We start from the raw sequence: 116402 nt of genomic DNA, 5'->3' as shown, positions 1-116402 counted from the left end.
TAACAACAAGCACTAAATGTGATAGCTATGATGGGTGCGTGGTTGGCATTGGTGGCCCGCTCCAGCTTACCCATACCGCACGAGTTTCGGGACCAAGATCCTTGTCTCCGGCCGAGCATGGCCCAGCTATTGTGTTAGTGATGGCCCTAGTGTCCATGACGTTCATCTGTTTCTGGGTAGTCTTCAGCCATTACCGGAATTTCTATTTCTTGCCTGCGTGATGCGTCTGGGCGTTGCTGGGCATATGAGGCCTGAATTGTAATCTCGGAGGTCTGTGGATCCGAGTTTTGCTAGGCCGCGAGGATAGTGTGGCGGTGGTACAGCACTTTTGTGCGCGTCCTCATGGACCGTGGTATCGGTTGTCTTGGGTGCAGAATTTCAGAAGGGCGGTCAGAGAGTATGTCCAGACAAGCCGCGTTGTGTTTTCCCATGGCCCTGGTAGACCCTGTTGGGCTCTCTTCAGCCAGTGGCTGCATCCTTGCCCAGTCCTCTTGGTAGTTGGATGTCCCGCTGTGTCTTGCAGACTCCAAGCAGTGCCCTCTGAGTAGATCAGATTCCCCTCGTCGGGCTACATGCTAATCGTTGGGTTCCGGCTGAACGACATTGAGTTGCGCTTGTGTGCCTGAGGGCAGAATTGGGATTTTGCGGAGCGAGCTCGGTGCCTGTCAGGCTGGTTTAATTTCCCTCCAGGTGCCCCCTGCTAGGCTGCTTCCACGTGGGGGTTGGCTGGGGCAGGGATTGAGGGTCGGCAGCAAGGGTGTGCTCGGGCCATATCGGGCATGCCGTCTTCTGGCGATGGTGACGCGAAGGGCTTCAGCTCATGCATGAGGTACTTATGAGTTGCGCCCTGCTACAAATGTTAGTAGGGTACACGCAACAAAGGTCCTTTAAAGGCACAGCTACAAAAATGGAGCATGCGAAGTAGTCCTTAAGGCCCACCCCTCGCAAGGAGGGCAAGCAGGGGTCACGCAGGGTAACAAGCTATTAGCTGCCAGTGTTTTGAGCAAATGGCCAGCAGGAAAAGTTTGAGTGACGCTGCTGAGTTGCCTGGGATTGTTTGCTCGTTCCGGGGCTAGTGATGGTTACTTTTCAGGGTAAGGTTTGAATTCTTAGTTGTGTATGGATACTTTGACAGGTTGCCCTTACTCATGCAACACAGCGATAAAGTTATAATTTTGTGGAGTGTTGAACTAGGTTGGACTTGGAGCAGTAGGACTGTGGCCTGATTGACCTAGTGAATTATGTAATCCAGGGATATTGAAATACCCTGGTAAGGAGTCCCTCTAGTGTGCCACGGTGGGAGCGCAGTTGGCACTTTGCAGTTACACTGCCCCTGGACTAAGTCAAAATCTATTCCTAGCCACCTAGGGGGTGGCTGGGTTCAGCTTAAGTGTGTACTCCCTTCTTCTCCTGACTAGAGAGGTGGGGTCAGCCATGCTCAGGCACTTTTCCTAGCCTACCAAAAACTCCATTTACAACATTGGTAGAGAATGCCTAGGATTTGTTTGCAGTCCATTTGCAACCACCCCATAGGGCGAATGTTTTAAGGCCACTAGGTTTGTGCAGGGCCCTTGTGTGGGAGTCGGTTGAAGAGCTAAGGTCATGCTAGGATGTCTCGCGCTCTCGCCGCACAGTTGAGTCCCAGCCACGAGCGGATTGTATTAGGGTGAGCGGGCTGTGGATCAGGAAGAGCCCAGGCATCAGTAGCATTGAGCAGCTTACAGCCAGATGTAGTATCCGTTGTAAGTGGCATCTGTTAGAATAGAGCCCTATTCTGGGGTACCGCCTTAAGTGCTTGGAGGTCTGTTGGCGCCATCTTTCAATGGGGGCCATTGTCTAGTGGGCTGCTCCGAGCAGATCATTTGCAGGCATCTTTCAATAATTTACTAAGATAACTGGGACAGAAATTATAGGCAGGCTAAATTACTTTCTTTTACCTGCATTGGCAAATCTGGTCAGGAGTGATAGTCAAAAGGGATTTCACTTCAGCCAGGTAATGTTAGCATCCATCCACACCAAGTCGATTGTTTAAGGTCACCCTGGGCCGCATTTACACAGCCCAGTATTAGGCCGTTGTGTTTTTCAGCTGCTGTGGTGCTTCTTGTGAATTGTGAATATTAAATACAGACCTCAACATAAGAAGATCTGATTGGACTATTTGATTTTTCCCTTTTTAGGTCTCGCGACCTATCGATGCGCGCAAGCGCATCGAGCGGACCGAGAATTCATGAAGGTAAAACACAAGTCAAACCAAGGGCTTTCAGCCCCGCGGTTTTCTTGCAGTTCGCGTGTATCACGTGAGCAAACATGCACGCGCATCAGACCCATTTGCTTCCCAATCTCCTCCCACGGCCGTCCTTTCTGCCCGCCAGCACTTCAGTTCCGTCCCTCCTCACAAGGCAGACCAGCTTAATTACATCAGACCCTTTGCTCCTCAATCTCCTCCCACCTCCCACGGCCGTCCTTTCTGCCCGCCAGCACTTCAGTTCCGTCCCTCCTCTCCCCTAATTACATCACTGTTCACGGCCCTCGTCTTTGCCTCCACATCATCCTTTCTGCCCGCCAGCACTTCAGTTCCGTCCCTCCTCCCCCCTAATTACATCACTGTTCACGGCCCCGGCTAGCCCTGGCTCTCTACTTCCCTGGCTCTGCCTTTTCCCACTGTGTTTGAAGACGGTGACAGCATACAACAATTTCATTAAGCTAGGACATGCCCGTCAAAATGTGTCTAAACCATGCCTCCTTTCTCGTCGTTGCCTCCGCATCAGTCAATCAGATGCTCGTTCTTGGTAAAGCCAAGATTTTCTCAGAGTTCTGCTCTTAATAACAACTGGAGACACTCAGAACTGTGCTAGAAGGTGTACACTGCTGCCCCCTTTAGGCAGCAATCAAAAGTGCTGTTTCGCGCTCCCTAATATTACCACACGGGGAGACATCTTTCTTCGCTCAGTCAAGGGCCCTTAAAGACAAAACAAAAGCCTTTGCCTGCGGATGCCAAAGTCTGCTCATAGACCAATATAATGCCACCTACTCTGTGACAAAACACTTAACCCAGCCTGCCACTTACTAGTGTCCTCTTCCGCCATTCTCCTGATCAAACTTACATCTAAATACATGTGATTTAAAGCTAACTCGTTTTTCAATTATTGTTCGATGCAAACCGTCTTATTAGCTAATCAGATATATATTGTTTATTTATGAGATTGCATCAGACCCATTTGCTCCCCAATCTCCTCCCACCTCCCACGGCCGTCCTTTCTGCCCGCCAGCACTCCAGTTCCGTCCCTCCTCCCCCCTAATTACATCACTGTTCACGGCCCCGGCTCGCTCTGGCTCTCTACTTCCCTGGCTCTGCCTTGTTAGAATATTCCACAGCATCGCATATTTTCAAAAAAGCGCTATGCTTAAATTATGTCTAAAAACACATTTGCAAATAATTGGAATTTGTATTGCAGGGTGCTGTTTCTTGTTTTTATTGTCGTTTTGTACCATCCAAAGTTTGGGTGTCAAAAGACAACTGCTCGAGACCACAGCCATCTAGTGCAACTGGAGGAATAAAACCAACACATTAACACATTAAATCCTGAAAAGTGATGCAGGACATCAAACATGCCTGGTAAAGCCTCAGTAAATATTTGATAAGTTCAAGTTTTAGTTTTGTGGTGATGACAAAGGGTCAGTTTTCCCACTGTGTTTGAGGACGGTGACAGCATACAACAATTTCATTAAGCTATGACATGCCCGTCAAAATGTGTCTAAACCCTGCCTCCTTTCTCGCCGTTGTCTCCGCATCAGTCAATCAGATGCTCATTCTTGGTAAAGCCAAGATTTTCTCAGAGTTCTGCTCTTAATAACAACTGGATACACTCATAACTGTGCTAGAAGGTGTACACTACTGCCCCCTTTAGGCAGCAATCAAAAATGCTGTTTCGCGCTCCCTAATATTACCACACGGGGAGACATCTTTCTTCGCTCAGTCAAATGCCCTTAAAGACAAAACAAAAGCCTTTGCCTGCGGATGCCAAAGTCTGATCATAGACCAATATAATGCCACCTACTCTGTGACAAAACACTTAACCCAGCCTGCCACTTACTAGTGTCCTCTTCCGCCATTCTCCTTATCAAAATTACATCTAAATACATGTGATTTAAAGCTAACTCGTTTTTCAATTATTGTTCGATGCAAACCGTCTTATTAGCTAATCGGATATATATTGTTTATTTATGAGATAAGTGTCTTCTTTCCTTACACTAATGCCCAGATTCACAAAGTGTAACAGGACCATACAAATTGCATTAAAGCACTATACAAATGCAGCTACCATGACATATTATTGGATCAGGATGAGGAAGACTTTTTTGTTGTTGCCACAGTGTGCCTGAGACTGAGACACAGTAGCTGGGCACAGCGGGAAACAACCTTTACAACGCATCATTTACAACGCATGTGTTTACAACGCAAATTGATACAACGATGCGTTGTTACATCGCAAGCCATTACAACGCAAGTCGTTACAACGACTTGCGGAAGGTGTTGGACTTTCAATCCAACACCTCCCCTACTGTTGCACACACTAGAGTTGGAACAGTAAATTATACTATTCCAAACTCAAGCGCCCCACACCGCAAGTCACTGTAACAACTTGTTTTGTAATACCATGCGATGTAACAACGCATCGTTATAAAGATTTGCGCTGTAAACGCATGCATTGAAAAGAGTGCTATTCACCCAATGTTTGAGGTTGTGTGAAGTCAGAACATCAGCTGGTTTTGAACAGGAGAGCCGTCCCATGGCTTTTACAGGCGAAGCAAGAATGGACCCCAGTTGGTGCAAACGTTGTCCAAATTTGGATACTACAAAATAACCTACATCAGAGCACCAAATGACCTATCCAGTTGTTCCAAAAGGGTCCAGCTTCAATCAACTGATTAATAGCAGAACTTTGGCTGGTCAGGTCATATTCTCTAGAAAATCACACAGATCACACAGCCGCACCTACACTCACACTCACACACACCCTCACACACCCTCAGCCTCATAACACCTCACACACACACACCGTCACCATAACACCCTCTACATCATACAAAGGCACACACCTTCATCCTCACAACACCACACACCATCGGAATACACACACCCTCCCCCTCACACCACCTCACACACACTCACCCTCACACACAATTACACTCAAAGACCCTTACACACCCTCAATAACAGTCTCAAAAATCACACACACTAACACACTCACACACCCTATCAGCATCACACATCATATCACAATCAATCACCCTTTTCAAAGTCACTCACACTCACACTCTCTCACATTACACAAATGTCACAATATTTCTTTTATTTTCCTCACAATAAAATACACTGAACATAATCTTCACAAAAGGTATTTACTAACCCTGGGCGGAGTTGGCGGAGTGGGGCTTCGCGGAGCTACGCGAAGTGGGCGAGAAACTACGCCCACCTCCGCACTCCGCGTAGCCCCACTCCGCAAACACCACTGGCCGCCAGCCCCGCCACCCGCCTCCCTCCCGCTCTCCCTAAATACTTTAAATTAAAGGAGTCAAATAATTTAAAACGCACTTACCTTGCCCGCCGCGTCCCCGGGGCTCGCTATCTTCTGTCTACCGTCTTCTTTACTAATGCGCATGCGCGGGCGGCTGCGCATGCGCATTTCTCACGAGAAAATGCTCATGCGCGGCCGCCCGCGCATGCGCATTAGTAAAGAAGACGGAAGACGGAAGATAGCGAGCCCCGGGGACGCGGCGGGCAGCGGCGGGCAAGGTAAGTGCGTTTTAAATTATTTGATTCCTTTAATTTAAAGTATTTAGGGAGGGCGGGAGGGAGGCGGGTGGCGGCCAGCTACGCTCCGTCTGCGGAGCGTGCGTAGTGCCGCCTGGCTCCGCCCGCTCCGCAAAATGCGGAGTAGGCGGCACTACGCACACTCCGTGCACGGAGCGTAGCTGGCCGCCCACCCTTAGTATTTACAACAGTTTAAGCTATTGCCATTATAAATTACAATAACTTTTATTTAAGTATTAATTATTTAAAACATTTCATAACCATTGTTATTTGTAATATCAATACATCTAAGTCACGTAAATACAAAACATTTGCATTAGAAATACTATGAGTGTCACATTTGCAAAAGTTAAAAGTATTGGCATTGTAAATAACAAAACTATTAATTTTTGTTTTTCCTTCCTTCTCTATGACATTGTGGATTTACAATACATAGGACGTGGTATTACTACTGGATTGTTTGAATAAATATTTACACATTTGTCCTTTTGGAAATAATGATTTTGGTGTGCTCAGGTGTTCTGAGTTTACAGCCCAGTATTAATCCGTTGTGTTTTTCAGTGCCATATATTACTACATTGAACTGAACAGGAGGCGTGACCGTCGGTTACAACAGCAGAAGTTTTGGCAGAGCAAGCATCAACACGTGGTCATGGTATAGGTTTAATTCATTGGAGTTGGCACTCTTAATTGACCAGGGGTTTGATGCTCCATGAGGGCATTGCCGCGCTTCAGCAGGAGCACAGGCATTGGGTTTACAAAGGGGCAGCAAGTGAAGGCAAGGCTCTTTCCAAATCTGGTACCAGAACACAAACATAGTCAGGGCCAACTTGTCTGTTGGGTGACAGGTGTAGGCACCTGGGTTGCTGTCGCTCCACGTAGGGGTGAGTTGGCTCCAATAGAGGGCCTATGCATATATTGTTTCAAACCAGATTTGACACCAGTAAGATGTTCACCAGGGTCTAGCAATCACAGAGGCCTGTGAAATTGTCTGCTCAATGGGGCAGATTACGTGCACTCTAGAACCAAGGTTAGGTGACACAGGAGGGTGATTCAAGATACACAGGTGGTGTGACGGCAACGCAAGACTGTCAGCTTATCCTGGGTAAGAGGTTCCGTATCACCAACCTGAAGAGTGCCATGTGGCAAAACCAGTAAATATGTTTAAGAATGACATAGATGCCAGTCAGGAGAGGTTTATCAAAGGTATAGCACTCATTGCCAGGCATTGTTAACATCTTTTCCACACCAAGCCTATAGCTTAGGTTCCTGGGCCGCATACACACAGCCGGTATTTGGCACCGGCAGTTCAGCGTCACAAGTTACTAAAATTACAACTGTACAGTGGGCGTACTTGCTGAGCGGGCAGCATTGCTACGGCCTCCAAGGGCCGATTCGTCAGACACCATCAACTGTGAGGGGGGTTTGCCCTCAGTGCAGTTGTTAGGGGAATTAAAATTCCATGTACAGGTACAGTCGCCTGTGCATAGTTCTTGCAGATACGGTATCATATTAGTTTTAATAATCGCTTTAGTTGCTAGCGTAAAGCGTGAGATTCCCTCAATTTCAGCTTGTGAACTGCTTAAGGTTCTAATGAACAGTGCGGTTTGTGGTATCTGTTCGAGGGGAAGAGATATGTTAGGGACTTAATGCGTACATCGTAGCACATCAAGCAGGTGTTGTTTTGTGGCAAGCTGCGACAGGAGTTTCCCTTATTACGCCAGCAGCTGCGCACGTGGCCAGCAGTACGCAGCTCGGAAAGTCCAGGGGCGAATACCTTAGATTAAACTATGAAGGCAAAATTACCGTACAACAGGAGGGGTAATGGCAAGTACACGTAGACCCCCTTGCTTAAGTCCCATATTACATGGCGGGATAGTCACCAATTGGCACTGGGAACCTTAGCTTCTAATAGTATCATTGGTAATATACACACAACTCTTGTTTCTCGTGGGGTATGGAGTCCCACTCGGAAGTGTAGAATGCAAAAGAACTGCACATTGCACTATTTTTGAGTGTGACGAGGACAACAATGTGATCCCTGCCTAAGCAAACAAAAAATTCTTAGGGTCAGATGCACAACATACAAACGTTTCACTCCAGCCTCACGGAAGGAAGTCTGCTAGCAGAGGTGTAGAACGGGACGTCTTGCGCCAGGGTGCGGTCATTGCATGGGCGACACAGCAGATAGTCTGCTGTCAGACGAGGGTGCTTGCAGGGCTAGGTTGCCAGGCAATGTAGAAGAAACAATGCTAAGGACTCCCCCCCCCACTAGACTGCCTGAGACTGCCTGAGAATGCGAGTGCAGTGGATTTTGCAATGTTGCAGGTTTTTTCCCCACCCATACAGGGGCAGAAGGGTACATTGCAGTAATCTGTATAGAGTGGGGGGCAAGACCTATAGAGCATCAAGGGTCACGGCTGGTTAGCAGGTATGTGGGTTTCTGTGATCGAGCTTTAGTTAAGCAAGCCTGGTAGGTGGCTTAAGCTGTCACCCTATATGGTTGTGGTGACCGCGGTAGCGTTCGCTAGGCGGACAGCTTGTTCGCCATGGTATTAACCACAAAGGTTTGTGCACATGTCTGGTCAACCCCAGCAAAGTAGGGGCACTCTGCTCCCAGGTCAGGTTGCGGGCTGCTGCAGTGATGCATGACATGCATCGTCCGCATAGCCAGAGTATTTAGGCTGGTTGTGGAAGCGGTCTTCTTAGCAAGTGGCTGTTGTTCCATTATTGGAGAAACAAGTGTTAGGGAGCTAAAAAATGCTAGAAGGGCGGCAACTACAGGTTGCAGGAGGTGGGAGCAACATCAGCTTGCAGGGTGACATAGCGATGTTTAAGAGAGCTCCCTCCTGGGAAGCCATCACAGTCTTGCAAGGCAAGTGAGGCACTGGTACATTCCCAGAGAAGGATAACCCGCTCCAAGAGCAAGTTCGCGGAGCAAGGGGCTGTGGCTTCGGGGGGCATGGGCTACGCCTTTCTTGGCACGGGGCCAAGTCTAACGAAGCAGTGGAGCATTCCCGCAAAGGGTGAATAGTGCTATGCGCAAGTGCAGACCAAGAGGTTTTGGGTTTATCAGACATGAGCTGATACAAATGAAGGTGAGGCTATTTTTATGCTAATGAGGTTCACTTGTCACAGGTTGTAAGGGACCTGATCCTCTTGGACATGCAAGAGACACTGGAATGAGCCGGTTGCAAGTGAAGGAAGTACTGTTTGGTTGGTGGGGGCTCAGTAGGCGACGGTGGCCGCCTCCAGAGCTGTGGCGGAGTTACAGGGCAATCTGGAAGCAGTCTGGATACAGAAGGATACCTCTGCAAGAGCACAATAAGGGTGCCAGAGACAAATCCCAGGAGCCTCAGGGGAGGGTCCTTGAACAATGACGTTGGCGCCCCGTTAGTCCTTCGGGCGGTTGTGGGCCTGAACAACCGGGGGCTTGCCTTGCTACGCTCCGCCTTGAAAGGGGCGCGAGTAATAAAGGACCAATGTGTCACGTGATCCAGTAAGGGGATCACCCCTATAAGGGAAGCGCTGATTGGGTTTCCACAGTGCTTGGCTCATCAGGCGGGCAGGGTAGCATAGTTTAGTGCAGCTACCTGCCCTTGGATCGCCCGTACGATAACCCACCATTATTTGAATACTGTTGTATGTAATAAACCTGCAGCCATATTTTCTCCAAACAAAAAAGTTGTGTTGTGTATTTATTTATGCATGCCTTTTCTACTTTGGTGCGGGGTGGGGATCATCCTGCGCCGATAATAGAACTATGCGACTGCCCCCGGCCCCCGCAGGGGGCCACCTCGGAGGGCGGCTATTCTTAGTGCAATTTAGGCGCCTCCCCATTCGCTTCTCTGGACTCAAGGAGGAGTCCCCTTACAGGGCGCGCTGGACACGTCATGTCCAGCAGCGCCGGGGGTTGGGGAGGGGTATTTAGGCCTCCCCCGCCATTGTTGGGCCTCTTTATGCCCGACACACCGTCTAAGGGGTCGTTCCGTCAATGGTGCATGCGTGATCTTTGCTGCCCAGCACACCGTCTCCCACCCTACCGCGTATCCGGCTTGGGGCAGGCAAGGGGGGTTTGAGGATGTTGTAATGTTTTCTTTGTTGTTGCAGGCGGAGTTACAGGGCGATCTGGAAGCAGTCTGAGTACAGAAGGATACCTCTGCAAGAGCACAATAAGGGTGCCACAGCCAAATCCCAGGAGCCTCAGGGGAGGGTCCTGGAACAATGACGTTGGCGCCCCGTTAGTCCTTCGGGCGGTTGTGGGCCTGAACAACCGGGGGCTTGCCTTGCTACGCTCCACCCTGAAAGGAGCGCAAGTAATAAGGGACCAATGTGTCACGTGATCCAGTAAGGGGATCACCCCTATAAGGGTAGCGCTGATTGGGCTTCCACAGTGCTTGGCTCATCAGGCGGGCAGGGTAGCATAGGTTAGTACGGCTACCAGCCCTTGGATCGCCCGTAAGATAACCCACCATAATTTGCATACTGTTGTATGTAATAAACCTGCAGCCATATTTCTCCAAACAAAAAAGTTGTGTTGTGTATTTATTTATGCATGCCTTTTCTACTTTGGTACGGGTGGGGATCATCCTGTGCCGATAATGGAACTAAAAGATCCAAAGTCCCAGGTGAGTGACCTTTCATCAAAGTACTCTCAAGTCACAGACGCCGGGTGTCGGGTCACATTTGTTTTCCCGCATAAAGTGTATCATCCAGAAAATTGATTGCAATTCTTGCTCAGCACAAACTAAATGTAAAGAAAATCAAGATCTTAAAAACGTACTTTCTTACAGTGAGACCACTTGCTGAGATGACATATTACTCACCACTTAAACAGAACTCATTAGCAAGGTGCTGTATTACTAGAATATTTCTGAAAAGTCTTTTTGAAGCAGTTCCTATTGGAGCAATCTCACGTCCCACAACGGGGCTCCAAAATCCCATAAACCACAGCTCTAATGCCTAAATTTTACAGCGCAACTCACATTTTAGCGTCATTACCCAAGCACCATAACTGCTTACTGGAGCTACTGACAGAATTCCTGTGTTACCACCGGCCACCACATAAACGAAACAGAGAGTGTTGCAATCATGCAGCCGTGACGACAACAAGGACTGCTGCTCGTGCGTAACGTACACGTGCCTGGAATCCCAAGAAAGAAGTGCATGCTCCACGCCGACACGCCAGGAATGATGAACAAAGATCGCCTCGCGGTTGCATTTGTTGTGCTGGGGGAAACGTAGGGGGTCGCGGGGCAAAACCCTGGGTGTGCGGTTGGGGCTACAACTGTCTGCTAGGGACAGGGGCAGTGGGAGGCCTAACTTTGCGGCGGAGCACAAATAAGGAGAGGTCTGCAAGGATACTCAGTTCACCCCGTCAGCCACGTGCGCTGACATCATCCTTTATTATATACCCCCTGGCCCGAGCCCGGCCCAGGGAGTTGCATGTGCAACATTGTTGTGCAGTGGCCGAGTGGCTTACTACATCCCATCTAACCCACGGAACTTGTGCAGATGCCAACCAATCAAACTGTAACATAACATATTAGAACATTATTGTTTCAGACATTGTCCGTCGAGGAGCCATAGCTCTTCCGGGCTTCTTAGCACATGAAGTCTCGGAGCCTCGAACTGGGTTCCGGATTACTTCTCAGTCTGCAATGCTGGCTTCCCCGGGAACTCCCGGATGCTTCCTCTCGAGGCATTGCGGGGTTCGTGTCACCCGCCACTTGTTCCCCTGAATTCTCTTTTTGCTCTTCCACCCCCGTGTCTTCGACTCTGTGGTGCTCTTCCAATGGTGCCTCTTCACCTTCACTCCACCCTGCGGGCTCTGATTCCTTCACACCCTCTTCAGGATTCTGGGCCTTTCTTGAACCACAACACGTTACAGTCTATCTGCTGGCTGCCACTTCTCACCGTGACCATGGTTCCTTTTATTTGCACCACCTTCCACAGTTCTCGTTCGAAGGGGGTACAAAACTTGGACCCGGGATGACAGTCCTTCCCTACAACGTAGTCTCCCTCTTTGATGGCTGATGGGTGGGGCCCCCTTTTTCGACTGGCCAGATCGTTGTTGTGTTGGCGTCGTGTCTGGAACTGTCCGGTGTCCAGGACTGCCGGAGCCCACTGGTCGCTGGTGGGGATGCCGTCCTGCACGCCCGCTTCATGAGCAGATAACTAGGTGCACACCGGGTGGTGCAGTGTGGGGTGTGTCTGTAAACTCGGAGGAACTGATGCAGGCAATTCTCCAGGTTGCCCCCTTGGTCCACCCCAATTCTCAGTGCCTTGTTCAGGGTCCTCATAAATCTTTCCACATCCCCATTGGCTTGTGGCCACTAAGGAGATACTCAGCGGTGCTTGATGAAATGCTGGCTCAGATATTCTTTAAAGTCCTGGCCCTGAAATGGCGGACCATTGTCTGTTTGTATTTCTTCCGGCATTCCCAGAAGTGCAAACACCTTCTCCAGCACTGGTCGGAAGCAGTCAAACACTGTTGATGTTACCACCTCCACCACTGGAAACTTGGAGTGACTATCAACTAGCACTACTGTGTGTCTTTCATCAGGAAAACTGCTGAAATCCAAACTCACTTGAGCCCACGGTGTCTGGCTAGGTCCTTCTGTGATGACGGGCGCCACAGGCGAGTCGGCTCCTGTTATCAAACAGGCATGGCATCCTCGCACTTTGTCCTCTACTCGGCAATCCAATCCAGGAAACCACACTTTGGATCATAGTCAGGCTTTGTTTATTTCGACCCTAATGGGCCAGGTCCATGGTTGTTCTCCGAAGGGCGGTCCATATCACCAGCCGAGTGCCTCTGAGAATTATGCCATTTCCTGCCTCACTTAGTTCCTCGCGTCACCTCCACAGACTCTCCCAATATTCTTCCTCCTCTTCCATCCGTTGGTCCTTCCCTTGCAGGAACCACTTCCACTGATTGTCACGGAGTGTTCGCTTCATGGCCTGTAGGCACTCATCCTGTCTGGTGGCCTCTTGGATTTCTTTCAATGACAATGCCTGGGGGCATGCTTCCTCCAAGACCTACTGCACAAATAACTCAGTTCCTTCGTCCACATCGTCCTTATTCCCGGTGTGCAGCGTGATGGGGTGCCTTGACAGGTAGTCTGCCGGATTAGTGGCCCCCGGGCGACACACCACTTCAAACTTGTAATGTTGTATTTGGACTGTCCAGCATTAAATCCCATGAGGACCATTCTGAGACGTGCCAGTGAATAGCAGTACCAGAGGCTTGTGATCTGTGACCACTTTGAACTCATGCCAAAACAAATAGATGTCAAAGTGCTGGCACGCCTAGCGAATGGCCAGCGCCTCCCGCTTGATCTGAGCGTACCTTGTCTCCACCGCCATGAGCGCCCTGCTGGCATAGGCGATCGGCACCCACTCATCCTGCGTGGTCCTTTGGAGTAGCACTGCTTCCAGTCCCATGGGACTGGCATCCACAATGAGCTCTGTGGCTGTCCCTGGTTGAAAGTACGCCACTGTGGCGCCTTTCAATAACGCACTCTTGATGTTGTTGAAAGCTTGTGCTTCTCGTCAGTCCACTGCCAGGGCATGTCCTTCTTTGTTAGTCACCTGAGAAATTCGGACAGCTTTGCCAGATGTGGAATGAAACTGCAGCAGTAGTTGGCCATGCCTAAAAAGTTCTGGACTTTTGACTGTGTTTGAAGGATGGCTGCTGCTCTGATGGCTTCCACCTTTGCAGGATCGACCTGCAGGCCCTTTGCGGAGAAACGATAGCCAAAGAATTCAACCTCATTCATGTAAAAATCACACTTGATTCGGTGTAGTGTCAGTCCCTGTTCAACCAACCTTCGTAGGGTTGGTCGTAGCCGTACGTGATGCTCCTCTACTTTGACTTTGAAAAGATGAGGATGTTGTCACTGACATTGATCATGCCCACGAGTCCTGACAGCGCTTCTCTCACTGCCTCCTGGAATACTTCTGCTGCTGTTTGGGTTTTGGCGCAATTACCAGTGGTGACACCCACGGTGTCGATCCCAACACTTTCTCAATCACTCCCTCTTTCTCGAGTCGCTCCACCTTGGCTTCCACCAGCAGCCGGAGATGGAATGGTACCGTACGATGTTGGAGGGCAATCAGCTTGATAGCTTTGTCAATGTGGAGTTGGACTTCCACACCCTTTAGGCATTGTAACCCTCAAAACAGTTCAGGAAATTCTGCCAGCACCTTGTCTGCTTGCGACTGGTGTATGTGCCTTGCGAACATTACCAGCCCCATATCCTCCACGGTGTGGCAACTTATAGCGACCCTGCTCGGTCACAAGTGACGTAGAATCTCGTGGTTGTAGGTCTGTCTCTTTGCTTGACCTCCACATCAATCACTCCTTGAAGAGGGATTGGCGTGGGACCTCCATAGGTGAGTATCTTCGCTGCTGTGGGCATTAACTGCGGTTTTGGTCGTAGCTCGCTGTACTGTGCCACGTCCAGTATGTTCACTGATGCCCCTGTGTCGATGAGCATTTGGATGCAGTTGTCTCCGATTCATATTTGGCATAGTGAAGGTGGTCTCCTGGTGGTGTTGACCCCTCGAATGTTAGACACCACAAAGACATTGTCATCGTCATCGGCTACTGTTAGTTTCTGGCACCCGCTATCCAGCTCTTCCAGCTCCTCGACCGCCTTGGCATTTCTCTGGAACCTGGGTCCTTTGGGTCTGCTTGTGCTGGATCTTGCCGTGCTCTGGCACATTTTTGCGAAATGCCCATATTTGTTACACTTGAGGCACTGTCTTCCTTGTGCCGGGCAGACTCTCTGGGAATGCGTTGTCAATCCGCAATTCCGGCACCCTTGCTTTGTTTGTCGCTCTTCGGAGTTAGCACTGGGGTTTGCTCCTCTGCTGTACGTCTTCAAAATGACATCCACCCTCTCCCCCTTGATGGGTGTTGGATACAATGGTTGCGTGTTTGCGGATTTCTTGGCCAACGCCACCTCCATTTCACCAGCCCTGACGTCTGCCAGCTCGTGCAATCTCCCCTGGACTAGTATGTCGTCTAACAATATCCCGATCTGCCGTAGGATTCGCTTGCGCAGTTCTAGAGATTTGCATCCCACGATGAGCTGCACCCTCGTCTCGAACTGCTGATCCACCCCAATACACGTGCTTGCTAGCTTTCGCATTTACAAAAGGGGGTGGTGATGAACAGAGTGTCTGAATTGAGCAGACCACTCTTACCCAGTCCAAAGATCAGGGCTTGATCCATCACCGTTATTTATCTCACTGCCCCATCCCAGCTCAGAACCTGGCTATATGCAAATCAGTCTGTCCCTGGCCCAGTGCATCATGGGAACAGGGCAGACTAAACTACCAAGCCAATTCTTTACCAGAAAGGAGACAAGCTACCGGGGACCGGTTTCTGGCATTTCAGCCGTCTTCGGCCCGGCTTGCTTGAATCCTGATGGAGCAGTGAGAAAGGGACTCATGTCTGAGTATACCCTGCCACACCTATAGTGGCCAAAATCGATTTACAAAAGGGGGTGGTGATGAACAGAGTGTCTGAATTGAGCAGACCACTCTTACCCAGTCCAAAGATCAGGGCTTGATCCATCACCGTTATTTATCTCACTGCCCCATCCCAGCTCAGAACCTGGCTATATGCAAATCAGTCTGTCCCTGGCCCAGTGCATCATGGGAACAGGGCAGACTAAACTACCAAGCCAATTCTTTACCAGAAAGGAGACAAGCTACCGGGGACCGGTTTCTGGCATTTCAGCCGTCTTCGGCCCGGCTTGCTTGAATCCTGATGGAGCAGTGAGAAAGGGACTCATGTCTGAGTATACCCTGCCACACCTATAGTGGCCAAAAACGATTCAGAAAAGGGGGTGGTGATGAACAGAGTGTCTGAATTAAGCAGACCACTCTTACCCAGTCCAAAGATCAGGATATTCTCAGATGTGAGACCCTTGCTCATTGCACCATCAGGATTCAAGCAAACCGGGCCGAAGACGGCTGTAATGCCAGAAACCGGTCCCCGGGAGCTTGTTTCCTTCCCAGTGTAAGAATTGGCTTTTGTAGTTTGGTTTGCCCTGTTCCCATCATGCACTGGGACAGGAACAGACTAATTTGCATACAGCCGGGTTCTGAAACTGGGATGGTGCAGTGAGCTAAAAAACGGTGTTGGATCTAGCCCTGATCTCTTGACTGGGTGAGAGCTTTCTGCTTAATTCAGAGACTCTGTCCCTCACCACCCCTTGTTGTAAATATTTTTGTCCACCCTAAGCGTGGAAGGGTATTCTCAGATGTGAGACCCTTGCTCATTGCACCATCAGGATTCAAGCAAACCGGGCCGAAGGCGGCTGTAATGCCAGAAACCGGTCCCCGGGAGCTTGTTTCCTTCCCAGTGTAAGAATTGGCTTTTGTAGTTTGGTTTGCCCTGTTCCCATCATGCACTGGGACAGGAACAGACTAATTTGCATACAGCCGGGTTCTGAAACTGGGATGGTACAGTGAGCTAAAAAACGGTGTTGGATCTAGCCCTGATCTCTTGACTGGGTGAGAGCTTTCTGCTTAATTCAGAGACTCTGTCCCTCACCACCCCTTGTTGTAAATATTTTTGTCCACCCTAAGCGTGGAAGGGTATTCTCAGATGTGAGACCCTTGCTCATTGCACCATCAGGATTCAAGCAAACCGGGCCGAAGATGGCTGTAATGCCAGAAACCGGTCCCCGGGAGCTTGTTTCCTTCCCAGTGTAAGAATTGGCTTTTATAGTTTGGTTTGCCCTGTTCCCATCATGCACTGGGACAGGAACAGACTAATTTGCATACAGCCAGGTTCTGAAACTGGGATGGTGCAGTGAGCTAAAAAACTGTGTTGGATCTAGCCCTGATCTCTTGACTGGGTGAGAGCTTTCTGCTTAATTCAGAGACTCTGTCCCTCACCACCCCTTGTTGTAAATATTTTGGTCCACCCTAAGCGTGGAAGGGTATTCTCAGATGTGAGACCCTTGCTCATTGCACCATCAGGATTCAAGCAAACCGGGCCGAAGACGGCTGTAATGCCAGAAACCGGTCCCCGGGAGCTTGTTTCCTTCCCAGTGTAAGAATTGGCTTTTGTAGTTTGGTTTGCCCTGTTCCCATCATGCACTGGGACAGGAACAGACTAATTTGCATACAGCCGGGTTCTGAAACTGGGATGGTGCAGTGAGCTAAAAATCGGTGTTGGATCTAGCCCTGATCTCTTGACTGGGTGAGAGCTTTCTGCTTAATTCAGAGACTCTGTCCCTCACCACCCCTTGTTGTAAATATGCTAGCTTTCGCAGACGTGCGAAGTACATGTCAATCGATTTGCCCTCCTTCTGCTTGGCCTGTCGCAGTTTGAAGGGTTCGAAGTCTGGATTGACCTGCGGGTCAAAGTGGCGGTTCAGGGCCCTGATCGCCTTTTCATAGTCGTTGCCATCTCCCGTGCCCGGTAGGTCTTGGAAAAGGTCGTAGAGCTCGTCACCCCCCATCAGGAGCATGGTGGATCATTTCACTGCATTATCCGTCTCCCTGGTGGCCACAAAGTAGTTCTCCAACTGGCCTAACCATTTCCACCAACACGGCGCTGCTGTCTCCGGGTCTGCCAGCTGGATAAATTCTGGGAGGGCTTTCACTGCCATGCTCCCAGTTCTTACCCCTGCTGCTCCCGCATCTGGAGGCGTCGCCACCTATGGGGTAGAGATGGTGGATCTGCCTCACACTAGCGTAGGGCGCCTGGTCCGCCTGAATGCCAGCGCTTGCTAATTGCGCACTGTGATGCAGGCCAGTCTTGCTGCCATATGCTCTTGCCGGTGACAATAATATGGGCCCAGCGCTCTGCCAGCGCTTGTGTACTGTTCACTGTGGTGCAGGCCAGTCTCCTCCTTCTCTAATCAGGGCCATTTGCATGCCCCAGGCCCCTTGCACTCTCGCTGGGTCCGCCACGCACTCCCAGAGCGATCCGGTGCAGTCTTCAGTCAGCCGCACCAGCGTGCTGACGCTCAGGCTGCCTCCACGCCCCTCGCAGACCGCACCAACCCTTGTTAGCACACGCGGTCCCAGACACCTTCGCCGCCCGCAATGCCCACACGCGGTCACCTTACCACGTACTTCAGACTCCTGCAGGCACTGGGGGTTTCTCACGACTCCAAGACGGCAGCGGCAGCCGCCACACACAGCCGCGTTCCTCAGCGGCCGCCACCAGTGCTGCCGCTCGTCTCTCTTGGTCGGCATGTGAGCTCGCGTGGACTCCTCCACTCCCTCGTCACCAGTGTTGTGCTGGGGGAAACATAGGGGGTCGTGGGTCAAAACCCTGGGTATGCGTTTGGGGGTTACAACCGTCTGCTAGGGACATGGGCCGTTGGAGGCCTAACTTTGTGGCAGCGCACAAATAAGGAGAGGTCTGCAAGGATACTTGGTTCACGCCGTCAGCCACGTGCGCTGACGATGTCCTTTATTATATACCCCCTGGCCTGAACCCCGGCCCAGGGAGTTGCATGTGCAACATTGTTGTGCAGTGGCAGGGTGGCTCACTACAGAATTCTCACCTGGGATCCTTAAAAACAATACAAGACTTCCTTGCGGGCCTTTTAAATGGCACATAGGATAAACACTCTGTAACGGTAAGGAGAGACATGCAAAACATCGCACGGGCCCCATTGAAACAGAAAATACTGTAGCTAACCAGTCAAATGCACCACAATTACCACAGGTAAAATCCAGGTGACTTAAGCCAACAATGCACCAAATCACCACTCTTTGGGAAGAGGAATACATTTGCATAAGTGTCAATTTTATTGACGCTGCTGGTTCCTTTCATATGAACGCTGGTTTACCCTTCCAAATAAATGCTGCCAGCTGATATCACTAAATGCTGAAGACCCACTTCAAAATCAATGTCATCAGTTCACATAACTTCAAAGCTGTCAGTATCCTTACGGCAAAATAGAACAGCATTTTCAAGGCAAAATGTGAGCTGTCCATCCGCTGCATTGCTTATCAGTAAGTGCCATCTGGCTGGTGCTGGATAAAGCAGTATGAGGCACCATCAATCTTGTTGGCATCAGCTCATGAAGCAGCGTAAATTGATGTAAAGAAGGTCAAATGCCCCAGACTGCAGGCTGTCAGATGATAAGAGACACTGGTGGGGCTTCCAGGGCATTTCAATTCCTTAGGAATTAAATTTCTTTAACTAAGTTCTATCAGCAGAATAAGATTCATTTAAATTTCCTTTTAAACATAGGTTCATTCTCCAAATTGTTGCCAGTGTAATAATTGAAGAAATACACTCGTAGGCAGTAAGTCACATAGCCGGTAATGTAGAAAATATTAGGAAGATTTATTGCAAGGGAAAAGTCTTGGTTACAGGTAGATAAGATGGTCAATGTATAGGCCCACTAGGAGCCGTGTCCTGCTGCTCAGCCCACTCTATCAAAGCATACGTAAACATTCTATGACATCACACTCTGAGCAGCAGGGAACTGGTTACCAAAGACAGGATGCATGACAAGTCAAGATACCACAGGGGGCTAAGGAGCTCTTTGTTTGGAGACAGGCAGAGCTGAATTCAGGTGCAAATGTCAACTCCTACTATCACTCTAGCTGAGGAAGACTCATCAGCCTACCTGCCGATGAGACGTCAAGATATGGAGGGCACATCTCAACTCCCTTTGTGTGTGACAGTCTAGAGTGAATTCACAAAGCCCAACTGTCTTCTAACCCAGATGTGTATTCTTGGGACAAGCAGAGGCACAGAATTGTTAAAGTATGAAAATGCCACTTTCTAAAAATGCCATTTTCAGTTGTGCAATTTAAAAATCAACTTCACTAAAAGATGTGTTTTAAGATTGTGAGTTCAGAGACACCAAACTCCAATTTTCTATTGGCCCCCACTTGGAATATATACTTGTAAAGTGTTACATTGCAGCTCCAAAGCTAACCTATGGGAGAGAAAGGCCTTGCTGTAGTAAGCAAGAAGTTTATTCATTTTGTACTACCAGGATATGTAAAACACGAACATACATGTTCTATCTTTTAAATACACTGCACCCTGACCATGGGGCTACCTAGGGCCTACCTTAGGGGTGCCTTACATGTAGTAAAAGGGAAATCTTGGGCCTGGTAAGTAGTAACTTGCTAGGTTGACATGGCAGTTTAAAATTGCCCACACAGGCCCTGCAGTGGAAGGCCTGAGACAGATTTGAAGGGCTACTCATTTAGTAGCGTTTAATTTGCATGCACTGGGCACATGTAGTCCACTGTACAATGGACTTATTAGTAAATCAAATATGCCAATCATGGAGAAACCAAATTACATTACAATTTATTCACAGAGCATGATCACTTTAGCTCTGATCAGCAGTGATAAAGTGCCCGGAGTCCTAAAATCAGCAAAAACTAAGGCAAAAACAGAGGAGGAAAAAGGCAAAAAGTCTGGGGCTAACCCTACAAAAAGGGCCATTTCCAACACAACCCCTTCCAGCCTAAGGCCAGGGAATACTAATCAATACCTGGATGGGCTTTCCTGTCAAAGGTGATAGAATCTGGAACATGGCCCACTACTGCAGGGGCTCTTGCCAGTTCTACGCTTCTCTGAACTCAGGGGGATCCCTCTGTTTATACTCTCAGAACCCACCGAACTAACCCTTATCCTCATCTGCGGACTCCATCTTTGCTGCACCTAACCTTACGTTGCTCACAGATGCATTCCAGTAGTCAGACAAGACCACCATGGCCAACAGTGTGATGTGTCCCATTCCACCCCTTAGGTCTGACTTCTGTCCCCAACACAGGGAAAACTCTGACCACCAGGACAATACTGAGACCACTGACAGCTGTCAGTGTCAAGAGCCAGGACTCAGGCCATCCAGGTTTCTCTAACCTCTGTGGTTTCTCAGAGTGCAGGGCAGGAGCCCCAGGTTACTGGCACCCTTTGTCCACTCTCCCTTCCACCATTTTAGGGGTGGTATCCTGAGACTGGTCCTTCAACCTAGGGTCTGCACCCTTTGGCTGAACATGAGGCTGGCAAGCCAGTACTTCCGGGGGAGCACACCTACTTCCCCATGTGAAACACTTAATGTAGGTGTTGTGCAAGAGTATGCTTGGCAATGATCTCCCGACCCATGTCCATCTGACAGAGCATGGATACCTTCCAGGCCAGAAGCGGTTACAAAGGTCAGTCCTGGGGTGCTCTGACTTCAGAGCTGGCAACCCCTAACACACTGGTCTTCCCACTAGGGACTGTCTCCCCCTTCCCCCTCCATCTGGACTTCTGCACCCTCCTCTGCGGAGTCGTACTGCCAGACACTAGAACTGGTGGAGTGCTTGTGGTAGCCACCCTCAAGTTCTCCTGACACTATGGGATGGTTTCCTGGTACAGACCAGGCTCCCTCCCTGATGTTCCCTCTGGGAACCATCCAGGCTCTGGGACTGGGTATGGGGCACCTTGGGCCTCTGCCCACCACCACCTCTCCTCCTACTCTTATAAGGGACATGAGACCCTCAACCCATCCCATTTCACTGGGACATGTCTGAGCTACTTTGAACCTCCCCCACCCTCAGAGGGGGGAACCTGAGCCACTCCCTTTTGGATGGCTCCCAAATGCCTTTCCCGACCCTCTGGCACTTACCCAGAAGTCTGCCTCCGGTGCAAGTTCCCTGGGTCAGAGAACTTACTATCCACCTGGTATTGGCGAAGCTCTGGAAAACAGTGACTGAACATAGGCTCTCTAGCAATCAAATTGACTAGCCCCTCAAATGTGTTAAACATACTACCCGTTACCTGATCATCCAGTACCTTGAAAAAGTACCCCACAACATTCCCCCAAGACTGTTGAGACAGAATCTGACTGCCCCTGAAACTCAACCGACACTCTTCTGGGGTGACCCAATACTTTCTTACTAGGGCTTCCTTCATAGAGGTACACCTCTCCCTGTCACTCCCTTCTAGGGCCTGTAGAGTATCCCTCCCACAAACAGAAATATGTCTCGGTTGCCAGTTCCCCAATCCTCCTCCGGGATCCTGCTCATCTCTGGAGCTACCTAATATGCCCGGAACCACTGGTGTATGTCTTCCACCTCCTAGAAGTTAGGCAACAAATCTCAGGGTATGTGGACTTTTCCTTCAGCACTGGATATGGTACTTTCACTGCCACCATCTGTGCTAGACTCAGCCCTCCTGGCTTTCAAATCCGGCTCTCTCAACTTCAGCTCATGACTTATGAGCTAAAATAATTTCCTTCTCCTCCATATTTAACTTCTTTTCCTCCATCTCCCATTTGAGTTTTGCCAGCCACAACCTGAGCTTCCTGGCTTCCCGGCTGTCATCCAGCGCCACTTGGGACAGGCCTACAGAGGAAACACTGCTGTCAGCTATGGAGGGAGCTCTTCAACAATTCAGGCAGGCCCCCACCACACAGGCAATGCTGGATCCTCCAGCCATTCCAGATGCAAGCTTAGTTACTCCTCCTCCACAACAGCATTCTCATCCTCTGGGTGCAAGGCTGCATTCCTGACTGCTAACTAGTTTCTCAGCGCCTTTTGCAGCTCCTCCTTTTTAGTGAGGCCTTTAAAAGAACACTTTAAATCTCTGCTGAACTTTTTGAGCTGAGTCACCGTACAGGTTTCCCACCTCTCCTGGTCAAACTCCAAATCTGCAAGTACAGCTGCTGGCTTTCCAGACTGAGACATGATTGCAAAAACTCAAAAGGTTGCCAAGAGAGGAAAAAGAAAAAACAGTATGGTGGTATGTAATGGTCTGAGATATGGGAGAAGTGTACACCAATGTAATGCACACCTATGTAATGCACATATACAAGTCATATCCTCACTGCTAATCACCAATGTTAGAAATAGGGTCTCTAGTTGGCAGTGGTTTGCACCCTGTCCAAGTAGGGATCCACACTCCAGTCAGGGTACGTGTGGTACAAACTACGTTTACCTGTGCTCACCCTCTGGCAACTTGGCTCAGAGCAGTCAGGCTAAACTAAAGCGGCAATACATAGAGTATTTGTGCACACACCTACAGTAACAACGTGAAAACACCACAAAAGTACTTCAAACCAGTTTAGAAAAATAACCAATATTTATCTGATTAAAACAAGACCAAAACAGCAAAATTCCAACATACACAAGTCAAGATATGAATTTCCAAAGATTGAATCAAAATGCAGTGCTTAGAAGTATGTAGCTCCAACTGGGGCTATCTGGTTGTGCTTGACAAGGACAAATCCAAAAGTTTAGTCCGACTGCGATATAGCAGAGGCCGGATACAGGAATCATGCAGACCCCTTACAGTTCCTTTGATGCGTCGGAAACCAAAGACAATGTGTCATGCCAAGGTGGTGAGACGATGCCGATGCAGGTTAAGTATGGCTTCCTTAAGGCTGTGTGTAGGGTCATTGAAGCTTTCAATGCTCTGGGATGATGCGTTGCGCAGAGGAGGTGATGCATTGGTTGAAGGTAAGAGACATCAGTTGTGGAAGGTGATGCAGTGTCGATGATGTGTCAATTGTGAGAACGCGGAGCGTTAATTCCACAACGTCAAGTTCAACCAATGGAGCAAAGGTGATGCGCTGATCGATAGTCATGCAGGGCCAGGGATGCTTCGGAGTTAAGACAGTGCACCACAGACATCAGTGGTGCATTGTGAAGACTAAGGCAACTGCGGTTTTTCGGAGGAGCTGCAGCCAAATAAGGGCTACATTGAAGTCGAGGTCATTGCATCACGCACTCAGCAAGCAGTGTCCACGGCTTTGTTGAAGCCAGTGGCGATACAGTGGTTTTGCAGGGTTTTGTCGGTTCTGTACTGATGCTTTGGAGTCAATACCTGTTTCTTGGTTTCAGCACCAACTGCACCTCTAAGGGCCCAGCACTGGGTTTGGCACCATTTGGCAGGTCAGGACTCACAGAAAAGGGGCCTAGGTGCTGGTATCAAGATGCTGGTGAAGTAGTTGATGTCCCTGAGGTATCAGCAATAGGAGGCAATTTCAGTCAAGCCCTTGGGGAACCTTAGAAAGCAGGATGCAGAGAGAAAAGTCCAGTCCTCTCACTCCCCGGCAAGAAGCATCAGGCCAACGCAGCAAAGCAAGTAGCAAAGTGGCAGTGCCTCCTGGAAGTACAACAGCACTTCTTTCTGGCAGAACGTCCTCAGTCCAGAAGTGTTCCGAGTATATGGTGTCAGAGGTCTAGTACTTATACACATTTTAGCCTTTGAAGTAGAAAGATTTCAAATAAAGGTCTTTGCAGTGCACAAGACCCAAACTGCAGGGGGGGGGGGGGTAGGTAGCTCTCTCTTTGTATGGAGACAGGCAGAGCTCTATTCAAGTGCAACTGTCAACTCATCCCACCACTCTAGGAGGACCCATCAGCCTGGTGATGGGCAATCAGAATAAGGAGGGTACACCTCAGCTCCCTTTGTGTGTAACGTTCTAGAGTGAATTCATAAAGCTCAACTGTCATCCAACCCAGACTTGTATTCTAGGGACAGACAGAGGCACAGAATGGTTACAGTAAGAAAATACCCTCTTTCTAAAAGTGGCACAAAACACCAATTTTTTTACCTGCTCCCAATTGGAAGATACACTTGTAAATTGTTATTAGGCAGCTCCAATGTTTACCTATGGGAGCGATAGGCCTTTCTGTCGTGAAAAACAAATTTAGTAGATTTTCATTACCAGGACACGTACATTTCAAAGGTACATGCTCTAACTTTTAAATACACTGCACACTGCCTATGGGGCTACCTAGGGCCTACCTTAGGGGTGCCTTACATGTAGTAAAATAGCTGGATTGGGCCTGGCAAGTACGTGAACTTGCCAGGTCAACTTGACAGTTTAAAATTGCCCACATAGACTCTGCAGTAGCAGGCCTGAGACAGGTTTGAAAGGCTACTCATGTGGGTGGCCCAATCAGTACTGCAGGCCCACTAGTAGCCTTTGATTTACAGGCCCTGAGCAAATGTAGTGCACTGCACTAGGGACTTGGGGCTAGATGTAGGGAACATTGAAATACTGATTCCTAAATTCCGAATTATAACGATTCGGTATTTAGGAATCGGTATTTCAGATGTAGGTAAGAATTCGGTAAAAAATACTGAATTCTTAATATTTGTTATTACCGAATCGGTAATTGAGATTCAGTAATAACGAATACCTACCCATTCATTCCTATGGGCTTGGAGGCCCATAGGAATGAATGTGAAGACATTCTGTATTACCGATTCGTAATACCGGGAGTTATTTCAAGGGTGCCAGGGTGTCCAAAGGGCACCCTGTTGCACCCCTGAAATGTGCATGTGTGCACATGTGGCACACATGCATGCCCTAAGGGCATGCATGTGTGCCACATGGCACATAAAAAAAACAAGAAAGTGCTTTTTTTAAGGAATTCGATAATTACCACCAACTTGAAGTTGGTGGTAATTACCGATTCCTAAAGGCACAAAAGCACTCTTTTAAGTGCTACATACATTGCATTTAAGGAATCGGTATTACCGATTCCTTAAATGCAAGGCCATAAGGAATCGGTATTTAGCGATTCCTTAATACCGATCCTCCCTACATCTCAAATGCCTAAATACCGGACGGTAACGGTGAAATTTAACAAATTTCATTGTTACCGACCGGTATTGGGCCACCTACATATGGCCCTTAGTAGTATATCAAATATGCCAATCACAGAGAAACCATATGCCATTATATTTCAGAAACAGAGCATATGCACTTTAGCACTTGTCATTAGTAGTAAAGTGTCCAGTGTCCTAAAACACGCAAAAATAAAGTCAAAAACATAGGAGGAGGAAGGCGAAAAAGTCTGGGGATAACCCTGAAAAAATGGCCATTTGCAACAGTTACTAAAGTATGAACAACCTGGGTTTGTTAAAGAATGAATGTCTTCTGATGATGTTAGAGTTATTTTATATATTGGTAATGACTCTATATCTTATTCTCCCTTTGCCGCTATTACTTTAGATGCTAAGAATGCATTTGATTGGTCAGGTTGGCATTTATTTATTTTCTTTCCCTTATACTATGGATCGTATTAAACCAAACAATACATTAGAGGCGTCTCCATTTAGGACACATGGATTAAATATAATGTTTATGCAAATGATAATATTGCATGGGCCTATTAAAAAAAACAAATACTTGGTTTATGGTATGCGAGTAAAATGAAAGATACAGTTAAATTACATTTGGATTCTTTCCGGAAAAAAGGATCACTGTAGCTCAAACATGTTCGGTCTTGATGGGAAAGATCGGATAGGATTTAATTGGTTTGTTTTCAGTACCTTATCTATGTTTCCTGATACATACCAAGTCACATTTTTTTTTTAAACTGATAGATTTTATCTTGACAAAATAGAAACTGTCCTAAAAAACTGTATGGGGTGTTTTTTACATCTTTTATCAGTCGCAGCTCCTCGAGTGAGTGCTATGGGGCGGTGGGGCGGGGCGGGGCGGGGGAGGGGCAATGTGGGGGTATTAACCTCCGGCATACGGCTGAACCGGGCTAAGTACATAAATAAATAAATAATAAATAAAACAAATTACATTGCGCGTGCTGCACCGCCGATTGTGTTGCAGCGCTCCCAAGGTAATTAGTTTTAATTATTTATTTATGTACTTAGGGGGTCATTAGGATCGCGGACGGATTTGAGTCCGTCCGCGACCCCAGAGTAGGAGGGAACGTCCGCATGGGCTGCGGCGTTCCCTCTGTGCAGATTCGGATGTGACCGCCAGGGTGGCGGTCACATCCTCTATCTTTAACATTGCGGCGGGTGCAGCTTCAAGCTAAAAATGCATGCACGGCATTTGCGTGCACAAAGCGGCAGGCACCGCGCGGTGCCTGCTGCTTTGTGCACGCAAATGCAGGGGGGTACTGTTGGACCGGGCCTCGTGGCGTGGTCCTCGCTGATCACCGCCGCCCCAGAACTACGGGTGGAACTGATTCCCGTCCCCCCAAAACTGTACAGGACACTCTTACTTCGGACCTGAGACGATCCCCAGACCGCGTGCCTGCACCCGTGCACGTGACCATCAGACTCCATGTTTGGCCACCCCGGCCGGCCGACCGCCTTCTTTCCTTTCGGCAGCCCCTGGCCTCTCCTGGCTACAGCGAAGCCTGCTCGTCCGGCGCGCCCTTATCCGCCCGGGGGGTGAACGACTCACCAAGTACCCGAAACCAAGACTTCCGTCACACCTCCGGCCCCCTTCCGAGGAACTGGTTGCCCTCGCACCTCTGAACTATCCCTGGGGGCTGGTTTCGATTGCACCTTGGGCCTCCTAGTGAGATGGCTCCAGGCCCTGATGGGCGTCTGGGATTCCCTGGGCGCATGGTCCAAAGCATCAAAGAACCAACCGCCCAGACGATCAGGCGCCTGGCCCTCGGACCTCCGGCCTCCTGCCTATGAGGGTCCGGACATCAAAGAGCTCGACGACTATAAGACAGCCTGCCTTCCATCTAGTCGGCAGTTGTATCTTGGACAAGAAATCCCTGCTGATCTGATCGCGGCTGACCTTGAGGAGAACAGACTCTGACCCACTGAGCCCTGCTGACGTCGTCGCGGCTCATTCTCGAATCTACAGAACGGAACCATCTGAGCCTTGCTGACGCTGTCGCGGCTCCCTCTCGAAGCGCAAGAACTGAACCTTCGGAGCCCTGCTGACGCTGTCGCGGCTCCCTCTTGAAGCACAAGACCTGAACATCGGAGCCCTGCTGACGCTGTCGCGGCTCCACCTGCTTACGAGTACGACGGAGTACTCCTGACCAAGCCCTGCTGACCTCGTCGCGCCTTGACGAACTCTCTGGTCCGGCGGGACCATCTACGCTACCCTCACGATCATCTTGAACCAGAAGTGAGTAGGACAGCAAGTCCCATCGCCAGCCCCCGTACCCCCCAGTTCGAGGATTGAGAACTGTGCGCTGGGTGCGTGGGGTACCAGCTGGCCTCCTAAGACTGTCCCGCTTCCCCGATCCCTCGTTACGAGACTTTCGCGATCCCTCGATCGCGGTGTATTGCTCCCTACTATTTATCTTGATAAAGTCTTTTCTGAGAAAGAATCACGGTGTGGTGTCCGTTCATAAGTGTGGTGTGCCGACAGTGTGTACGATCAGTCCTCCCCGGCGGGGACTCCCCCTCGATAAGACTCGGCAGTAGTTGTGGGAGAGGAGGTTCCAGGCGGTTAGGAGAGTCCTCTCGACCCCTGGGGTCACCGCCTTCCAACATTGGTGGCAGCGACGCGATACGAACCTACGTCTAAAAGATCGTACCACTGACACACTACCTGAACCCACACGCAGCAAACGCACAAGAAAAGAAGAGCAACAATGACGACTACAGAATCTGGTGTAAAGACAACCTTCGACAAGGACCTCCTGGAAGACTACACCCATAGAGAGCTGAAACAGTTCTGCAAAGAACTGAGTACCGGACTAAGCACCAAGGATGATTTCCAGAAAGCGCTAACCGCTTGGGTAGAGTCCGGAGCACCTCTTCCCCCGATCGAAGATGAGGGAGGAAGACCACAGACCGAACCCGGTACACCGACCGGTGAGAGAGTCCAGCAACCGTCCCGGAGCCCGGCAACCGGGAGAGAGCGGTCATCGGAGGAGATGGCTGATCGAGAACGTGACCGAAGCCATGAGCTCGAACTGGCGCGCCTCAAATTGGAGGGCGAACTCAAACTCGCAGAAAAGAAGTTGGCGGTGGAGCAGTTGCGGCTCCAAGGAGAACTAGAGGAGAAGAAGCTCCAGAGGGAGCATGAAGGACGGAAACTTCAGCTCGAGCACGAGCGCAGCCTCAAAGAGCTCGAATTTGAGGCCTGAAAAGACGCAACCGGATCACCGGGCCTTGGGGAGCAGGTGGTCCCCAAAGAAACGAAGGTGCATATCCCCAAGGACGTTGTAAAGGAATTTTACAAAGGGGACGACATCCAGCAGTGGTTCAAAGCCTACGAGGTGGCCATGTCAGCTCACCGGGTCCCCGAGAAGGACTGGGGGGCCGGCCTGTGGAGCCGCTTCCTCAGCGAGGGGAGAGACACCCTGCTGGACCTACCGACGGCACACATGAACGCCTACCCCCACATGAAAGACGCCCTCCTATTCCGCTACGGCCTCACGCCGGAAATGTACCGCCAGCGGTTTAGGGAGTGCAAAAAGATTCCTGGCACCACCTGGGTAGAATATGTGAACTACTACACCCGGGCCCTAGACGGGTGGATCAAGGGCAGCAATGTGACCACCTTCGAAGGCCTAGTCGAGTTAGTGGCTTACGAGCACCTGTCCGCCAATTGCTTTGTGGAACTACGACAGCATCTCCTAGACAGCAAGCTCGCCAACCCACGGAAACTGGCTGTGGAAGCCGATCGATGGGTGGCCACCAGAGTCCAGAAGGGGCCCGGGGAGACCCTCAGCGGAACGACCAAGGATCTTCCCGCCAGCGGGGTGGGGGAGGTCGGGGAAAGCAACAAGGTTCCCAGTCAGGGCTCCAGCGCAGTCCTCCCAGAAACCAGACCCCACGCTCTCCTCCCGCGACGAGAGCCGCCCTGAGTGCAGGACCCCCGGGGCTCCGCCCCAACTCCACGTGCTTCAAGTGTCAGCAACCCGGGCATTATGCCGGTGACCCCCGATGTCCCCTGACCCCGAAATCCACTCCCACTGGGGCCTCCACTAGACAGATATCCTCAGTAGCCTTAGAAGAGGAAGAAATAGAAGAACAGGGGGAGTGGGAACCCACAGCCATGGTCCTAGCCTCCCTGGGGAATAGTGAGATGATCCCCGGAGATTATCTGCCCGACAACACCGAAAAGTACCGCCAAACAGTGAAGGTTAACGGGCGCAGCATAGGAGCCCTTCGGGACACAGGAGCCAGCATCACGTCTGTTAGGTACACGCTAGTTCCTGAGTCCATGATCATCCCCCACACCTCCTGTCAGGTGATAGCAGCCGATAATTCTGTCCACACCTGCAGGATAGCCCAGGTCTCGTTTGAGTGGGAGGGGGTCTCGGGCAATCTGCGGGTCGCAGTCCGCACGGACATGCCTGTAGACTGCCTCCTGGGGAATGACTTAGAGAGTTCCCAGTGGAAAGAGGTAGAGAGAAGGACCCATTTAGCAATGTTAGGACTGCCCCAATGGGCCTGTGTGAGCACCCGGGCCATGACCGCCAGAATGGCCAACCCCGGGAACGAAGAGCCCGAGTTCCCCTGTTCAGCCCCTGATGTCCCCGAGGGCGGCGAGCACCCCACGGTCCTCGACCAGCCCTCCCTCGAAGGGAACGCATCCGACGAAGGTCCCCTCGGACCCGCTGTCGAACCAGTCCCGACCCTAGCAGATCTCCCCGAGTTGGCCCAGTGGCGCCAAGAGGGAGGACCGTCCCGAGAGGAGTTCTGCCAAGAGCAGACCTCCTGCCCTGCCCTAGAGGGGCTCCGCCGACAGGCCGCAGCCCAGGCCGCTGGAGGCCAGTCCAGCTCCCATTACCTTTACTGGGAAAACGGGCTACTGTACAGTGAACAGAAGACCGCGGAACTAGGATCAGCCCGTGTGCTGGTGGTACCCCTAAGTTTCCGCGGACTCCTCCTCAACCTGGCCCACGATGTGCCCCTGTCAGGACATCTGGGCCAAGATAAGACCTTCCAACGACTAGTGACCCATTTCTACTGGCCCCACATGCGGGCTGATGTGGAACACCACTGCAAGTCCTGCCCCACGTGTCAGGCTAGCGGCAAAAGCGGAGGCAAGCGCAAGGCTCCCCTCCAGCCCTTTCCAGTTGTCAGTACCCCCTTTGAGAGGGTGGGGATCGACCTCTGGTCCCCCGGACCTCCTTAGGCCACCGGTTCATTCTGGTTCTGGTCGATCACGCCACCCGATACCCCGAAGCCAACCCCCTCCGTGACGGCCCTGGTCGTGGGCCGGGCCCTCATGGGGATCTTCTCCCGGGTGGGATTCCCCGAGAAGTGGTAAGCGACCGAGGCACGAACTTTATATCCCGGTACATGAAGTCCCTCTGGCAACAGTGTGGGGTGTCATACCGGTTCACCACCCCCTACCATCCCCAGGGCAACGGCCTGGTTGAGCGGTTCAACCGCACCCTGAAAGGGATGATCATGGGTCTCGAGGAGCCCTTGCGACGCAAGTGGGACGTCCTCCTACCCTGCCTCCTGTTCGCCTACCGAGAGGTACCCCAGAAATCCTTGGGGTTTAGCCCTTTCGAGCTGCTCTATGGGCACCCCGTCCGGGGTCCCCTCAGCCTGGTCAAGGAAGGCTGGGAGGCAGCCCCCCCGAGCACACACCCCGACGTATTCTCCTACGTGCTGGCCCTCCGGAACCAGACGCGGAAGTTTCGCGAACTGGCCGAGGCCAACCTGGAAGCCAGCCAAGAGGAGATGAAACGCTGGTACGACCAGAATGCCACTCTGGTCGAGTTTCAACCAGGCCAACAGGTTTGGGTCATGTCCCCAGTGGAACCTTGTGCCTTGCAGGACAAGTGGACTGGACCCTTTAAGGTGATAGAGCGCAAGAGCCAGGTCACCTACCTCGTTGATACGAAATCAGCCAGGAACGCCCTGAAAGTGTTACACGTAAACCGGCTCAAACCCCATTTTGTGCGGTCTGAGATGGGATTACTCCTTGCCACCGACGACGGAGAGGAAGAGGAGACGGACCCTCTACCCGATATCCTGTGTGCAAAGGATCAAGATGGCTCCGTAGAGGGAGTTAGTCTCTCCTCCTCCCTCACCCCCTTGCAGCGTGAAGAATGTCGCCACTTGCTGGGACAATTCTCAGACCTCTTCTCCCTCACTCCCGGCGTCACCAGCTGGTGCGTCCACAACGTGGACAGCCCTCCAGTACGGCACCGAGCCTACAGAGTCCCGGACCGAGTCCGAGCGTGCATCAAGGCTGAGGTCGACAAAATGTTGGACCTAGGAGTGGTGGAAGCCTCCGACAGCCCATGGGGTCCTGGTTCCGAAGGCAGCCGTCCCCGGCACCGTTCCTGAGCTGAGGTTCTGCGTAGACTACCGCGGACTCAACGCAGTCACCCGAACCGATGCACACCCCATCCCCCGAGCCGACGAACTGATTGACCGCCTAGGGTCGGCTCAGTACCTTAGTACCTTCGATCTCACCAGTGGCTACTGGCAGATCGGCCTCACGTAGAGGGCCCAAGAAAGGTCTGCTTTCTCCACTCCGGATGGCTATTTCCAATTCCGAGTCATGCCCTTCGGCATGAAAAACGCCCCGCCACCTTCCAGCGACTGGTCAATCAGGTCCTGGCCGGGTTGGAAAGTTTCAGTGCAGCCTACCTAGACGACATTGCGGTGTTCAGTGCTCACTGGCCCGAGCACCTGCACCACCTCTGGGAGGTGTTGGACGCCCTGCGTCGAGCCGGGCTCACCATTAAAGCTAGTAAATGCCAAATCGGACAAAGTTCAGTGGTATACCTAGGGCACCAGGTCGGCAGCGGCCTCGTGGCCCCCCTCCAACCCAAGATAGACGCGATCAATGCCTGGGAGACCCCCAAGACCCAGACCGAGGTGCGGGCTTTCCTAGGGCTCACAGGGTACTACCGTAGATTCATCAAGGGGTACAGGAGTATTGTAGGCCCCCTCACCGAGTTGACAGCCAAGGCCAACCCCAAGAAGGTTATCTGGACCACCGCATGTCAGAAGGCCTTCGAAGAATTGAAACAGGCCATGTGCACCGCTCCAGTCCTACAGGCCCCTGACTACTCCCGAGAGTTCGTGGTCCAGACCGACGCCTCCGAGCATGGCATCGGAGCCGTGCTCTCCCAAGTGGACGACAAGAGGATTGATCATCCGGTAGCCTTTATCAGCCGGAGGCTACTACCCCGGGAGCAGAGATGGAGCACCATCGAGCGAGAGGCCTTCGCAGTAGTCTAGGCCTTGAAGAAACTGAGGCCCTACCTGTTCGGGACCCACTTCCGGGTCCAGACCGACCACCGTCCTCTCCGGTGGCTCATGCAAATGAGAGGAGAGAACCCTAAACTGCTACGCTGGTCCATCTCCCTCCTAGGGATGGATTTTACTGTGGAACACAGGCCTGGTGCCGACCACGCCAACGCTGACGGCCTGTCCCGCTTCTTCCGCCTCAGCGAAGAGAACCCCCAAGAGGATGGGTAGTTCTCCTCGTCCTTCAGCTGGAGGGGACGCATGTTGGACCGGGCCTCGTGGCGTGGTCGTCGCTGATCTCCGCCGCCCCAGAACTACGGGTGGAACTGATTCCCGTCCCCCCAAAACTGTACAGGACACTCTTACTTCGGACCTGAGACGATCCCCAGACCGCGTGCCTGCACCCGTGCACGTGACCATCAGACTCCATGTTTGGCCACCCCGGCCGGCCGACCGCCTTCTTTCCTTTCGGCAGCCCCTGGCCTCTCCTGGCTACAGCTAAGCCTGCCCGTCCGGCGTGCCCAGATCCGCCCGGGGGGGTGAACGACTCACCAAGTACCCGAAACCAAGACTTCCATCACACCTCTGGCCCCCTTCCGAGGAACTGGTTGCCCTCGCACATCTGAACTATCCCTGGGGGCTGGTTTCGATTGCACCTTGGGCCTCCTAGTGAGCTGGCTCCAGGCCCTGATGGGCGTTTGGGATTCCCTGGGCGCATGGTCCAAAGCATCAAAGAACCAACCGCCCAGACGATCAGGCGCCTGGCCCTCGGACCTCCGGCCTCCTGCCTATGAGGGTCCGGACATCAAAGAGCTCGACGACTATAAGACAGCCTGCCTTCCATTTAGTCGGCAGTTGTATCTTGGACAAGAAAGCCCTGCTGATCTGATCGCGGCTGACCTTGAGGAGAACAGACTCTGACCCACTGAGCCCTGCTGACGTCGTCGCGGCTCATTCTCGAATCTACAGAACGGAACCATCGGAGCCCTGCTGACGCTGTCGCGGCTCCCTCTCGAAGCGCAAGAACTGAACCATCGGAGCCCTGCTGACGCTGTCGCGGCTCCCTCTTGAAGCACAAGACCTGAACATCGGAGCCCTGCTGACGCTGTCGCGGCTCCACCTGCTTACGAGTACGACGGAGTACTCCTGACCAAGCCCTGCTGACCTCGTCGCGGCTTGACGACTCTCTGGTCCGGCGGGACGCTACCCTCACGATCATCTTGAACCAGAAGTGAGTAGGACAGCAAGTCCCATCGCCAGCCCCCGTACCCCCCAGTTCGAGGATTTAGAACTGTGCGCTGGGTGCGTGGGGTGCCAGCTGGCCTCCTAAGACTGTCCCGCTTCCCCGATCCCTCGTTACGAGACTTTCGCGATCCCTCGATCGCAGTGTATTGCTCCCTACTTTTTATCTTGATAAAGTCTTTTCTGAGAAAGAATCACGGTGTGGTGTCCGTTCATAAGTGTGGTGTGCCAACAGTGTGTACGATCAGTCCTCCCCGGCGGGGACTCCCCCTCGATAAGACTCGGCAGTAGTTGTGGGAGAGGAGGTTCCAGGCGGTTAGGAGAGTCCTCTCGACCCCTGGGGTCACCGCCTTCCAACAAGTACCATAGGTACCCCCCATGTGCACCCCCCACCACCCCTTCACCCAGGGGCCCGTAACGGGCCCCCGAAGTGTAGGTCCGTATGCTTTTCCACGGCGGGAAACCCGCCGTGGAAAGGCATAGAAGTGCAGACATCCTAATATGCCTGGCGGTGTCTGATAGACACCGCCAGACATGTTAGTGCTTTTCCGCTGCGGTCGGAAGGCGACTGCGGCGGAAAAGCTGCGGATGGAATACCAGACCCACCAGCCATCCTAATTTGGCGGTGGGTCTGTGGAGGCTCCGCAGCGGTTTTCCCGCATCCTCCGGGCCCGCAGTGGCTTCCGCCGGCCCGGAGGATGCGGGAAAACCGCAATGATAATAAGCCCCTTAATTTGGTTTGGCCGTATGCCGTAGTTTACTACCCCCCACCCTGCCCCTCCCCTGCCCGCAGCACTCCCTCGAGGAACCACAACTGTCTTTTATCATACCTCTTTTTGTTAAAAGCAGGATCGGTTTTGGATGAAATATTTGGAGGATGAAGACAGATCTTTATGGCTTTACCTGGAAAAAGTCTTGTTACCACCTTTCTCCTTCGAAGAGATTTTATTAACCCGTACTGTGCTCGCGTCGGCCTTCCGGGTGCTGTGCACGACCGTTGGCCGATGCAGCCCTGCCCACCCTTTAGAATGCCTGCACCGCAGCGGAATATCCGCCGTGGTGAACGGGTTAATGACAAAAAGTCACCTGTTTCTTTCTCATACAATTACAAGTGTCAATCCTATGTTGATAAAATTAAATAAGACAATACATTTTCTTTGCTTGACTATAGGGTTTAGTGATACTAAAAAAAGTAATAGAAAAATAATTTAAAGGAGTACTTGGAAGGATAAAGAAATATAGTGGATACACCAGTTGTTTGAGGGCGGTACTATTATTCATTTTAAGAGACTGCAAGAGCAGTGTTGTCTTCCTACTACTGTTTCCTCATCAGAATATTAAATTGACATTTACTGGCAAGATTTAAAACTGATTTTTTGAATTCTAATATTTATAATACTTATTCTATTCCCAGCACACTCCTTAATGTTCTGACATGTGGAGCGGAATTGTGGTGCACTGAGTTCTGTGGAGCGGTGAACAGAGCGCGATGCTGCTGTTTCTTTCTCCCTGTTTTTTTCTTCAGCTCTCCCCCGTTCCTTTAGCAGGCGGGGGGGGGGGGGTTGCGCACGAGCATACTAGCAAGAGCAGTGCAAGTGGGATCACTGTGGTGACCGCAAGCAGTAGTTTCAGCGGACGGTGTCTGACCCAGTTGTGCCCAGTGCCAACCGAACTCTGCGTTACCTTTGCTCTTGCATGCCACTTGGCCCACTGCACAAGCGGGAATGGTGGCCATGAAAGAATCTGCTGCCAGAATTTGTGGCCAGCTTGTGGGCTCTTTTCATTCTTTTCAAGCTCCCCAAAAACGGCGCTTTAACAGCCTTAAATGCTGCAGCCACAACTGTGACAGCGCCTGTCCTTCTTACTTGTGTCGACACTGTAGACAGTAAGAAGCAAGGAGTGATGGGGCTGAGGCTGGTGTGAGCTATGGGGGTCTAAGATCTAAACAAACTTTTCAAGTTAGTCCTAAGGATAAGTCCCAAAAGAACTTTGTACAGTCTCCATCCAGTCTGTCAATGAGGGGCAGTTGGGTTGGATCCCTGCTGCCTCTGGCAGTGTTCCAGGGGTTGCGGAAATGGTCCTGCTAGGTCTGGGTGTGGTTTGCAGCCTAGGGGAATTACCCTTCTGTTCTTTTGGTCAACCTGCCATCAAACTGGCCTTTTGCTTCTGTACTACACCTCAATATTTGAAAGGCCACAGTTGGAGGGCTGGGGAGAGATTTTCTCCTTAGTTAATGGGCGGTCCCCGGTGCCGGAGAATTGAAGGTACCAGCTGTTCCAACAGTCTGCTAAACTTGCTCTGTAAAGCTGGAGCGTGCTTGTGACCCTTCCCCGTAGAGTCATCATGGAACCAGCATCTGGGGAAGGCAAGGCGGCACTGACCGTGGTACCCAGAGCAAGGGGTAAGCCAATGACTCTAGCAACAAATTTGAGCCTATCTCTGCGAAAGTGGCCTGGTTCGAATTGGGTGCAGATTGCAGATCCAGAACCCCTTCTTTCTCTACAACGACCCTGTTAGGCATCACATATTTTTCTTATACTTTTCCCAGTCCTAAGTGCTTCGCTGATTTAATCATCCTCTAACAGCTTTGGTTCGCACTATAATGGTAAAAATACTCAGATCTGTTTGAATTCTCTCTTCCAGACTATGCCAAAAAAAAAAAACTCAACCCATTAAGAAACAGAGCGCAGCACTTGGGAGCTTTAAAGGGGAGTAGAATAATATCAGCCTACTCTCACAAATTAGCCGAAAAAAGTTCTACCTCCAGTATAGTGTTGGTGCATTTAAGGATAAATGTTACGATGCAAGCAGATGAAGATCGGTCGATTGCACTAAATGTGGCTGTCTGTGTGCTGCAGAACTCGACTCACCCAGTTCAAGAGGCCCACTGTAGGGGAGAAAATTCATCCTTGAGCGAACCTTCTTCAGAGAGTACCATTATAACAGCACCACAGACTTTACAGTTCTCTATTGTATTGGACTATACTTTGCTGGACATTTCACCTTTCAAATCAAATAAAGAGCTAGTAAACACAGGAGTGGAACCATTGTTTGATACACCCAAGTGGCCGATAAAATCTTTAAACAATGAGAGGGGTGGGATGCACGCCTAACTTTGTGATATTAATATAATCCTCAGTTCATCTTTTATTATTCAAAGTTAGTCTTTTGATGCGTGCGTCCTGGCTGTATGCCTACCCCGGTGGCACCTTTGTATCAGCAAGGAAGGGTGGGGCAACACATGTCACCCGAAAACCAGTCGCACAGAAATATATAACCATTCATAGTCTACATTAAGTCGATACTCTGTTAATCCATTTTTTTCGCTTTTTATCCATATTTACTATCCTTTTAGTTTCTGTCTTTCTATATGATTCCAATTGTAATCCACATGAGAGGTATATTCTGTCATTTTCCAAATTTCTGTTGTTCGAGCCGTGCCCTCCGGACCTCAAGTTCAAACAAGATCAACGCAGAAGTTCGTCCAAAGCAATGTTTATTTAAGAAAAATCCAATGCATTTCGGGCACCTCACTGCCCTTCGTCAGGGAACACTATAAATGACAATAAAAACGAATGATCAACATCATATGTACACTAACATCAAAATCTTCTTATTAATCTAACGTGTTACCAAGTTTTCCATAATGTTTAAACGCTTTCTCCTGACACCATTCATGTAAAGCCACCTTCGTGCGCAAAGTAATCAATAACCTATTGCGTTGAAAAAAACAATCAATGCCTATTGAACAACGTTTCAACTCTCGTATCCCACACTTCTCTCTACAGAGAATGTTAACTCGTGTTATCATCAAAATGTATTCAGCGTTTTCATACATATCTTGTTCAGCGTCTTCATGCCTATCTGCGATCTTATATACTCATACCTTTTTTCACCTACTTAGCCTCCCCAATTTATCTAGTACTAGCACCCCGTCCCGACCTTGTCTGGGAGCAACAAGCTTCCCCGCCCCCCGCCCGCCCCGACATTGTCCAGCAGCCCGGGCCCCCGCCCGGCCTGTCCCCCGCCTGCCCCGACCCCCGCCTGCCCCGTCATTGGTCCCCTTACCTCAGCCGCCGCTCCTCCCGCCTGTCCGCTGCTGATATACTGCTTTAAATATGTCTGTTCTTCTTTGCAGAGGTGTACAGCTGACCAATCCGTTCTACAGAGTGTACATTGGCTGGGAAAGCTTACATCATAGCTAATCTTTTTGGCCTAGAGGTGTGTTAATGATTGCTGTTTCACCATAAAAACACGGGATCATTCTCTTCTCTCCTGCAGCCCGGGCCCCCGCCCAGCCCGTCCCCTGCCCAGCCCGTCCCCCGCCTGCCCCGACATGGGTCCCCTTCTCTCAGCCGCCACTCCTCCCGCCTGTCCGCTGCTCGCACCGCCGCTGGCCTGTCCGCTCCTCCTCATGTCAACGTTCCTCCCCCACGACATGTCCGCCGCTCCCTTACCTCAGCCGCCGCTCCTCCAGCCTGTCTGCTGCTCGCACCGCCGCTCCTCCAGCCTGTCTGCTGCTCGCACCGCCGCTGGCCTGTCCGCTGCTCCTCACGTCACCGCACCTCCCCTGCACCATGTCCGCCGCTCCTCGTCGCGCTCCTGGGCGCCGCTCATCGCCGCGCTCCTGACGTGAGCACGCACGTCGCGGCCGGCGCTACTTCGGAGGGACTACTTTTTTTTTTACTGTAAATTTTTTAAATAACTTTGTTTTGAAAATGGTTATAGCCTATAACCATCTACACACCCTGACGATTCCAACGGTGTATCGAGTGTGTGGATTGGCACTGTGGTTCCCGAGTTTACCCACCTCAAAGGCTGAAAGTTCTTCCTTTATTATAGTAGTATAGATTTAACTAGAGTGTTCGTATTCTAATACACCCAACTTCTTTCCCGTTATTTATCAATCTTCCTCCCTGCTACGTTATCACATCCCGCATACGCTAAAATCACTCCAGTCTTGTTTCCGTTCCAAATGAAGAAATGATATCCTATTAAATCCTCTTCATTTAAATCACACCCTCTTAGGTTACCTTCCACCTGATAGGCCCGTCCCTCCCACGTGTTTCGCGCTTTCATGTTCACATTTGAACTCACAACGTTTGTTCCTCAGACTACATTGCCCACAATCCTGTGCTCACATAAAAACAATACAACACATTATGAAATCTTTTGAATCTTTGACACTGTAATTCTTATCCAAATCATGTCATGGTCAAAAATAATATGCACAGCTTGTTATGTCATTAAGCTCATCCTGCTAAAACATTGCTAATGACCGAACGACTTCTTCCTCCGTCAATGTCGATTCCCGTTATGAAAAAACTCGTTTGTTTGTATGAATCCTTCTTCCTCAAGGGTGCTATCTCAACATGATGGGGTAATTTTTAAACAATGAGAGGGGTAGGATACACACCTAAATTTGTGATATTAATATAATCCTCAGTTCATCTTTTATTATTCAAAGTTAGTCACGAAGGTGGCTTTACATAATTGGTGTCAGGAGAAAGCGTTCAAACATTATGGAAAACTTGGTAACACGTTAGATTAATAAGAAGATTTTGATGTTAGTGTACATATGATGTTGATCATTCGTTTTTATTGTCATTTATAGTGTTCCCTGACGAAGGGCAGTGAGGTGCCCGAAATGCATTGGATTTTTTAAAAATAAACATTGCTTTGGACAAACTTCTGCTCTGCGTTGATCTTGTTTGAACTTGAGGTCCGGAAGGCACGGCTCGAACAACAGAAATTTGGAAAATGGCAGAATATACCCTGCATGTGAATTACAATTGGAATCATATAGAAACACATAAAATAAAGGATAGTAAATATGGATAAAACGCGAAAAAAATGGATTAACAGAGTATCGACTTAATGTAGACTATGAATGGTTATATGTTGCTGTGCGACTGGTTTTGGGGTGATATGTGCTGCCCCACCCTTCCTTGCTGATACAAAGATGCCACCGGGGTAGGCATACAGCCAGGACGCATGCATCAAAAGACTAACTTTGAATAATAAAAGATGAACTGAGGATTATATTAATATCACAAATTTAGGTGTGCATCCCACCCCTCTCATTGTTTAAAAATTACCCCATCATGTTGAGATAGCACCCTTGAGGAAGAAGGATTCATACAAACAAACGAGCTTTTTCATAACGGGAATCTACATTGACGGAGGAAGAAGTGGTTAGGGTCATTAGCGATGTTTTAGCAGGATGAGCTTAATGACATAGCAAGCTGTGAATGTTATTTTTGACCATGACAGGATTTGGATAAGAATTACAGTGTCAAAGATTCAAAAGATTTCATAATGTGTTGTATTGTTTTTATGTGAGCACAGGATTGTGGGCAATGTAGTCTGGGGAACAAACGTTGTGAGTTCAAATGTGAACATGAAAGCGCGAAACACGTGGGAGGGAGGGGCCTATCAGGTGGAAGGTAACAAAGAGGGTGTGATTTAAATGAAGGGGATTTAATAGGATATCATTTCTTCATTTGGAACGGAAACAAGACTGGAGTGATTTTAGCGTCCAGGGCAGGTATGCGGGATGTGATAACGTAGCAGGGAGGAAGATTGATAAATAACGGGAAAGAAGTTGGGTGTATTAGAATACGAACACTCTAGTTAAATACAAGATAAATTGGGGAGGCTACGTAGGTGAAAATGGGTATGAGTATTGATTATATTTGAGATATTCTGACAGTGATACATAAAGAATTATCCTTAAAAACCAGTAGGTGATAGCAGTTGATGATCGCTAAAAGTCCTGTCCCAAGTTGTACGGAGTTGGTTGTCTAAGTAGGCTGTTCCAAGTATGAAATTGAAAAAAAGGTTAACACCTGTGAAATGTCGGTTGACTTATCCCAGCTGGAATCCCTTTTTAAAGAATAAGATCGTTCTGGACAAGTCATCCCTGGTAAGGGGGAAGAATTGCCGGGTCCAGGGAGGGATTCTGAAAAATGTAATTACATTTTTCCAATTTTTTAAAAAGCTAAAAAAATCAATTAACATAGAAGAGCTTGTCATTAAGTCAAGTATTAGAAAGAGAAAAAGAAAAATGTGAAGGTTAGGAAAGAACAAAAAGGCTTACGTTTCCTATGATGGTTTCGCAAGGAGAGGCCCTACTAGCAGTAGAGGGGCAGCCCATCCATCATTGTTCCCTATTTCTCATGAGGGGCGGGGCGTCTGATGGCCCAAGATATGAATCTGAGCAGTTGGGCCAGGAGGACAGATTTGTGCCTGTCAATGGCAAGGTCAGACTCCCCCTAAATGTAGGAGCTGAGCCTTTTAGATCTAAGGCTGAACAAAGGGGCAAGGGATCTGTAGGTAGCCCCTACGAGGAAGCAGAGTGGGTTCTGCAATTGGTGGATATATTTGCAGATATAGAATGTGTTCTTAAGAAATTCATGTATTTTATCTCTTTTTGAGACAATGCCAAGGTTGTCAAAAATGTCTTCGAAAGACATTTCTTTGGTTGTTCTTACCAAGGCCTGAGAAGTGTCTACATCATGACCAGTTGCCTGTTTCCATTTTTGTTCCAGGATGGTGGCGAATGAAGTAATGAAATCATTAGATGAGCTTCGAAGGTCAGGTTTTGACATCTATGACTCATTCATCCATAGACCCGTCTCCTCCGAGGTGACCTCAACTCAGGTCAATTCACAGGGGGAGAGTGCGGGGCCTCAATTAATCAGTCTAATCATGTTCCCTTGTCAGGGGCCATGAGTTTGTTGGATTTGAGAACATCCTTATTGTGAAATCTGAAAAAGAAAGCAGATATTTTCTAATTGTGAAAAATCATCAAACCAGTATGACAACTCATGCGAATGGATTGCGGGGACAGTAAATGCTAAAAAGGTGCTTTCTAGACCCCTATTTTCTAGATCCTGATGATATTGGGATTAACATGTTTTCTAGGAACCTTGTGCTTCTGAAAAGGAATTCAGACTGTGCTGGCTGTTATTGAGGAGAGAAATGCTACGATTGCATTGCGAGAGACCTGGAAAGTGAATGATGTGCTGATGAGCGATTACAGGGTATTTATCATTAGAGCAATTAAGGGGAAGTTCAGCCAGCCTGCGGGAGGCCTAGCCGTAATGCTATGTGTAAAATGTTAAATTAAGGGACGCATCTTAATTCAGAAATTTACAAATTTCTTGACAATTTATTTTTTGGCTTGTCATCAGAAAAGCAGGGTGAAATGGGGACAAAAGGCTGCCCAGGTTTAATATTAGTCAACTATTTTCCATCGAGTAAAAGGTTGTATAGTCAGTTACACTAGCTGGCAGTTGTGATGGCTAAGGTGAACTCAAGTTCCCCAAAGATTTCAATTCTGTTGACTGATGATTTTAATGCTAAGATTCCCGTAAAACCCAGTGAAGGATGAGTTCAAATAGTAGAAAAAATTTTTTGGGGTATCCCATGTCAACTTCTTGAGCATCATTGGGGAGTTGTGAAAATGAAACTGGGTTGGTTTCTTGATAGCTTGCACCGGACTATTGTTAACGGTAGGTGTGTAGGGGCTCAGCCTGCTGTACATATCTTTGATAATGGAAGCATGCCTTCATTGATAGATTATGTAATGATCTCCATATGGTATATTTATGGACCTAGTAGTAAGCGATTTGTTAGGAAGTGATCACAAGCCCCGAATTCTTACCGTGCATACGGAGGCACATCTAAGAGATTTTTGGCAAAATAGTGCACCAATTCACTGACTAAATGAGCGTAGACTGGTATATTAAAAACTCAAAAGAGAATGACGGAATTACTGAAAGATCAGTCTACTTTGCCACGTGAGCACAATGTGCTGGAGTATGAGAATCTAATTGCCTCCATATGTAATATGGCATCAACAGTTAAAGTGTGGTAGGGCAGGAAGGTGTCTTCTGGTTTTGCTAAAAAACAGGCCAAGACAGCACTAAACAAGAGCATAAGGGAGTTTTATAAATGTCACAGGAAAAGTTATAGGAAAGAGCATAGAAGAATAGTTTGGGAAGACTGGGAGAGCATATGGACGATAACAATTGCCCCCCTGAGATAGTGGAATATAGTGAATCGAGTGCTGGGGGTGGCCAAAATTACTGTAGCAGTGCCGGTTCTGGAGGAAACATAGGTGAGCTGTATACCGGAGCTGTAGAAACTTAAAGAGGTAAATGTTATAGGATTGAGGAGAACACAGGTTGGAGCCTCAGACACCGGGGCGGTGGAGAGCAATCTGGCTTCATCAGTAGGGAATATCAAAACCATCATAAAAGGTCCAAAAAATTGAAAGGGCCTAGGACCCTGACTGCTTTCCTGTGACATAATTAAACTCAACCCAAGTTTTTTGGCTCAAGCCCTGGCCTTGGCATTTGAAGCAATAATCAGCAGCCAGTAGATATTGGGAACCTGGAAAGGTAGTATTAGGGTTCCGCTGTATAAAAAGGGGGAGCAGGACCTCCAGTCAAGTTACCGTATGATTATGCTGCTGAATATCCCCAGAAATGTATACGTGAAACATCTCCTGGGGTTGTTAGAAGATGGGGTAAGGAATGCTAATACCCTACCTAAGGTTCGAATGGTTTTTCGTAAAGGCTATTCAAAAACAAATTTTTTTAATATTAAACTTTTTGACTGGCAAATATGCCTTTAAAAAGAAACAACCTCTGTATGAGTCATACATTGATTTGTCAACAACATTTGCCATTTCAGTAATGTTTTCCACCGATGATACGGTTTTGTTGGATCTTACAACATTTGGCCATCAGAGGCAATTAGATATTTTTGCTGAATATTGTAAGGCCAACAACCTGAAAATAAATACAGCTCAAATTAAAGTAATGGTCTTTTCTACAGATGGGACCAGAATAAAAGGTTTAAGTGGTGATTTAGTGGTGTCTCAGTAGAGGTGGTAAAGGAATATCATCATCTTGGTCTTCTTTTTAGATATAACCTCAACTTTACGCCTCATATTAACCTCTAGGAGGTGCGTGCTAAGGCTACTGCTGGTGCTTTATACAAGCAGGATTTTGCTATGGGCCCCACGTCCATTAAAGTTCTCAGAGAGAGACTTATAATGCCAAAAAATGTAATCTGATACTGTACGGCTGTGAGGTTTTTCCTGTAAAATACTTGAGGGGTGTGCAGACCATCGAAATTAATATCTGGAAAAAATGGCTTGGCCTGCTCAGAGGAGCAGTAAAAAGTGCCCTGAGGTTAGAACTGGGTCTTACTAGCGTACTATTTAAATACGAACAGTGGCTCATGAATTATTGGTCTAGTCTCCTTGAAGCTGAAGAGGGTTCCTTAAGGCAAATAATAAAATCCTTCCTTCAGGAGAAGCAGGCTGAGCAATGGGCTGCTAATCTCCTTGATATTAAGGTCTCCCTGGATGCTCCAGTGTGGTTAGAACTTGAAACAATGTTTGGTATGGACCTTTTTGTCTGTTGTTGAGGAACGGTCAACAGAGTGGAGTGGCCCATTGTATTAGAGGTATATAAAGGGAACATTGTAGCCTTTTTACAGACTAATATTTTGCCTATGCTGTAATGTGCTTTGGTTCCCCAGCTATAAATGCATTTTTTGCACAAATATAATTGTATATTGTACTGCCACAGTTTCATCCTGTACAAAAGGAATGGTATTTTGCACAATGTTAACGCCTACCTTGTCTAATTACATTCTGCAAACATATAATTGTATTTTGCACTACTGTGTCTCTATTTTCACAAAAGGAACTTCATTTTTGCACACTGATAAATGTTATCTTGTTTAAATATATGATCAATTACATATCTTTGTAAAACTGGTTTTACAGATGAGTTTTGAAGCCTAAATTGGGAGCTGGATAGATCATAAGTTTCTCATTTTATTGGCTCTGCGTTGTGACTTGCTTTGGTTTGAAAGGAATTGTACTTTGTGTGATGAAAACTGAAGTCTGTTGAAATATGTGATTCATCACACTTTAAAAAAAACATAGGTTATGCATTAGGTAAAACCTCGTTTTTTTCGATCTCAGAATATCATTTTATGAGGAGTGGGTGGTGCTTGGATGGAATAATTTTTTTGTGTGTAAAAATGTATATGTTTTTAGGATGACTGGAGTTCTCTTTTATGTAGTATGTAGTATTTCGAATGGTATGATCTGTTAGTATATATAATGTTTGCATTGCCTTCTTGGCATGACATCAAACGGTTAAGAAAATCAATCAAATTCCTTAATGCATAAAAGGTATACAATTCTATGATTTTATCTTACAATGATTTCACAAAATCTAAGATTAAAGTTGAATCATTTATGTATCCCATGATTACGGGAACTGGTACTAAACTGTGGACAAAGTATTTGAGTACTTCAAGATCAGTTAACGTAACTAAAACCCTCATGGCAAAAAGAACCTTTATTACTTATTTTTTTCTGTAACTATGATAATTCAAAATCTTTGCTGGTCTTGTCAACAGATGTAGAGTCCTTTTTCCATTTATAGTTTGAATGTAATGACGTTCCAAACGTCTTTCTTTTTTAAAAAAAACCTCCTTATTAAGTTTACCGTTGGGTAACAACAACAGTCAAGACAAAAACGAAGTACGACATAATTTGTGAAGATGGTACCGTTTAAACATAGCCCTTTCTGTTTCTCGTATCCCATGCCTTGCACCCACCTCTTATAAGTATGCTGCAAAAAGGCTTGTCCTAACCCATAACCCCTTAAAGATCTAAGATAAATGTTTCCCACACTGCGTCATCATATGGGAAATATGTAACAGGTCTGAATTTGCAAATTGGGACCCATATTTCACCACAGCCTTTCTATCCGAGATGCCTCCGCACTGCCCTCCAGTATATGTTACAAATTTCAGTTCAATCTTAAATGTACATTGTATTCAAATGCTTCCTTACAGTATTTCAGTATCATTTTCGGCAGCTTGGTTAAGGATTCAATCACTTTTCCAGTCAGGGGAAAAGGGCTAGATATTCTAATAGCTGAGGCAATTCATCAGCTAGCTTCTAGTCGTTTAAATCTAAATTATCCTTTTTTAACTTTTGGAAATCTGCTTGCTTTACATATAAATGATACCCTATTACAACTGAAGGTTGAGTTGTTGTGGTCTTGCTTTTTGTAAAGGGAAGTCCAGTTGCCTAATGCATCCACTCGTGTACTGAAGCCTCTTAAAATAAGAATATTGGTTTCACATACTTCTACAATGCTTGTTAATCCTAGACATTTTTAAATTACTATACAGCACATTTTGAGATTATATTGACACCCTGCTTTCTTTTTATTCACTCTTTACTGTCTTCCTTTGATTTCACTCTTTTCTTTCATTAAAAGTAAACATTGTATAATATTTTGCTACTTCTGACTAGAAAATCTTGTTATAGCTTTTACATTTTCATTACACTATTAATCTATTTTATGGTTTTGTTATTTTATGGTAAAATATGAATCTATGAATACCTTATTTCCCAGAAATGTGTGTGAGAAGCCGTAATAAGTCAATGCAAAGAAATACGAGGGACATATATGTTTTTCCATTTTATTAAACAATTGTGTATGTCTTGCTCTTTCACTCATAAGACAAAAACATACATTAAGAAACACCACCAACACATACAAAGGGAAAACAAGGTACATACTGCAAACATTTTGAGTAAAGACATTCCCGTAAAGTCCAGACCTTACAGAAACTGTGCACACACTTGTGTGCTCAAAAGTACCACTAAAGAATAAACAGCTCAAATTAACATAAGGAAAAGATGACTCAAACAGTAGTCAAGGCACACATTGGTGTAAAATGTATACAATTAAATCAATGAGGTAACGTTATTAGGCGATTAAACTTAAATTGCTCTAACTACAAATTAACTAGATCCCAAATACAAGACTTTCCTTGTTTAGGACGTAAAGAGAGTAGGTTTTCTGGAATGGTAGGGTATAATTGTATCAAAAGAGTCTGCAGTATTATTCCTCTGGCATTGTTTGGGAACACTTTTGAATCTCACCTCAATATTGCCAGCTTATTTACCTGCTTCAGCCTAGTGTAAAACTAGCAGTTGTGATTATAAGGAGTGCAGTTGACCCTGGCATTAAGAAGAGTCATCTTAAAACAGAGGTTACAGCGTGATGGGTAATGCCTTCAGGCACTATTGCGCTTATTGTGTAGTCCTTCGTGCACATGTAAGAAAGAGGCAAATAGCTGAGGACTGGTAAACTGCAAACCTCACAGCAACTAGTGTAATTTTATTTTTAAAAATTGCATGCCAGAAACTTCCATTAGATTTATTTGTTACACACAGGTGAAACAATGTCTTCACCAGAGCATAGCTCATTAAAAACAGCAGTTTGATATACAGTGTATCGTGTTCATTTCAATGTTTTGCGTGCACGTTTGGTGTAGACTCAACGTTGACTGTTCCTTTCAGGGTACCTGAGTTCCATTTTAGAAGGGCAGTGCCTGGTGCTTACATTGTGAATTTCCGAAGTGTGTGCTACTTAAGCATTTCGCTCAATGACTTGGTGATTGCAACAGTGCTGAGTACCGATGCCTATATTAAGCATTGGGTTGCAGGAGGTGGTGTTACACCGCCTGGAAATCAACATGAACCTGTAAGTTATACTGGGTAGGTATTTGGCAGGAAGGTAAAACTTATATGGCAAGTAATGTGTGTGTGTGTAATGAGCGTGCCACATTTTAAGTGGATTGACCTTTTCCACTTTGATACATTTCCAGTGGGTTGTCCTTTGACACAGTGACATCATTTCAGTGGGTTGTCTAGGCACTGTGACAAACTTTCATTGGGTTAACATTTGGTGTGCATCACACTTCAGGAGTTTGACCTTTGGTGCATGACACATTTCTAGTATGTGTCCTTTGGCATTGTGATACTTTTCAGGGCATTGTCACTGACACTTTTCCAGAGGTTGTCTTTCCATGCTGTGATGGTTGGGGTTCATGGAGGTGGGGCTTATGGGGATAATGGGAAATGTGCTGTGGATCTGCATACGTTTATCTCTACCCCAATCCGGATTTAGACCAGAATTCCTTATTTTACAGAGCTGAATCCCTTTGCCCGTATGTCAGATCTTTTGTCTGTATTTCAGTTTGCTCCTGGGGATTTTGAAAAGGATTTTCATTGCAAAACTTCAGAGATTAGTGAAAGATAGGGATGCAGTGTCTGCAGCCCACTCTTTAACCTCATCAGTTGAAAGGCAGTTAGAAATACCTTTAGTCAAGAGGTGTATACAGCTATTCACTCCACTGTGCCTCTAAACTCATGAGGCCTTGGGACACCGCCCACAAGTTTTCAAGAGATACAGCATTATGAATGTTTTATGCCTCTCTAAAAATGCAAAGGTTTGTAAAGAAAATGTATGATGATACCATAAATACAGGAAAGACAAAAGCAATTGAGTTGTGTAAGATATGAGGCAATCTTCCTACATACGAAAAATGATGTGCTTGTTCCACGCATTGTGTAATGTGGCATCTGCGTGCAGTACACAATATTGCCAGCAGAAAAGCTCTGCTAGTTGTGTTATTAAGCAGGTCAGATGTTTTAGTCTCGGCAAGGCCAACTTAGCCTTTGATCTTGTCTAAATTATGTACCTTTGATTTGGATAATAGTATTTCTGGATATTTACAGCACTTGGAAAAGGCAGTAGTGCAGTATGAAGTGCAATAGGTATTATTAAATTAGAATTTCATTACTTTGATATATGTATAATATTAGATGTGAATTGCTACGCTACCCATTGGTACCTATTTATTGATCCCAGAACAATGAAACTTTGAGTCAGCTCTGTAATTACTCAATAGTATGCCTCGCTGGTTGTAGTAGGCAGGCACATAGGGCCATATATATGTATTGTTTTGTGATTGCAATATTTTAATTGCGATTTTTTGCAAATTGCAATTAGGAAATTGCAATTGCTAATGTATGAAACCCTTTGGCTTTTATTTAGCGATTCCTGATGAGATCGCAATCAACCTACCTCATAAATATTAATGAGGTAGGTTGCAATTTGCGATCCATTAGAAGTGGCTGCCCTCACAGGGATGGTAGCCTGCTGGGATCAGCAGACAACCATGTCTGTCATTGCTTTTAAATAAAGCAATCTTTTTTTTAAAAATGTAGCCCGGTTTTCTTAAAGGAAAACGGTATGCGTTTAAAAACAAACAAAAAAACGTTTACGTTTCATTTTTTATGAGTAGACAGTTGTCAGTGGGACCACTGCCTGCTCTTAAAAAAAAATATTTTTTAACACTCTCAAAGAGAAAGGGGTCCCAAAGGCACCCCATCCCATTTGCGATTGGGTTACCAGAACTTTTTAAATGGTGGTAAAGTATTACTGTTTTGCAACCGAAATTTGGTCGCAACACACTAACACATACCATACCGATTCAGTATTTTGAAGGGACACCCAAAACACGCCCCTTCCAAATAGCGAATTTCAGAAAAGGTATTTGTCCAGTCGCAAATCGTGCTGTTTATAGCCTGAAAAAAAGCTTTGTACATCTGTCCCCAAATCCCCTTAAGGAAGTTTTGATCTGCAGACTGCGCTAGGATGATTTAAAATGCAGAAACCCACTGTGGTACATTATGAGCATGTAATCTAATATTACACAAATTACATTGTCAAAGGCCCATAACGCTCTAAAATATTCTATAGCTACTTAAATGTGTAACCAGTAGGTTACAAACAGATCTCTCACTAGTGCTTCACAAATATAATTTTTCTTGCCAATGGAGGAGCACAATTTAGACTCCATCCCTTACACGTTATAATTGACATTTTGCATTTATATTTTTACACTATATTTACTATGTGACATAACTTTATTAAGATGTGTGACAACTGAAACGCACTAATGAAATGTAATTATGTAGAAACTAGAGTGTTATAAACACGTGCGCTAATAATCAGTTTACCATGAGGACATATATTCTGTATTCACGTTTGCATTGATACTTTAAGTCATATTTGTATATATTCTTAAAGTCATGCTTTAAGCATACTTTAATCATGTATGCTTTTATGTTTGCATTTGTTCTTGAGTTACCTGTTCACATGTATAATCATGCATTTGAAGTCCATATTAAATGTTTAAATAAAGTTATCCTGACTAAAGGCCTTGATTTTCAAATGTGCTTTGCTTGGTCAGTGTGTTCTTTCCTTTGCAGATGCGTTCTCAAGGTTTCATTAGCTAGAGAAAGGAGTATGGTTGCCTGTGCTAGTTTCCTGATAGTATGCCTGAGAAGAGAAATCTTGGCAAGAAATGAAGACCTAGTGAGCAGATGAAGCCTCTTATTCATCATGTATCAGGAACAGAGGGATGTTCAAGGTTGCAGTAACTGTCCAAGTTCTGTGAGATGGGAAAGTCTGACAATGTTGAAAATGCACAACACGAGTTTTGAAACAATCAGTTCCTGGTGAGGTGGGAAGAGATACGATTATTGCTGAAGTTTCTGTTTGATTGTTTTAATTAATGTTCACACTTTTAGGAGTTAGAGCAGATTCCCCTAAACTTTGAGGGATCCAGACCTCTCTGCTTCTCTAATCTTGCAATTGCGAAGCTTCATGCCTAACATATTCCAATTCTGAAAGACCTCCGATTTCCTTTGAGACCTCACTCTATAGGCCAGACGTATTCTAAATTTAGAACCTGATTAAGATGATTTTAGTAGTTATTCCTGTTTTGAGGAGAAAATGTGAGTTTTTTATGGAACTCCTATTTCTAATACTCAGTTTCTGTATTGCTGTGGCTGTAATTGATTTGTATCTTTTTAATATTCTCCCGACATGCATATATATATAGGATTCACTATTAATTGAAAAAAAACTACTTCACTTCAATTACCGATTCATGGTCCTTATTGTGTGGCCAAATGAGCTTCATGAAGATTGAATTGTTTTATTATTGCAAACTCTCTTTGTGTCTCAGTCAACTTAAAAAGATCCATCAGATGAGAAATTGTAAATCACTCACTTGCGCGCTCTCACCAGTATTATACCAAACATTTCTGGATACACACAGATCTCTGCAACATGTGCCTTAATCCACTAAATTATATTATCTGTAGTCAATGTTCCTACTTTGGTAAACTGAAGGTCTCGTGCTCCAATGTGTCTCCCTTTAATTTTTCTCCGGTGAAGGAAAACACCACTCATCTGGGTAATGAGAACTCCTGTTAACGTTGCTACTGAATTGCATGACTATAGTAACGGGTGGCATGTAAAAAAACGAACGTGTATATATATCTATACTACTATTATAAAGCAAGAACTTTGAACATTTGAGGCGGGTAAACTCGGGAACCACAGCGCCAATCCACACACCCGATACATCATTGCAATCGTCAGGGTGTGCAGATGGACATAGGCTATATAAACTATACAAATGTGTTATTTAAAAAATGTACCTTAAAAAAAAGTAGTCCCTTCAAAATAGAGCCGGCCGCGACCTGCGTGCTGACGTTAGGAGCGCGGGGAGGAGCGGCGTCCAGGAGTGTGAGGAGGAGCGGCGGACATGGCATGGGGGATGAGCGGTGACCAGTGGCGGACAGGCGGTGAGGACCGGCGGACAGGCAGGAGGAGCGGTGACGAGCGGCAAGGTCACTTTCATGTTCAGAGCTTCAATTCTGGATTTTGTTTGAAGCAAGTGTTGCATAGGTAGCATAGTATATATACAGGATATGGTGCCATGTGGGGTGGGTATAACCATGGGGGTTTAGTGGTGAAGGTGGTGGACTGTTGGTAGGGTGATCCCTGGTGGATGTACTGAAACGGGACTGTGACATCCAGGAAGGCTGGGTGCATGGGTTGGGTTGCTTTACTCTTTAGAGTATACTACCAATGTTCGGGTTAAAGTTCTGTCCCAGGGTGCTCATTTTGATTTTATTTCATCTTAACAGGTTTTCACTGGAAAGCAACCAAATGTGAGTTCAGGTCATAGAATTGCACAGACAGTATATTTTAATTGTGTCATTTACGCAGCACACATGCTGCCACCTAGCCCCCAGGCCAGGAGAGGGAGAGAAGCAAGGGAGAGAATGATAGAATTTACAGAAAGATCACGAGTTCACAAGACTTTAGCCATGTGAAGAACAGAATCTTCAACACTGTTCTGAAATTGATACCATCAGGTTTTGGCAGAGGTGTATTGATGACGACAACATGCTACTAAATGGAATGGAGATTTTGAGCATCAGAAGTTCAAGACAGTCATTATTATCCAAACCCTCCTCTCAATGTGGTCGCATTTTGAGCCTGCATTAGATATGACAATCATAGTTTGTAGATTCAGCTCTTGATAATGGATTTCTGTGAAATGACAACTCAAAGGAGAAATATTAATGTGACCTGTATGCTTAATACTGAAACGCAGTCCATCTATCTGCTTACACAGCTGGAGGCGCATTCTGAAGACGTATTGTTGTACGTGCAGCTCTCCTGACTGTCTACCCCTGCATTCAAGTCCTAACCCATCTGCTATGTGTATACATTCCAGGCGAGTATTACCATGCCAGAAAGCCTCAGGCATACATCCGAAATAAGGGCAGTGGACATATGGAAAAGGTTGTAAATGTCCATCACAGCTGATTGCAATCAAAGCAATACATTTTTATTTGTATTACATATTGCGTTTAGAATCTGTTTGGCCGGTCTCAGTCCTTTTTGGTCTCATATATTGTGCCTTTTGCCTTCGACATTCCCCAGTGACAAGAAAGACGTCTAAATGCATGCTATAGTTCATCAGAATGTTTGTATGTATATCGTATCAAGGATATGGGCTTTTTAAAGAAAGAAAACTGACATTGAAACATTTTAATAAATGTTACAACACCCACAAGCACCAGTCTGTCCACCCCACCCAGTAGAGCAAAGAAAAACTAGAGCTATGTCTGTTTTGCCAAGACTGCAGAATGTTCAACGAGCCATCACAACACTGTTGCAGCCGTTCAACAAATATGGGGACTCCACCGCTCTGCAACATATGTATGTGTTTCACTCAGTCAACCTAGATCACTTCGCTCCATGCATTCAAACCTGTGAAAACCCTTTGGGCTTTTAGATTGAATCAAACATCTCTTTTAAGGATTATGGGACGAAAAAAGCTCCCAAAGCTTCGGTCCAAATCAGACACACCACTGCTGTGTGATTTTCAGGATGGTACAATCAAACTTGAATAGCAAATAAGCTCACATTTCAGGAAGTAAGAGTGTAACCTGTTCCTTCACAAAGGCCAGACTTGAGTCCAGAAATCTCAAAAGATTTACTTATAGCCTTCCTATGATCCAAGGAGTAACCTTCATCTGCACCTGTTACCGCCTTACCATGCTTCAAAAAGGATCACCAGGATCGCCATCTTCCTTTCACCTATGTACTAACTTCCCTTTTTCCTCCACACCTCTGGCAACCGGTTTCCTCACCTTCAATGTAATATACAATCCTGCTTTATAGAATATGCTCTGTAACATTATGGGCCAGATGTATCAAAGGGTTTTACCCATTCTGTGTCTATGGGAAAATGTGTTCATACATATGGCCCTAAATGTGGAGCATTTTTTCCTATTGCCGTGTATAGACTCTGCCACCCATGCAGGCTTAATCGAAGCAGTAATAGTACCAGAATGATTAAGTGGGCTTGAAAAGTGATCTAAGGAAAGTCTTGCTCTGAGCTACTGGTTAGTGTTTTCAGATGTCGGTATCAATATTGCCCCCATGAGGAGCAGGGTCAGAAGTGGCATAAGGCGGACCTTTGTCTAGAGTGGGACAGTGGACAAAAATTGATGGGTTGGAATGCTGCCCTGAGCGTCTGTGTTTAGACTATCTGTAAGCATTCCTCCTATCACCTTTTGTGTGAGAGATGTAACTGCATGCAAGGCACCATCTTTTATCTAGACCTCCAATCGAGGATTGATTTGTGCTAAAAAGAGAGAAGGAAAAAGGTGACACCAATTCCACCTTTCTCGTCTTCTCTATATTGGTACCACAGCCACATTTCAGCATTCAGTTGAGGGCAGGTTAGCTGTGGGAGTTGCAGTACTCACATTAATTAAGAGTAGGTCAGAGGTATAGATGAATCACAAAAAACTTATTTGCCCCGTCCCCTTTCCCAGGCAATTCTGTTTATTTATTTTAAGGCGCACCAAGAATATTCCAAAGGCTTTAAACAAGTGGTTACACTTGAATCATATAATAAGCAAACTGTATGCATGTCCATTTGTTTAAACTAAAATATACCTTTGATGATCAAGAAAGATCCCGCCTAATTTAGGCAATTCTCTCAAAAAGGCAGCTGCAGATCGCGCTACATTTCTACACTTTGTCAGGTCTGTCTTTGGTACACCTTGAAACCTTTCCTTGCAACATCAGTGCATAATAACGTTTTAAATTTAAGGCACACTGTAAAAGGAAGTCCAAAAACCTCACTTTAAGGAGTTCAATGGTTACTGTAGAGGTGCTTTACCTACAAACATAAGCAAGTCTTGTAGTAAGCACCATGAAAGCAGCAGCAAGACAAGGAAATGTTCTGAAGTGTGATTGTTCTCCAGTGCAGTGTAATTGGCCAGCGGTCACTTGCCAGGTGCATAGAGTTGAACATCCCTGAGGCTGAGAAAGCTGCCATGGAGCTCATTCCTTCTCCTCAGGGTGTAGTTGGCAGCAGTCTGGCTGTGGCCCAAGTAAGTATCAGCCATGCGATTCCGCTTCGAGAGTATAGAAACCATGTGGTCCAGTTTGGAGCGGATGGTGGAGTAGTGATACTGCCTTTCTTTGGCTAGTTTCTTAAAACAGTCTCGTAAAGTGTAATCTGATTGATGGACTCCAGCATATTTACCAAATCCTAGGTAGTCTGTTGACTGTAGGGAGGAATGTGAACTGGTTGAGCTGGTTGACCCTACTGTAGACGTTGATGAAGACGAGGAGGAGGAGGCTGTTGATGACCTCCCATACGTCCGAGGCTGCTCCATATTTCGGTTCCTCTGCTCCAAGGAATATTTCAAGCCCTCATCCATCTCTGTCTGGGTTGTGATTGTTTTGGCCTGCACCAACGTTTGTGTGCTAGCCACTTTGGCTGCAACTTGGGTCTGTGTAGCTGTTGCCATTGTAGCCACCATAGTTTGTGTTCCAGCATTCGAAACCTCCACACGGGTCCCTTCTTCCCATGGCTCGGTTTGTGTAGACATGGTGGCGGTCTCCCTGATGTCTAAGACAAGATCACGGTCACGGAGCCATTCTTCTTCTCCAGCAACAGATGTGATGGATGTGTCAGACACGCAAGATGGTTTTGCCCCATTTTTTGCAAGCTGCTCCTCAGTTTTTTTGGGGGTGCTCGATAACTTGGCCATTTCCAATTTGAGGAAATTACTCATGACAAATGGCCTAGGTGGGAGCTTCCTGCCGACCAAGTGTTCAAAGGTCCCAAGGCTTTTGGAGCTCACAATAAGTTTTGGGTTGATGGCCTTTGACTGAGCATACAAGATCCGAAACTGTAGATCAAAGTGCTCCACCACTTGGCCTGACAACACCAACACGTTGCTGCTGTTTAATTTGCCATCAGTCCAGGTGAAACTGCAAACAAACAAAAAATATGACTTTATAATGGATTTAAGATACATTACATTAACAAACTACCCAAATATGCCCTTAAAATATAAACAAGATGTACCCAATGTTAATAAATTAGTTCCTTAGCTTGAGCATGCTATTGGTTTTATTGTATCAGTTGATCTAACTGAAGCACAACAATCATAAGATGATATGCAGTACCACATGGGAACTGCAATTTGGCACAACCAGGGCACCAAATGTGGAACTAAAACGTCAGGGGTGGTATCATAATGGGCTATTTTTGTAGCAGTGCCTGTTGTATGTGCCTGCAGTGCATAACGTGTATTCCTTTAGATAATATTTAGTACTTTATTTTCAGACAGCACAGCTCATAAACCGAAAGAGGCAAACTTTGCTCACTACTTCCAAGCTGTACTAAACGAAAATAAAGCACTATGGGCCAAATGTACAAAAATGAGGAATGCAGATTTTCTAATTTCATAATTTCGAATTCTCTCCGAATCACAATTAGGAAATCGGCATTCCTTATGTATGAAACTCACGGAGCTTCATTTAGGGATTCCATGTGGGTCACAAATTGACCTACCTCATGAATATTAATAAGGTAGGTTGCAGTTTGCAACCCATTAGGAATCACAGGGATGGTGGTCTGCTGAGGTCAGAAGACCACCATGTCTGATTGCTTTTTAATAAAGCATTTTTTTTAATGCAGATGCGTTTAACAGAAAAAATATGAAACCTTTAAGTTTCATTTTTAAAGAGTAGGCCCTGGACCACTGCCTGCTCTTAAAAACTTAATTGTATTAACATTCTCAAAAGGGAAGGGAATGGTACTGCTTTGTGCCCGGTATTCGGTCACAAAACAGTAATACATATCATACTGATTGTGTATTTGGAAGGGACGCTCTAAACACACCCCTTCCAAATATGGAATTGCAAATGGGATTCATTATGAAGTTACCAAATCGCATTTTGTACATTTGAAAATGCATATTTCGGGTCGTAAGCACCCCGATTCTGCAAATCGAGCCATTTGCGACCGGAAAAATGCTTTGTACATCTGGCCTTAAGAGTTAAATTAATTGGTTTTCAGCCACATAAAACAGGTGCTCGGCTCTGTCAAGAAAACCTGTCATGATATGGCTCCAGACCTGTTTCCACTGGGCGCTCAATGGCTGTCCCTTTTTAAAACTCACTTTGTAAGAAAAACACATTCCAGCTCACTCTGGAGTTCGTGCGATTGATCTGTGAAAATACCTGGAAATAGAAGGTGCTGGCCACGCATGTGCCAAGAGGCACTGAGCATCTCTGCCTGAAGGTAAGATGAAGAAGTAAACAAATTGTCACTAGACTAGATCATCAAGGTCAAGTAACTTTAAATAGTTACTACCCTCAAAAGGTTTCCATTCGACCATGTTTTCTTAAACTAGGAGCCAAATATATATTTTATGTGTAGATTTTTAAACTGTGAAAATTGATGCATTGAGCCATTAAGGTGGTTCACTGGAGTAATTCAACCACTGCCGATATCAGGGTTGGAGCTCGTGATCACAGGTTAATATGCTGACAGGTCCAATCTGCCTTTCATTCTTCCAAGGTTGATCAAATGAGTACAAATGAGTTGAGCAATAGTAAACATCCATGGTCAGTCAGTAGAGCCAAGAGACCGGTCGATGTGAAATGTGTGCTCTACAGACACCCCGTACCTTTTTGTGTTTACTTAATGTTAGTCAGATGTATGTGGGTGCCTCTTTAGAACTCTCTTCTACAGGTGATCTTTGACTTAGACCGACTATTGCTCAAGCCTGCCAGTATAGACCATCACTAACAGTTGTTTCCTGCAGGCGGTTATGGGATCACTCGTAAGCTGCTGTAAAAGGGATAGGATGAGAAAGGGTTTGAAATACAGCCAGACTACTGTAGGGTGCTCGCCTCCTCCCATTTACTCAAAAAGCTGTTCCATCCATCAGCTTGGTTGAGCGGTGCAGTGAGTTGTTCATATATGTTGTTTTAAAATACATTAAAGGCTTGTAAGCATTCACTCTAGTTTTTGTGAAGTCTTTGAGGGAGGCAGAGGGCAACATTATGAAAACAGATAGGATTTCATTCTGGCACATTAGATGGGCTAAAGCAGAAGTTAGGCTAGGTTTGTGCATTTCTGGTCTGCCAAAGATCTGGGCTGGTAGGCATACCAGAAGGGCATGGTTGGCAGAGTGGATTGGCAGAGGCTGGTGACCAACAGTGAGCACAGGTAAGACTTGAAACACAAGAAAAACAGGAGTATTTGTTTATAAGGCGGGAGTGAATAAAAAGGTTTATAGACACTGTTGTGGTTTGCTTTAAAAACAGGATGTCTCAGTGTTGTTCCAGGATGGAGGGAGCAAACACTGTGGTTTCTAGCTCAGGGGAGAGAGAATATCAAAACTGGGTGGGTCTAACTGGAACGTGGAGAAGTGTGGCTCAATGGTTAGAGCAGGCAGACTTCGATGCAGAGCTCTGGCCAGGGACCAGGGTTCGATTCCTGCCTCGGCGGGTCTCAGGCTCATTAATTCCCCTGACTGGATATTCGCGCCTCAGGCTCAATAATTCCCCTGACTGGATATTCTTGCCTCAGTGCCTATTCTGATCATGGGTCCCAGTTGCAACTCTGGGCAATAGCTTGCTTAGTCTTGACAACGGCCCCCACAACGCGAGGGATGCCTGGTCTGCACCATGGCAGTGCCCAGGAGTGGACACTTCACAGGGAAAGCCAGGAAGGGTTCCCTTGCAGTATTCGTACAAGCGCCGGGGAACCCACTGCGGGTAGCTGTGCGCTATACAAGTACAAAAACATTTAAATTTACTATATTCTGCGGCACTGCATGCCTCTACAAGAGCAAGGCATAAGAATATTTAAAGCAATGGACAAAAGCTTGCAGAGTTGAGGAAACTACCACTTTCTCCTCCCTTCGCTTTTCCTGCTGGTGGGGGCACAACACAAGCAGATGTTTCAGTCTGGTGCTTTTACTTGCCTGTAATTCCCTGTGGCTGCTTTCATCCCATCAACCAGGAGAAACTTTTCATGGACTTTACCAATGATCTTTGCTCCTGACCTGGTGTAGTATGTGTTTCCAGTTATGGTTCGAATTTTCAAAAGCTGTTAAAAGCAAAGAAATTGGAAAGATCAGCCTATCTTCCTTACAAAACATGAAATACAATGTTTAGTTCTTATTTAATAAGATCACATATGCCAAGCATGCGTTAACTTTTTTATTTAGATATTTTTGTGAGCAATAATTACAGAGACTTATGTGAGTACAACAAGAAGGCAGTATAAAAGCATACAGTAACATAAGCAACACCTTTACTTTGCAGTAGAATAAATTAAATCTCTGCAAATAAAAGTGAACCCAATCTTGCTCCTTATTCATGTGTTTTATTGAATAAACATGCATATGTTAGCATGTTTGGTAATACAGAGAATGGTGATTGTGCTGTCGCAAGAAACGATAAGCAAGTCTCCTGCGATATTATTGTTTTTTTGGGCTTATCAAAGTGAACAGAGGCAAGGAAGAAACCGAGCCACTCTCTGAACCCCGCCATTCTCTCTTATTTCTGTCCCCTTAAGGTACGTCTGAAATGGAGTAGAAATTGCTTCTAAAAATTGCACCTCTTCCGAGAAATAAGTGCAGGAGATTACAGAAAGGTGCAAGATACCACATACAGTTAAACACCAGATTTACAATCCTTTTATATTCCCACTGTCAGAGAAACCAGTAGAGTGGTGTGGCTCACTGGTTAGAGACGGCAGACCCGTAAGCAGAGAACGGCCCGGGACCAGGGTTCAATCCCGACGCGGCAGGGTCATGGACCAGGGTCAAACGGACTCGATAATTCTCGCTTCGGGCCTACTCTAACCAGGGAACACACTTGGCAACTCTGGGCATTAAGCTTGCCTCATCTCTACAACGGCCCCCCACAGACGCTGGGGATGCCTGGTTTCACCTTGGAAATACCCAGAAAGGGACCATCTCACAGGGAAAACCAGGACGGGTTCCCCAGCGGTCTTCAGCGCCAGGATACTCCTTGGAGTCACAGTGCGCTTTAAAAGTACACCCACATTTACATTTACAAAACATGCTTCGAAGTAAATTCTCGGGTTTAGGATTATTCAGTAGATGTTATGTTAAGTTAAAATCATCTGTAGAGCGCACTTAACCAAGCGGTTTCATGGCGCTATAGATTTCCTGTACAGTTTTAGGATCAGGAAACCAGGCCACATCTTTCCCCAAAAATGCATCTCACCTGTTGCCACTGAAAAATGATCTTTAAAACACAAGAACTTTCGAGATTTGACACTAACACACCTACAGTCTTTGTGGCCTTTCATCTGGTGTCATGGGGTGGCACTATTAGCGTGACCACCAAGCAGTAGCATCTCTTGAATGATTGTGTGAGGCCACCACTGGAGGTGCTACTAAATTCGGACACTGAAGGTTAGTACTTTAGCATATCCTTTAGCGATAGTGGCCTTGGTAGTTGCACAATAAAAGCTGTGTTGTTTATTCGAAATCTCAATGAAAAAGTGTATTTTCATGAAGTACCACTCGTCTGGCATTGGTAGTCTCACACATGGCAGTGCAGTCATGTGCACTTTACCGTTTAGGAAGTACTACTACTCTGTCGGTGCAGATGGTATTCTCAAGATAGTAATACCATTCATGGTGTGTCAGCATTGGGAAGGAGGTATCTTTGAATCAGTGAAAAAACACAAGTCTATGGGTGATATGGTGGAATGAGCAAATGTATCAAATAACGCCACTACCGTGAAGATTTTTGTTATAAAAGATTTGTTACAACATGGCATCTTTACAGCCATAAGAAAGGCAAAACGTCTGTTCTGTCAGCATACATTCTCAAACATACATATAGGGGCTTCTGTGTCCAATTTTGACACTGAAAAGAAACAGCAATTGCACACACTCATCGTCATTGAAGCTCATGAAATCTAATTTCTTATGCACCTGAATATTAATGAAAACGTTACCTACAAACTACTACCTACAAACTACTCTGGCCTGTTGGCACAAAATACAGAAGTGTTTATTGCAATCTGAATAGCAAGAGGAAGGCTATAACGATTTGAAGTCCCATCGCATTGGAAGTGACATTTCTTAGGAATATAAATCTGAAAGAGAGAGACTGGAAAGAAAATGTATCCCCCCCCCCATATATTGGCTGATGTTGTTAGAACTCGAACTTAATAAATATTGGAGAGATTCCCTCAAGACCTATATACTTTTAATTACCAACATGATTTGCTTATTTCATTTTATTCACATATAACAAGAATCTCAAAACTAAAAATGTCATTATTCTTTGTTTATCATTTTCATCTCTTATGAATTTAATCATTTTTTGTTTAGCATTTTCATTTCTTATAACATCTTTTTGTGTATACTTTTATGCAAAATACATGTTTTAACAAATACAACAACAGTTTTATAATAAATAGCCCCTTGATTATAAAACCACAGCAATAATAATACAGTTACACTCATACACTATCATTCATTCTAACTTACTACCATCCACACATACCATACAAATGCAGTATCTAAATAAATCTTGATATCATATGGCAAAAAAGATTTTTTTTTGCCTAATTATAAACCACCAGCTGTTAAAGATAGTTTCCACACAAGGTCTCGGACTTAAAGCAGAAGAAAATCCTCATACATTTATTAAACCCTACCTTTGGGATTTCGGCCAAACTGATCACCAGCCTTCCAACCTCAACAAGCCAAACTGACATAGGAGAAAAGGTAAAAGGAGATTTGCCTGGTATCAGAGTCTAGGTCTGAGATATCACCAAGAGTCCAATTAAACTAGTAAGATTGCACATAGTATTCAGAATTTAATTTAGGAAATGTGCCTAGGATTCATGCATCTATATTCTCTATCCAGAAGGATGAGTCTGGGTCAGTAAATAGTTGAAAATCAGTAGCACAATGATTCTTTTTGATAATTGTTTTCACCCCAAAGGCTTGTAAACTACCTAGACTCGTATGTGTTTAAGGGATTATTAAAATATTACAGATACATATACTAGGACCACAAGAAGATTGTAATTTCTGTATAAAAATATCACTAAATGTATTGTGAATCAAGAGGGACTACAAACAAGTCTTGGCAGCAGTGTTCATAGCAGTCACTAGACACACCCAACAGTGATTTGGACAAAACAGTGTGCAACAGTGAAAATGCCAATGTGTTTGGATGTTATTAAGTGGCGCCTTCAATATTGTGGTCTTGTTATATGAACAACATATCTGTTTGTTGCAAATATTATTTTTAGTAAGACTTTAAATTAACCAGTGTGTGGCATTTTGAGACAAAGCACTCCAGTTAGCAGCTATCTAGCAATATTATACACTAGAGCAGGGATTCTCTAAGTACCTCCCGTAGGTCACATGCGGCACTCCTGGCCTTCAATTACGTCTCCCTGATGAAAAGCAGCACCGGGCTGTTTTTCACTTGATAGCGCAGGAACATTCAGAAAACTTTGAAACAGGCATACTTTATTTGCAAGTTTACTAAACTAGAAAGGTAGAGAAGCAAAGAATGTTTCCTAGACAACTTATCTTTAGCATGCATCTGCTTTGCAACCATCTACGCCCACCTTTCAACACCATGACCCTCTCCCTGCTGGCATCGGTTCTGCCCTCGAGAAGCCACAGACAGTACTTTGTGACCCTCCAGAGAAATGTTAGCGAGTACCGATACACTAGAGAGAAAGCAACACTCACTTGCAGACTTCCTAGACTATGAAAACATTTCAGAAGGTAAGTCATTTTATCTGCTTCTCCTTTCACTGTCAGGACCGCTCAAAGAGAATGGTTTTATTAATCGAACAGAAGGAAATGTATGGCATTGCGAGGTGATGAGCTACTTTTTAGGCCTTACCCTCTCTTCCTCGGGAGAGACACCCAGGTGCTCACACATCTTTAGGAATTGGGGAAGGGCAGAGTGGTCCAATAGGATGTACGCAGGAACCCTCCGTTTCTTGCAGGCGTCCTGGATGTCTCTGAAGATGTCAATGTCCGTGAAAGAATCCATAACCACTGCAATAACCTAGAGCAAGGGAGAAGAAACATCATGTTACACCAAGCAGGCATTCTTCCAAGCAAATTTTAGCTATTGCTTCCCAATATATTTCATCCACATTGGATTATAAAGTGCAACACCACACTGAGCAATCCTCTTGTCAACTGGATTGGAAAACACAAAGTTCTGTGAATAAAGTGCTTAGCTACCACTAAAACTTCTTCAATGCAATGAAAACAGAAGTAAAAAATTAATCTATACGAGATGAAGGGAGAGAAGTAAAATCAAACTTTCCATTGATTTTGGGAAGAGTGGCTTTATTTATTTATTACATTTATATGACCCAACAGATACCCTGAGGGTTTCCCGGCGCCTTGGATCTGTTTAACTGAACAAAGAGTGCTGTGGACGCTACTGATTAAAAAGCCAGGCTTTGACTCCCCTCCGGTATTGGAGGTAACTAGGTTCCAGACGTAGTTTGAGTGGAAGAGAATTCCACAGAACTGGGGTCAAATAAGTGAATGAGTGTCCGCCCAAGCGTGCTCGTTTGAACCTGGGGACAACAAATTTGGCTTGAGACATAGACCGAAATAAATAGGTAGGTGCTTCCCTCACATTGATCCGAAACATATAGCAGAGTGCTTTAAATTTCACTCTATTGGCCATCTTCAGCCAATGCAATTTCTTCAAATGTTCTGACATGCTTGTACGCTCTGGGAGATGAAGGAGCAGCCTAGCTGCGGCATTTTGAATAACCTGAAGACGCTTTATAGGGAGAAGTAATTCACAGTTCTTGATTTGCTGAAGTGAGGGGTAACTATTATCATTGTGTTCGAAAGAGATTAAATTCTTGGAGCCCGATTCACAGAATGAACTTAAGACTCAATCCTAAACTTACTACTGTTTTGGTATTCACAGATTGCACTTACTACTTTTGGTATTCACAGAATGAACTTACTACTTTTGGCATTCACAGAATGCACTTACTACTTTTGGTATTCACAGAATGAATTTACTCAATTCGGTATTCACAGAAGTTAGGACTCCTAACTTTAGGACTCCTAAATGCCTTCTGTGAATACAAAAAGTCCTAAAATTACGATTTGTCTCAATTTAGTAGTAGTAAAGTTAGGACTACTAACTTTAGGACTCCTAAATGCCTTCTGTGAATTCCGAAAGTCTTAAAATTAGGATTTTTCTCAATTTAGTAGTAGCAAAGTTAGGACTCCTAAAGGCCTTCTGTGAATACCGAAAGGCCTAAAATTATGATTTTTCTCAATTTAGTTGTAGTAAAGTTAGGACTACTAACTTTAGAACTCCTAACTTTACTACTACTAAATTGAGAAAAATCCTAATTTTAAGACTTTCGGTATTCACAGAAGGCATTTAGGCGTCCTAAAGTTAGTTGTCCTAACTTTACTACTACTAAATATTGAAAAAACGTAATTTTAGGACTTTCGGTATTCACAGAAGGCATTTAGTAGTCCTAAAGTTAGGAGTCCTAACTTCTGTGAATACCGAAATGAGTAAGTTAATTCTGTGAATGCCAAAAGTAGTAAATTCATTCTATGAATACCAAAAGTAGTAAGTGCAATCTGTGAATACCAAAACATTAGTAAGTTTAGGATTGAGTCTTAAGTTCATTCTGTGATTCGGGCCCCTGGTGAGGAACTTAGGGCCTGATTGCGATCTTGGTGGATGGGATACTCTGTCACAAACGTGACGGATATCCTGCCCGCCATATCACAAGTTCCATAGGATGTAATGGCACTTGTAATACGGTGGACGGGATATCCGTTATGTTTGTCACGGACTATCCCATCTGCCAAGATCATAATCAGGCCCTTAGATTGTAATAATTCTATTCTTCATTGCATCTCTTTTGGCACATATTTGTCTTGACACAGAAGCGCTTTTCATGATCTTACAGTAGACTTATCAAGACAACAGATTCTCATTGATTAGGAGATATTCCAATATAACATTACAATAGTCTTTTTGTATCAATTCAACACAGGCTTTCATCATATAGTACATACATATTTCATCATTTGTATCTGTATAATTTGCATCTGCTTCTCTTTGTCATCGCTAACATCACCGTCCTTTTTCATGGAGAAATGTTTTTCTCCTTCATCATGTAGAATGTCATTGAAAAACACTAGTTACTTTTCGGGATAAATATGAGTTAAAACGTACACAAATGCATTTTCTCCATACAAGTAAATTTTGTATTTTCATCATCAATTTAATAAGTGCCAAGGTGAAAAAAAGGGTTTAGGATGGATAAGGAAACCCAATCTCGGGTCTAATAGTGACTTTTTGTAAGAGAACATGGAACATTATTTGAGATCTCCAAAAAATACCCTTGGCAGGTTTGATTAGACTGTGCTATATGTGCATAACATCAAGTTTATTAAATTTTTGTGGCTCAGCTCCAAGTATGAGTAGTGTCGTTTGTGATCTATTATGGGTTTCCACTAAGGCGCAGGTTTAAGGCTTGTGGATCAGAGAGCCTCCTCTTTCGAAATCACTGTTCTGCACAGGAGATCGAAAGTGTTGATATAACACAGTGGATATTGTTTCTCAATTTTAGTAATGTGCAGATAAATCTCATATAATAACATTGTAATATCTCCTCACTATACATTGTGGAGATGTAATTGTTTTTTGTACCGTAAAGTTTTGGGATTTTTTTCACGTTCCATGAAGCACAAAAAAGCTGGACATGAAAACATGATACTAAAAAGGGAAATTAATATATATTGGGCACCGGGTTTTATGGTATATATTTCTTTAAAATTCTGTCTGTATTTATCCATATTTATTTTTGGACCATCTTATTGGTATTTAGCCATACTTATTTTGTGTTTTAAGAACAAATGGAGTTGTAAAATGGTATATATCCACATTTATTTAACTCTTAGGGGCCGATTATGATCTTGTCTGAAAGCATTCCTATCGAATTGGTCCCAAAATTCTTTCCCAACGATTCGGATTGGGTGAGTCCAAACAAGCGATTTGGATGTATACGGATGCTTCTGGATACGATTTGGTTGTACTCCCATTGACTTCAATGGGAGCCTGTGTTCCGAAGGAGAACATAGGCTCCCATTGAAGTAAGGGGTGGCAGGAGAACACCTTTCACCCATAGCATGATTAGAAAGAGGGGTCCCTTGGGTAACCCCACTAGCCAGATTCGGAAGGTCCTGGGTGAAGGGGGGCCTGCTACGGGCCCCAAAGACAGATTCCGGTAGCCGATTCAGTCTGGAGAAACAGATTCGGAACACTTGTTCCAAATTGGTCATCATAATCGCCCGCTCGGAAAACAAGTCCATAGAGCTGTATGATTCGACTCCGAAATAATCGACCTATCCGAGTGCCTTTCAGAACCAAATTGGACAGATCTACTGGTTTACGGTTGTAGTTCCGTAGTTTGAGGGTCTGTGGTTCGTAGATTCTGAACCCGTGCAATAAAGGTCGTCGGATATAGACGATTTTGGTATCAGCGGACCGCAAATCACGAGTGCGGTGTGTACGAGTGTTTTCGTAACAATCGATCAATGAGAACACTACGTATTCAGGGATTTCGTTTGAACCCTTGGGTTCCATTTTGTGTGGTTGCCCTCACATAGGCCGATGACTATGGCCGAACGAGTGCTTGGGACACGTACACCTTAGCTGACTCGTGTGACCTGGCCGAACTGACTCCCTTGCCCGAGGCTGACCTCGCTGAGCCAGTTCCTTGTTAAACAGCTGGTCAGATAAAGATCAAAGAGCAGGACATTGCTGGGTTTACGGTACATGCACCCACCCTTCTATCTTGCTTCTCATCTGTTTCTGTTCCTTCCTTTATGGCCTAATCACTGATTTGGGTTGAGGTCTTTATGATGGGTTTGTCCGGCCTGATCAAACAGGATATTGGAATGTGCTTGGTCATTTCTGGTGGGCTGGACAACGGAAAATGGGATTGTCGTCATGCGCTACTTTTGAAATGTCACATTCTTATTGGTCACTTTTTATGTAATGGATACTAGCCTGGAATGTGATTTTTGGCATAAAAGACCATGCTCCGCTCATTGAATTTGTGCAGTCTCTAGCGAACCACCCGTGTATTGCTTCGTAGACCTCTGTTCCTAGTTGCAGCCAATAAACTTTAGGCTTTGACGTCATCAAGAAGTGTCCTGTGTCTCTGTTTGCCGAGGCAGGGGAACCCGAAGACATCGAGCGTTATCCCTGGCGCTGCTGGGTTCTAAAACCCGGTTCTTCACGAGCATCGTAATTGGTCGTTGGGAACTGTGTACGATTCGGTCCACACCAAGGGTCCTGAATCGCATTTGGCAAACCTGAATTCAGATCCCTTTTGAACAGGATAATAATTGGCCCCTTAAATGTGCAGTCATACGTGAATGCCTTTCCTGATTTAGCAAATTAAGCTGCCACACATAACACACAAGTACAGGTGCATATTAGTGTTATACTAGAAATATATGTTAACATATGCCTGTATTTAAGGAAATCTGATCCTGTTTAGTAACTCCCCATTCTGTCTATCTGCTCAGCTTTTACCTGGAATTATTTTAAGACAGTGTGGAGAGACTTTCTTAAGAAGCACAATTTTTAGTATGTATCTGTTTAAAAAAATAGATGCAGACAGGAAAAACACATTGTTTTCTGTCTGTATCTATCTATAAAATTCAGGAAAAAAAGAAAACTGTGAACCTTAATTATATAAGAGGCTAGTGCCCTCCCACGTAAACGCGAAGGTTCCCCATACTGCACATTATTTCTCCGGTTCCCCCTCTTCCCATCACCCCCATGCAACTCTGCATATGAAATCACGGGTAAAGATGGTGTATAAAGAATTTTTTTTAAAATGTGTGTATGTATATATATATACATATATATATATATATATATATATATATATATATATTTTACAAACGCAACCTCGACAATCAATCTGTAGAGGAGACGACAGCACCGTGGTGGAAAACTTCTTTTTATTTCAGTCCTTGTCGCTTATCAACGCGTTTCGCCTGACCCAGCAGGCTTGGTCACGATTAAAGTTTACAAAAAACATACAAACATTTAAAGTGCATAGATGTCACGTGATACATCACGTGACATGAAAAAGAGTAGAATTGAAAAACAGATTAGCACGGGCTTCTGTGGTGCACATTTCCGTCAGAAAAAATACATTCATTACGGGGTAAATTTCCAAACACAAATACATAATCATATTTACATAAACCCTAAAACAGTTAACATTTTTAAATGCATATTAAAGCCAGAAAACGCAAAATACTCGCGCCCATCCATATGGCCAAATATTTTAAATAAATGAAGTAATGCCACAATTTAGATGCAAGATTCAGCCCAAGTGGGCAATTAAACTTCATCAAATTTACCAGTTAACTAATGGTTTATGATCAATGACTAACACTTGTTAGAAAACATCAAATTTCATGGCGGATTGACCTCAACCACCAGAAAGCAATAAATTTGTAAATATATATTTGTCCGCAGCTATCCTTCTCAGTTGAAAAAGATGAGGGGACACGGCAGGGCTTCCAGGGAATCTTAAATAATTATTGGCATGACGCGTTTCGGCGGTAGCCTCATCAGATGCCTCCGTTGTTGCAGTCTCACAGTGTCCTTATATTCGTTATGCCCCTCCCTCTGAAGTAGTGCGGGGCTCACCTGCACCACCTCTCGTTACGGAGCACTCGGCCAGTTCATGGTAAGGACTGCAGATCCCATCATGCAGTTTGTTCTCGGCATGGACGAATGCTCCCACACAGCTGGGTTTTGTCTTTCTCAAAGTGAGTGTCTGTGTATGGAGAGTGGTCAGCTTGAGTCTGTAACGCTGTGTCCGGTGATTCCTGGGCCCTGCACTTCCAACCTCGCAGGCCCTCTGTTGGTAAGGCTTGGAGACGCCGTAAAAGTAACTTCGTCTCTCCGTGTGTGTCACGGACTGTCAGCTGGCAGCAAACCATCTGCCTCCATCGGGTTGCGGGGTGGTCCGGGTTAAGCCACTGAACCCTAAACACTCCTGAAGAACACTTCTGGAAGGGCCCCCTCTGCGTGTCACTGGCTACACGCTAACATGTCCGCAGCTATCCTTTTCAGTTGAAAAAGATGAGGGGACACAACAGGGCTTCCAGGGAATCTCAAATAATTATTGGCATGACGCGTTTCGGCGGTAGCCTCATCAGATGCCTCCGTTGTTGCAGTCTCACAGTGTCCTTATATTCGTTATGCCCCTCCCTCTGAAGTAGCGCGGGGCTCACCTGCACCACATCTCATTACGGAGCACTCGGCCAGTTCATGGTAAGGACTGCAGATCCAATCATGCAGTTTGTTCTCGGCATGGACGAATGCTCCCACACAGCTGGGTTTTGTCTTTCTCAAAGTGAGTGTCTGTGTATGGAGAGTGGTCAGCTTGAGTCTGTAACGCTGTGTCCGGTGATTCCTGGGCCCTGCACTTCCAACCTCGCAGTCCCTCTGTTGGTAAGGCTTGGAGACGCCATTAAAGTAACTTTGTCTCTCCATGTGTGTCACGGACTGTCAGCTGGCAGCAAACCATCTGCCTCCATCGGGTTGCGGGTGGTCTGGGTTAAGCCACTGAACCCTAAACACTCCTGGAAGAACACTTCTGGAAGGGCCCCCTCTGCGTGTCACTGGGTACACGCTAACATGTCCGCAGCTATCCTTCTCAGTTGAAAAAGATGAGGGGACACGGCAGGGCTTCCAGGGAATCTTAAATAATTATTGGCATGACGCGTTTCGGCGGTAGCCTCATCAGATGCCTCCGTTGTTGCAGTCTCACAGTGTCCTTATATTCGATATGCCCCTTCCTCTCAAGTAGCGCGGGGCTCACCTGCACCACATCTCGTTACGGAGCATTCGGCCAGTTCAATTGGATAAATGTCCGTAGAGTCTCGCCCGAGGGTGCTTTGGACTGGTTTGAATTAATGCTGTGTTTGAAATCTGTCGGTCGGGAACCTAAAAGTCTGACTAGCTTCGTGTATCTTATGATGATGAGAGAGCGCAAACTGACCAAAATGTAGAAATGCATCACACTTACACGTAGTAAGCACAAATCATGAAGAGAAATGCCATGAGTGCTGATAGTAGCCACAGTTATATTCTGATGTGTAGTTAATATAGAAGTTTAAATAGAAGTGGAACTAATACAGAAATGTGTGTAGTAATAAGGTTTATTAAACGTGATTATTTCTGAATCCATGTTGTGTAGCTGCTAAAATGTAAAATGGCATACGGAAACGTTGAACGTGGTAGGCCTCAGGGCCAGAGCTAAGAGGGAGGGGAAAGGAGAGTAAATTGCACAATGTGGATTGCACTAATGTTTAGTAATAATGAGTAGGTTTGATTTATAGATGTGTTTACTTAATCAGTAGAATAAGAGTATTAACATGCTAACAATTAAAGAAGAAGTTGAATATTATAAAACTGTTGTAGAGCTGGAAAGCCTTAAACGTTGATTTACACATATTAGTCTGGGCCGGGGAATGTTGCAACGCGGTTGGAAAACCATGAGAATTGGGATTTGGCTCCAAATGTCTGTCTGGAAGAGAAAAGGGGGTATTCAATTATTAATAATGAATAGAAGCCTGTTCTTGAAATGGACCAGACATGGAGGAGGGTTCCGGAATGTTTAAGGGGTATCAGCGGGCCGGAGAAGCGTCTGAGAAACAAGGTCGACTCTAACCACAAGGCCTCATCATGGAAAAAGCCAGAAGCTACACCACGTGAGGGGCGTCTCGCGAGGGGCGTCCTAAAGGTTGTTGTGTTTTTGTATTAGGGACAGCACCCCTGGGTGGAGTTAGAGCAGAAGCCTGAGGACCCTTTAGAGAGCGGATGGGTAGGCAGAGAGGGGCCATGATTGGAGGACTTTAGGTTTTCACCAAGAGACTGAGAGTGGGTGACTTCCTTTGGGGGTCATTCACTGCTGACACCTTTTGATAGGTTGGGACCTGGTTAAGTAGGGATACCATCTAGAGCAGGGTAGGGACAGCCTAACCTGTATTTTCCCTCCGCCTGTAATGACCGACAGATTTCAATATGTGTCTATGCTAATAGCACTATTGTTTTTAGAATTGGTATTGGTAATTTCCGTTGTTCGTCTGAGGGCTTTCAGAGAACACATGTACGTAGTTGGGCCTGTGTATCTGGTTAATCTCATTTTGAGATGCTTGTATCTGCAACTTATCTTGACTTTATAATAAACCTTTGAAAGCTAGAAGTTGTTTGTGATCCTTTGAGCAGAGTCCTTTATTGGGAGAACTAACTTGGTAAGAGATGCACTTTCTTTCCTCAAAGACAGGCAATAAAGGTTCAGTCGACCAGACCGGGGTTTTAGATCGATAGTGATAAGGTATTGATCAAAATCTCACCCTTCCAGTTGGTAGCTATAGAGGATGGTTGCCTTCTTGAGGAAGGTGATCTAGGCCAGGTTAGATTACCCCCAGGCCCCTAGAGATCGATGATCGGAAGAACCGCCCGCGGAAGAAGGACCGGATGACGTGAGACAGAAAAGCAGCAGTATCGGTCGAGAGTGAGTATACAAGGTCATGCGTGTTAAGATTGCGGTGTTTTGTATTGTATCTATGTTGTAATGTCTGGCGGAGTTGAATGACTGTAGAGAGACTGTGGAACAGGTTGTGAGCGCGCGCAACCGGTGGAAATCTTAAGCTCAAGGAGAGCTCAAGTGGTTCGGGTGTATCGGACACTCAGAGTAATTGTTAACTAGTGTGAAGGGGGTCATGAGGTACCAATGATCACCCGAAGGACCAGATAGGGGGAACGTAAGAGTGAGTGCGTGAGTAACGGACGCTGGTCGGAAGTTACTGAGTGTGAAAAGAACCTATCAGAGAGACGATAGACATCTCGTCAGTTGAGTTGACAATTACAGATAGACTGTGGACGTACAGTCGAGGGAAGTGACCGCTTGGTCGGAAGTAGTCATTTTTGGAGTATGAATGGGACGCATGCATGACCGCGAGGAGAGCTGAGAAAGGAGGGGTGCTGCTGCGAAGCGGAGACTAGTGACGTCAGGAAGCGCCGCGCTGGGATTGGCCGGCCGGTGAAAGACCGCACTGCGATAGGCTAGCTAGCAAAGCCGCGCTAGGATTGGTGGATTGTCATCAGGAAGTAAACAAAGTATTCAAGCTGGAAATTTTGCGCGTAATTATGAAGTGTTTTAAGTGGTTAAGAGCGCTGTTTAAAAGAGAGCGCAGGGGTTCGTATGAAGGGGAAGAAGCCCCGCCGGAGGGTACGCCAGCGCGTTTCATGGGGACAAATGTTGGGCTGCACACGATTCTGTGGATCTCAGAGTGGAGCAGGATGACAGATGGAAATGAGGAACTTACGTTCCCGAAGTACGGGACGTTCAGATTAGAGGTGTTGCACAGATTAAAAGCAATTATGACCGCAACTAGACCCTTGCCTAGACCGACTCAGTTTGAAGCCCTTAATGCATGGATTAGGGCAGCGCATGAAAAGAACATGAACAGACGGCAAGAAAGAGTGAAACGTTCGGTAAGGGCACTACAGGATGCCAAGTGGGATGAGGATGCTAAAAGATGGAGGGTGCATAACATGGAAGTTAATAAATTATATCCAGTGTTAGAGATGCCCGGGAACAAAAGCCCCCTAGAAGAGGATGACGAGAGCGAGACAGAGGACAGCCTGATAAACAGATTATTGACAGACAGGCCACCTCCGTATAACAGAGTAGGGGGAGATGCCGAGAACGGCGAGAAAGGGGGGGGCAATGCAGGAGAGCATGGGCCGCTTCCCAGTTCCGATTGGAGTCCCGCTGCAAAGAAAGAACTGTCCCAGCCTAGCCAAGTGCAACAGGTGGTCGGGAGGTTTGTGGTGCAAAGAGCGCCAGAAACGGCGTGTGCCACATCCTACGCATTACCTGATGCACTACAGGTACCTGTTACCATAGGTCCTATAGTGTCGGTATATGACCCAGATAGGGCTAGAGGGGAAGAACGGGTAAGAAGGGACAGAGAAAGAGCAGAGATGGTAAGAAGGAAAGATACGATCAACTCCCCAAGTCAGTTGCCGATGCCAAGAGATTGGAGCACCCCAGTACATACAACAGGAGAGCTGGGGGATATTAGATGGCCAGAGGATATGAGGGGACCAGGACGGAAATCTTTTCAAGAGTTCAACGAGTACATGAAGAAATGGGATGAGGCAGTCGAGGCTCAAAAGAACATCATAGCGGCAGAAGCTGAAAGGGAAAGTCAGGACAGCAGGGCCCGGACTCACTGCGGGGCTGAAGAGAGCAGTCCGGAGTGGGACGGGAGGGAGAAGGACAGTAGGAGATTCACCCATTGGGCCCGGAGTGAAGATAGATCCGACCTGGAAAATGGGGGCCCAGAGAACGGGGGGGTGTCTCGCCCGATACATAATGAAGAAGACAGGAGGGCTCGGGAGTACAGGGACAGCTTTAAGTGTATCCACTGCGTGCCCGGCAGGAGAGAACAGAGCGGGGGTTGCGTGGGACCACACCATAGTCCTTGTGAAGACGGACATGAGCGCAGCCCAGGGAATACGGGAAACCAAGAAGGATCGTATCAGATACTGAGTGATACGAGGCCGAGGGAGAATGGGGACCGAAGGGAGAGAAGCAGAGAGACTTACTGTGAGAAGAGAGGAGAGAATGGGCAAGGTGAGAAGGGGGGTAACAGGCCCGTGTTCCATCACCTTCCAAGATCGGATGGCCGAGCATGGGATCTGGAGAGATGGGAACAAGAGAGAGCACTCCCCAACTCTCCAGAACCCAAACGTAGGGCCCGGAGTTGGGATGGGAGAGACACCTGTCAACCTCCCTCGAAGGAATTATTGCGAGCAGAAATAAAAGCCAAAAGACTCGATGTCTCCAGCTTAAAGTCAGATCTGGATGACATGGTAGACGGTATCCTGCCCTTAGAAAGAATGGACATGTATGAGCAGGATGAAATTCTGTTCATGGCAAAGGACGTAACCCGAAAGGCGAGGGCAACCCATGAGAAATTAGTCGAACTAGCAGGCAAATATATGGTAGACTTGTCAAGAACCAAAGCGTTACAGGGCAACCACAGGCTACATTACACAGACCGAGATCTAGATGAGAGGAGGACCATTGGATTGAAAACACACATAAGGGAACTGATCACTGGAATAAGGACATGGAGGGCCCTAGATAAGTGGGAAGAGAGGTGGTCCAAGAGGGGGACCGTTAGGAGAAGTACACTTGGGATGACACCAGGAGGACAGCAGGGAGTAGAAACGTACCCTTTGAGGGAAGTAGCCAATGGGACCTATGTCCACGTCCCTTGGAGTAGGGGGGATTTAGCTGCTTTTACCACCTCATTCCCCAAACTGCGGGAAAACCCTGTGGAGTGGTATAAGCAAGTTGAGAGATTCGTAAAAATCTCAAAGGTCCTATGGATAGATTTGAACACGCTGTTTGACATAGTAGTGCCAGGAGATTTGTGGACCGCATGCAAGGTTAGCGCTGAGTGGCCCATCATAGAGCCAGACAGAGATGCTAGGACTAATGGGCCGTCCGAAAGTGTGATGGCAAAATTCGAAAGAGTAATGACGTGGCTGAAAGAGAAAGTGCCAATGCAAGACATAGATTGGGTAAAAATTGACCGAACAAGACAGGAACCCAAAGAGACAGTACACGAATACTATGAGAGATTGCTGAAGGCGTTTAAACAGTATAGCGGTCTGTATGTAATGGATCCGAGGGACATAGGGCAGTTTGTGTCCAAATTTGTCCTAGGCCTGAGACCAGATATCAGTTTAATGATCCAGCAACACCTGATTTGTTGGCAAAATAAACCCCTAGACGAAATACTGAGGTATGCCAGGTACTGCTGTGATGAGATAGACTCCAAGGCTAAGAAACTAAAGGAGAAACTGATGGTGGTACAGATGCAGGCAGCAGGGAAGGGGGGACAACAGCAACAACAACAAGGAACAGGTACTGGAGGAAAGAAACAGTACAGCCAGAACAAGGCCAATGAGGAGAACTCCACCTTTAGACCCAGGATAGATATAGCTGCCTTAAAGAAAACGACTAGGTGCCACCAATGTAACGAGGTGGGGCATTGGAAACGCGAGTGTCCCTATAATGTTGAGATCGGAGACCAAGAGGTAGAAGAGGAAGAGACCCAGAGCGCGCCTACAAGAGGGATAACGCAATACCAGGGAAAGGTGCTCAGAGGGGGGCCTCCTCCCCGAGCCCAGTTCCCGCAAGCACCCAGAGTAGGGACTATGGGTAAGACATATAGACAGATGCCCCTGTTTGTAGGAGGAGAGGAATGCTATTATGTGGACCCACTAACTGGACAGAAAGTGGAAAGAGATGACTGCATCCTCGGGGCAGCTCTGGAGGTAGATCAGAGGGGACCCTATGTTGAGGCCGAAGTGGCAGGGTTCCCCACGACATTTCTAGTGGACACCGGAGCCACTCGATCCACGATCAGATCAGCCGCAGTTCCAGGCCTGCCCATGTCTGGGGAGACCATACAAGTGGTGGGGGTCGCTAATAAGAGAATGATCAGTCCTTTGACTGAGCCCGTGCAGGTGAAAATAGGGAGGTACAGTGAGGAGCACCAGTTTGTGGTTTGCGATTCTAGTCCTGTATGTCTGCTAGGAAGAGACCTTTTGTGCAAATTGAACTGCACTATATACTGTACCCCGCAAGGAGTGGAGGTACTGACAAATGATGATGATGCAGACTTTAAAGTCGCCAATTCCAGAATATGTGTGGAGTTGTATCCCACTCTGACAGTAGACGAGCTCCCCTGGGACTTGAGAGAGACAGTTGCTCCAGAAGTGTGGGATTTCACTGGGGAAGAGATTGGGTTGGTGAAAGGAGTGGACCCAGTGAAAATTGTAGTGAAACCACATGCTGAGTTCCCAAGAACCCCTCAGTATAAATTGACTCCAGAAACGATTGCAGGCATAAAACCCGTGATTGAGTCCATGATTAAGCAGGGAATACTGAAGGAAATCGTGGGTAGTCCATGCAACTCCCCGATTATGGGTTTGCAGAAACCAAATGGGAAATTCCGGATAGTGCAGGACCTCAGAAAGATTAATAACATAGTCGTTTCGTGTTGTCCAGTGGTACCGAATCCATCAGTGATATTGTTTCAGATACCGTTCCAAGCAGAATGGTTCACTGTGATTGATCTTTGCCAGGCTTTCTTTTCGATCCCTTTGGACGAAGAAAGCCATTTTCTTTTCGCATTTAAGCTGGAAGGTCGCGTCCTAACATGGTGTCGTATTCCTCAGGGGTATACAGAAAGCCCATCGATCTTCAACCAGCTCTTAAAGAAAAATCTTGAAAGTCTAGTGCTGCCCCAGAGGTCAGTTCTGGTCCAGTACATAGACGACCTCCTTGTGGCGTCAGAAACAGAAGAAGCTTGCAGACAGGACTCTATTGCTTTGTTAAATCACCTAGCTGAAAATGGGCATAAGGTGTCCCCGGGGAAATTGCAGTACTGCCTGACAGAGGTACAGTACTTGGGACACAGAATTGAGAAAGGTAAGAGAAAGGTGTCACCAGACAGGATAGAGGCCATCATGAAAATGAATGCGCCTAAAACTCAGAGAGAAGTCAGAATGTTCCTAGGAATGGTGGGATATTGCCGACAGTGGATTGCAAACTTTTCACTGAAAGCAAAGCCCTTGCAAAAACTGACGCACAAGGAAGTGAGTGATCCGGTACCATGGGACAAGGACTGTTTGATGGCGTTCCTGCAGCTGAGAGAGGACTTGTGTCGTGCTCCAGCTCTGGGAATGCCGGATTACGATAAACCATTCTTGCTCTACTGCTGTGAGAGAGAGGGATGCGCGCTGTCTGTGTTAGTCCAAATCCATGGGAATGCCCGTAGACCAGTCGCTTATTTCTCGGCTACTTTAGACCCAGTAGCCGCAGCGTTGCCCGGATGTCTCAAATCCGTTGCCGCAACAGGTGTCAGCATTGAGAGATGTGAAAATATTGTAATGGGGCACCCGTTAGAGGTGCATGTGCCCCACTCTGTTGAACTGTTGATGACCAGGACCAAAACACAGCATCTGACAAACAGCAGGCTCACGCGCTATGAGCAAGTCATTCTTGCTGCAGAGAACGTGACCCTCAGGAGATGCTCTGTTTTAAATCCTGCTACCTTGATGCCACTTCCAAACGATATTGAAGATGATGATGAATGTACAGACCATGACTGCCTCGATGTGACTGAACTATGCACCAAACCAAGACCCGACATCGTAGATGAGCCACTGACCGACCCAGATGAAATTTTCTTTGTCGATGGCTCATGTGTAAGAGACGAAGTTGGGCAGTTGAGAGCAGCTTACGCTGTTTGCACAATTACTGGAGTAGTGGAAGCTGGATGCCTGGAAGGAGTACACTCCGCTCAGGTAGCCGAGATTATTGCCCTGACACGTGCCTGCCTGGCAAGCAATCAAATTCGAGTCACCATATACACTGATAGTCAATATGGTTACGGGGTAGTTCATGATTACGGGCAGTTATGGTCTCAAAGAGGGTTCATGACCTCTTCAGGCTCTCCCATTCGCAATGGAGAGTTTGTGCGCCTGCTGTTAGAGGCATTGCAATGTCCAGCAGGTATTGCAGTTGTGAAGTGTACCGCGCATACCAGAAATATGGACTTCGTGTCACAAGGCAATAGATATGCCGACGAAGTCGCACGGTATTGCGCGGAGACAGGATACTCTTTCACAGAGGTGGAAGTGGGTGGAATAAATGTAAGGACTGAATTAGCTATGATATTGGAAACTGTTGATACTTGGGACGAACTGAAGGAGATGCAAGAGAATGCTCCTGACTGTGAAAAAGAAACATGGCAAAAGGCAGGATGTGTGGTGGGTGAGGCCCATTTCTGGGTCTCAGCAGATGGCAGAGCAGTGTTGCCCAATGAGATGGTGAGCCCAATGGCCCGACACATACATGGTCCTGTCCACTTAGGAAGAGATGCTATGCTGAGAGTGTTTAGACAGACCTGGTACAACCCCAAGTTCAGAGTAGCAGCCGAAGCAGTGTGCCAGCGTTGTGTGACGTGCCAGCAGTTGAATGTAGGGAAAAAGACACCAGTTGCACTGAGCCACATAGGGAGGTCAGGAGGTCCATTCAATAGAATGCAGATAGATTTTATCGAAATGCCAAGGTGCAGCCGCCTCCGTTATATCCTGGTGGTTGTCTGCGTTTTCTCCAGATGGGTTGAGGCATATCCTACACGCAGGTGCGACACCCTCACAGTGGCTAAGTTACTGCTTAGGGAGCTTATACCGCGCTTCGGGGTGCCGGCCTCTTTGGAATCAGATAGGGGAACGCATTTCAACAGCTCGCTTGTGAAAATGATTTGTGCCGCTTTAAATATAGACCAAAAACTACATTGCAGTTATCGACCAGAAGCTTCAGGAATTGTGGAGCAAATAAATGGCACCATCAAGGCCAGAATTGCAAAGGTGTGTTCATCAACATCCTTGAGTTGGCCTGATGCGTTGCCATTGGTTCTTATGAGCCTCCGCAGTACCCCAGACAGAAGAACGGGGCTGTCACCACATGAGGTGTTAATGGGAAGAGCAATGAGGTTACCATCTGTTCCAACTGCTGCACTGATTAGCATCACAGATGATATGATCCTGGACTATTGTAAGGGGCTGTCTGACGCCATTCATTCTGTGTCCCTTCAGGTGCAGGCTGCCGAGGTACCATCGTGCCAGGACCCTTGTCACGACTTGCTTCCTGGGGATTGGGTCCTGGTGAAAAAGCACGTGAGAAACAGCTGCCTGGATGTTCGTTGGCGTGGGCCTTTCCAGATCATCCTGACCACAAATACGGCAGTGAAGGTGGGAAGCCTGCCCAACTGGATCCACGCGTCGCACACGCGGAGAGTTCCAGCACCTCTGGAAGAAACAGCTCCTCTCTCGGATAGACGTCCAGCTGAGGACCGAGAAGCCACAGAGGGGGCTAGCCAAGCTGTAGAGGTGCCAGCGGAAGCAGGGAACGAATCTGACCAAGCTGAGGACGGTCAGTACAACAGCGAGACAGACGACGCTACGGAAGGTGAAAGTAGCTGGGAGTACGAGTCAGACGCTGACAGGTCTGACAGAGAGCGTGAAAGAACAAGAAGAAAACGGAGTAGAAGGGTACGTGGAGAAGCTGATTGGCCGCAAAGAGGGAGCTCTAGCCTAAGGTCAACTCCGGAGAGAACCCTTCCTCCGATATCAGAAGACTCAGACCCCGAAGAAGGTGCTCAGGGCGCTGAAGCACCGGAGTTGAGGAGGTCAAGAAGAGTGCGTGTGCCTAACAGAAGATACTCCACCCCTGAGTGGACATACCTGGCGACAGATGGCTTCGAAGCCAGTGACAGGGAGGATCCGAGCGGTGGTGGTGTCCAGTTCTGAGCCCATCGTAACAGTGGAGATACGACTGTTAGTACCCGGAGTTGAACAAGAAGGGTCACTGACATTTATGCTTCCCCGACCTCCCCGCCTCAGCAAGATAAAGGACATGTTTCTCACAGAATTGCAATTCCCCGATTTTGGTACAAAGATATCAGCCGCAGAAGAGCACAATCTTCGTCTGGAAATATTGAATTTTGCTGTTGAAGCTGCAGGCGAGCGCCTGATAGTGGATGCTTAAAAGACTTTGTAAATAAGCGTGAAGAAAAGAAGATTACCTAGCGCCTAGGAAGCAGAGATTCTTAGGGACACTCCCTGAGATGATGGAGAAGGGCTAGGGTTGTCTGTATTTGAACTAAAAAGAACTTTGGCGGAAAGGGTTGTCAGCTTCCAGTTGCGTGGTTCTCAGGACAAAAGGAGAAAAAAAGAGACAGTAAAGGAGCGAAAAGGAAAGGAACTTTGTGCTGAGTTGAGAGAGAACCACACTATCTGACGAAATGGAGGCCGGTACCCAGAACCGCAGAGCGAAATGTATAATAGGTACACTAATAGTAGGAGTGATAATACTAATAGCTTTAGTGGTAACAGTCTCTTATGTAAAGGGACGTGAGGAAGAGGCAAAGGTAACTGATGTGGCATCTGCAGAAGCGCTTACACCTACCATTGCTGGTGAGAAAGGGGAAAACACACACGAGAAAGCGTTATTGGCTGCAGAAGCCCGCAGGTTACACGTGGATGAGTCCCAAGGTGACTTTAGGTCAAATGCTTATGCTAAATTATTGTATGAATACGTGGATGCCATGGAGGTTAAGGACTGTTACGTCTGCATGCAGTTGCCGGCGTCTGTAGATGAAGGCATTCGATATCATCACCTCCCGCTGACATATGGCATTACATGTAGCTTGTTGCTTAGTATATTTTATGGGAGAGATAGTTTTGACTATTATTTCTCCAATTATGATGCAGTGTTACCAGAAGTCCCAAATTATAAACAAATGAATAAGTGGGACTACTGGAAGAGTGAAGAAAGGTTGGCAAAGTTTTTCATTCCTTGGATTACTTTAGATACTTCACATGCCCGCAGAAATAACCTGACATGTAAGGTGTCAGAAGTCGAGAAAAAGTTCATAGGGCAGGTGGATGATCGGAATAGGAGACAAAAGATTTTGAAAAAATCAGGACAATGGAAAACAGATTGGACCGAAGAAGAAAAGGCACACAAGAGAAAGGGTAGTAGTGGTCCAATAGCTTTAGATAGAACGCAGAGAGGAAAGTTATGTCTTCATAGAGCCAAAACGTATTATGAAAATGTATACGTGGGAGAGGTTAGCTGTGAACATGCTTTCAATTTGGAGTACTACACCAAAGACTTCCTGAAGGGAATGCAAGTGATTCCTAACGTATATTTTGTATGTGGGAGAAATGCCTACGTGAGGCTACCCGATAATTGGTATGGCTCATGTTACTTGGCAATTATCTTCCCTAAAATATATCATGCCCAAGACTTAGAGATCATTGAGGGCAAAACATCATCGAGAGGAAGGAGAGATGTGAGTGCAGAAATGGTTGGAGATGTCTTTGGAGCTGTGTTCCCACTTCTGGGATTAGCTCTTAATGATGTTAAAATTAGACGGCTAGCAACAGTCGTAGACAGGTTGTCTGCCAGCACTGCTCAGTCCTTAATGCTAGTAGAAGGAGAGATGCAATCGATAAGGGCTATGGTTCTTCAAAACCGCCTTGCGTTGGATGTCCTATTAGCAAAAGAGGGCGGAGTCTGTAAGGCTTTGAAGGTCCAAGAATGTTGTACTTACATTCCAGACAATTCAAAGCCCCTTGAGAAAGTTATTAGAAATATAACTGATATTCACAAGGAGATTGAAGACCTGAGCAGAGAAAATGTCTGGGAAAAGGTGGGCCAAGGAATGAGTGAAGCTGGAAGCTGGCTCACCGCCTTAGGCAAAAGCTTTGTGTGGAAAATACTAAAACCTATCATCATAATATTGATCTGTGGAATCGTGTTATGGGGTTTGGTGAGGGTATTTAAATGGAACAAAGCCAGAAGGTCAGCGAGGGCTCAGAGAAAACAGCTGCAGAGATTGGCTGCCATACAAGATAGTCAGTACCGGAGTCTGAGGGCTCTGGAAACTCAGAAGCGAGTTATGCTAGCAATCACCGCAGTTTAAATATTTAGTGATGACCCCGAGAGGTCATCAAAGGGGGGAACTGAGAGAGCGCAAACTGACCAAAATGTAGAAATGCATCACACTTACACGTAGTAAGCACAAATCATGAAGAGAAATGCCATGAGTGCTGATAGTAGCCACAGTTATATTCTGATGTGTAGTTAATATAGAAGTTTAAATAGAAGTGGAACTAATACAGAAATGTGTGTAGTAATAAGGTTTATTAAACGTGATTATTTCTGAATCCATGTTGTGTAGCTGCTAAAATGTAAAATGGCATACGGAAACGTTGAACGTGGTAGGCCTCAGGGCCAGAGCTAAGAGGGAGGGGAAAGGAGAGTAAATTGCACAATGTGGATTGCACTAATGTTTAGTAATAATGAGTAGGTTTGATTTATAGATGTGTTTACTTAATCAGTAGAATAAGAGTATTAACATGCTAACAATTAAAGAAGAAGTTGAATATTATAAAACTGTTGTAGAGCTGGAAAGCCTTAAACGTTGATTTACACATATTAGTCTGGGCCGGGGAATGTTGCAACGCGGTTGGAAAACCATGAGAATTGGGATTTGGCTCCAAATGTCTGTCTGGAAGAGAAAAGGGGGTATTCAATTATTAATAATGAATAGAAGCCTGTTCTTGAAATGGACCAGACATGGAGGAGGGTTCCGGAATGTTTAAGGGGTATCAGCGGGCCGGAGAAGCGTCTGAGAAACAAGGTCGACTCTAACCACAAGGCCTCATCATGGAAAAAGCCAGAAGCTACACCACGTGAGGGGCGTCTCGCGAGGGGCGTCCTAAAGGTTGTTGTGTTTTTGTATTAGGGACAGCACCCCTGGGTGGAGTTAGAGCAGAAGCCTGAGGACCCTTTAGAGAGCGGATGGGTAGGCAGAGAGGGGCCATGATTGGAGGACTTTAGGTTTTCACCAAGAGACTGAGAGTGGGTGACTTCCTTTGGGGGTCATTCACTGCTGACACCTTTTGATAGGTTGGGACCTGGTTAAGTAGGGATACCATCTAGAGCAGGGTAGGGACAGCCTAACCTGTATTTTCCCTCCGCCTGTAATGACCGACAGATTTCAATATGTGTCTATGCTAATAGCACTATTGTTTTTAGAATTGGTATTGGTAATTTCCGTTGTTCGTCTGAGGGCTTTCAGAGAACACATGTACGTAGTTGGGCCTGTGTATCTGGTTAATCTCATTTTGAGATGCTTGTATCTGCAACTTATCTTGACTTTATAATAAACCTTTGAAAGCTAGAAGTTGTTTGTGATCCTTTGAGCAGAGTCCTTTATTGGGAGAACTAACTTGGTAAGAGATGCACTTTCTTTCCTCAAAGACAGGCAATAAAGGTTCAGTCGACCAGACCGGGGTTTTAGATCGATAGTGATAAGGTATTGATCAAAATCTCGCCCCTTCCAATGATATTATCCAAACTTGGTCAGAGACGCCAAGTTTTCCGTCAATTGAGAGTTGCCCCTGAGGAAGGTACCGTTGTGGTACCGAAATGCATTGGGCATGTCAAATGTTAATGCTGATTGAAATATAACATGATATGAGAAAATCATTATAAATGTACAAATGTATATACGATTTCTAATTTCAAAGTGATTGTGATGAATTTATGTTTTGTGCTACATAATATGAATTTTGTTGAAATCAAGGAAAATTAAAAAGCATGAATAATGATAGTATTATGAATTAATTCAAAGTCATAAGCAGAATAGGTGTGGGAATACACCGAGTGAACAGTGCATGATTGGACTAACCGTTTGGCTAGTCTTACCCATTGTTGAACCTAGGAGTGACAACCCTCTACAATCATTGCACCATTTACAAGGAGTTCCAAAAACTTAACTTCCAAGACATTTAGAGAAGAATTTATAATAAAGTGCCCCCCCCCCCGTCCCCCCTGGGTTTATCATTTTTAATGCTTGTAGAACATTTCAAAGCTAATTTGATGCCAATGGATTATATGCCTGCCCAATGAAAGGAGGAACACTTTCTTCTCTGTCCTTGCTCCTGTACGTGATGTTTTCACAAAAAAGCGGTCAGGTCCAATTTTCTAATTATTCAGTTTTTCCGCATTATCGAAAACCATTGCCCACTCTCTTCAAACCCTTATGCTATCAGAGGAATTTGTCTTTTATAAAAATGGATTTGTGCATAGGAGTGGAGAGTGTTCTATTTTTTTATTTATGGCATCTTCGGGGGATGTGGAGGAAAACAGCATGAGAAGTCAAGGGGAGTACTAGGACAAAATGTATATATATATATATATATATATATATATATATATATATATATATATATATCTGCAAAACAACTCCTATTCACAAGAAAAGAAGTACGCCCCACCAGACTTCAGGGATTTACTGGCACTCTTTATTCAGCACATCAACAGCCTTGTTCAAAGTCCTGAGACAGTGTTTTGCTCTAATTAGAGCTCTTCAGAGAGTTATAGCTTTGTGGGGAAATTCTCAGAATACAATGAAAAGAATTAGGAGAAAAGCATAACAGAAGTTGTCTAAATCCATTGGTTAGCAAAAGAGGCCTTCAGTTTTCCAGTGTGCAAAGTGATTGGTTTGACTTTTGCCAGCACCCAGGAGCCCGCGGTAAACACTGGACTTGGCTCAGTGCTTTGTGGTGTTCGCCCTTAGGGTTGGGTGTCCACGGGTATGATCTTAGGTGTTTAGGCTCTGACTCATCACTTAGCAATATCCGGTCCCCATTGTTTTCTAAATGCAGAATATCCCTGTACCCCATCATAACTTGTAGTTGTGGCTACGAGGCACTCGGCGTTAAGTGCCCCAAGCAAACAGCCGCCGCACTGTGAAGGTCAGGGCCCATGCTTATACGCTCAGCTGCATATGAAACACATTGTATAGATTCTGTGAAGAACACTAAAAACCATTGGAAGCAAAGAGTGGGGACAGAGGGGCTGTTAGGAAGGCACGAAGATCACTCCACTGACTCGAGGAGGATGAGGGGAGCAAATCAAAGCCCTGTATGGTGAGGTCAGAGTGGATGATCTGAGGGAAGCATAAAGCGCATCCCCAGCAGATAGAGAATCTGAGGCAAACACTCATCTAGGTGCACCAAGTAAAATGAGAGGCGTGAAAGGACACCTCCAAAGTTGGTCCAAGTGAGTCAATTCCGTGCCAAACAGCGTTTACACTGTTTTTATATTCCAGATTGCGCGGAGATTTCACAAAGACCAGCAGCTTTTCCTGCACGGATTTCTCCATGCTTAACCTGAGGAATTATTTCGAGGGGAAAAAGGCAATTTTGTAGCTCTGGGTAAGAGAAATAATTTTGTTCTAGTAAGTAGTGGTATCAAAATCGCATATCCGGTCTCACTCCAACCTGTGGATCTCGGAATGGGATGAAAGTGTATCCCTGGGGAAAAACGCAAGATGCAGTAATGGTTCAACCCACCTGTGTACCTTCGGGTGTCCCTGAAATCCTCAGACTGAGGCACCAGGAGCGACGCAGGTGGGGACAGAATAGTGTCTAGATGTATGAAATATGGGAAGAGCAGATGTGCCAGAAGACAATGCATGGATAAAGATAAGGGCTAGATGAATGTATGACGTTACAACGCATACATTTACAACGCATGCCTTTACAATGCAGTTTTTACACCGTAAAATCCCTTGCAACGCATACATTTACATCACGTGCCATTACAACACATTTTTAAAAACTACATTTACAACGCATTACATTACATCGCATTATACCTTTACAACGCAAACCAACACATTTCATTTAACCCGTTAACCGCGGCGGGTGCGGGCGTTTCCGTGCGCGGGTGGGGCCGCGTCGGCTGTTGGACGTGCGCAGCACTACGAAGGTAGTGCTCGCGACAGCCGACGGCAGCATGCTACGGGTTAAGGTAAGTGTAGGGGTAAAAATTACTATTCTAACTCCAGGGGGTGCAACAGTAGGGTAAGTGTTGTATAGTGTAGGGGTAAATATTACTATTCTAACTCCAGGGGGTGCAACCGTAGGGTAAGTGTTGGATAGTGCAGGGGTACTATGAGTTGTAATGGTATGCGTTTTAGTGACATACAATGTAATGCCTGTGTTAGTAACATCCAATGTAATGGCTGCGTTGTAGTGACATGCGTTGTAAAGGATGTTGCGATGTAATGACTGCGTTGTAAATATAGTGCAATGTGATGACTGCGTTTTAAAGGTTGTTTCCCTGGCTAGACATATGGATGTGGAACGGGCATAGAGAATGGCAGAGAAGAAAGGAGGGGTGCAGTCCAGGTGCTGACATAAAAGATATAACTATGGAGGAAAACGGACCGAAAAATAGGCTGAGAGGCAATAAAGAACAAGCATTTGCAATGCAATAGGTCTCGCATCAGGAAAGTTTGAGCTATTGGTATTGTAAATGACTAATATTTTATTTATGTGTTGGTTTTGAAAATAGCGAAATTAATAGCTTTGTCATTCACAATGCCAATAGTTTTAACTTTCGCAAATGTGACACCTATAGCATTTGTAATGCAATATTTGTTGTATTTACGTGACTTAAATGTATTGAGACTACAAATAACAATGTCTTCATTTTTTTAATAATACTTAAATAAAAGTTATTATGATTTATAATGGCAATAGGTTAAACTTTTGTAAATAACTTTTGTGAAGATTATGTTCAGTGTATTTTATTGTGATGAAAATCCAAGAACAGAAGTGAAATATTAACATCTTTTTGTGACATTTGTAATAAAGCTTGAAACATTGAGAGAACATATTTGAACTAGTTGTTGTTGAATGGGTGCACAGATTGATGTTGTGGTGACGACGAGTGATGCTGTGGCATTCAGTGATGCTGTGGTAGCGCATAGTGATGTTGTGGTGCCCTGGAGTGATTCTGTGGTGGTGCTGAGTGATTCTGTGGTGGTGCTGAGTGATTCTGTGGTGGTGCTGAGTGATTCTGTGGTGGTGCTGAGTGATTCTGTGGTGGTGCTGAGTGGTTCTGTGGTGGTGCTGAGTGGTTCTGTGGTGGTGCTGAGTGGTTCTGTGGTGGTGCTGAGTGGTTCTGTGGTTGTGCTGAGTGGTTCTGTGGTGGTGCTGAGTGATTCTGTGGTGGTGCTGAGTGATTCTGTGGTGGTGCTGAGTGATTCTGTGGTGGTGCTGAGTGATTCTGTGGTGGTGCTGAGTGATTCTGTGGTGGTGCTGAGTGGTTCTGTGGTGGTGCTGAGTGGTTCTGTGGTGGTGCTGAGTGGTTCTGTGGTGGTGCTGAGTGATGCTGTGGTGATGTGATAGATAGAGCGAGGGCGATAGATAGAGGGAGGGCGATGGATAGATAGAAGGAGGGCGATGGATAGATAGAAGGAGGGCGATGGATAGATATAGGGAGGGCGATGGATAGATAGAGGGAGGGCGATGGATAGATAGAGGGAGGGCGATGGATAGATAGAGGGCGGGCGATGGATAGAGGGCGTAGGGTACTGCCCTTAGAGTACCTTATTCGTGCTACAAGCAGCACACAGCATTGATGACACATGAGCTGTCCTGCAAAAAGTGTACATTTGTGGTCCCTGAGGATCAGTTTTTGCCCCTTTGCTCTAAGACAGCAAAAGTGAGAAAGAATGAGAAATAAATAGAGATAGAGAATGTGAGAGAAAAATTAGAAGAGGAGAGAAAGAGACAGAGAGGGAAGGATGACAGAGTGCAGAAAAACATGTAAGAGAGAAAGAAAGAAAAATAAGGCAGAGAAAGATAGGATATGAAAATAGAAGAAATAAATGAGGATAAATAGATATAGAAAGGATCAAAAGAAAGGCGGTGAAGGAAAAAGATACATTAGAAGAAAATTAAAGGAATAAAAAACGAAACAGTGAAATGAATGAATGAAAGGAGAAGAAAAAAGAATGACAGAGAACGGCATAAAGAGACAAATCAGGAAATCAGAATTGAGAGAGGAAAGAAGGCAAGAGAAAAAAGACAACAGTAAGTGAAAATGCACCTGCACTTTGGGAACAACATGTGATATCCTTCATGTACTGCTGGATTGTCAGAAGGTCCTAGAGATACAAATAGAGTTTTTATGTCCAATTTTTAAAAAGCACGATATCAAAAACAGGGCTCAAGCAGTAAACCTTCTAACAGAAATGAATAACTTAGACATAGTTTGTGCCATGGGGAAGTTTATTCAAAAAGTCAAAGAATTTCTGAAATGCAATTAGAACTGATTTGCCAATTCTATAGTTCTATGTGGCCTATGTGACATGAAATGTCGAAGGGAATGCTGAGTGTATTATATGAAGTTTCAGGGGTCTTCAACCTCTACTGCAATAAGAGCTACTTATGCTCAATAAAAGTCGCCCGAGCTAATAACAAATATTGTTGTTGAATTAATAACCACATAAGACAAGAAAACCTTAGTGGGCACCTTTTGCAAGATTACCAGTAGCAAGGACCTTAGTGCATCAGACATATTTTCAAAAAAATACCTCATCATGGGTAACAGTCGTAGCTGCAATGCCAAAATTATGAATATAATCGTTTTAGCAATATTTCTTCCCAATGAAACATATTCTATCCTTGAAATTTCAGCACTGAATATTTTTAGGAAGTTCAAGAATTTTCTACGAATATCAGAGTAGGAATTCTGAAATCGCACACATTTTCAAAGGGTGCACACATATTAGTTAAGCCAAGCAACAGCTTCTCATTTAATAGGCTGGGCTGCACGAACAGGAACTACTTACTGGTAGCGGGAGAGCTCACAAGCTACTGGTTGGAGAAGGCTGGTCTACACTAAAGTAACAAAGTAAAGGAGGCATCACAAGGGTAACTTCTCTATTCATAAACCCTGGCTCATTCCTGTTCCTAGACTCTGGGTGGATTCTGCGACGGTTCTAGGTATTGCGCCAGAGTCCTGCCTATCAAGGCACAGGATACTGCATTGCAAAATATAGCACTGTGTTACAGCACCGTGCACTGTATTGTAGTGTCGTTAGTTCACTGGAGGATAGTCCTGCCTATTACAGGGCAAAGCAGTACACTGCAGCAAATTACTACTGACTGCAGCACAATATGTTCCAGAGCTGCCTATGTAGTGCTTCTCAATATAAAGCAGAGTAATTCAGTATAATGGGGCACTGTTGTACATAAGGCAGCACAGTGTACTGTTTTACAATACGGTCCTCTATATTGTAGACGATTCTCCATTCCACTGCCGTCCTGAGTACTGAAACACAGCAGAACACAGAACCGGTTTGTCGCAGCTCAATACTAGATACGGCACATTGCAGTGCAGCAGCGCATTTTAGTCCTACGTACTGCAGAGCTGCATAATGTACTGAAGCACAGTATCATACAAAAAAGCAGCATATTCATGTGTTATACTGTACTGCAGAGCTGTATGATGTTTTGCAGCAACTGCATCGCAGCATATGGATGCTTGCATGCTATGAGTGCAGTCCTGCACACTGCACAACAGCATAGCGTATTGCATCAAAACAAGTGGCAATTAATACTATACACACACTCCAGCATAGTACGGTTTGGCAATACAGCAGATTGTACTGCAAGACCGTCTTATGCACTGTGGTGCGGTGTGCAGCAGTACAACCCTGCGTCTCATAGCACAGTGCAGTGTATTGTATTGTATTGCGTTGAGATTCTGCATAGTACAGTGCATTAGGTTACGGTGCAGTCTCCCTTGCTGCTGCAGTCTAGCGCATTTAAGCATTGGGCCCTACAACAGTTTATATGTATTGCATACCTTTCTATGTACAAACACTGTATTGAATTACAACATACTGGACTGTAACATAGCATATTGTGACGCATCATTTTAAATTGTGGTAAACTTTATTGCAACACAGTGTGATGTACTGTAGCACAAGCCTAGAAACTACACACAGCACAGCTATTTCTTGTGGAACACAATACAGTACCACAGTCCAGTGTGGCAGGGTACCTACCGTATGGCAGTGAAGCACACCGTATTGCAGTCCAGTGCTACTTCCGGTCACACTGCCTTGTTGTGCTGTATTCCCTTTTGCAGGCCTCCATACCTCTGGCGAGGCCGCAGCGGTGGTATGCAACTCCACAGGAATGCCTTGGATGGGAATTTTTTCTGCAAATACCGTCGGTGTGGGCGACGAGAAGGGTCTAAAGATAGCTTATTATTACTGTGTTATTCTGAGCAAGGGGAGCATTTGGTTCCAGAACACGAGGCCGGCATTTTCCTCACTGAGGGATGCAACAGGGCAGGGGTTTTGGCCCTAGGCACAAGTCTCCTCACCCTTGGCCTTTCTGTCCGGTCTGGACACCCTGCGTATGGGGGGTGAATGGGCTACGCTACGGCATGGTGGTGGTGGGGAGGGGAAGGGTATTCCCAGTGCAGTTTTCTTTTAATCAAGCAATAAGGCCAGTTTACAGCCCGCAGAGCCCGGTCACCTGTGCCACGGTGGAGTGTGACCAGGCGGGAGAACGCTGGAAATGGGATTTCTGAAGTCAAGCTTCTTGTGGCGCAGTTAAAAAGACAACAATTTACGCCTAGAACTGGGAAATGGGCGGACGGGGAATTCCAGGGCCCTTCTCTCTTGCAACAGTCCTAAAATAAATGCTCGTAAGAACAGAGGCGGGGCATGGCGGACTCCTGGGCATTTCAGCTGAGTGTCATACCGATCAGGGCACAAGTTCTAAAACAAGTGGTGCCTGTAAATACTTAGACTCATCATTATAACGTGCTTGAGCCCATTTGCCCATTATTTGTTAAACATACCTCTTCTGTCGTGTGAATATTAACTTGCCGATGTAACCGCCGACTCAAAAGAACTGACGTGCCGTATTGAGTAAGCGCGGAAGGATACCATACTAAAATTTAAAGAGTTTGCGAACGCTGCTAATGTGCTCCTGATTGAAGGCTTGTGGGTAATGTAGTGTATGTGCCGCCAATGAGAGCAAAAGGATTTACAAGAACCCAATGTGTCCTTCACTGAAACACTGTGTTTTACCCATACTATATGTTCTAGGATCATGCAAGCAGATGTACATATGTACTAACACGAGTGGACAAGAAGAAAAAGTTCTGTGCGCCATGATTAAGCACAGGCTCGGCACCACGCTCCAGGCCGGACCTCCCGCGAGCCCAGCTCAGTGCCAGGAAATTAAACCACACATACGTCCCTCGAAATGTTCCATAACCTGGTTCTTTATCAAAAGCGGGAACATGCACCGGCTTCCTGTAAGAACAAGGTTTACAATCCCGGGCGGAAGTCAGGCAGGCCGGGGGCGGGACGTGAAGACGCACCGGAAGCCCGGGCGGGCTCCCGCGAGGTGAGAGCCTCGCACGCACAGAAGGATGACACCGCCGCCGCCTGCAAGGAGCCCTCGCCTGGAGACGAGTACCGGTGAGTGGGGGCCTTTGCTGAGCTGCGAGGGCGGGAGGCATGTGTGTGTGCGTGGGGCGGCGGGGGGCTCTGTATGTGTGTGAGCGTGCGTGCGTGTGTGTATGTGTCTTGGAGTCTGTGTGTATGCGTGCGTGTGTGTATGTATGCATGTGTGATGACTGCGGGGGGAGGGAGAGAGTGTGTGCGAGCGAGTGTCTGTGTGTGTGTATGCGCATGCATGTGTGTATGTGTGGGGATGTGCACGGCGCGGGAATTCTTGTGAATGTGGACGGAGCCGACGTGCGCGTGCACGAGGTCAAATCCACAAGTTAAAGCGCGTGGCACCCTCTTGTCCTCCTAATCCCCCCGAAGTCAATCACTATAGTTGTCGAGCTGGACTGGAGCATCCTACGGATGCTTACTCCAGCTCGACCTAAAAAGGTGAGGCAGAGGCTAAGGGAAGATCAGAAGAAACATGGATTAGAGAGCTAAACAGTGAAAAGCGGCATGGCAGGATGACTGTCAATCATGCCAACATTCCTACAATACTAGGCTTCAACACCTCCGCACAACCTCACACGTTCTAAGCGAGGCTTATGACACATTAATGGAGTTTAGGGATATTATATAATATTAAAAACAAGGTTTAGTGTAGATCTAGATTGTTTGCCAGCATGTTATGGCTGCAAGGCATTACTACCCTCAACCCACCTTTTTTAAATCCTCCCACATATGACTCTAAGGCCGCTCATAAACTAACTGCAAGTTTGTAGTTCCCGATTACTCCGAAATCGCAAAGTTGTAGTTACTGATGACTTCACAAAGCGCTAGTCATCCTAATTATAGCTCCAGCTAGCACGTCTTTTTGTTTGTCTTGCAATGCACAATGGCCTCATTTGGATCCACCCGGATGTTCGGCATTGTTTAAGGAATTGAATGAATAATTGATTCAGTTCTTGAATTGTTCCAATTGTTATAAGGAATGTCCTCATTCATCATCTTCCTCAAACTATATGGCATTTCTGATGAAGAACCCCTAATGACCTCGATGTGGACTGCCAATCAAATCTAAACCCTATGACCTCTGCACAAAACTCCCACACCCAAACATGCTGGCCATGGAACAGGCTTATTTTCTCTGAACCAGAACTCACACCGTGTGTCCAAATTTCTGAAGATGAATTGAAAACATCTACTACAAGAGTCCTTAAATATGGCTACTCTATTGGTCTTTTAGGTGGTGGTGATCTCAGTGGTATGTGGGACAGGATCAAAGGGGCAGCATGAACTCAGAGAACAACTACAAAAGCATTTTGATGTACACTTCCAGAATTAAAATCCCTATTTTGCCTGAGCATCATCAACGGAAGCAGTGGAAGAATGCAAATCATCTAATGCAAAGAATGGTACAGAAGCTGCGCTCTAGTGGGGGGACACACACTACAGTAGGAACGAAAGGCATCAAATAAGAAGCAAGCAAACGACAGTGACAGGAAAGCCAACCAGTGGTACGCAATGAGCTGACCCAAAGCCCACTGTAAGCATTGGTATTGGACACCTTAAGTCTCCACAACAGACAACTAAAAGCTACCTGAAAGGTGAGACCTAAAAAGGTGGCCTCACTGTGAAATTCTTTGAAGAGGTAAAAACTCATCAGATCTGAGGGCGAGCATGAGCAGTTAGGAAAGGAGAGCTGGAAACATATTTCGCAAGGCAGTAAAGAGTATTATTCTATAGATAATGTGCTCTATTTCCTCATTGACCTTTTTGAAATGACTATCCACGGATGCAGGAGTTTCATGCTGGTAATGAGAGACGGAAAAAAGGGGAATTTAAATGAAAAAATACAGGGTGGAAAGAGAAGATCTCAATATATATACATAAAAATATAGAGAATGTGTAGTCATAGAATAATTCCCCCAGAGTGCAGCAGCCCTAATTCTTTACGCGCAGAGAATACATGATGCACAACAAAAATAGCAGGGTGCTGCTTGGTTAAAATATGACGAGGGCTTCAGGGAGAAGGTGCAAACATGGCCAGTGATTGAATGGGATTGCCAAGAAATGGAAGGGTTCACAACTCACATGGTAGCGGCTAGAGAGTGGGTGAGCTCCCTATGGGACAAAAGAGAAATACGAAGGGAGATGCGAAGGGCAGCGGCCAGGCAAGAAGTCGGAGGAATATGGCTGCGGGACACAGAAGTAATCTGGCTGGGGCGACCAGAAATGAAATGGGACCAACTGCTCACCACAGTGCGGGAAGTAGTGGGGCAGGGTGGCAAACTGGATGCGGTAGTGATCCACCTGGGAGGAACTGACTTGGCAGCAATAGGGAGGAGGGGCCTCCTGGAAAAAATGCAGGCGGGCCTCACAGCCATAGCAAGACTAATCCTCCCGGCCAAGGTTATCTTTCCAGAGATAATAGTGCGCTAAGCATGGAGAGGGGCCGTGGACCTGGACCTGGGGGCAGTAGAGAAATCAAGACGTAAACTGAATATCACTGTGTCAAAATTATGCAGGGCCAACGGCTGGGGTTTTGTGAGACACGGTTTCATAAACCTGAGATCCCCGGGTTATCATTTGAACAATGGGGTACACCTGAAGGGGGTGGGGACGGACAACTTCCTGCTAAACATTGTACGGTCTTAGAGCAGATGGGTTTCTGGTAAGGAAAAGGGTAGATAGAGAGGGAGAGCTCCCTCCGATCGTAAATCGTAGGTAGAGTGGCGGAAGAAACCCAAGAAATATAGCAACAGAGAAAAAATGACTAGAGATAGATTTAAAGCTCACACAGTGTCCTTGGGATGCTTCACAACAGGGGCACTGAGGGAGCGAATGATGGCACACAGCCACAGACAGAGAAGATGGGATGCTCCCAAGGGGCCCTTGGGATGCTTCACGGTAGGGTACTGAGGAAGCGAAATAACAAGGACACAGCCACAGGAAGAGTAGAGGAAGGGCCCGCACAGAGTCCTTGGGATGTCACACAGCAGGGGCCCTAAGGAGTAAGCGAGGGGCCAGCAAAGGGTCCAGGGCAAGCGGAACAGCACTTGCAGCCCGGGCAGGTCCTGAGGAACACCCACTAAACTCTGTAGCAAGTTGAAGCCTAGAACCTCCGACAAAAAGGCCCGACCAAAAGGGGTCCTCGCAGAACTGTACTGTCTAAGGGCACATAACAACAATAAATGTACAAAGACAATGAACGTAAACAATAACATGGATGTGTTGAATGACCAATAAAATGCAAATGTCCAACCATATTATGTTAAATAACCTGCGACCTTTTAAGGCACCAAATCACGTTGTCACTGGTGTATTTCAAAAGGTAAAAGGGGCGCAGTCAGTTGGGCAGGAAGGAAAGGGAGGACTCGCCCATGGAAGGGGTTTAGATAACACTGATGAAGGAAATCCAGAGATGTGTCCAATTCTGAAGGCCCCATTTCTTGGACTTACAAATACAGATGGTGTGTTGTTTGACCAAATGGAGGATGACTGAAGCCACAAGTCCTGTCAGCAGATACTCTGTGTTGTATCAGTGCTTAATTGGTTCTAAAAAATTACGGGGCATATTATCAAGACTCGGCGACAAAATTATCGCTGCTTTATCGGCAGGAAACTGCCGATAAAGAGGCGATAATGGGCTTGATAATATGCTCTATGGAATTCCAATCGAAGCTCATGTTAAATGTCCTTCACATCGGGGGGGCGTGGCCAACTGCCGAGCATGGCGGCAGCTTGAAGCGGGAGCTCCGTCAGGCAAACCGGCCCGCACTAACTATCCGCACTTCCATCCGCCTCATCACCCGCCCGAAGGGGCTACATCGGCTCAAGAACCCGAGCGGCGTTGATTACTTCAACCCCGGTGAACATCGGACGCCGGGAACGGCTCCTGTCAGAAACAGAGAAACGGGGCCTGCGCCGGCCTGCCAGCACCGACCTCAGGTAGACAGCGGACCCGGGCGGAAGTTCACCCTCCCCGGCCTGGGCGCCCTGACACCAGCCGGCAGCTGCTCCGCTTTACCACTGAGGCCACACAATCGCACTGTCCTTCCAGCGCCCGCCCCTGAGTGTACGGAGGGGTCCAGGGGAGCCGGAGCTAGCGGCGAGCGCCGCAAGGTAAAGAAGCAAAACACAGCGGAAGCCTCCCTGCGCCAAGGACTGCGCCATACTTTGGGGATCCGAGTGCCAGTGACGCCGATTGCGCACCAAGGTGAGGGGGACTGCACCGAGACCCGGCCGCCTCCCTGCGCTACCGCCGGTCTGGGACTCACCCCGGCTTCGCGGACAGGCGCGTGGGGGCACCGACATCCTGACACAGAGGCGGCGTGGAGTGGGGCTATCCGCAGTGCAACCAGCCTGGAGTAGGCGCCTTCTAGGTGCGGACGGTCCCGCACGATAGCCACTGCAGGGGTGCACGAAGGGGTTTGGAGGCACTACAAAGGGGGGGACCCCCCCCCTCGGGAACATACCCATCGTCGCACTTGGTGGCGCCACACTGCACGGACCCTTCCTACACAGCCACGCTGTAGGCCTAACGAGCACCTTCCAAAGAGCGGCGGACTGACTATCTCGAGGGCCGGCTGCGGCACCTCTGGCCCTAGGTGGACCATAAGAACCCCTTGAACTCAGTGGGACACGAATTTATCAGCCGGACACCCGCAGGCCTTGCGTGGCCCAAAAGACGACAGTGTGTACCCAGACGCGGAGCACGCATACCTCCGACAGCAACGCGACATCATGGCCGGAAAGGGTACACGGAGCACGACGACACAGGCGAAGCTCGACAAATTCGCATACGGCCAAAATGGACATTCCCAGAGTGGCGGCCGCCACTCTACTGGTACTCCTCCAGAAACAGGTGGCACTCCGAAAGTAACCCTTGAAGACGTAATGAAGACCCTCAACGAAGTCCGGACGACGGTGGGTTCCATCTCCTCCGAGGTCACGCTGCTTCGAGCTGACTTTCACAAAATGGCGGAAAGGGTCTCGCAAGTGGAAGTAGTCACGAAATCTCTTGTTGAGGACACCTCGGACCTGCAGGTGGCCATGGAGCGCATGGAAAGAGTCACTAAACAGCTGCGGGAAAAGCTTGACGATCAGGAAGGGCGCTCCAGAAGGAACAACGTCCGCATCCTAGGCCTGCCGGAATCGGAGGGCAAAGCTGCGATGGACTTATACGTTGAGGATCTGATCAAAACCCAGCTGAAACCTAAAGGCCTGTCTCACTTCTTTTCTGTTGAAAGGGCGCACCGAGTCCCTGGTGGGGCAGCCAAACCGGGCGCCACCCCGCGACCGGTGCTGGCCAGGCTCTTCAATTTTAGGGACAGAGACGCGATCCTACAAGCGGCACGGAACTCCCCGCCAGTAAAAATTCAAAACTCAACGCTGGCCTTCTTTCCAGACTACACGGCGGAGGTAGCCAGGCGCAGAAAATCTTTTATAGGCGTAAAAAAAGCACTTCGGGACAGAGGCCTGCCATACTCCATGCTTTTCCCCGCCAAATTACGCATAGTAGCCGAAGGAAAGACGTGGTTCTTTGATACGCCGGAGGTGGTTCGAGAATGGCTTGATGGATGGAGACAGGTGGGGCAGCCACAGCGCCAGCACAGAGACCGACAGCACCATCGCAACGGGGGGCAGACGGCACACCCGTCAGGTACTCCCCCGAACGAAGAGAGTGCGACGGCATTGGATTCGGACCTTGAAAGAGACCCACTTGACTCTGGACAACCAGTTAGGGGCTAATCAGAGTTATCTGCATAGGGAACAACATGTTTATGAACACTTGGGACCTTGACGCTGATGGAGCTGAGTAGGGCGGGCATCGGCCGGTGCCTGTAGGGGTATCACCAACCCCACGAGCAAGTAAGATGGACGGGGACGGGATTAAGCACTCTGCCAAGTTGGGGATGCGGGCGGGTTTTCGTCCGTGGTGCAGGGGAGCAGCGAGGGGGCGGGGGGGGGGGGGGGGGAAGTTGTATTGTTATGGTTGATATTGTTCTCAGTCATCACCGCTTCGGCATGGATCATGGTCCCACTGCAAGCCGTACACTCCTGGTTTTCTATCACAGGTCTTTACACATGCGCTATGCTCCACCTTCACGCTTCAGACACACTAGTCTTACCTCCACATGGCCCAACGACATAGAATCACACCCGCTGAAGGCGACTCGCGACTAACAGCGGTATCCCCTTTAAAATTGCTCACATGGAATGTTAGGGGTCTGGGGGACAAAATTAAAAGGGGGTTGGTTCTCCAAACCATTAAACGTCACGGGCCAGACTTGGTGATGTTGCAAGAGACACACCTGGCCGGGTCCACCTGCAAAGCACTTGACAGGCGCGGATATACCATGGCGACGCATGCAGAGTTCACCACGGGATCCAGGGGCACTGGGATACTCCTCAAGAAAAACTCCTCTTTTATGATTGACAGCCGCAAAACGGACGACCAGGGTCGATTTGCGGCGATACACGGCCAATGGGAAGGGAAGCCCCTCAACGTGGTGTCAGTATACATTCCCCCGGCGCTACACTCCACAGCGCTGCCAGCGCTGGGTCAGTTTCTCATTGACCTCCCAGAGGGTGACATGATCATTGGCGGGGACTTTAACGCCATAACAGACCCGCTATTAGACACCTTTCCCATACGGGACCGGCAACGAGGAGCCGCCACACTTCCTGGTTTCCTGTCCGCATTGGGCCTCACGGATGTTTGGCGTCACTTGAACCCAACGGCAAAACAGTACACGCACTACTCATCTACACATAACAGTCTCTCACGCATTGACTACCTTTTCTTTTTGGGGGTGGGGCTGGGTTCAGTGGACAAACTTGAGATCCTGCCTAGGGGTATATCTGACCACTCCCCAGTGTCCCTCCACATCACATCCAAGGAGCAGAAACGTGCCAGGCTCTACCCAATATACCCCAACTATTTGCAGATCCCAGGTGTCAGAAAGAAGCTTAAACTGGCTTCATCGCACTACTTCACAGAAAACGCAGGGACGGTCTCCTCACCCTCAACACTTTGGGAGGCGTACAAAACAGTCCTGCGCGGCAATAGCGACTATCACGGGGCACAAGCGAGACTCCAGAAATGAACTCGCTCAATTAGAATTGGCTCTCCACACCGCGAATGTCGCCCACATGTCCGATCCCACCCCTGACACCGCGCATGCGCTACATCTCAAACAACAACAACACTTGGCCCACCTCACGACGGTGACCAAGGGACACTTGGCGAGCACTGCCAGCAGGATATATGATGTGGGGGACAAAGCCGGAAAAATGCTAGCATGGTTGGACAGAAGGGGTGGTTGCAACAGAGGCATACAGAGGCTATACAATCAGGAGGGCCAGCTGCTGACACACCCTGAACAAATCGTACACACTTTAGCGCGCCACTATCAGGAAATCTACACACCGATTAGGGCTGTCACAGAGCAGGAAGAGTTAGCATCACTCGACCAAATCACTGTCCCCGCACTTTCCCAAGAAGCGCAACAGGAACTGGACACTGACTTAACCGAAACTGAAATCCAATTGGCAATACAGTCTTTGCAATCTGGCAAGGCACTTGGTCCTAATGGGATACCCGTAGAATGGTACAAAGCATCAGCCCCCCTGTTGAGCAAACCCTTGCTGGATATGTATGAAGAGAGTCTTGTTAAGGCTGCACTCCCTCTGGATCAGCGCACGGCCACCATAGTGGCCATCCCCAAACCTGACAAGCCACAGACACTATGCCCCTCGTACCGACCCATCTCCCTGCTCAACGTGGAGGCAAAGATACTTGCGAAACTCCTGGCTAGCCGCCTGACGGCACACTTGCACACCCTGATACACCCAGACCAATCAGGCTTCATGCCACATAGGAGCACAGCGATGAATCTGCGGAGGGTACATGGGGTCCTGGCGAGAGCACATCTCCTTTCCAAACAGGCAGTCATCCTATCCCTGGACGCCAAAATGGCGTTTGATCTTGTGGAGTGGGAGTACTTATTTGCAGTCCTGGCCCGCATGGGCTTCGGCCCGAAATACATAGCATGGGTACGGCTACTGTACAAGTCGCCAATGGCACAGGTGGTCGCGAATGGTCACATCTCGAAGCCCTTCCCGTTAGGACGCGGAACGAGACAAGGGTGCCCGCTATCGCCCCTACTATTTGTGCTGGTGCTTGAACCGCTGGCCATCCTGCTTAGGGCAACGCCACTGTTTCGGGGACTCACTTGGGAGGACGGGTGGGAAGACAAAGTGTCACTGTATGCAGATGACATGCTGATCTATATGACCGATCCCAACGAAGGTATCCCTGCCCTGTTGACCCTGTGCGACGAGCATGGGAAGGCGTCTGTCTACACCCTAAACTGGTCCAAATCTATAATCTTCGTACTCAGGGGCCCAGAACCGACACTGCGAGATGACTGCCCCCTACAATTGGCGTCCGGCTCATTTAAATACCTGGGCATTGTTATCACCACTAATGCGACAGACTTTTATAACGCAAACCTGGTGCCACCTTTGGCACGTCTCCGTGCAGACGTTAAATACTGGGCCACCCTGCCATTAACCCTCCTTGGACGAGCAGCATTATACAAAATGATGGCTCTCCCTAGATTTCTTTATGTGTTGGAGAATACTCCTCATGTGGTGGCCCCACGCTACTTCCAACAAGTCGCTGCACTTGTGTCTGCTCTACTGTGGAACAATGGCCCAGCTCGTATAGCTCACGATAAATTAGTTAAAAGCTGGTACGAAGGAGGGATTGCACTACCCAACCTTCAATTGTATTATTGGGCCTCCCAGCTTAAGATAATAAATCAATGGATCCACGTCCCGCGGGGGGACCCCGCATACCAAGCAGACTGGTCACAGTTAGGGACGGACGGCATGCTCGCGGTGCTATACAATCGCACACGGGCCCGGAAACTGATAGGTCCGACGTTGCACACGGTATCCCTATGGCATGCAGCACAGTCACGACTCGGTGGCAGGGGAAAATTACAAACATGACGCCATTGTGGGACACGAAATCGCTAGGAAACTTAAGAGCCAGTAAGGGTTTCGCACAATGGGAACAAATAGGAATTTCGGTTGTAGAAGACCTTTGGGATAAGGGCTCGGTGGTCGCATTCTCACAATTGCGGCAACAGTATGGTATGGGACCCAATGAAACATACAGGTATGTGCAAATCCGGCACGCCCTACTGCACGCAATCCCTCCTGACACAACACTCCCGGAATCCTCTCCACTGGAGGACAGGTTGCTAACTGACTTTATGGAACAGAAGGCAACCTCCCTTACATACAAAAAACTAGTTAATAACCTGCCGGACCCCACACAGAAACTCCGAGAGAGATGGGCGGGGGAACTAGGGGATATGGACGACACGGAATGGAATGAGGCGTTGGCCTCACCAAGGGAGGTGGGCATCTCAGCTAGGTTTAGGCTGGTTCAGCTCAAGATCCTACACCGCACCTATTATACCAGAACACTTTTGCACAGGATACAGAGGACACCACACCCCTTCTGTCTCAGGGGCTGCGGGGAGGAGGGGACCCTGCTTCACACACTATGGGACTGCCCATTACTCCAAGAGGTATGGAAACAGATTATGCGAAGAGTCTCCCAGGCCCTTGAGATATCGCTCCTGCCTGAGCCCCGCAAATGTCTGTTAAACATTTGGGATCCTACTGACCTGAACAAATATGAACAGTTGTGGGCCACGTTAGCTATGACAGTGGCAAAAAGAGACATAGCGCAAAAATGGGGTGCTCCGGACTTGCCGACAGTGTCGGGCTGGGTTAGAAATATGGACCTCCTCATGGTGAGGGAAAGGGCAGTGTATGTGTTGCGGGCCTGTCCGCGTAAATGGAATAAAGTATGGACACCATGGAATAAATATAGGGGAGAACCATGTGACCCGTTGCCGGAGGATGAAGATCTGGAATCAGAGGAGGAAGACGATTAAGGGGGACGGACTGATATGAGACACTTTGATTTGTGTGGGGGTGGAGGGAGCGGCAACTGTAAACTCTGAACCAATGTATGGGCTCTATGCAGTGGATGACACCAGTATATGAAAAGGCGCAACTTTATACGGTGGTGATGACATTAGTTAAGTTCTTTTGTAGAAATCATTTTCTCTCCATACGTAGAAGTCACTGAGAACTAACTGCAGTTTTTAATAGGTGGGCGAACTACGAACTGGACCTGAGTGTGGAATGTTGAACTATGCAATTCTGTAAGGAATTCTATGCAATTCTTTCCTCTTTATATGTTATGAAAATTAATCTTGTACACCAATCTGTCCTGTAATTTAACCATCTATGCAGACATACTGAGACAATATGTAACGGATGCAAACAGTGAAAATGACGAAAATAACTTCTACGTCTATTTGTCAATAAAGTTTTTCACAAAAAAAAAAGTCCTTCACATCTAACATGAGCTTCGATTGGAATTCCATAGAGCATATTATCAAGCCCATTATCGCCACTTTATCAGCAGTTTCCTGCCGATAAAGCGGCGATAATTTTATCGCCGAGTCTTGATAATATGCCCCTACATTGCAAGATGAAAGGCCCAACATTTATTTTTGGAGCCCTCTTCTTGTGCTGCTGTCTGACGGGGTTGCAAAATACAGAGGCTGCCTAGGTTTTATTCCACCTTATCCCTCTTTCTTTCACCATGCTACACTTTTTGTCTTTTTATCTAGCAGTTTTTTCTGCTCTGCTTTCTTCCTTTGTCTCAGTTTTCATAGCTTTCTCTTCCTCCGTTTTCTGCCATTCGCTCTGGGTCAAAGACTGAAGATGAGAAATACATGGCAGTCACCAAAAATGAGGGCCGATTCTGACCAACGGTGATCACTGGTACACATTAAGCATTGGTTATAGCCACGTATGAACAATACGAAATACGTCCTGAGATGGAATAAGTACAGATCACGAGACTGTTTTTCTCTACAAGTGTTGCTACTTCTATTGGAGACAATTGGATATGACGGAGGAAGTTCTAGGGAGTGGCCTCTTAAAATATATCCCCACCCACTCCAAAAAAAAAACAAAAGGCTGGCAAATGCATGGAAGGTGTACACAATAGAAAAAGAATAATAAATCCCTGAGATAGAAAGAGGAGTTTCCTGGAGGCCACGCAGGTCTGAGATTCAAGAAAAGGCTGGTTGAACGTGCTTTTTTGAGTGTACTAGCTGACAAATTCTATGTTTCTTTCCAGAATAATAAAGTGAATTGTTATCAGGCACTGGAAGCTAAAAGGGTGTCATTTCAGCTTGCTGCTTCCGGGTACAATCTGACACTGTCAGCAGTAGCCGGTAGCCCCCACTGTCAGAGATAGTTCACATTCTTTCATTTGTACTCATTTTTTTCTCTGAATGTACTTCGTAGCCTCTGGGTAGCCCAGAGGAATGAGAATGAAGACTGGAGAAAATGGATCTACAACAAAAATATGTCCCTGATGGAAACAGATAGCATGAAGAAACTCGCAACTCTGCCAGGGGGTGATGGTTAAGTTCCACGAGTTCAGTCAGTCTCTTTAACTTGGAAGCAAGGGTTTACACTGGGGGAAAAAACTTTTCTTTATTTTTCACTAAGTGTTGTATTCTTTTAAACAAAACCCAAAGCTGTGTTACTGAAAGACAAGAAGGTGTGAAAGAAGAAAAAGCGGGAGAAGAAAAGCTTCCAACTGGGAGATTTATAATATAAAACAAAATCGCCTGGCCTGGGCACAAATCAAAATCACAGCATAGACAGATCCAGTCAGAACGTCTCATTTTGGTCACTGACTCAAATGGGATGCAGGTCATAAGGAGTCAAAACGACTGACTTGTTAATCAAAGTCAAATGTACAATGAAATATGAGATACGGCACATTACTGTCCTTTTCCCCTGCGCTGGCACACAATTAGCTGCCATGCGCCAATACAGACACATTTGCGCATGGTGCCAGGGTGTCTGCGTTGTGGGGGTGATTGTTTTTGTGCAGGAAGGGACACCTTCTTGCACCAAAACAATCACAGAGGTGTTTCCCCCCTTCTGTCTTTCCTGCAGAATGCAGCACAGATAGAAAGAGAAAAAAAACGAGGAGAAATAAGGATATTTCTCCTCGTTGCACCTCCCTAACTCCACCCCTGGGGTGGCATTAGAATCTGACTCATTCCCAGGTTTACGATTCCTAGTAAATCTGAGAATGCTTCAGAATCCATGGGTGTTGCATGGGAAAACCCACAGCAACACCCACGGAACGCCCCTTTCACGAGTGGCCTTGTAAATAAGCTTGAAACCGGTCCTAGGATACTTGTTTCCAGTCCAGGGAGGACCTGGCCTGGCAGTTTGGGCTGGACTGTTCCCATTGGACGCAGGTTCAAGACTGATTTGCATATGGCTGGGTCCAAACTGGAATGGCATGGTGAGCAAAAAAACAATGGGTTTAGGTCCAGATCTCTGTACTGGGGTGACTGTATGACATTTTTCTGCATTCAGTCCATCAATTGATGTTTTTGCACTTGTAAATAAGCTTCGGCACATGGCACCACCGGAGTGTCAAAAAAGTGATGCTCCGGAACTGCAAAAGTGCTGCCAGGGGCCCATAGTGTCCAACTTCTGGTTACTAAAGTCAGTTACAGTCAGGCTAATAACCTCTTTGAGAACCCCTCCTCTTAAAGAAGATACTTCGGGCCCAAAAGGGTCATGTAAACCACCACTAATACGGGTCACTTGGACCTGGCTACGTGCAACAGACATTTTTTTTCTACGTTTACTGGTATAGGTTTACATATTGTGTTTTACATTATTAAGTTAGTTGCTTTAACTGCTTCATTTGTTCCCAAGTTCTGTCGTTACAGGCCAGTTAATTCCTTATCCTTATTGGGATATCGTAGGTGAGGAGGATGAACGCATATCAGTCAGGCAGGCTTGTTGCCAAATTAAATACCACTTTGCCCTCCACAAAAATATCTTGGATCCAAGTTATTTGTAAGATAGTAAAACATCGAAAAGTTTAACAAATATGTGATTTATAAAGGAGAAAAGGTACAGCTTCCCAATCAAGACCATAGGAAATTAGGCTTTAGAAAGTAACACAAAAAGGAATAATTTAAATATATTTTTACGGAAAAAACTAAAGGTTAAAGGGAAGTTATTACAGTTAGATGAAAAGGCCAGTTAAACCATACCATTTTAAACTAACAAAACCACTGAGATTCACCAGCTATAGTTATCCCATGTAACCATAACTTGTGCCCTAATATGACTATAATTGCAGCCTTAGTCATGCACATTTCAGATTTTCACCAGGTAAAACATGGAACACATAGTGCAGCTAAACAGAGCAAGAACGTTTTCATACTTCGGACTGGGTGGAAACACGTGCAATATGCACGCGTTCCTCCATTCCAAGGTCTGAAACTCTGAATCCTGTGCAAACACTGCACCTGGTAAATAGCAATCCTTTCACAATCTATATTTACTAGGCATTCAGTTTGCAGTTGAGATTCTGAGTGGTGTCTGAGTCTTTCAACAAAAAATGTAGAGCCTGGTTTAGATTTTGGCAGACAGTGCACTCCACTAGAAAAGCAACAGAGTACCGTGTCTGTCAAACCCTCAGTCAGCTTGCCTCATATAAAGTCGGTGAATAATATGTAATCAGTAAATTGAGCCCATGTTGCCTCAGTCGATGGTATGATTCCTTGGATTGCTCAACAAGTATGGGCCGTTGAAGAACGGACTTTACACCGTCCGCCCAATTTAGAAGTGGATGGTGTAAAAAAAAAATCTTGTCTGTCACCACCAGGAAAGACATGGTGGCGTGGTACAGGAAAAAAACACTAAAACCTATGATTCTCCGAACCCCTCACATTGTGGAACGATACCACCAGGATATAGGGCATTTCATTTTTTGTTTTTCAATGAACAAATTCCCACTTTTGAAGTTTGTTTTTGAAAAACAAAAACTTTTTATCCAAAGGTTTGACGGCTAGCTGTCATGGCTGACGGTACCTTCTGTCAAAGTTTTTCTACATTGATAGGAACCACCATGATGACGGTTACAGTTAATTTAAAGTATTATCTAATGGGTTGTGGAACTACTCTAAATTTGCCAAGCATTGGTCCCTCGGTAAGGCAAAGGATCCCAACAGAGTAAACTACGTTCACTGAACACTAATTAATGTGTTAATTTTCAATTCCTACCCTGGAAAAGGCTGGTAGTCTTGCCATTGATAGGGGCAACTGTGCATGAGTTTCCAGAATGGGTCACTGCCACCAATGAACATGTAAATATATACAATCTATGAGTTTGTGCGTGCTTGCTTACTTTTCCTGGGTGACAAACCGCAATCTCACTCTTAATCCTAAACTAGCACATGCTGTGATTCCACAACATTCTAACAAGTTCCGAATTTAGAAGTACTTTTACTGGGCGTAAAATGCATGGAATCCTGATTCACTTGTCAGTGATGTGTAGTTTACAATCCGAATGTTTATGTACACCTAAAATCAACGTATGTACTAAAAAAATGTGAATTTTGCAAATAAATAATAATAATTGTATTTCACATTTTTCTGTAGTAAACAATGTTTTTTAAAGATTATCTTTCCTGATATTTCAGCTGGAGGTGTGTGCTGTATAAGAGGTGAATAGAGTCATTATTATACACCATTTATAGGTAACATTATGTTTCCTGTTAAGCGACAAAGTAAGACAGTGAGGAAAGGCACAAGGCTTGTTTGCACAGAGGACTGTTGTGGCATGCAAAATGACAGTTCAACAGCTACACCGAGTAAATGCTTGAATTAATCTCAATCTAACAGTAAAGGGTGTGGCTCTACATCAGTAAGGCTGAGCACTTTGGACCAGAACAACAAACTAAATGCCAATATTGAGAAACAATTTCAACCGTTTTGTAAAATGGCGCCTGACCAATGAAGCAATGCAACCATAAGCTCATCAGTAGCTTTTGTTCAAATAGCACATATTGTTTTGTTTTCATATTCCAAAGGAACACACAAATACATACATAGACAACGCAATTAATAATTTTTGTAAGTTGTGAAAATTATTAATTGTGTTGTCTATGTATGTATTTGTGTGTTCCTTTGGAATATGAAAACAAAAAAATAATATGTGCTATTTGAATAAAAGCTACTGATGAGCTTATGGTCGCTTTGCTTCATTGGTCAGGTGTCATTTTTCAAAGCCGTTGAAATTGTTGCTCAGCATTGGCATTTAGTTTGTTGTTCTGAATTAATCTCAGCCACTGGCAGTTGCTCGGGCTACATTGCCCACTATGCCCCTCTAGACAAAGGTCGCCTTATGAAAATCAGTACCTTCCCTGCTCCTCGTGAGAACAGTCCATCCCAAACTGCCAGGCAAGGTCCGCTCCAGAAGGGACTACAAACAACCCCAGACTGGTTTCAATTACTTAGGTCTGATCAGTGAGGTAAAGCTCGATTACTATGGTACAGTGAGCACAAGACCCACATCTGGGCACACCCTTCGCACTCAGTGATTAGACTTATTGCAAGTATTCCTCACATCACCTGTTGTGTGTTTGATGTTAGTAGAACAATGATAATTATTATACCCTGCTCAGGGGTAGAAGGGCAAACTGGGGCTGCAGGATCAGTTGAGGACACTTGCCTCTAACGTTGTGGAGTCCATCCGACTATAGCTCTGGAAACTGGGCCAAGTATAATACCATTAGCACTTGACTCTCAGTGGTAGCGGCGGTGAGCAGTCCAGACTTCTCCGGGAGTATAAAAGGTGTGCTGAAGCCCAGAGCCTAGCAATCACATAGTAACATAATGAAAGAATGTATAGTTCAGGGCATATCTTTACAAGAAAGAAAAATACTTTAACGCACTCTAGAACAAAAATTCATTTGACAGACTCTCTGGTGTCTATCCAGGCAATGCTGTGCCTCGATCGGTATCCTTCGGTCTTCCTCCTTGAAGGTCTAGGGGCCCTCCCTTAATTGTGGTATAAGTTAGCAGTGTAGATATAGCTCAGGAGCAGGTATATCACTCCTTAAACCAGGGTACTCAGTTTTTTGTTTTCAATCTCAAGCTTATCAAAAGCAGTGGATAAGTCCCTGCTGGATTGGTGGAGCAGCAAGGCTCTCAATCATACTTGCATCCTCTCTCCCAAGAGGTTGCATGCCAGCAGGGAGCATCGTCAGTAAATCTAGCTTTGTACGGTGGGTCTGCACTCATGTACTGCATCTGACAGAAGAGGACGCTACAGTTCTGGGCCTTCACGTCCTGAATGGACCAAAAGTGAGTGCAGCAGCAGTTGGACTCACACCGGAGGGGCAGTCCTGTAAGGGGTCATGAAAGGGCTGGGCTCTTGCTTGTCACAAGTTTGGCAGATGTAAGCCACACAGGCACTGTAGCTGCAGCTCCCACAGACGGGCTGATCACTCTGGGAAGTTGTGGCCACATACAGGCCAATAACTCGAGGCAGTTGCGTCCACACATAGGTCTATCCCTATAGACAGCGACAACCATGCGCTGGTCAATTTCTCTACACAGGTGCAATTTGCACAGGCCAAATCTTCCACTGTCAGTTTCTACTGGGCCTGACAAACACTCACGCACCCGACTAGGCTTTGACAATTGTGTTTGCACTGATAGAGGTTCCTGCCTGTAGGCGAAAGGCCCATACACTTGAGTGCTCCAATCGCTTTTTCTCCGTCTCACCTGCGTGCATCAGACACCCTGGACAGAGTGCACTTCTGTCCCCCGGGAAAGACACTTTTCCCGCAAGGTTGGAATACCTTTCCCTCCATCAACATGCATTCAGAACTTCAGGCAATTCAGGACAGTTACAAAGTTCTCCTGGTGATGTCCCTTCAACTCCACCAATATGCTGGTCAGTCAGACACCAGCTTTGGAGCAACTGCAGTCCTGCCGAACACTTCCTTTCTTGGCCATAGACAACTTGGAACTGGAACAAGTGCAGTAGTGAGGCCCAACTTTTATACACCAAAATCAGATATGAGGTATGTATCCACCATCTGCAGGGATAAAGCTAGTTTGAAGTGGTTTCCTTTCAAGTATCCTTCCTAGGCTACTCTCCAGACACAGCCTTTGTGTAGAGTGATGCTTCCTCAGCAGGGGAGTCTCCCAACTGGAGCGGCCACAATATAGGCACAAAGAGGTAGTGGAGTGGTGTGGCTCACTGGTTAGAGGCGGCAGACCCGTAAGCAGAGAACGGCCCGGGACCAGGGTTCAATTCCCGACGCGGCAGGGTCGTGGACCAGGGTCAAAACGGACTCGATAATTCTCGCCTCGGTGCCTACTCTAACCAGGGAACACACTCGGTAACTCTGGGCATTAAGCTTGCCTCATCTCTACAACGGCCCCCCACAGACGCCGGGATGCCTGATTTCACCTTGGAGATACCCAGAAAGGGACCATCTCACAGGGAAAACCAGGACGGGTTCCCCAGCGGTCTTCAGTGCCAGGATACTCCATGGAGTCACAGTGCGCTTTACAAGGACACCCATATTTACATTTAATTTACAGGTATGAGATCTCTGCACTTGGCTGTCATCACCAAAATGGCGTACTCAGAGAATGACAAGGAGGATAGTCCTCACTTAAAGATCTTATCACTCTGCATAACAAAGTCTGCAGTCCCAACCCTCACTCCCTACAAGATACCTAATGGCAGCATTTAGGAAGCTTACTCAGCAGCTCACTGTGAAAGAAAATACCTAATTACATTTCTAAAGGACCACTTTAACCACTACCCTAAAATCAGTGTCTCCTTCCTCCAGCTTCAGGAATGTAAGCACTCACATTCACTGTCTGTGAAAACAACCTCACTTCCATCTTTTGCGATGGGCTGACCCGGGGTACTCAAAATGGAACCCGCAGGCGGCCATTACTCTAGCTCATTCACAGATATACACACACACACCATGAATGTACCCACAGGCTAAAAATACAGCCAAGCATGAGATACACTCAGAATGTTAGCGCTAGGAACCAGAAAGAGAGCATTTCACAAGTGGGCCAGTAGACCTCCATTCCAGTGACAGAGATAAAAAGATCTGGTCACAATTTAGGATTTATGAAGTATGTTACTCTACCACTGCTGCTCTATATGTTAAATCCATGATTGGGACATTAGTCCAAAGACAGTCAGTGAGGACATGCTTGGTGCGTTGTTCAAGGTCACAGGATATATAAAGGACCTTACAAATGTCACGTAATTGGCCAAGACTTCTGCACACATGCTAGATTAGTATGACACCAGGGCGAAAATCAAGAACCCGGATATCAGATACACATAGTCGAGCACTCAAGGGAGGAAAACAAGACCGTTCAACATGCAAATGACATTACCGCCCCAACAATAGTAGAATTTTTTTTTATGGTATTGTATTTGTTCATCCCAAATTTCTTTCTATATTGAGTACAAATATTCAACCTGTTTTGTTCCTTAGGAGCTTTTCCAAGCTTATGGAACAAATTGTTATTCCGGTTCTCAACAAAATGATATAAGGTTTTTCATTTGTTGAAAAATAAAAGATTTAGCGATAATACATTTGTATATTACATTGTTCTCATCTGTGCACGTGATTTTCCAATTACCATTCTCTCTCCAACCTCTCTCCCAATCATGTCCTTTATTCCACCAGTGTGACAGTGTACTTTGGCTTCCCCATTTACCCACCAGCCACACTATGCCACTACATGCCACACTTTCCATTAAAATCCCTGCTATGTCTCAACATTTACTCCATTATTTTAATCATCTCCATCGTCCCCATGTGATTTTTTAATGTCATCCACGATCTAACCTCAGGTGCCTAAAAATTAAAGAGAAAGTATTAATAGTTGATGTAAAACAGGAGAAAGGAAGAGACACGCATGTAGTCTCTGAATTGCATAGTGTGGAACTAGAAAACTTGTAATCGATCCCGGCTTCCCTGCTTGAGCAAAATGTGTGATTCTATTCAAATCTCTCACTTGTGCTTGATTTAATAGTATGTAGTGTTATTCCACCTACAGTAAGAATCTAGGTCACACAAAGGGTGCACAGGACAGATGTCTTACTGGTTAGTTCACTAATGGCATTGCATAAGGCTTGAGGGAGCTTGAAGGTTGTATTATATTTACGAAGATGCATACGAGTGGTGAGTGAAATTATTCATTTTATTTCATAGGATTAAATAGGCACGTCTACATCTAGAGCCTAGGTCTAAAACGGTCATCTCTGGAATCTCGAACCAGACATGACACCAAAACACCACAGGTTGCGGAGAATTCATGTTAAAAAAAAGTATCACTTTTAACAAATGCTTCTCAATGCAGTGATATGGTCAGGTGTACCAAGGTGAAACAGTTCCGCGTGTTAAAGAAAGACACTTTTTTAAACACGTTATCACATTTCCCATTATTTGGACGAATCGCATGCTTCAATATTTTGCTGGCTTGGCTCGTGCATGGCTCTCAGAGTCAAGCTAGATCTTTGGCTCGGCTCTTCTATATGTAGGCGCTCACACGTCCCACCTCTACCATCTGTTATTTTTGTTTGCATATTCGGTGTGGGTGGGTAGGGTCGATGTTTAGCTTTAAATGCGGAGCGGTCGATGTGTCAACAGAATTGGGTGTAAGCAGTCTGGTGCACTACACCACGTGGCTCTTCTTGAAATCGCTGGCTCATCGTAACGGTCGGATGCTTTTTTGTTTCCGAAGGTGTGGTGGGCTGTTCAGACTCTCATTTTCATTCGCCTCTCTTTTCTTCCAGTGACAGGCACACGAATGCGGCCCTTTCCGCTCTCAGCCAAACCGGAACCTGGTGATCAGAACCTTTCTAAACGCTGGCGGTTCTTTTACAAATAATGGAATGTATTCAACAGAGACAACACGAGCAGCCCAGGATAACACAGTGTAGTCAGCGGGGAAGCTGGTACTTCACCCCCCTCCCCCTGCTGTGCTCAGAAGTGCAGGCAGGCACTCTACCGTTGAAATTAAAGAAGGGCAGGTGCTCAGTACTCCAGTGCCTGGCCATTTAAAGCACAAGTCAAATATATTGAACTCTGTCACGTGTCATAGTCTGAACCCTACAGTACGTGCTCAGGTTAAACGACCGACCATGGAGTGGTGTGGCTCACTGGTGAGAGGCGGCAGACCCAGAAGCAGAAGACGGCCAGGGTTCAATTCCTGACTCGGCAGGGTCGTGGACCAGGGTCAGCAGACTCGATAATTCTCGCCTCGGTGCCTACTCGAACCAGGGATCACACTCGGCAACTCTGGGCATTAGCTTGCCTCATCTCCACAATGGCCCCCCACATACGCCGGGGATGCCTGGTTTCACCTTGGAGATACCCAGTAGGGACCATCTCACAGGGAAAGCCAGGACGGGTTCCCCAGCGGTCTACAGCGCGGAGATACCCCATGTGGGGTGATTCAGGCGCTTTACAAGACATCATTACAGTACGTGCTCAGGTTAAACGACCGACCGCCTCACATGGACCTATGATTCACCCAGTATCCCCTATAGTCCTGAGCCGCATAATTTACTATAACCACCCAAATTCATTCTAGCTGCAATCTTAACATGAAAACATATTTATAAAGTGCGGTCATAGGCTTGATGCTTTATAGCCCTACCAGCAGCAGGTATTAATGTTATCCCTATGCAGCGATGCACCGTTTATCAACCTTTAAAAGGTTAAAGGTGAGTGGACCACTGGAAGTGGAACAGGTAGTCAACCCCCTGAGAGGCCTTACTTACCAGGCCATTAAATGGGCGCCATACACAAACTTCCAAGTGAAATTCAAGTGAAGAAGGCAACATTTCTGTCAAAAGCATGTTTTGAAAACGCGCGTAATAAATCATTAGATTTCAATGAAATGGCGGTGCCTTCTGAAGGCGAACAGGGCAAAAAAACTGTATACTAAAGTTAGAATCCGGGAGCAGGGGCCTGTGTCCTCCATCTTTCTGAAATCCAGAGAGCGTAATATTGTATTGGATAATATTTGCACGGAGCGTTTATTGTGCTGTGCAACGGCACGCGGCTGTCAGCACAAGGGCTATGCAAGCACATTACTGTTTACTTAGAACAGCAGCGCAGCATTGGTTCGTGTTCTCTGATGCAAGTAAACAAAACGTGCACCATCCGTGTTTACTTTGGGTGCTAAAGCCGACCACGTTGGGGCCTACAATGTCGTTAATATCACTTGTCCCCGGTGCCACTGCACCCGATGCACTGTTTATGGCTGCGCCCAGCTCAGAATTCAGGAGGCAGTGACCCTGAATTGAATGTAATTGCAAGGGTGCCAGGGGCCCTAATGCATGAAATGAAAATGGAAACCCCGCTACTGGTTTTGCATTAAAAACACCCCAAACATGTAGGTTTTGCCAGGTGTCACGGCACCTGATGTCACAGCCTTAATGCTGGTGTTCTGCAAGCCTAGCAAATGGTCATTTACACCCCCCTCCCTTACACACACACACACACATTTGCGCAACTCACCTCCTTAGCCCCCCGGATGAGTTTGCGCACCGCGTCCTTGCAGCTGTAGATGCACTCTCCATAGTTGGGCTGAAAGTGCACCTCGGCCCGCGTCACTCCGCGGTAGGACCCGGCACAGAAGGCGGGCCAGCCGAGCTCCAGCGCCGGGGGCTCCACGTCAGAGCGGTCGGGGAAATACGTGACCGAAGAGCAGTCCATGGAGGCGGACAGCAGGGACAGATCGGCCCCATCCTCGGCGCCGGGCAGGATGGCAGAGGCCAGGATGGCATCGATCTCCTCCTCGGACAGGAAGGCGACCACCTTCTCCTTCTTCAGGAAAGCCCAGAAGGCGTCCCGCCCCCCGGCCAGCAGCTGCTCCACCGCCAGCCGCTGCGCCTCGCTGTACAGGTCCCGCTGCAGCAGGGCAGCCTCGTCCCACTGCCGGGGCCAGAGGTGCCCCGAAGGCAGGTCGTCCAGGCACTGCGACTGGTTCGCCATGAAGCCGAACCCGGGAGCCTCAGCAGGGCAGCAACAGACAGACGGAAGGGGACAAGATAGACAGGTAAATTTAAAAGCCAGTGGCAGGGACCCAGCTAAACTAGTTGCCTCAGCCTTTATATGACATTTAAATACAAACACCGCGCGCTCCTGCAGCTATTGGTCCGCTGACAGCCTGCCCTCCTCCCCGGGCCCGGCCCCCGTCTGCCAACTCCAACCCATCGCGCCGCGCCCTGCCTACCGCTCACCTATTCCCAGCCTCTTACCTGCCCCCGGGCCCTCACCTGCACACCCCGCCTCCCCTGTGACAAGCGCCCAGTCTTCAGAAACCGTCCCATCTCCTTTTGTGCTGCTAATCCCGCGTCTTGGTCCATTCCCCCGTTGGCGCTGCCCCAGACCCCCGCCCATTTGCCAGCCACGTGACGCGTAATCCTTTACTGGTACTTTAGTGGTGCCCGCCCGGCTGCAGCCCTTTCGTTGTACCCAGTCTGTTTATACCAGGCTTGATCCACAAGCCGAGCTCATGGGAAGTATCAGCTTCGGCCTTCCACGCTTTCACCAGCCTCTCTGTTTACTCCCATGTTTTCTTGTCTTCAATCAAAAACCTCCTTCCTCTGTTACCTGCCCTCTTCTGCACTGCCCCAACCACTAACCCCAGACCCAGTTCCAGGATTCTGGGCGTAGGAGGGCCATGAAGGAACATGGATGGGCAATGAAAAAGAATGCAAGAAATTGGCAAAATGCAAACTTTTAAACTTTGCTCTTAGCAGGTCGGGTGCTTTCTCATTCTCTCCGTGTTCGCCTTAATGGGTGCTTGCCTTCTAACTCCTGTCACTTTTTTTCTCCCAATGTGTTAAGCCAGCAGTGACTATTCGTGGCTGTAGTGTCACAGTCATCCGCAACACTTTTTATTTCGGTAATTAAAAATACCACAACATCATAAAACAGTTATTATTTTAAAATACATTCATAATATTAACATAATAAATTAAAAAAACGTATTACTAAGCCACACAGTTCCCTAAGGTCAATCCAAATGTTTTAAAATCGTAAAATCAATTGGTGATTATCAGTTGTACACCTTAAAAGTTCCTAGTTTTTCAAATTTGGCAGCTACTCCCGCTTTCTTCTGTACAAACCAAAAACTCATTATAGACCTCGATATTCCAATCACAGAGGCTCTTGTGCTTGAGGCACGTACCCTCTTCCGGGTCACTTGACCCGGAAGAGGCTCTTCTTGTGTTCCTGCCCACTTGATGCCACTAAAGGCACCACGCCCCCTAGGAGGGGTGGTGCCCGTCATTGGGGTCAGCACATCTGTCTGGAGGATTCTAATTGATCAGGTTAGGCAGCTACTCCAATTTTTTCCCATCCAAACTATATACTCATTAAAAACCTCGATACTGCAAACACCATTGGGGCCGAAGCATCTGTCTGGATGATTACATGCCTCCAGATGCCTTGTGACACCTATACGTCTACAGATTGGGATTATCCACCTGGGCCCTCACCCTCCTACAGGCCTGGCAGAAAAACAACATATGGGCTATAGATTCTCACACATGATGGGCAGCCCATAACAACACAATTAGATGACTTGGCATATCTTGAGGTGAAAGTGCAGGGTGGCAAAGTGCCATATCTGAAGAGGATGTAAAGTTTCCTAGCCTGGTTTGGTTCTATATCTAAAAATGACTCTGCACAATAAAAATCCTTTATCAATACAAAATCGCCTGTTAATTTACCCAAAGTTGATGAGGTTAGGAGTTTATCGAGCCGATAAGATCTAAACAATGATTTTAATTCAATTACTGAAATAGAACAGCAGTTTCCCCTGGGGTCTGTCTACATTTACTAAACCCCATTCAAAGAACATTTCTCTGACATGTCTCATCCAAGGGATATCTGCGGTAGCAGGATACCTAAGGATTTCCTCAAGTCTGTTACAGTAGTATGTCAATTCGGGGTGACCCAAATTCTCCTTCAAAAAATTAGACGTTGAGTAGTGGTGGAATGCTAGAGGGAGGCAAATAAATTGCTGGGGTGGGCGGGAAAATTGACAAGCCAAACTCCATTGTGGGAAGGCGACCTCCTGAAGGAGGTGGCAACACTAACAGGCTTCGGGAAGTGGAGACTTATTGGGATCGACCACCTGGGAGATGTGTGAAGGGGGAAGGTGCCCCTCACTTTCGAAACCTTGCAGCAGGAATAGACCTTGCATCAGACACAAAAATACCACTACCTCAGTCTTGTACAAACCCTGCAACGACACATCCAGCAGGGTACCCCCCTTCTGGACTACTCTCCTCTGGAGGATAGGTTACTCCTTGACCCTATCACCGAAAAGCCAACCTCTGCAGTCTACCGTAAGCTAATAAACAATATGCCAGATCCCCTTGTGGCCCTGAGAGCTGCATGGACTGATGACCTAGGGAACTTGGACGACACAGATTGGCAGGAGGCAATACAGAGTCCTAGGGAGATTGCAGTGCAGTCTCGCTTTAGATTAGTACAAACTAAAATACTGCATCGTACATACTACCCACGCACACACCTATACACCTGGGGAAAAGCGCAGACTGTGCTCTGTGTCAGGGGGTGCCAGCAGGAAGGTACTTTCTTCCATATCCTTTGGGAGTGCCCTGAGATAGTCAGATACTGGGAGGAGGTGACGGAGGTGTTGTTCAGAGTCTCCGGGGTACAGGTCCCGATGGATGCTAAATGGCTCCTCCTTATGATAAAACCGACTCAAATTTGCCCAGACACATGGGAATTTGGCTTGCCCTGGGAGCCGGGGTCGCCAAACGGAACATTGCGAGGCGATGGGAAGCCCCCTCTCGGCCTTCGCTGAGGGAATGGAAACATGACCTCTATTGGTGCCAACTGGCCGAGGAAACTGTATACCAAGGCAGAGGTTGTGCCAAAAAGTGGGAGAAAATATGATCACCATGGTGTAAATACAGAGGGGGATGTATTGTAGCGGATCAGCATCCTATATAGTACAATTATAAGAAGAAGTGACCCTGAACTGTCTAATGAAGGATGATCCGAAGTAATTCTTGTATATTTGTTCTGCTGCAGTGTATCTTATTGGTGACCATGTATCCTTCTGGGAGCCCTGAGTGTTTCCACTGTAATTTTAATGATATGCAAATTAAGGTAACTTTATTACCAATGGTCGATTGAGCTAAAAGTTAATAAAAAGATTAAAAATAAATAAATAAATTAGACGTCTAATTGCCGCCCCACTCCGAGAGAAGTCTAAGACCGACATGAAACCTCAGGGGAATCCAGCGGGTGCTGACCAGAGTACACAACACCTGCCTTAAAAACTGATTTTCCACCATATCTAGCTGTTTGATGTTTTTGTGGCCCCAAAGTTCCGCTCCGCACTCTATGAGGCTACCCCCAGGGACATATATGAATAAAGCTAGAGGACTGGAGAAAATGGTTTCAAGTGAAGCCCTTGATAAATCTTCATCAGGCCACCAATCTGCTGTTCTAAATTCAGCCTCCGCATGGAGATATGTTGGGTCCATTCCATCTTCCCGTCTAAAGTAACACACAGGTAATCAAAGGTGTAGACCAGCTCGAGTGGTTTCCGATTCAGCGTTGGATTCGATCGAGAAGTATGGCAAGGATTAAAAACCATATACTTGGTTTTGGACACTTTATCTCTAGTCCCCAGTCACTACAAAATTTGCTAAATTGGTCCAGTACACACGGAATCCCCATAGGGGACTTAGCAAGGACGAGGGTGTCATCTGCAAATATAAGGGAAGG

At 46.5% G+C, this 116402-nt stretch overlaps 1 protein-coding gene across 1 annotated transcript; it reads right to left on the bottom strand.

The window, feature by feature from the left end:
• Positions 1-54059: 54059 nt before the first annotated feature.
• On the bottom strand, positions 54060-112724 carry SACK1D (scaffolding CK1 anchoring protein D). Its single transcript, XM_086932267.1, has 4 exons — positions 112143-112724; positions 62471-62638; positions 58537-58661; positions 54060-55525 (listed from the first exon to the last, which is right to left on the bottom strand). The coding sequence occupies exons 1-4, from the start codon at positions 112617-112619 to the stop codon at positions 54529-54531; spliced, it is 1767 nt and encodes a 588-aa protein (XP_086788393.1). The 5' UTR covers positions 112620-112724; the 3' UTR covers positions 54060-54528.
• Positions 112725-116402: the final 3678 nt, after the last annotated feature.

This window comes from Lissotriton vulgaris, chromosome 7 (genome assembly GCF_964263255.1).
Source record: "Lissotriton vulgaris chromosome 7, aLisVul1.2, whole genome shotgun sequence".
Lineage (NCBI taxonomy): Eukaryota > Metazoa > Chordata > Amphibia > Caudata > Salamandridae > Lissotriton > Lissotriton vulgaris.
This window is presented reverse-complemented; position numbering and strand designations above follow the sequence as displayed.

Coding starts and splice junctions, on each gene's coding strand:
- SACK1D (XM_086932267.1), bottom strand. CDS start 112,619: ATGGCGAACCAGTCGCAGTGCCTGGACGACCTGCCTTCGGGGCACCTC. Junction 58,662..62,470: donor TCTCTCCCGAGGAAGAGAGG/GTAAGGCCTAAA, acceptor TGCTTTTAACAG/CTTTTGAAAATTCGAACCAT. Junction 55,526..58,536: donor GCAGCCACAGGGAATTACAG/GCAAGTAAAAGC, acceptor GTTTGTTTGCAG/TTTCACCTGGACTGATGGCA.